Here is a 144,179-nt window from a genome sequence, read left to right as displayed (position 1 = left end):
ACACCCTAATCATAAAAACCCTAGTTTTGGGTATTTACCCGTGCATGGGGTAAATACCCGGGTAAATACCTATTTAAAAATACCCTACCCACTGGGTATTTACCCGACTTACATCACTAGTTAGATTAAAACCCCATATCCTGTTTAAATTCCAGTTGGAGAAGGAAAGATATTTCGTATATTTATAAATCAGCATGCGGGCAATACCTGCCTTTCCCGCATAACAAGACGGCCATACTGCCAAAGACATAGATTGCTGTAACCCGTGAAACGCATATTATTATTTTGCAATCCTAGAAGCTGCGTGTCATTGTAATTGTTCATTTGATTTCGCAGCCCCATTTTTAAAACTAAAACGGCGCCGTCTAAGCATAAGTATTCAAACTTGAATAGAAAGGAAAATTTTACTAACAACTTTCGCTTGAGACGTTTCACGCTTGCATACGCGCTATTGCTCAGTTATTCACGCATGATAATGCGAATTAAACTTGCCGCCGTTGACCATAACTTCCACACCGGGTGACCCGTCGCTGTTACTAAAGACGGTGAGCCGTGGTACGTACGTTTTTTTTTCAATAATAAAATTTAAAATATGAAATATAAAAACATAGATACGATATGTAATTTCATATTTTGAAGGGCTTCATAATAATAATAATAATAATAATAATAATAATAATAATAATAATAATAATAATAATAATAATAATAATAATAATAATAATAATAATAATAATAATAATAATAATAATAATAATAATAATAATAATAATAATAATAATAATAATAATAATAATAATAATAATAATAATAATAATAATAATAATAATAATAATAATAATAATAATAATAATAATAATAATAATAATAATAATAATAATAATAATAATAATAATAATAATAATAATAATAATAATAATAATAATAATAATAATAATAATAATAATAATAATAATAATAATAATAATAATAATTATAATAATAATAATAATAATAATAATAATAATAATAATAATAATAATCAGCTGGACTAATACTCAAGGCACCACCTTAGGCCTAAGTCATCAAGCGACTTTTAAAGCCATAAAAATTCAGGTGGCCGGGTTACAATGCGTAGAAGGGTGGTGGCAAGCCCTTCATGACACACGCAATTGTTCTACTTTTTAGTGATAGCCAATGTTATAGCAAAAAGAACCAAGGACTGGTATGTAGTGCCTGTTTACGAGGCCGAAACATACAGTTACATCACTGAGCTTTTCGGCGAAATGTTTCAACAACGAGCTAATTTTCAAGTAACTTTACTTGATTTCCCGAAGGGTAATATGAAAAGAAGAGTTCCTTTCTGTGAAGATCATCCAAAACTAATTCACCTAGACGCTCCCAGCCAAGGCGAACTCAGAAAGATTAAATTAAATAGATTTGAAAAAACCTTGAAAACTTAAAAAACTACGTACTGAGATCATGAAGATATTCATAAATCATGTCTTCTGAAACAACGTACTTTTTTGTAAAATAACATTGAAAATAATATTTGTTAATAAATAATGATAAAATAAATAAAAACAAGTAATTTGATAATATTTTCTCGAAATATGTTTATCCACGATTCAAATCGATTCAAATAATAATTCCGCGGTATTGCAATTACCTTTTATTTTACGTGTGGTGTCTCTTAGCTCAGTAAATTGCTTTTCTAAGGTCAAACTATAGGTTCAAACGCGTATTAGTATCAGAGTAATTTGTATATACCTCTTAGTCTAGACTACTTTTTACAATTCATACCTCCAACACAACTAAGTCGAAAGTCAGTCAGTTGCTACGGTTAAAAGCTTTCAAACTTTCACGAACATGGAATAACAATAAACCCACTATACCCCCACATGTCATTTTGACACATGGTAGAGTGGTGGGAGGAGCTTTGGAGCTTAAATTCACTTCTCCATAGATGGCGGTTGCTATCGCAACCCTTTTTTTCGGGTGCTTTGCAGGAAAGCAAAGGCGAAAAAATTGTAGCAGACGTTTGCTTTCATAGAATTAAGTACTATAATAATCGAAGAGGAATTTTGTTGGAAATTAGCGTTTTCACAAACACCCTGTTTATTAAAAACATTATCTCAATCACTCTGTCGTTTAACATAACTAACCCACTGAGCATTAATAACCAAAGAGTAATTCTAATTCAAATAAAAATCCATGACCACGCTTTATTAATCACCCTGTCCACTCATTATGAACAATATTTAAATCACCCTGTACATTAAAATAATAAGTGCACTATAATCAACTTAATTTCACCGATATATCAACCACCCTGTACAATACCTCAATCGCCATGTCTTTTAACATAATCGGGACACTAATTCGTAACAACCGAAAGAGTAACTTTTCCACATACAAATGAATTACCACGCTTTATCAACTACCCTGTTCATTAGGAACAGTATTTAATTTGACCTGATAAGTACAATATAACAACCTAAAAGGAATTTTTTACCAAATGCAGCACTTGCTCAACAACCTAGTGCATTAACAAAGTTCCGAATCACCTTGTTATTCTTCCAATGAAAAATTATTGTAATTGTATCAATCTGACTAGGGTAAATATAATTAAATTTATAGTATAAGTAAACTTTATAATTTTGTTTTTAAAAATAAAGTGTTCTATAGTGTACAGTCAATCGTTGAAAATTACTTTATTTCAAGATAATGAAAAATCAATTTCATAAATTAAAGTAATGTTCATTGGTATTATAAAAATCACAATTAGCGCCAAATAAACTTAGCCGAACATAGCATAGCCAACACCCTACCCTGTATAGCAATACCTAAGATATCATAACGTAGAATAGCCAGCACCCTGTATAACAAACGTGCGGTGCCCTAAAAAGCACGCCAAGATTATCCAATCGCTATTGGGAAATAGTACGAAATTTAAATTGGCCAGAAATCTCACTTAAATTTAAAATTTCTTGATTCAATCATAAACGTAGCTCATAAATCGCCAGCACTAACTAAAAATATAATTTTCAACAAAATCGAACTTAATTTAAGTAAGATATGTAGATTCTAAGCGGAAAATCGCCAAAGGTCACTAAAATGGTCAAATGATCCACTTGTGGGCCCGCGATCTCCAAAATTCATAACGGGCTACCGAGGGCATTATATATCTTTTCGATTCAGATATCCCTAGCCCTTCTAAGCCTATTTCTTCTTGAAATTCTTGGAGAGTGTTATAGAATACGGCGGCGGCGGCAGCGGCGGAATCGGCTACACTGTACGTGAAACTTGTACACACAAATCCCTTGGGGATTTTGTGTAAAGGGTAAAAACAGAGTTGCAGCTTCGAATTCTCCGTAGCTTGATTACATCCTTGGTAAAATCGCAAAATGCATTGGGGGGAAAAGGTGCTGCTAAGAATAAACGAGAAACGGAATAAGAATAATGCTTCGCTTTCAGAGACTGGGTAGTCTCGTTAATTGCGTGTTTTTGTGGCCTTTAAATGCCTAATGATTCGCGAATTATCAACTGCTGCCAAACGGCTCGGACTTTCATTACTGGTTAAGCTATCATCCGTGAAAAGACCTGTAAATACCACCAGAGGTTTATTACATATTTCTTTCGAGAGAAGTATTCATTTAGTTCGATAAAATGTAACGTATTCAATAAATACTACCAGACGTTTATTGCATATCTTTAACGAGAGAAGTATCCACCTAGATTAAATAAATGAATCATGCATCTTCGCATGCTCAAGATAGTTTTCAAGAAATGCCACCAGAAGTTAATTGCACATCTCTAAACAAGAAAAGTATCCGTCTAGGTCAATAAAATGTAACATGTATTTTCGCAAGCCCGAGACAGTTTACAATAAATACTACCATAAATGTATCGCATATCTCTTATTAGAGAAGTACCCAATTAGGTTAATACAATGAAACGTGCACCTTCGCAGGTTCGAGGCAGTTATTAACGGAAGCTTTTTTTCATTGTCAATCCAAAAATGCGTACACGACATCACGACCCAACATTTACTGTGCTAATAAACCCAATTTTCCAGATGTAACAGATTTAGAAAGTGGTCTACTATTTTTTCCTCCATAACGTATTTTGAAAAAAATCAGCGGAAAGAGGCGATATGTTTCAAACGAAATTATTAGCATAGAGAGATATATACTTATCCCTAAGAGGTAAATTATAAACTTCTGATACCACTAAACTTAATCCGGTATAGTAAACTGTGGTGGAAAATGACGTCTTCAGTACTCTATAGAGTGAACCATCTCAAGTAAAAGAAAATGTTTCTGTCGGGTGAAGAAGAGAGGACCCCCCGCAGCCCTCGGAGACTTAAAAGTAGAAATGAGGTCTCCCTCGACAGGCGACGTATTACGACGTTTTATCGCGCCGAGGCCGACCGTTTTTCAGTGTCACTTATTTGGGTGGTATTAATTTGTCTAATCGCCTGAGTGACTTCATTTTCGGCCCGTCTGCCGACTTAATTATGAACACCATCAAGAGGGAGACGTGGAAGGCCACACGCGAACGGGGAAAGACTAAATTGACACTTTCGCGTTCGAGCTGACTCTCATATTTTTCATCGTTCTAACAAGCACTACCATAAGTAAGGTCGTAAGTATGACATCTCCAACGACAATCACAATATAAATAATAATGACTGACAACTTTCAGTTTTTGGATCTGTTATGCAACGATGTTAGCTTTTTTACACTGAATAGCCAAGGGGTATTGAAACGCTTTCAACAATAAAAATAAAACTTATTTGGGGAACATAATGATGAGTTGATTTACCGGAAAAGGAAACTGACTATTATAAACTAGAGTTGCAAATTTTCCGCTCGATAAATTTTCCGGAAAATAACCGAGGCCTTTTTTCCGGAATATTTTCTGTATTTTTCCGAAAAAAATAAAAAAAAGTTTTAATTCCATGATTAGTCTAATATATTGTTTGAAAATTTAAATTTCGCCTCATTTTTTTCGAATCTAAAAGTAAAACTAAACCGCTAGACTAGTTTAAACTGATTAACAATGTAACACTATTTATGTTTTGTTTACTGTTATTAGACATTTTATATCGATAAAAAGTTAAAAACATTAAAAACCTTTAAAACATTTTTCATAGTTAACCCTTAAAAAGTAATTTATGTTTACATTTTTTATATTTCCGATTTTGGAAATTTTACAAATTTTATTTTTCCGGAAAATTAACAACTACATTATAAACACTAATTTTCTGTGGTTAGTTATTTTCAGACTTAGGCCAGGTGCCCACTGCTCTTCGTAACGTCTCCGTCCTACCTTTCACAAGCCTTTCTTCGTAACGGAGACAATGCCTTGTGGAGGGCAGGACGGATACGAAACGGAGAGCCAGTGGGCGCCTAGCCTTAGACGCTTTTAAGTATTTATCACCATCAAATTTACCCTCAGTGATTTTTCCAAAGGAGGCAAGTGATGATTTCCATCCATTTACGCAATCGCTCTGTGACATAAATCGTTCAAGTAACACTTACGTTATTAATTTACTTATGGTACTACCCAGCCAGTAACTATGCTTAGATAGTCGCTTAACACGCAAATATTTTTCTAATCGCACTTCTTCTTCGTAGTCTGGGACATCATTTATTTGTTGTTTTTGTTCTTGACACTAAACCGTATTCTCAAAAACTGTCTTTCAGGAACCATTAAGGCTCCCAAATACTATCTAATTATAGAAACTAAAATATTAAATAGAAAATGATTTACGGGTTTTCACGAATATATTTAACCCATGAATATTCAACAGAAATACCCCAAGACGATAAGTTGAGTCTTTTAATAACGAAAAACTTAACTTTAAAAGAAGTGAATATTGATAGAGTTGAATATTCATGCGTTAAATAAATAAATCGTTAGAAATTCATTTTAAATTAATTAATATTTCAACGTATGAACAGTTTATACTGCTAAACTAAGACTTTTCCCCCGGTAATAGTATAGTAATCTACTATTCGAGTTAATTTTGCGTTATCTCCCCGTTATTTTGGTCGTAATGTATAAAGTCAAGATTAGGTACATTTTTGTCCCCAATCATTTTTAGTAAATGAACGTAACGGCGACAACTTTGTAGGACTGTTAAATATTTATGGCTTTTAAAAACCGCTAATGAGCAATAATTTTTACACGCGTTTACGCTTTGATGAGTTAATTTGAGACCATAATTAAGAGAGGACCATTCTGTCATCCCCTCCTGTTGCCCCCCACTCTTGCAGGAAAGCCGAAAGCGAGGAGACCGTGCAAGCCTTCAAATATAATTATTCAAAAGTCATTTCAGCCCCAGTATACTTTTCGGCCACGGACATTTATCAGGCGCTCACTAAACCAAAAACGACCGAACCTCCCGGTCCTTTTATTTTCATTCTTATAGCCTCTAGCGATTCGGAATCTGACTCACTGGTCAGACCCTGAAAAATGGAAAGCGGTATGTTTACGCGGCGATTTTGAACTAAATTTATTACGGGGGTTCATATTCGGTTTCAAAACCACACGCAAACGTCGGTTTACGACAATACCAGCCGTGGAATGACTCTCTAAGCCTAAATGTTGTTTCTAAGCAGCGCACTGGTGTAACGTGAGTCGAACACTTCTACAGGCGCTCGTAGGTCAAATATCTACCTTTTATTTTGGAGGTCTATAAAACCAAAACGATCTTAACCCTTATTAAAATAAACCTCCAAATTAGGATACGAAGATAAATAATAACCCAAGTCATCAAGACTTTTCTCGTGAGTCAAAAATAAACTCTAATAAAAACTACTTTCTATAGCGCCTGAAATAATTAATTATTCCTTATAATAATAATCAGCTAAGCTAATACCAAAGGCACCACCTTAGGCCTAAGTCATCTAGCGACTTTTAAAGCCATTAATTCAGGTGGCCGGGTTAAATTGCGTAGGTGGGTGGTGGCAAGCCCTTTATGCCACGTGAGCCAACAGCTCCCTACACTAACTATTACCGTTAACATCAACAAGTTTTTATGGAAGGGGAAACCCAAGAGCTCGGGGGAAACCCCTTAAACCAGCGGGGAGAGAACTCGCAAACTCAGCGCAGAAGGAGTTGTTCCGAGTTTTCACCCAGTGCCATAAGCTGGAATCGAACCCGGCACCTTTTCTGCGAGGCGAAAGTGCTAACCACTCACTCCGCCACTCCCCGGTCAGTTTGGCGAAAGACATGTTGGCAAATTATTACGTTACTATGTTGGCGAATTATTTGGGACGTAAAATCCACGTTGTCGAATTCGATTTTTACGTTTGGCCACGTTGGCGAATATAATTATTAGGAAAACTGAAGATGAAGATATATTTTTACCACCTTATCTTATCAATCGTTATCAATCAATCATTTTTATTTGTACGTATAGGATAAAAGAGAGCGCAATATTCTATTCATTCGGTCTTTTCAACGCTATGGTTATCGAAAGGTGCATAATCGATTCACTATTCTATTAGGAGTTTGATATGCAAGAGAGATATATAACTTATAAACTCACCAAAATTTGTAAAGAATATCGGGTGAAATCAAAGTTCACCGCATTAAAATAAAGAATTTTTCTTTTGACACATATGGTTCCGGACCAGCAGTATAGGTTTTTAAACAAACATCATTTTTGTGACTATGGGTATTAAATTCTTCAATAAATTTTATTTTCGCCAAAATGGTTTAATTTTCTTCTCCGTATTCGCCAAAGTGGTTTTCCAATATTTTTTTTTGGTTAATATTGACGAATCAAATTATTCGCCAAAGTGTTTTTCACCAAACTAACCCCCATTCCCCCGAGTACACCTTAATGGCTAGAAGCTCTTAATCGGATAACGTGGTTTTTCTATTTTAAATAGATTAGGTAAGCGTTCCAAGTTTTTCATCAAGGTGGCGGGGAATCAGCGAAGATGAGAGTGTGAGAGTCAAAAGAAACCAATCAGGAAAATACAACAAGGGTGCGGGTACGAGAGGGAGAAGATCGCGGGGCCTGGCCTCGAGGGTACCGGAGATGGCGACACCGCGGAGTAGAGTGGAGAGGAAAGGAGCGAGGGAGAAGCCCGCCAGAAGGGGTGTCTGAAGAGTAAAAGAACCCCCCCCCCCCCGGAGGGATAGAAAAGCGCGTGACGGACTTGATTGATGAGCATCGGAAGAATCTGGGAGCGGGAAGAGTTTCTCCAGCGTCCAAATAGCCTCGTACGTGTACTCTTTAAAAGCCAGCCGCGCGCTTTCACTGCCTGCCACTGGAGGGCGCAAACAACTATTTCGCGACCGTTTTTCATTTTCAACGCTACAACGCCGCCACTCTTCAAGCGCGGCAAAAGATGACAAGAAAAATGAGACTTTATCTCCCACCCCGCCGCCGCTAACGAATTTGTTTCATCATCCATATAGGTCCGAGCCTACCACGTTCCCCGGACATTCCTCGAGATACGTAAGTAATCAAGCGGCTTCATTAATAATTTGGATTTCCCCTTTTAGTGACAATTTTAATTCAACAATTCTATAGATCCCCTCCTCTATATGTTTGGTCTCCAGCTGATCGGATGGCTCGGATTACTGTCCTTACTGACGGCCCGTCACCCGCACGTGTGACTAAACCTAGCAACGGTTACCAATTACTTTGTGCAAACATTATATCGTAATCTCACGCAATTTTACACGTAAAAAACCTAGTATTCATACAGGATGTTTCAAAAGGTGATGCAAAAATTTTTAAGGAGTTTTAGGGGGTGAGTTGAGAAGTATGCCTGTTTTTTCCCATTTTCCCACGATGAGTGAAAAGAGCGCCAGAGAGCTTTAAAGTGTAGGCTGAAACAAGCGCAAAACCAAACCGCAGGGAAATGCGAACATTAAGGTTTGAGTTCGTGTGATACGTAAAAATGGACTTTGTAAACAAATCGAGGTAACCAACGTAAAAAAGTAAACTTAAACAGTATTTAAAGTCAATGCTGCTTGGTTTTGCGCTTGTTGCAGCCTTTTTCCAGGGTCTAGTAGGCCACACTTTGAAGCTCTATGGCGCTCTTTATATCATCGTAGGAAATTGAGAAAAAAATAGGCCTGCTTCTCAACTCACCCCCTACAACCCGTTAAAATATTTGCTTAACCTTTATATCACCTTTACTTAAACTAACCTCAACTCGAATTAACCCAACCTTACCTCAAATCTAGTTAAGCCAACCTAACCTCAACTGGAAACTAACCCAACTTAACCTCAACTCGAGTTAGCCTAACCTAACCTGACCTAACCCAACCTAACCTCAATTGGAGCTAACCAAACCCAACCTTAACTTGAGTTAACCCAACCTAACCACAACTTGAATTAAGCAAACCTAACATAGGCGAATTTAATTTCATCATGAAAAGAAACAAGATGACGTAATCAGCAACCAATTAAATTGAGAACCATTGCTACATTTATTCGCCTTTCTTACTACTCAAACTATGGAAAGCTAGCGCTTACTCTGTTTAAAATCGTTATATTTAATGGGTGACGTCGGTACTAAGAACTCCACATATACCGCCTGGCGTCATATAATCTAAACCGACTTTAACGTTTCTCGGGGACTTTGAATGGAGTCTGTACCTACATCGGCGATCAACTCAAAGGCTATCAATCCCTTGGAAACATTCTGAAACGACGAACATCCGAGGAAAGCTCCAGCTGCAGCGCGTAATCTCAGCCGTTCGCGGCAACATCGCGAACGGACGTATAACTTGTACGTCCCAACATAAACCCTTTGAGGTGTAGGAGTCCCGGTGGAGGCGTACCGGCGTATCGAGCATATTTGGCAACATAGTGTCAGAATGGAGTAAATAATCTCCGATAGGCGGCGGGCGTGGACCTTCTTAGACGCTGGCTGGCGAGCCCTATTCTCCCTTTTATATTAAGCCCTTTTGCCGTCGAACTTTCCGGAGCTATCGGCTCGCGCCCTTAAACCCTCTCTTCGCTATCGAAACGAGATTAGGCTCTGCAGGACAGTGCCAGCCGATGGATATCTTCGCCTCCGTAATATCCTCTCTCTTTTCCGCGTAGACCATCCATATACGGAAAAGAGAGAACACTACAACAACCGCATCCCTATACAGAAACCTAGCTAGTACACTCTCGGAGATTATATTTTCAATCGTTGTACCATCTGCGCCCCACTTTTTGGACATATAAATGGCTTTTACGACTTATACCGAGAGGAAATTGCAATATTTAATACTTGACCTCGATGCACTCGCTTCGAAACCCCTCCTGGTTCTCCTGAATACTCTTTAGAGAAGTTGTATAAGGAGCGCTGGTTCGTCGGTGAATTCCCCGGGATAGAATTGATGGTAAGAGGAAGGATGCGAATCTCGCGGAGAAAGATCCTCAGCATCCCAGATAAGCGAATAAAAACGAGACGAGTATTCAAAAATAGCGAATCCAATACGTAACATTTCCAACAAAAAATATATTGCAATAGCGTGTTGAACAGTGCCGTATTTACTGAAGGTGGGGCCCTAGGAACTAAGTTGGTGGGGGCCTATGTAAGGAAAGTGTAAAAATGCAAAAACCTGAGCTTATGTCCCGAGAATAATGATTTTTCAAATAATAAAGCAACAGGCCTGATATGTTTTTCTCTTAAACCGAATCAGTGAAAAATCCATTGATTTCATCAGTCAGTGAAATTTTAACTGCAAAACCAATGAAACAGTAAAAGTCCACTGATTTTTCAGTACACTAATTTTTTGCCGTTGGTGGGGGGCCATAGGCCTGTGCCTAGTAGGCCTAGTTCTTAATTCGGTACTGGCAGTGGCAGTTGCGTTGCTAGCATGGGTGACACCCGGGGCGGATATCATGGTGTGCTGCTACTTACTAGTCTCTAGTTTGTGTAAGTTTTTATTTTTTTCACGGTTGGGTATCACCCCCAAATCACGCCCAAACAGGTGGCACCCGGGGCGGGTCGCCTTAGCCACCCCCCCCCCCCTAGCTATACCCCTGGGCACTGCTGTTGATTATTTCGAACTTATTGAAATAAAAATCTAAATTTACGCGTGAGAAAAAACTAATTTTATCCGAAAATTACCTGGTTACTTTGTGTCAAACGAATACTAAAAATACAATAACAGTAGGGTATACTTTGAGCTTATAAGATCCCGCGAAATCTCCCGCCGTCAACTTCGATTAACGTTGGAATAAGAGAAGGTAGGTATGGGTAGAGGTATGAAGGTGCTCAAGGAGGGGGTCCTGGTTTCGAAAGAAATAAGGGGTGGGCGAGTTTTATTGCTAACAAAAGAGTGAAGGAGGGGTAAGGGATGGGAGGCTGAAGAGGATGACCCGAATGGGGGAAAAGCTTAACCCTCCGCGGAGCAAATCTCCCTTGATCCCGGCCCGGGCTTCTCTCCTTTTGCCGCTGTCGCTACACACGAGAGACCGAGAGGGCTTTCGTATTAAGAGCGTCCACTTTGATTGATTGGAAAATTGTAGAATATGTCAGGCTCGCGGTCTATTCCTCTAATTGGAGGATGATTTCCCCGGAGGAATTATCTACTGACGGCGACAAACTCCTACGCGGACTACTTTTCTTTCGATTCTAGTTTTAAAACTTGAACTGTCTTTCTAAGTAAGTAACTTTGGTTAGTCGTTGTCGTTTGTAGCACGCTGATCTCAAGGTGGGAGGGATTCTCATGAGAACCACAGATTTCCCTAATTACCGGGGCGTCCCGATAACCAAGGCGACAATCCACGTGCTGAGGAATTAACGAAGACTAATTTGTTTTAAATATGGTTAAGAGCGAACGAAAATAAGTTTACTTTGAACTAAAGGACTCTGCTAAGTTTGTTTCGTATCACTTGCACAATTAGACTCACTTGATTCCACTTAAAACTAGGTATGAACAACAGATTTTCGAATATGATATACTTAATAAATAAAGTTCATCAACCTCTGGTAATACTATCAAGACAACATTGTATAATCAGTGAAAGCTACCATCGGCGGACGAGTTTATCTTAAAACGGGATTATTATTAAGTTTAATTATTTAATTAAAATGGTCCAAATGAACCATATTTAATTATAATAATAAAAAGCTAAAAAATATACTAAAATCTTGTAATAAAAAATAACTACTGTAAATAGGGCAATGTCGACCTTGGAAAATGGTGATCTCGACTTTCAGAATGGCTATATTTTAAATTGGAAATCTGAGTACACCTGTTATAGAGGTGGGGTGGCGAAATGGCTAACACTCTCACCTCGCGGCTAGAGGAGTCGCGTTCAATCCCAGCTTGTGGCACTGGGTGAAAAACTCTCAACCACTCCTTCCGCGTTGAGTTTGCAAGTTATCTCCCCACTGGTTTAAGGGGTTTTACCCCGAGTTCTTCGGTATCCCCTTTCCATAGAAACGTGTAGAGGTTAACGGTAATAGTTAGTGTTGGGAGCTGCTGCATGGCTCGCGTGGCATGAAGGGCTTGCTATGGTTTTAAAAGTCGCTTGATGACTTAGGCCTAAGGTGGTGCCTTGGGTATTAGCTTAGCTGATTATTATTATTATAAGGAATAATTAATTAATTCAGGCGCTATAAAAGGTAGTTTTTATAAGAGTGTATTTTTGACTCACGAGAAAAGTACTTTGCGAAGTACAAAAAGTTGTTTGCAGACTATTTTTTTTTGTTTATAAATTCGCAATGTGAAGCAAGGTGTTGTCTACCAAAGCGCACTTTAAGCTCTTAAACTATAAAGTTTTAAACAATTTGGACCTGACTGCCGTAAAAAGCGGTTGAAAATCGGACCTCAACTTTTAGATAAAAATACCAAAAAAATGACGCTCAATCCAGTGCGCACTGTCTGTCTCGGCAAAAAAATGGAAGTTAGTGTGGCACTCGCGCGCGGTTCGATCGAAAGACATTCGACCAAAGAAAAGATCTTGAGCCTCAAAGTCTTAGAAGAAACCAAAAACCCTAAAAACTCCCGCAGTAAGCTCTTCGATAACATAACAAGTAGATAAAAAGTTTTTCTTCCAATAGAAAAATACGAGTATTTTTTCTTTCTATAGGCTGGTTGCTATTGACAACGGAGCGAACATTAATCCTAGGTGACTTCGGATTGACTCTGCTTGATCTCAATCTGTCCCGGAAGATTCAGTCTTTTTGCTCGCTGGCCATTTTCCGTAAGCCTCGGTCTTATCAAGAGGTAAAGAGAGACGGCGGAAAAACCACGTTTTCTCGTTAAGAACTATCGGTGAAGACAGTTTTTAGGTGGCGAAAAAATTGACCATCGGAAAAAAAAACCTTTGAAATTTGACCTTTTAAAATACGTTAATAAGTTTCTATCTTGAGAATATAGAATTTTATTTCAGTTCCCATTTCGAAACGTTTGACAACTGAAATCTAAAACTATTTTCAAAGTTTTAACACGACATTGCTCTATTCGGAAACTATAAATTTTTAAAAATAATTTATTTAAATACATTCTAAAGGTGAATTCTATTACGCTGTTCATTTATATTATGATCTAGACTATGACACGATGAATAGTGAAACATTTAAAAAAATTAAGAAATGTATAAAACATAAAATAACATCCGTGGACCTATACTTTGAGATTGCAATTATAATTGTTTGTGTTATTTATCTATAACTATTTTGGTTGAAATTTTATCTAAGTTAAATTAAATTAACCTAACCTCAAATACGGGGCTTACAAGTCGCAAGCTGACTTAGCTCCCCCCTAATAATTTAAATAATTAAGAAATCAAGAGTATATGTATCAAGTGTATAATCAAAGATCAATAAATTGAATTGAATTGAATTGAGTGTATTCCAAATGAGAAAGAAAAGTTCATATTAGTATAGAGAAGATATTTATTTACAGATCGCCTCATATATTCAAATTCAACAAGATATATATATACAATGAAGAGAATCGTTTCCCCAAAGAATAAATATAAGAGGGGCATTTTCCGAGGCTGGCGCCCGTTTTGTCAAGTGTTCTTTTGTCTTTCTCTCGCTGGGCTCATCTCGATAATGCGGCAGACGAGGATGAAAGAAAAGCTAAATAATTGCTTATGGAGTACCCTGCAGAAAAGCTTTTATAAGATTTTCTACCGTAAGCTTATTCAAAGCGGATGCCAAGAGAGTCTCTAACTTTTCTTCTCCGCTAATGAGGGCGGCCAGGGCTATTGGTGACAGAAGGAATTAATAGATGTCGCCACGCGCGTGTTCGTCGTCTATTACTTAATTCTTGCTCGGTACGAAGCGCCATATCGTAAACGTTAATATGAAATAATAAAGGCGAATATAAAAATATGGAACAAAAAGAGACATCCGGAGATAGTCCGGGGAATCCTCGGGAATATGAGTGTTTATTATAAAAGGAAGACGCAAATTCCCTCGTAATGGCGAGTGGCTTCCCCTATGGGGCCTATCCTTAGCAAAGTTTCGTTGACTTTTGGAAAGCTCCATGATATCTCCGGTGAGACCTACATTTCGCCCACTGGTACCATATTCATATTTCGTATTTGACGTGAAATATCGCCCCTCCGTAAAGATATGCACGGACGAAATATAGGGTGGACTATTTTGTTACATTAAAGATAAGGACATCTATTTTACGAAATCGTGGGGAGATGAGTCCGCGCCATTTTGCATATACTGTCCGAACCGGGTAAAAAAAGTCCATGAAATAACGTAAAACGTCCAATTTTGAAAAGACAATTTTTGAGAGGGAATGATCTTTCTCGCGGGGATAAGGAGAGAGACGCCAAGGTGTATGGATGGGATGGAAAGAAATGGACTATGGACGAAAAAGGAGAAAAGTGAAAAGTTTTTGCTTTGGCTACCATCGCTTTGCTTTCTCTTGCCTGTCTTTCTATGGCTTCGGGCGGCGAAATTGTCGGATAAAGACAGAGAGACGTGCCCGGTGGACTCATCTGTTCTCATTTCGTTTTATTTCGTCCCCTCGAAAGGGATTTTAGATCCGTACCTAAATTTCGAGCCAAAGTCAGAAAAGAACGGAGAGACACAAGCGGAAAGAAAAACTGAAAAAATGGGACGGTCCTATTTCGTAGCGATGGATATTTCTGCCATCCACCGATTTTTTCCTCCGTTTAACGCCGTAGCCTCGAGGATGGAGAGTGCCAAAAGAATAAAACGAGAAAAGATACTTTTCTCCGGTTTATTAGCTTCAAGAATGGTCCGCCATCAAGTTTATTTACAATTATCCGGATACTTTTACCCTCTCTTTGACTTTAGTAGGACGGAAAAAGAGGGCTTTCACCTATTACACCCCCCATCAATGGCGGATTAACTATCAGCCGGACCTCTAGGCTTGATCTTTATTAGGGCCATCCCTGACCTAGCTATAGCTACCTCTTAGGACCCCTGTACCTCTTGTAAAGTTAAGGGGTCAATATATGCTTAACCCCAGAACTGTTTCCAAATTAAAAAAGGGCTCACAACCTTCCGATTACTACCATAAAAATAGACATAATGTAGAATACCAATAATGAATTCAAGTAAATGTAGCGTCGAATTAGATATCGTTGAAATTTATAACCCTAACTGGTAAAGAGTTACGTTCGACACGGCGGCACCGGCGGCACCGGCTACACTGTACGTGAAACCAATAGTGAAACACGAAAGCCAACAAAACTTTCACTACAAAATACTATGGTATTTTCTACAAAATAAGATATTTAATCTACTTTTGCTAAAATGTAATACTTTTCAATTATGTATTTAATAAGAGAATGAGTGTGTTGAGGCATTTTTCGCGGTTCCTCAATTCCACTTCACGCTCTGGTTCTAATTGGTTCCCTAAAACTTACTTCTTGTTATCGTAACGGCAGTGGGGAGGGGGAGTGAATTCGTCTACGGTGCCCACGCATCGCCTCAAAATATTCAATCTACGCATCGCCTCAAAATATTCAATCTCCCTAAGTATAAATAAATAGATTCTACATAGAAGTTTTATACTTTTTAATCCTTACATTTTCTAAAGGATATATTTGCGATAAAAGTTCCTTTCATGGAATATTCGTGGTATTGCAATTCACTGAAGTTGATTTTACCGAAATCCAAATATTATTTTTAGAAAGCTGCAAAACCTCGCGCGAAATTAAATTTTTCACTGGTATTTCGTTGGAGGAGCGTTATTTCAATAAAAGCTGTCATGGAAATTCGTGATGAGAAATGGAACTGAAGAGGTTTCCGAGAGAGGATCGGCTAATATAAATATGCCAATAAATTCGCCCTCTTAAATTGCAAACCGAAAGACGAGGAGTTCCAAAGCGTCCCGGTAGGGGGCGTCGAAAGCGATAAAAACAAGATGGGCGGCGTCGTAAACCTTCAGGCTTGTCGTATCTTAGTCGAATACGTAGGCGAGACCCGAGTTGTATTTGACAGTCTCGTTACCTAGTTAAAACAAGTTAGGAAATAAGGGAAAGGAATTGTTGCGAAAAATTGACCAGTGGCTGAGATAGTCTGTAACCTGTGTGTAGATTTTGAGGGGCCTCAAAATACTCTTTTAAAGTACCTCAAATTACACCCAAAAAAATTCCTCATGTATTACGAATGACCTCACATTATATGATAAAAATGATCTCAAATTATATACGAAAATATGACATCAAATCGTATCCCAAAATAAATTAAAATTATGTCATTAAAAAACAAAAAATTACGTATTTAAAATTGCTTAAAATTATGTCGTAAAATAACTTAAAATTCCGTATGTAAAAATAGTAAAATACCTAAAATTAAGTCGTAAAAATACCTAAAATTGTGTCGTAAAATTACATAAAATTACGTATTAAAATTACATAAAATTACGTATTAAAATTACCTGAAATTAAGTGGTTAAATAACCTAAAATTACGTACTAAAATTACCTCTAATTATATACTGAAAATGATCTTAAATTACAAAATGTGGTCAAAACATCCTAAATTACCCTCAAGAGATTCTAAAATATAGTAAAACAAAACTATTAAAGTATTAGTAACTGTCATTTTTTAAATTTAAAAGTGTAGGAATACTTCTTATTTCTTGGAATACTAAAATACACCAACGATGTTAACATTCCGATCCAAATTCGTCTATTCCCAAAGGCTAAAAAATATCCAATTCACCGGTTTTCTGGACGGATCATCTGAAGTCACTACATAATAAAAAAGGTGGCGAATCAATAAGAAGTGAGATATTATGTCAGATAGACAAACAGCCTTTCAGGCCGGCTTATAAGAAAGAAAACAACACCGTGGGTGAGAGAGAAAATCTAGCAAAAATGTTTACGTAAATCCCAGAAACCCCAAAGTCTGAAAACAACTCCTCCCCATGCCACCCTTTGACGGAGAAAACTTCTCAATTTCTGACTAGATCTACGGCGGATTCCATCGCGACTCTCAGTAACATTACGGATGCGTACTAACGAATGGCAGAAAGAGAATCGCGGGATAGAGAGGAGAAGATGGATTTTTTGATTTTTCCCCTCGCTTTGGCATATTTCAGATCAGCGTTCGTCATTGAAGAGAGCCCGCCCACCAGTATAACTCATGCATAATTCAGGATATACCGCCGGTTGAATATTTCATGGATTTCGCGACAGAATACTCGGGGATCGCGTATTATCCGTGGAACTTAAATTAGACCCGGTCGCCTTCAGATATAAACTTAACAACGGGCCGTTCCTCCTAAGCTATATCCGACGTCGTCTCTCTAACCTGCCATTAGCTCAGTGTTATCTTAGCTCAAGGCGATTCCCCGAGAACACATCCGAGACGGCGACAGATATGGACTATGGTATCGCGCCTTAGGCGACTCAAAATTGGAACGGTCTTTACAGTCTCGCCTCATTGAATTACTCATAAAACGAACGGGACATATGCGACTCAAGATTTCGGAAGATGCTCCTCAACAATTAACTGTATCCATACTAAAATTCATCTATACACATTTCAAATATCAACGATAGAATATTATTGAACAGTTAATATTTAGACCGTTTTCAAATCTGAGATTATCATATTTCTGACAGCTACGGTACTTTTTAAAAACTCTTGTACTACCATCATCTAGAGTATGGGTGATAAACAGTATTGGACATAATGCACTAGTCACGGCATTTTACTACTAAAATAAATGCTCTGACTACTAAAATTAATCGATTTGACTAGTGAAAAATTAACCTAAACATTCATAAATAATGGCGAATAAGGCGTATCATAAATTCATCATTCATCAACCCCATTTTAATAAAAAAAAACACAACATAGAAAATCAAGAGTCCCGAGAGTCCACTGCACCTCATACAAGTTCTGATTCAGAATCTCTATCCCAAATTAATGCGACAATTGATGATATTATCAATTAAAGTATTTTAAACTAGTCAAAGACTCTAAGTCGTGAAAAATTGTGATCAGCCAAAGACATTTAACTCAAAAGATAATAAACTCATATTTTAATTCTGACGGGTAAAGCAAAATGTTGGCTTTCCTTCTTGTTTTTATACCCCATTTTTACCCCCACTAGTCAGTGACTACTAAAATAAATTAAGATACGAGGCTCACTAGTCCGGCTGACTACTAAGAAAAATATCCTTATGGTGATGATTTGGAACCTTCAAGTAGGCCGTCTTTTCATTTGGATCATTATAGAATTGGTCCAATTGTTAAAAATGGTTGGCTCTCAAAAGAACCAAATTTGATTATTTGGGTGCACGCTCCACAGCTTAAAGGCAGGGTTTTAGTGAACTTTGACTTTCAATAGCTCAGTTTCGTCAAGAACGTTTTTATTTATACTTGGGGAGAATGCTTATGTTGATACGATTTTTAGCGTTGCTCGCAATCCCCCGACACAAAACATCAAATCACGGCAGTATCTCATCGGTTCCCTAAAACTTACGTCTTCTAACGCCACTGAAGCACGCTTGGAAGTTACACACAGCGCCAAAGTTAATTTGCGGAGAATGTGTGAACGTCAAAATCAAGTCGATAATGTCAACTAGTTGCATCAAGAACCGATTGTCGTTAGAAAGATAAGGTGATTCCGAAAAAGATCTGTGGTCACATGATTTGGTTACTTTCTGTTGTATGGTTAAAGGGGAACGGTCTAGGGATTGCAATCCAGCAGGGTTTTCATTCCAGCTGGATTTTTGCTGGACCGACATCAATCCAGCTGGATCCAACGCGGATCCAGCAATTTATATATTTAAAAAAAAACAAAGAATTTTATCAAAAATGCCCAACAAGTTAGAAATATCGTTGCAACATAATTTACCGTAACCCTAAGCACTCGGCCCGTCTCAAAAGTAAAAACAAAATTAGGAGTTGGAGAGAAGAAGCCCCATACATGTACATACAGAACACACGCAACATTCGCCCATGTTTGAACACAAACACACAGTAAACAAAACATTACAAAAACACGAATTCGAATACAAACGTTCAAAAGCTGGATTACACTAACAAGTAAGTCAAAACCGTCGTTACTGTGGGCGTTAACGTTAAAAAATATATCAGATGTAACGAGGATTTTAGCCGTTACACCGGTTTTGCCCTGGTGAACCTTTTCCAAAGTTGATGAAACTGCCGACGCGGTGAATACACTTTGCCAACAGTCACACCAAAAAAAGGTAAAACCCCTCCTCGGGAACTCTGTTATGGTAAAGTCTTATTAGAAGTAGGAGCTATAAAATATTAGTCTTGAAGTATTTTAAAGGACTAAATCAATCACGTTTGTATAATTTGAAACGCACGTGGGTTGGGGTTTCTATCTACACCAACTAGTTAAGGAGATTCTTGTTCACATCTTGGAAGAATAAGGCAGACAATTACAAATAAACCAGACTATTGTAAATACTGGCTACATTTTATTAAATATTAAACCACAAGAGGCCTTTTTTTCAACTTTTCTGGAAATACAATCTCAAGAAACACATGGTATTGATGGTCTTGTCTCACGCAGGGCCGTAGCCCACCTATCGAAGCGGCAACATTAACTTTTGTGCCATTCGCGGCGCGCGAATCGCGATTCACGTGCCAATTATTTAAAAGTTAATTACTTGGATCCAGCAGACCGAGAAATGCGCTGGATCCAGCTGGATTGCTGGATGAGGGATCCAGCAATTGCAATCCCTAGAACGGTCAAGCTTTATACAGTTAGATAGCCCTATAGCCCATTAAAAACTAAAATTTATGGCGAAAACCGCATCAAAAAATATTGAGTGGTTAATTTTTATTAAAATAAAGAAATTTCGGAAAATCGAAAAGCCCGCGTCCGCCGCGACACCTGGTGAGACAAAAAAAAACGTAAAAGCGCGTGCTGCTGAAGACACAAAAAATTCCAGTTATAAGAGACTTAAGCCTAAATTACGCGATTTTAAAATTTAGGATAGTTCGCAAATCGCTCATACGGGGTTAGGGGCGCTGGCGGCAGCCCCTAAGATGGCGGCGAAAATTCAAATCCAAACAACTGGCGTTATTTTTGCGTTTCAACTTTTTGGGCCAAAAGCTATTTTTTCCCGACAAAAAAAGGTACGTGTTAGTATATTGAACGTCTGGTTAATCTTTTGATACAGAAATAAGGCCATATTTGGAAAAGCTTGGCCCTTCCCCTTAAAGTATTTGAGCGCGTGCTTCTTTTTGAATTTTCAACGCGCGTGCACAATCGCGTGAGCCGCAACCTACTAATATATATCAAGAGCGCACGCCCAAAAAATTAACTCTTTTGTACATGTATTTGTCGATATTATCTTTCAGAATCACAGTTTTCATTTCCATGTATAGTTACTCAGATTCCGCCATCTTTTGACCGAAATCGAAAGTATTTATTAATGTTTTAAAATATATAAAAATAAAAACATCGAAATAATATAAATTAAATGTAATTCATATGCTATATATATTACAAAATATAACGTATTTATAAAAATAATATATTTATAGTAATTAATATAATAATGTTCGTGAATAATGTTTCTTATTCCTCTCAAAAGATAGTGCTCTAGACCTAAAATCAAGATGGAGTCTGAAAAGAGGGCGGGGCGTCATAAGAAACAATTCATCATATTTTATTTGTTTTTATCTATAACCGAAAATTATCCGAATATTTTTTTTTGCATATTAAATCGTTTTATAACCGCGAATAATATCCATAAGTAAACAGTTAAACGTAATTTGTATTAATAATCGAAATTTTGGTGGTTAATTTATCTGTTCCGCCGAGCTATAATCATATTCCTTAACCTAAATTACATTGAAAAAGTAATAATAAAATAATACAGTGTAATAGAAATGGGGTAGCGGAATGGTTAACACTTTCGCGTCGCAGCAAGGTGAGCCAAGTTCGATCCTAGCTAGAGGCTCCTTTTGCGTTAAGTTTGCAAGTTATCTCTTCACTTGTTCGAGGGGTTTTCCCCCGCGATCTTCAGTTTCCCCTTTCACTAAAAACTTGTAGAGGTTAACGGTAATAGCATAAGTCTATAATATTGTTTGTCACTTTAAGAATATTTTACTGAGAGCTAGTAACGGAGTGACGTCATCACAAGAAGAAAATCTCCCCCTAGCGAGGTGCTGTCAAAGGTTACTTGTGACGCGGATGCAAAACGGCGACGAAGCCCGTAATGCTGTCTGTCTTGTGAACAGCTCTCAGTAAAACTTTTGCATGTGAAGAATTGGAAGTGTCACACTTATGTGAAAATATGGTAATAGTAACTGTAGGGAGCTGTTGGTTGAGTTGTGCCTGCAAAAGTAAATGTTTCATGGCCCAGATAGATACTTATCCCGAATAAAGAGATTTTATATGCTTCTGATATTATTTGGGTGTTTTTCAAAGAATTGTCGGTATTGTAATTACGTCAGAAGTATAACGTTATCTAATCAGAGTGAAACATGGACGAAACGAAAATATGGATTGAGCTACGAACGATTTTAATAAAGTTGCGAAAGTTAACGACGCCACTGCGTACAATCATTAAGAGCCATGTATATGTATATGAAATTTTCGACGAGTGAAAAGTCCTTGGAAATTTTCAAGTTAATCTATAAAAACTACTTTATCGCGCTATGAAATTACCTAAAAAAATTATGTAAATTAAATGTAATAAAGGAAGTACATGTGCTGATATAATGCAGAACATAGGAAACTTGCTCGTAGCGTCGTAGGGATAAGTTGAATGCTAAGCCCCGCCTTGAAACGGCCGCCACGACATTAATTTGAAGTCGAAGATCACGTGTAAAAACGAAACCCGATCTAGCAAACTATTCACGTGACCACCATGGGCGTCTTAATGTCATGGCCGACCTCTACGCGTTACCATGGCAACGAACACAAGTTACACCCACGAGCAGTAACTGTTAGCTACGAATAAGTAACGTAAGAGCAATAATTATGGCAATTAGCCAAAATTATCACCCAACTGATTTGTAGAGCTATTTCGCAATCATGATTTAATTCCCGGCCCAGAGCCCCCTGGTGTCAAAATACACTACTGCCAAGGACGATAATATACTGCAGAATTCGGTTGAAAAAAGGTTCGGTTAGAAAATTTGCAATAAAACAATAGGAAATATCATACTTATCGTTACTACATTAATAAAATAATAAAGTCATAAACGCGCAATTTTAATTATTTAGTATTACAAATAGTTATAAAATGTAATACATAATACTATAATTTTACAATAATTGGTACGCTAAGAAAAAAGGAGCCGTGAAAAATAACATAAATATCTCAATCAAACGCGACACATTTTGTAAACATTCTAGCAGCGTAAGTAATTGTAGCTTCGCTCCGTCTTTGTGAAGGCCAATTTATAAGAAAGATTCTTGGCGGAACACCCCTGCTCGGCCGAGATGGAATAGGCCCATTCCTTTTAACGGTCGCTCCCCTCCCTCCGTACGCTAGAAGAGAGCGGATCCGCCCTTGTACAATTTCCCCCGCGGCTAGCGTGCTGGCTTTGTTTCCTCTCGCGAAGGGAGGGTGCGCTTTGACCTTGGTATTATCACCCTACAATATTCCCCCAGTCACCGGTTTGGTAGTTTTACCCCTACATACGGAGGATTCCGGGAAATCGATAAGGCGAGAGTTCGCGAAGAATAAAACCAGACGCCGGCAGCTAGGCCAGCCGGGAAACCGGCTTTGGCGGATTCGATCGAGGCCGTTGCTAGAATCTCTCCGTCAGGGAGCGGATAGCCGAGAGTAGAGGCACCGTTTGGAAGGTTCCCACCCGACCGCTCTTTTCGTTTGGGATTTTTCATCCGGTCGCGGAGTGTTTCCGACGAGTTGAGAGCGCATTCCGGCGAAAAAACGGGAACGCTCGCCTATCACACATTGCAGACGGCAAGATGGCGGAGCGGCGAATTGAAGACGCAACTCGGAGTCGTCGACGTCAATCGGCGTGGACGCTAGAAAAGGTTCAGGATCGGCACACCCGCGTCATGCGGACCTGAACCCGACGCGTTCGCATCCCCGATTTCCGCCGATCCTCTCCTCCTTTCGAACCAACCTCGATCGCTCGATTCTCAGTGTCCACGGCGGCTCTCTTTCCCTTTTCTCGATTCCCTCCGAAATTCCACCATTCTGCCACGGTGCCGATGCGAGCCAAACAACGCTATCTCCTAGTGATCGTAGGCTGTGCCTTTCTGGCACTATGTTACTTCGGCGTGTCACGGCTACGGAACTTTGGCCGTGGAGAAGACGGACAAGGTTCCGAGGGCTCGCCGTCACTCTCCTCCAAGTCCGGAGCCTCGTCTTCGAGATCTTACCAGTCGGCCGCCGATGGAAGACGCCTGGAAGACGACGAAGATCTGGCGGTTTCGCCGAGACAACGACGGATGGATCGTCGCGTTGGGAGCGCGCCGTCGCTGTCCGCTTCGATCACCAGCACCAACAGTTACTCGAGTAAAAAACCGACGGATCACTGTCGCATGGCCACGTGCTTCGACTTTGCGCGCTGCCAATCCGGCGAGTTCAAAGTGTACGTTTACCCGATCACCGAGAAAATATCCTCCAGCTATCAGAAAATCATCAACGTTCTGCAGCAGTCCAGGTACTATACTCCCGACCCTAGTCAAGCTTGTTTGTTCGTGCTCGCTTTGGACACGTTAGACCGGGATTCTCTCAGCAAACATTACGTCAAGAACATCCAGTACAAACTGGACCAACAGAGAACCCTTTGGAACGGCGGGAAAAACCACGTCGTTTTCAACCTGTACTCCGGTACGTGGCCGGAGTACACGGAGGACTTGGGCTTCGACTTGGGTCAGGCCATCCTGGCCAAAGCCAGCGTCTCGCAGGCCAGATTCAGGCCGAACTTTGACGTGTCTATTCCGTTGTTCTCGGAACAGCACCCCGAGCGGGGTGTCAGCGGAAGCGCGGCCACGAGCGGCGTGGACGGGTTCGCGGACCTCCCCCACAGGACGGCCACCAACTTTCCCGCCAACCAGAAATACCTGCTGGTATTTAAGGGGAAACGGTATCTCTACGGTATCGGCTCGGAGACCAGAAACGCTCTTTATCATTTGCAAAATGGAAAGGACATCATTTTGCTCACCACTTGCAAACACGGCAAGAAATGGAAGGAAATGAAGGATGAAAGGTGCGAAAAGGATAACAGAGAATACGACAGGTAGGTCTTCCCCGAACATTCTTGCCACGTTATTTACTTAACTATTAGCTAATACGCAAAACGTATATAATAAACTAAGCTAACCTTAACCGATCGATCCTGGGTTATAATCTTATCCGAAATTCGCGGGTTTGAAAAAGGGCTTGAAGATTAGGAACACTCGGAGATAGTATCCCCGAAACAATCCAAAGATAAGAAAAATTCTTACTATATGATGCAGTGATTTTCACCCCACACCTACTTTACATAATAATCGAGTTACTTCGTATCCACGCGCTGGTGGCACGCCTAAATATTCCAGGATTTGAAACACGATCGGTGGAAGAAATTTGGTACAATTCCTTTTTGGAGCGCATCCGAGAGTAGTTGATTTCCCGTACGAAAGAATATAGACATATATATATATATATACGCAAGCCGGGCGACGACCTTTGCGAGCAAAAATACAGTTTGAAGAGCGTCTCGAATCAGCCAAGAGGGAGTGATAGATAACGCGTGGTCTGAAATTTTATTAAACCTACACACTCATTCATTTCTCTCTCTCATTCGACGAGGCAGACAGCCGTTGGAGTGCCGTGCTGCCCGAAAGACAATAAAATTAACCTAGTACGCGCGTTAATTAGCCCCCCACATACTCGTTTCTTTTGACAGTTTATTCAATCAAACACCCCCGTTGTTTTGACCTTGTTTTTTGGAGTAATTTTCCGTCTGCCCCTTTCACTTTGATAGCCGTAACCGAAGGCTCTCCCAAAACGGAAAACGACCTTTGTACTTCACTCTCAAATATTACACTTTCGCTAGACCTACAATAGATATTAGACTGCGTTTTAAAATTGAGCTATGCAGGATCTAGGATTTTATTAATATTGCCAGAAGTAGGTAGCATATCTCTTAGAGGGTAGAGTCGGACCTAAATACTTGAAACAAAAACAATGTTGGTATCTTTCCAATTAATTTCGATTTCAAAAGATTCCTACTATTTTTTCGAGGGGTCGCACGTTCACCAAAAATGTGTACGGGATTTTTTTAAATCCAGGATTTCGAGATTTCTCGTTGGATTTCGGGATTTATTGTCGGGTTTCGAGATATATCGTTGGATTTCGCTTACGAGCTAATATATATCTCCCTGTACCTTTTATGTAATCCCACTGATTTTTCCAGACTTTTTGAGAGAAAAAATAAGGTTGGCTTGAAGAAAATCGTAGTTTATTACGGTCTTTCATTTTGTTAGCCTTGATGGATACTTCTATCGTAAGAGGTATTTTATAAACTTCTGATATTAATAATTTAATCGTGGCGATCTGACATTTAAAGAGTTCAACGCTCAGTATTTTAAGTGCCAAGTAAGAAAACATTCCAAATGCCGGTTATTTAATTTTGATTATTTTAAACGAGAAAGGCGAAAAAACGCTCATTAAGGTGCACGATTCTCGAGGGCATTGCGACCAAGAAAATGGACGTTTCAAAATGGCCACACTGGAGGCGCGTACAATTCTCATTTGAATAATTGTCACGAACGGCGCTGCGAACGTAAATAGACCCTGATAAAAGGGGTGACTATTATTTAGGGTCTCGTAAACTCCACCGGACAGCCCGTCCCCCCAACTAAAGCCCGCAAGAATGTCGTTAGATTTTAGAAACACGGCCCCCCTGTCCCCCCTTACTTAATTAAAAGAAAATGTGGAGGTTGCTCATTTACATTTTGCCAAATTAGGTTTTCACCAAATTTGAGAAATTAAGTGGGTCATCCTTCGTTGGAGAAGATTGCGGGGAGGAGATAACGTTCGAATTTTTGGATGGCCTGTCCGAATTTTAAGCGTCCGTGATAAAACACCCCCTTGGCTTATAGCCCGCCCGACCTCGCTTTAAATAAATATATGCCTACTATATAAGCGAGGACCATAGCTCGAAATTTAGAAATTGAGGTCACGCTACGGAGATGTTTTATGGCTTCTAAACGATGTTTTCTCGTTACGTAGGCCGTAAACTTCTAATTCGAAATCTAATTAAACGGGATCTTTAATCGCGTCGGCAACGTAATAAACACTGTAATACGAATGTGTTAAATTTAATCGGCGCTATTGCTTAGATTTAATTTAATTTAAAATGAAAATTTGACGTTATATTACTAGCGAGGCATTAAAGAAACGGGTAGAATGAGAATTGAGAAAATGGGTAGTAAAAGTGTTTTCGGCCGCGATTGTGGCGTACCTTATCCTCGGTCGTTTTAATAAATAGGAAAATGAATAGAGCGTGTTTCCGCGAAACACGGTTAATGGGAAATCTTTGGCGCGCGAGACCATTTTCAAAAGCATTTTACAATCTTAGAAGGGAGACTGTCGTTGCATGCTAGACAGTCATTAGATGGGGAAACAAGACTGCTTTAATCTATCGGAGCTATAAATCTATTAAGGGGCCCCCTGGAAAACACGACGCGATACCCGCGCCTTTATTATACGCGCTATCCCGTTTTCCTTATTACTTTCTTCCGAGGCAACGAGTTAAAGATTTCGCCGCGGGACTCCGCCCAACAGCCGTCGCTAAAAGTCATCCTGACTAACTATTAAATCTCGGTTAGAGATGGTAATTACCTTACGCGTCCCAACTCGGATAGTTAACTTTGGCTTATCTCGAACCCGATTGGATAACGAGCGATCGTCCATCGGTATGGCACCGTGGATGAGGGCACCGGGATACGTCAGGACGACGAGAAATCCAAAGATAGAAAAGACACCCCGAAGGCGCCAGCGCGGAACGAACCACGCCACGTTGTTACCCCCGAAACATTCACGAAACAGCGACATTAACAACGGTAGCTTATTCTGGACCATATAATTTGCGCTTCTGCTAATGGGAATGTCCCCTACGGCCGTATCTTCCCTTTCTTCCTCCGCTCCCGTTCCTTACCAACCTCACTCGTCACTGGATGCGAACTGGGACGGAGCGCCGATATTTATTCCGTACGAGGACTTTTCGTCTGCGTCAGCGGATGGTTCGGTCGGAGGTAGAGTTTACGCAAACCGTACCGTTTCACCGTCATTGTTGAAATTGTCAGCTTAAAAGGGCTCCCCGCTGACAAATGGTCGCGGAGGATGTTTCTGACGGGATCTTTAGTTTCGTCACACATGCCGCCATCCTCCTGCGCTCTGGGCCCTTTCTTACAAATAAGTTGCCTTCGGTGGAATTGGACGCGAAAGGAAGACAACAATTCTTCACTGCAGGGTTGCCGGATTGAACCATTTTTAATTATTGAATAGGAGGTCCTAAAATTATCGATTATCGGTCTGGAAAAATTTTGATGCGTAAATTTGTGCGGGGAATTGCGGATTTTTGGCTTTTAAAAAGAATGAAGGCAATGTTTAGAACAGCGCATTCTTGTAGCTCGACCGTAGTTTTATACGGAAGTTTCTAATGATTATAACGTGAGAAGTACTTTCGTAAGCTCGACGTAGATTGGAATAGCCGCGAAATTCCCACAAAATAGTGCATGTTTAACAAGATGTCACGGACATTTAAGTACACACAATCCCCCCGATATATTAACTATATTTTAAATATTAAATTTAAATTTGAACAAATTTTCAATCATCTTGAGCATTAATAAACCCAAGAGGAATTTTATCGGAAATTTTTTTTCGAGATACCAGGTTTTGGAAATAAAGTACTTAGCGAAACACGGACACTTTAATTTAAATTAATTTTTAGACAAACCAAAACTTTCGAGTTACCGGGTTTGGGAAATAAAGTAGCGAAACACTGACACGTTAATCTAAATAAATTTTTAAACAAACCGAATTTTTCGAGTTACCTGGTTTTGGAAATAAAGTATCGAAACGCGAACGAGTTAGATGGCGCCTGTATCAATTGGCACGAAATTCAAATATGACAATAGTGCGTACGCGGGTTTTGGGGTTCCGCGTGGCTGCGCTGAGCTCAACGGTCAGCGGTTTTTTACTGAACGGGTTTTTTGACTCCCGGCTTTGACTTCACGTTGCTCGTCCGTTGAGCAACGGTCACGTGACGTCTCAGCACGGAGTAAACCATGGGGACAAATATCATTTTGAGACGCAACAGTGATTACTAACTTATTTTCAGTAAGGCTAGCTGCAGACGCCGCAACAGACGATATTTAAAAAAATTTACAACAAGCGTAACTCAACGAAAATATTTTTTAAGATACTTCGTCGAGAGTTACTGAACGTACCCCGTAGTTCAGAAATGATCAGCACCAACTAAAAATAGAATTTTCATCCAAGTCGGTTTTAATTGAAAATAATTATTTACATTTAAATTGGAAAATCGCCAAAAATCACTAAAATGGGCAAATGCACCTACACAAATGTTAACAATGCCGACGAGGGCATCATATTTCCAATCGACTAACACATCATGAGTCTTTGTACCTCTAACACCGGCGGCGGCCCACACAGTACATTAAACTAATACACATAAATCCCTTAGGGATTTTGTATAAAAACGCATCACAGCTTAAAATTTACCACGACGTGTACTAGACGTGGCACTACCCATTCGATTTTCCATGGCAACCGAAAATGTTTTTGACCACTTAAAACAAAAATAAGATTTTTCCTTTTTTTAACCCAAAATATTTTACAATTTTACCCCAAAAATGTTCTAATTTACCCAAACTTGAGGACATTTACCTAAATAAGGTCCAAATTACCCATTTCGTGATTTTAATTTTTTTTAAATTTTCGTAGCTAGGACCCTTTGAAACCGAGAAATTCCATGCTTTTTTAAATGGAGATTTTTTGTTTTAAGTGGTCAAAAATATTTTCGGTTGCCATGGAAAATCAAATGGGTAAAGCAAAGTCTCCTTTTGGGAAATTTCATATCTCATATAGGTCTACATTACGTCCGACTTTGAACAAAATCGGCAATAAACACCTCGGGTACTCTCCTTGTTAGTCCAACAATATAGGATGGAAAAATAACATTGCGTAGAGATAAGTACTTAAAAAAATATTTCCTCGATGTAACAGTTTTAATGTTGTATTTCACCCCAGGCAATATTTTTTTTTTAAAACGGCTTTTACTAATCAACTAGATACTTCTAAGGTACTTTTGGTCTTGGAAATCTCACGGTTAATCGTTACAAATAATTGAAATAGCGACCTTAAAATAATAAAACAATCTCCATTTTCACGCCCCATTTTTACCGCGAGTAAATTTCGCGAATAATTGTGATAAACGACGTGAAACTATTGTGAACCAAAAAAAAAGTCTGTCTACGCCCTCAAGACCCTAGTCCTAAAATTTGTCAAACACGTCGGGGGGTTATTACGCCATAAACGCTGGTAAGGCACAGTACGTACGATATAAAGAGCGGCCATTGTTTTGACGTTTACACGTATTCTGTTTAAAAAATATCTCTTTCCTAGCAACGTTTTTTCGCACTCACGTGAAACCGTTAGATAGGCGGTTTTCTCTTCTCGCCTAAAAATAGTTCCCAACTGTTTCCACCCCCCCCTCGTCCATCATACAACCGTAGCTGGGAGAGGGGGCTTTTCCTTTAATTCCGTTCACGTCCATGCTCTTATCCACTATATAAAAGTTGGGGTCTTCCACCCCCGTCGCTGGATCTCACGCGCCAACCTTTATCCGGCTGTGACAGCCCGAAGAAGGCCTCGCAACCACGCAGCATCCGATACTACGGGGCACTTTCATACAGTTTCAATAATTCACGACCGAACAGACTATACCCTTATTTTCAACTATATCCGTACTGACGCGCCTTTATGGGGTACATTATATACAATATATTTTTTGTTTAAAATAATGCTTATTCCGTCTGGTGACGTTTTCCTAAGATGGAATTTGTCAAAACGAGAAGTTATAAGATTTTCCACTAGATTTAAGTATACACTTATGATCTTAGGAAGATTTTGGGCGAAATATATTATCTATCCCAAAATAAAAACCAACATCTTTATCACATTGTACTTTCTTTTTTAGAATATTTAACGAAATTTCCCTATTATTGTAATATTTTGAGGGGCTTATAACAATTTTCCATTGCCATTGCAAAAATACTATAAGCAAGACTGTATTTTTATAACGATATATATTTATACAGGGTGTTTGAAAGCGTTATGCAAAAATTTTAAGGAGTTGTCGAGGGTGAGTTGAGAAGTGGGCCTGTTGTTTCCCCCATTTTCCTACGATGAGTGAAAAGAGCGCCAGAGAGCTTCAAAGTGTGGCCTACTAGCCCCTGGAAGTAGGCTGCATCAAGTGCAAAACCAAGCAGCAGGGAAACGCGAACATTAAGGTTTGGGTTTGTTTGTTAGGTAAAAAAGGACTTTGTAAACAAATCGAGGTAACCAGCGTAAAAAAATGTAATTTTAAACAGTATTTAAAGTCCCTGCTGCTTGGTTTTGCGCTTGTTGCAGCCTACTTCCAGGGGTTAGTAGGCCACACTTTGAAGCTCTTTGCCGCCCTTTTAACTCATCGTAGGAAAATGAAAAAAAAAATAGGCATACTTCTCAATCAACCCCCTCAAATACTTAAACTTTTTGCATAACCCTTTGAAACACCCTGTATAAAATACGGTTATACCGTCAGAATTTAGCCGCAATTTTTGGATGTTTATTGTAAACCTGAATTTTTTTCCACCTCGCGAGAATCACGCGGGATAAAGGGACGGAGAAATAAGAAGGATTCCTTGGCGTTCCCGGAGGCTCTGCTTTAAAGGACCGTTGTTTTATTCATAAAGAGAGAACGCGCTGAAAAATATTCACATTTTTTTTTGTTCCGCCGGTCTACCCGCTGGTTTTAAACGTGCCGTGGATTCGTTTTTCTCCATACACCCTTATCAAGGTAAATATTTAAATTTATGCACGAAAAATAGTTTTGAAAGATTTGATGCGCCTCAAAACGCGTGATTTCGGTTGAAAACACAATAGCTCTTAAGAAACACTATATTTTATTTTCTTCCTATTTCGAAATTCACGCAAAAATCACGAACTGCGTAGTTGAATATAATTGTAAATATTCCAAATATTTTATTTATGCGATTTTTCGAATAAAATATATAAATATTTTTTTTAAATTTGCAATTTTAATTCTCAAGGGTCCGGTTTAATTGAAACATAAATTATATATTTTTAGTTTTTTATGTAATTTGCTTATTTGCTTTGGAACTTTTCCAAAATCGCTTGTTTTATCGAACTTAAAGCGGTATACACCGGCAGAGAGGCTAGGATTTAACCGACGAATAAATTTTTATTATCTTTTGTGTTTATTTTGGAACAGAAAAGGGGTTTTGTTTGAATCGCCGCTTCTCGCCACCAAATGCTTCCTGTTTCGGAGAGCGCGAAATTCTCTTCTATTCTATAAAAGCGCCGGTTCCATACTAGCCCGCAAACATACGGACCGGTTGTTCGCTTCGTTTCACACTGTTTTTACAACGCTCACCATTAATAAGTACTCTCCATCGCGAATGCAGATCCAGTCAAGCCCCCTCGACACTAATGGCCGAAACACCTTTTTAATGGGTAGGTCAAATCCGGCGTCGAAAGCCCGCTGATCAACCAACTGTGAACGTACGAAAGCATTCGCGATCGCGTTCCCAAATTTCAACTGCCGACTTCCCTCCAGCCAATACACTCCTGTCTAAATAAGGATCGAGATGCGGAAGTGGATGACGTCAGATTCTTCTATAACATCCGTATAAATGTTGTTTATTTTTCGGTTGGAACAAAAAAAAATGTGAACTGTCTCGGAGGAAGAGTTCAAAGTCGCTCGCCGATTGAAGAAACCATAGGGCTTCGAAAATACGCCATCCTAACGACTAGTGTGAACGGCTGAACCTTTAAAGGACAGACGTTCGCGAGGGAACGCGACGAAGCCGACTCTAAAATAGTTACTGTACAAAAATAAGAAGGCGATAAACAAAGAAATCCACTTCGAAGGAGAACGTTTCAGGCGTCCATGAATTAACGGCCTTACGTGCTTTCCGATTTCTCTTTTTGTCTTAGGCGGCCAACTCGTACGCGTGAACCCCTAACCGTTTACTTCCACGTCTTTCCGTCTTCGTTGAAATCTATCGAGCTAATAGGAAGGGAGAGATTACGGCTAGCGAAAAAGCGCTTCCCCCAAAATGGCCGCTCTAAAATTGCCTTAAAAAGCTCCGTTGACCTACTTAAAAAGAGTTACGTATTCCAAACGAGTGATCCTTCTAGCGGCCATCGTCGAAATTTCGAAGAGAGTCGACTCCTCTCTTCCCCGCGAAAGAGTAAACTTATTATCATTCAAATGAGGAGGGCCTCGATATTGTATTGGATTTCGGCGAGGGCTCTCAAATGGAAGTGAACTGGGCCTTTTAAGAAGTCCAAATATCCACGGCGGCTACTTTAACGAGCTTGCTGGAGCAAAACCCTTCTTTACATGGAACATTTTTGGCTTCCGCGTTCCGGTCGGCGTCCCTTTCACGGAAGGGGTCACGGCGCTGTTTAGAGTTCGAAGGGAAAAGCGCCTTTGTTTCTATTTCGACGAAGGCCTTTTTCTTGATCGAAGCGCGGAGAGATGGAGACACGATGGCCGCGATGACCTTTTCCGTTATTTGCGCCAAAGCACCCTCCGTTCTCTCTATCCTCTTTTCTATTGAAACTGCCTCATCCTATTCATCCCATTAGTCTCCGAACTTTCTTCCTCTCTTTCGCCTCTGAAGTAAACTGTTTATCGTCAATTTGCAAATGAGTCTGCAGCTGATGGCGTCCCAAAGCTTGATGCGCTTGATCTCGGCCTTGATTTGTTTTGCTCTCTCTCTCTCCCTCCTCTCTCATAAGGACACGCGTACCGTCAAAGAGCAAAATGACTCATCTTTCGCGAAAGACGATATTATAGCAACGATTTTCCCCTTTTGTTTCTAACCGCCAAATCATACGTCAATATAAAGCTTAGATTACGTTGGTAGACAAAAATTTACTATCATATTGTATGAATTCATAAAAATGAATTTATTTGACTCACAATTGTAGCATTAAAATGTGCAATGCTGAGCTAATAAACTATATTTTATAATTTTTCCTATATTTCCAAAGTCTTCCTATAACTTCCTATAATTACACTATTTTCTTATATTTTTGTATTTTTGCAATTTTGTGTTTTGATATAGATGACAATCAGAAATTACGAATTTAGGGAAAAATTAATAAAAAACAACAATTACGTCAGCTATAGCTGCACGCAAATTCAAGACCGAATATTTTCTATTAAATTAGAAATCAGCTAATTACTGAACCAAATTACCTTTGAACATGTTAATTCGTAACTGGCGTTAACTGGGAGAGCTAAATTTAGGTAACCAGCCGACTGAAAAACCTATTACCTTTGCGACTTTAGATATTGTCGTGTGAATTTTGAAATAAAACTACTTGTTTGCGAACTTTATTTAATTTTATTTAATTTTACTAGTTTTAATTTACGTTGTCCATTTGGGGCTTACTCCATTTTGGGAGTAACAATTTACTGCCTCCTTCCGAGGTTTCTAAATTTCATCTGTCTTAATTGACAAAGATTTCCAACGGTTCCCTTCGAGAGAGGGGGAGGCGATGGAGATTTCTTGAAATAATCACGAAGCTCCGACCTTGAAGGTCAGAGTTCGGCCTTGGTACGCTTGGGACAATAGGTGCCTGGTACGATATCCACCTCTCTCGAAGAAGCCCGTTTTACATAAGGATGGGACGGAATTTCCCTCCCGCAACATTCTTTTAGCTCTATTTCTCCGAATGTGGCCTACTTTCAAATTTACCCTTAAAGGGAATAGAGCAGGGTTAAATTTTCTTTACATGGTTACAAGATTTTACAATACAATTTCATTTAATCAATTACAGTTATACAGTTCATTTAATTTCAAGAATGCAAAGTTTTAATTACATATAAGAAAGAATTAATAAACAAAAACAAACAAATATACACTTATTTTCTATCTTTTTAACAGAACATACCCGATTAGTATTTAAAACCCTTGTTTTCCGGTAATTCCAATAGTATTTATACTATATTTTCATTTATTTAGAAAATACTTATCTATAATCGGCTGCAAATAACCTATTTTTCCTATAACATTTTTGGTGGTTTTCTGTGGTCACCTAGTAATAACATATTCGTGTTAACAGCCGAAACTTAGCTTAGTGTTTTCATGATCCCGGAAGATATACTCCACCTACTTGGAGAGAGAGAGAGAGAGAGAGAGAGAGAGAGAGAGAGAGAGAGAGAGCCTGCGATCGTACTGGAGTGTCTTCCACCTTTACCACGAGAAAGAAGGAACGATTAAGCGAGGAAAGGCGGAGGGGCGTGGTTATTCTACCGGGAATCATGACGCGAACATAAGCTCTGCTACCCTGAAAACATTCTTGCTAATAGGAATGGAGCGTCGGCTTGAAACACTCTTAGGGGATAACACGTTTCAATACTGCGTTTAAATCTAGCATTTAAAAGCATTTTGATGTTAGTGTATTCAAAGTAGCTCACACGAGCCTGACAAAACAGCTAGTGTTCTTCAAGATTTACTTGTAGTAGTTTTTGCTACACGACGACGAAATAGTACGTATGGACTGCAGTTCTATAACATTTTACCTTTGAATGTTGTCCAATAACCTTTTTCTTCTTCGTGTATCCTGGCTAACAAGGGAGAGCTTTATCCGTCATAGCTACCTGTCGAACTCAGATTCGCGAACCCGGTTTACAATAAGTAACTTTGCAAACCTATTTTAATTCTACATTTAGTGGGTTTTAACTGTGACCGTGACTTAAAGCTAGCTTGGTATGCTCCACGTTACGGATATCAATTCATTTAGGAGGAGTCACAAACCACGGTCACGTAACAGATGAAATCAAATAACTAATTAGTTTCGGTAACGATTTGGGTGATCCGGTGGTAAAATGAGATCGGAAGATACTTGTTATAAACCGGGTTCTGTAGCTTTAGTTAGCGAAGCTACATTAGGATGGCTAATTCGGTGGGTAGTTGCGACGGATAAAGCATTGGCTTGCCATTTTGGCGGTAAACTGAAGTACAAGAAGTAGATTGTACGATACTGCCACAATCCTGCTTTATCATACTAATACCAGTGGTTTTCTAAGGCTCTACTTTGAATAAATCTTTTACCTTAACTAGTTGAAAGTCAATATAGAACCGATTTAGTCGAACGTGTGAGATACACGTTGAAGTTCAATTACACGGACAGTCTAATCTTTGAAAAACGAACATTAAGGCTGGTCTTCACTAGGACAGAAACTTGACGACGGTGAGGGCGGACGCAAAAATATTGTATTAGGCCTAACGGGGATTTTTTGCGTCGAAGCTAACCGAATAGTCGACTTAAATGGGTTTTCCCGCGTAACTAACTATCTTCGACTACCTGGGACCAGAACGAGAAGCGATGTTTATCCTTCGGGTTATCAATAGCAAAACTCAACAGGGAGAGGAAAGGAAAGAACTTGACTCGACGGAGACATTAGAAGAGAGCAAACGGAACCGCGCGCACGATATCTTAAAACTCGTGCTCTATAGAAAGTCAACAATTCCAAGAACAATGTAGAAGGAACGGTAACAAGGTCTTTTCCTTCGTACCTTAAGTACTAAGCATACACACCAGGACACCCCGCCTCTACCCCTCTCGTCCGGGTTGCGTAGCTAGACAACTTTATTTGGCCAAATGGTTATTTTCATGGACGTTAATCGTGTCTGTAATGATAGACCAAACCCATTCGCCGTACCAGAAATCCCGTCCAGCGGCTTCTATATTATTACGGCGTTCCATTAACAAACCCTGGCACGTTCCTTCATTACGGGACACCCAAAATGAACCGCCCGAAGGAAGCCTATAAGGTGTTTTATCCAAATAAAACCTGGATTCATTTTTATTATTATTCGTATTAATTAACGACTACGTTGGCCAAAGTTAAGCTCGGCGTTGAAAACAGTAACTTTTCCTTAACGAGAGTTGACTGCGGAGGTTACGCTAGTGACAGCTTCGTAGAACTTTCCCTTTAAAAAATGACCGACTATTACCGTTATACCCTTCACCCTGGGCCAATTTATCCTCGGTGACGAGCGACGTAATAATTTCATTCTGTTTTATGGCGTTTAATATATCATCGCTAGAATGCTCCTTGGAGTTTCTTAAGACGTAGGCCTTTATGCTATCAGATGTAACAACTATAAGCATTTCGCGAGCAGCACTTAGAAGAAAATACAGAAGCGATTTAGCGAAAGAAATGAATGCTTTTACAGGGTTGACACGGGTCAGGGAAAAAACAAGGAATTTAAAAATAGAGTAGTATCACCTCGCCGCCATTTTAGGCGCGGTTTTTTCTCTATAGGAAAAAGCATGGGTGACGTTGCGTGATGTAGCACTGACACTACTCTATAGACATAAAGGTCATGGAAAGGCCAGGGAATTTTATGAATTTGAAAAAGACGGGGAAAAGTTAAGTAATTTCAATTTATTGTGAACCTTTATGAAGGGGTTAAGGTGACCAGACTTCCTATATTTCCTATATGCTCCTATATTTTTTATACTTTCCTATAAATTCCTTTTTTTCCTATATTTTCCTATAAATTAACGCTCTTTTGAAAATATAAGAAATTTTTTGTACGTGTCACGAAACATCTAATGTAAACACTGCCACTTTCGAACAAAATCTGGAAATGTACGGGCTTTGTAAATACGCTAACAAAGTGATCCAATAATGCAAGAAAGCAGTGTACCAAAAATTGTCAATATTCTAGGTGATTCGAGTCAAAGTATACAGATATGCAATAACTACCTTATTATTTTTTCCTATATTTTCCTAATAAGTGTCCTATATTTTCCTATTAAGTGTCCTATATTTTCCTATTAAGTGTCCAATATTTTCCTATAATTCACCTCTAAAATTCCTATTTTTCCTATAAAACTTTCAAAGCCTTTTTCTGGTCACCCTGAGGGGATCGAAAAATTTAAGGTTTGTAAATGTTGCAATAATTTCATTAGATACAACATAATTTGAAAAGTCAATTTTATACAAAAATATTAATAAATTCATTATCTTTTTAAATTTAAAAGTGCTCTAATTTGGGGCTAAAAAAGTCACGGGGAATCACTCAAATGGTCAGGGAAAAGTTAGGGAATTTCGATAAAAATATTGTGACAACCCTGTTAATTTAAGACTGAAATGCAACTACAAAATTGCAAAATTTCACAGTGAAGGGTTTTATATTGGTTTTCGGGTTTAAATACCCAAAGCTATAATTATACGGAAGAATTTGCAAACAACGCTGAACTCTATGCGAGCAGGAACCTCATGATGAAATTGCGTTGGATGATAAGAATCGGTTTTCAGTTTCGATGTAGCCGAAGACTTCCCAATCTATTAGAAAACCGCAGGATGGAATTCCTACTTAAAAACCAAAAACTGGGGGGTTAGCTTCGTTGGTGTAATTTCATCTGAGGGCTATCCGCAGACATCCCTGCCACGACGAGGGAAAACCAGATGAAGTCGGGAGGGACTCCAAACTTTTAATATACTAATAGCCAAATTCGTCACTAACTTCCGGCTATAAGGGCAAAAAAGAGGAACCGGAAATGGTTTTTTATTCTCCCTCTGTCATCATTTCGACCCCTACCAACGGATGCTAGCGCTCGGAGTCTGTTGGCAGAAAGATCAGGAAAGAATAGGAAGAGCCAGAGAGAGAGCAGTTAGAAAATCGTCTGGAACCTTTCGCGGCAACTTCATTTTCCGAAGTGCTCTATCGCGTTATATAAGAAGAGAGAAACGCTTCGGGGGAGAAAAAGCTCGAAAAATCCTTTTTAAAAGATATACGTAATTGTCATGGCAACGGCGACGTCACGCGCGTGCCGAGTCGAATCCGTCCAATCAGCCCGCGCTTCGAACAGAGCGGGGGTAGGTTTTTAGACCTACCTGGGGATAAAAGGAGTTCCAGGATCTATAGAATCTAATTCGACTGGGAAATAGGCGCGCTTTTAAAAATGATGAAACGAAGAGAAATTGGAAAGTCCGCGGACCTATAAACGAATTCTGCATTTTTCAAATAAAACTATTCATCGAAATAGCCAGACAATGATAAAGAAGAACGATTTTGTCGAAATTGAGATTGCCAGAAGCCTTCGTTATATAATTAAAAACCAGGGTTTTAAATGGTTTCCCTCTTGAAAAAAAATTGTTCGCGATTCATTCCTTAAGTCGAGAGCCCTCATCCGAAAGTTCAATTGATACGTTGAGTGAGTATAAAGAATGAATGCCGAAGAGAATGGGCCCAAAATCCTTTATAGGAAACGACTCTTCGGATCTCTTTTCAAAAACATTTAATCATAATTTGCGCTTCAACGTTTTGGTACGCGACTAAACGGTGCATTATGCAAAAGAAGGGAACGCAGCCGGGATAACGTATTCATCAGCCCCCCCCCCCCGGGCCGTCCCCGGCTTCCAGCGCGCCCCTACCAGCGCAGGCACCTCCGGGGGGAGGTCTGCCTGCTAATCCCGACTCAATGGACTCATCCTGTCACTTAGGATGAATGGCGTCAATTGTTACGCATTCTCTAATAGAAGGGATTTCCAGAGCTTCCCCGTCGATGTCTCACGATACGACCGCTCCGAAAGCGCCCCATTTCGCCATTGATATTATTGTCAAGTCGACTGTCGTCGTTTCTTCCCCTCACTACCCGTATATAGTTAGACTTATCACCGACAGAGGCCGACAATAACGGACGGAAAATTTGGATATTAAGTATTTGAGAGGAATTTTATTAAGGAGCCACTCTCATACCCGAACGCGATAAATATAAACGGGATTGCCAATTTTACCCCTTTATAGCCGACTTTGGCTATAAATTTGAAATAATCGCGGCGGTTATTTAGAATAGTTATGACGAATAGGCCTAACTCGGGCGATATTTCGACGCCACACGTCTCTCTAACAACCTCGCTTACCGGATAATTTGAAATATAAATCAGCCGAGGGTAATTTTCTGATTAGCAAATGGGGCTCGAATATAACCGGCTATATTTCAAAGACAACTGGATGCGATATTTCTCCGGCGGGATCCGGCAAATCGGATGAAGAGTTGATATAGGACTTTCCACTTCGATAAATCTTATTTTGGAAATCTTTCCAATTAAATTCATTGTCGAGGCGAACAGCTGGCGTTTTCGGGCAGCCAGTCTCGCCCCCGTAGCGTCTCTTCCCCGGATTGCGCGCCGAGTCTGCCGTTTTATGAAGAGACGAGTTTTAATCGGCCGCGATCCTTGATTGACACTCATTCCTGGCAAAACGACTCATTTATTTCGAGCGTGATTCGATTCGCCGCCGCTCAAGGGTAAAATCAATTAAACCTCCGGCTGCCGATGCTCGATTTCATCGCGTACGTTTTAATTCCTTAAGTGATGGATCGACGCGATCAAATCGTTTCGAGTTGTTTTGATTATAGCGACTTCTGAATTTTCAATTAGTTACCGTAATCATTTGAAAATAAACGTATCCATTATGGTTTAAAACTAAGGCCTGATGTTTTTACAAGTTTATCGATAAGCCGGTCAACAGAAAACCTTCGAAGGAAGTTCGTTAAACGCTATAAAGATAAGAGAAATATCCGAAACTTGATTCAATAAACAATCTGATATTTTTATATGGCGAATTAAGGATATCGAATTTCCCCTTTTAACTTAAGTGATTTGCCAAAACAGTTTCGTTATAACCATTATGGCAGGGTTAAATTAAAGAAAAATAATAAGTAACAACAAAAAGGATTTATAGAATAAAAACATTTCGGGCAGCGGAATGGGGTGTCCGTTTAATTCTGGGAAATCGTGCCCCGCGATACAACCTTTTCGATTTAGCTTAGGGCTTGTTGAGACCACTACCATCCCGGCCCTTTCCCTTTTTCGTCCACTTCGAAGACGGCAATTTCGTCGGATCTGTTTCCACGAAACTCGACCTACATTGTCTAATCGTTTTCTATTGGACGCCACTTTAAGGAAATCTTTCTCTCGAACGACACGCGGTAGACCAATCCATTAATGGAAAAACAATTTCCATTTGGTTCTCATTGCCCTTCTCGAAGACAGCCAGCCACCTATCCATCTGAACCACGAGGCTAAACTTAGCTCAAAATAATACACGCGGGGTAGCGTAAGGAGAAATACGACGAAATAGAAAACAAGAAACGAATGGAGACATTTTGGCCACTTTTTTTTTCACACAACGCGGATAAAGGGAGAACGTTTCTCCAACTCGCGGGGCTGATTCCAGTTGACGAAAAAGAAAGAAAAAACCTTTTCACTCAATTAACCGTTAAAAGACGGGGCGACATCGGGCTTCGAGTGAAATGCGCCACCAGATTTCTCCGGGCGAAGATTGATCGGAAGAGACAACGACGCGCCACTTCTTCAACTTTTTCTTTCGCCGTTTTCACTTCTTACGAGCGTGCCGAAAAGAGCCAACGCGAATTATCTAATTGCCACAATATATGTTCTCCCAAACGCCCACTGAGATAGATCAAGCAAAAAGCGCAAGACGAAGGCGCGTGAGACGTCAGACCACACCGAAATCTCCTGTAAAGACATGTCTCATTGCTTTCGACTTACACTAGCTCGGGGGACAGGTCACAAACCGACGCGCGTATAACCAGCTACAAACCGAGGCGCGTATGACCAGCTACAAACCGACGCGCGTATGACCAGCTACAAACCGACGCGCGTATGACCAGCTACAAACCGAGGCGCGTATGACCAGCTACAAACCGAGGCGCGTATAACCAGCTACAAACCGAGGCGCGTATGACCAGCTACAAACCGAGGCGCGTATGACCAGCTACAAACCGAGGCGCGTATGACCAGCTACAAACCGGAGCGCGTATGACCAGCTACAAACCGACGCGCGTATGACCAGCTACAAACCGACGCGCGTATGACCAGCTACAAACCGGAGCGCGTATGACCAGCTACAAACCGGAGCGCGTATGACCAGCTACAAACCGGAGCGCGTATGACCAGCTACAAACCGGAGCGCGTATGACCAGCTACAAACCGGAGCGCGTATGACCAGCTACAAACCGACGCGCGTATGACCAGCTACAAACCGACGCGCGTATGACCAGCTACAAACCGACGCGCGTATGACCAGCTACAAACCGACGCGCGTATGACCAGCTACAAACCGACGCGCGTATGACCAGCTACAAACCGACGCGCGTATGACCAGCTACAAACCGACGCGCGTATGACCAGCTACAAACCGAGGCGCGTATGACCAGCTACAAACCGAGGCGCGTATGACCAGCTACAAACCGAGGCGCGTATGACCAGCTACAAACCGAGGCGCGTATGACCAGCTACAAACCGAGGCGCGTATGACCAGCTACAAACCGACGCGCGTATGACCAGCTACAAACCGACGCGCGTATGACCAGCTACAAACCGAGGCGCGTATGACCAGCTACAAACCGACGCGCGTATGACCAGCTACAAACCGACGCGCGTATAACCAGCTACAAACCGAGGCGCGTATGACCAGCTACAAACCGAGGCGCGTATGACCAGCTACAAACCGAGGCGCGTATGACCAGCTACAAACCGGAGCGCGTATGACCAGCTACAAACCGACGCGCGTATGACCAGCTACAAACCGACGCGCGTATGACCAGCTACAAACCGACGCGCGTATGACCAGCTACAAACCGACGCGCGTATGACCAGCTACAAACCGACGCGCGTATGACCAGCTACAAACCGACGCGCGTATGACCAGCTACAAACCGACGCGCGTATGACCAGCTACAAACCGACGCGCGTATGACCAGCTACAAACCGACGCGCGTATGACCAGCTACAAACCGACGCGCGTATGACCAGCTACAAACCGACGCGCGTATGACCAGCTACAAACCGACGCGCGTATGACCAGCTACAAACCGACGCGCGTATGACCAGCTACAAACCGACGCGCGTATGACCAGCTACAAACCGAGGCGCGTATGACCAGCTACAAATTGACGCGCGTATGACCAGCTACAAACCGGAGCGCGTATGACCAGCTACAAACCGGAGCGCGTATGACCAGCTACAAACCGGAGCGCGTATGACCAGCTACAAACCGGAGCGCGTATGACCAGCTACAAACCGACGCGCGTATAACCAGCTACAAACCGAGGCGCGTATGACCAGCTACAAACCGAGGCGCGTATGACCAGCTACAAACCGACGCGCGTATGACCAGCTACAAACCGACGCGCGTATGACCAGCTACAAACCGACGCGCGTATGACCAGCTACAAACCGACGCGCGTATGACCAGCTACAAACCGACGCGCGTATGACCAGCTACAAACCGACGCGCGTATGACCAGCTACAAACCGACGCGCGTATGACCAGCTACAAACCGACGCGCGTATGACCAGCTACAAACCGACGCGCGTATGACCAGCTACAAACCGACGCGCGTATGACCAGCTACAAACCGAGGCGCGTATGACCAGCTACAAATTGACGCGCGTATGACCAGCTACAAACCGACGCGCGTATGACCAGCTACAAACCGACGCGCGTATGACCAGCTACAAACCGACGCGCGTATGACCAGCTACAAACCGACGCGCGTATGACCAGCTACAAACCGACGCGCGTATGACCAGCTACAAACCGACGCGCGTATAACCAGCTACAAACCGAGGCGCGTATGACCAGCTACAAACCGAGGCGCGTATGACCAGCTACAAACCGAGGCGCGTATGACCAGCTACAAACCGAGGCGCGTATGACCAGCTACAAACCGGAGCGCGTATGACCAGCTACAAACCGGAGCGCGTATGACCAGCTACAAACCGGAGCGCGTATGACCAGCTACAAACCGGAGCGCGTATGACCAGCTACAAACCGGAGCGCGTATGACCAGCTACAAACCGACGCGCGTATGACCAGCTACAAACCGACGCGCGTATGACCAGCTACAAACCGGAGCGCGTATGACCAGCTACAAACCGGAGCGCGTATGACCAGCTACAAACCGGAGTGCGTATGACCAGCTACAAACTGACGCGCGTGATCATTCACAAACCAACGTTTTACCAGTCACAAACCAACTCGCGTGACCAGTCACAAACAAAGGTATATGGACAAAATATTATAGACATCTAGAAATCAACTTAGAAATCGTGTCTAAAATCTCAAAACCATAAAAAACAAGATGGCCCAGGCCATAATATTAGACTCATCCCAATCTCTTTTCTATGGTAAACCAAATTTTTAAATGTATAAGTTAAATGTGGCGGGGTTGGTAGCTAAAAACTCTTTTTATAATTGATAAAAATTCTAAATCGTTAAGACTGAAACAAAATATTTATTCAAATTACATATTTCTTCTGAAATTTCCGTCTACCACACTTGTTTTTCTATCAATATATCAATTTGACTTATCTCAACGAGGAACAAAGTTCCGCGAAAAAATTATAAGCCTCGGCTGCGCTGTAAATTGCCGTGTATGACACCAGAATCTTGTTTTCTATCAGTATATCAATTTACAATGTCATATGTCAAAGCGGAACCAAGTACCGCGAAAAAACGATAAGCCTTGGCTGCGCTGAAAAATCCCCTTTTTAACAACAGAAACTTGTTTTTCTATCAGTATCACAATTTATAATGACATATCCCAAAAGTGTGACCTAGGAGCAACAAACACAGCACCCCACACAAGGAGAACGCAACCCGTGCATTTTCTTGTGTACATTTTTCATTGGTCACACGCTTTAGAGCCTGTTGCCGTCGGGAGGGGAAAATTCGGAAATTGTCTTCCCCCATACCTTAAAATGTTCAGCGTAAAGGCTCGTTCAATGAAATTTGTACACAACTCTGCGTTAGCATGTTTAAAGGCTAGCTGCGTTCTCCTTGTGTTTGTTGCTCCTGGGTGTGACCAAGTACTTCTAAGATAATTCTAAGAATCGGCTGCACTGAAAATTGCCGTATATTACACCAGAAACTTGTTTTTCTATCAGTTTTACCATAATCGAATATTTAGAGGGGTAACATTTGGAGCTAGCGCTTTTCCTCTGTAATCACTTACATGCACCTCGAAATTCAGAAATTCACAATATTTGACAATGTCCGACCCCTCGTCAAGCAAGACCAGTGTTTAAATTTCCAGGACCATTTTTACGTAAATGACTATTCGCGTTATCCCACTTTTCTAGAGGCCCCTTGTTGTTCGTAAGATAAGGTGACATTCCTTGGCAGGGGCCTAATACGCTGCGCTGTGTTGAAAATATGAAAATAAAGAAAGCGTTAAAATATATATATGAATATTGTCATTTGTTTGGTATCATTTCTGTGTTGTGTAGTGTATTGTAGTTGATCTGTGAATATTATGAAAAAATGGAAATTAAATAAATAATTATTATATGCCGCGACTGCTTAGTTGAGATCAGTCCACCGTTGATAAGTAGGCACCCAAAGTGCAAGGCCGCAAGTGCAAAGCTGCAAAGTGCAAGGTCGCAAAGAGCCTCGGCTGTCAAACCATATGCAGCGCAACGACCTTGCAGACTAGCATAGTGCAAATACGCAAAGTGTAAGGTTGCAAAGTGTAGGGCCACAAAGGGCCCCGGCTGCTAAGATAAATGCAGTTGACTACATAGTCGTTCAGAAATTATGTTCAATTTACCATTAATGATAGTGTTTAGCTTTTCCTAACACGTATTGATGTTTGTTTAAGGTATTACCTTAAAATTTGTCTGTAATTGTTGTGATTGGATTGGAAATTTCTTAATTCCCTTAAACGTAAGATGTTTGTAACGATAGAATGTAGAGGTTTCGGGTTCGAAGTTCAAAGGGTCTAAAATATTTTAAACCATTAGTGCCCGAATAGAGAAGAGATCCCTATCTACTTTTACGCGTTTATGGCTTTCAGCTGGGTTCCCAATCTCGCTCGCTCTTTTTCGCAGCTTTGTTGTTCATATTGTTACTAGAAAATAACATGTGCTTTCTCGGAAAATAACTCACACCTAGTAATGGCCGTGAAATCTTAAGGCTGGTTTTCATTAGGGCAAAAAACGTCTAGACGGTGAACGTCGCGTCGACGCGAAAAATTTCCGTTAGGCCTAATGCAATATTTTTGCGTTGACGCTCACCGTTGTGGCGTTTTTAACCTTAAAACAGAAAAGGATAAGTTGAACAGATACGATTTGGTAGAGTGTTAGACAGTTTCAGTTGAAATTAAAAAATATTGTTTGCTCTCCCAATAATATTTTAATTTTTATTTGACTTAAAAATTTATCCGTAACACGCTGTTTATGTTCTAAAACTGTTTTTTAAACCACATTTTCTACAAGTATTAAACATTAAAAATACAATTATTTGGAGCGGATGTAATCTTTTTTCAAGTTCAGAAAAGACGATATTGAAGTTTTTTTTAAATACGCTAAAAAACACGGAAGTCTAGCCACACTACGCCGGTATATATTATACTTCAACAATCAGATTTTTAAACAAAGAATGAGTGGGTTTATATTTTTTTATATTCTTGACCCTTTTATCATCTGCTCAGAGGCATTAAGAGTCTTTGCCCGACATTCGAGAGAGAAAAAGAGGGCCGAACAAAACACGTTTTCACGTTTTTACCTCTATCGACTACCTTCTAGTTGCAACAACACGTGGACCAGTTGGCTGCACTGAAACGCCTACGTGTAGTAAGGCAGACCACGTAAATCACGATCCTACCTTCTCGCTACGGATTAAATTTATTTTCTTCAAGGTATAAAAAAGTTGAATGCGACATTGTAATCACGACCGTTTCATATTACCCGAAAGAATGGACCCAATTGAATCTAAACAACGCTGTTGTGACACACCTGTTCTCAGAATACGTAATCAATAGATTGGAAGTATATTAAACCGGGCTTAGAGAGAAGTGTTCACATTAATATAAGGCGGAAAACACTAAATAATGACTTACTGAAACTGTTACATCTACCAAATATAATTTATAAATTAGGTAATATTTCTATCGACAATTGAAGTAATACACACTAAATTTTCTAGTATGAAATATATCATTTACTGTTAACCGAAGGCCATGACGAGATGCTGGATAAATTTAAATCTAGGAACTAGAAACGACTGACACCTCGATAATTACAATTATTATATTTAAACAATTGATATTTAATTAACCCTTATAATCATTATCATTTCGTAAAGACGTCACTACTTGTCAATCAATTTCCTTCTAGGTTATAAAATCACAACCAAAATACGGCAGTTTTTCCTGTACAACTCATCCGATTTTCAATAATAGGTTCTTTTCAATATGATATTTCCTTGTTTTGAAAATTTCAATGACGCAAGTCGCCGAAAAAAAATTGTATACTGCAAAATTAAACCCTATTTTCTTTATCTATCGAAGGATAATAACTAAGTTTCTTAAATTTTTCTTTATTGAAATTCGAAATACGACTTATACTGAAAGAAACGTCTATCATTTAAGTTGTACACGGTTAGGGAAAACCTTCAGGTACAAAACATCGTAATGCCGTATATTAAACGAAAGACGGGATCGTCAACGCTGACGAAACGAGGAAAAGCTAAGCCTAATCGCCAAGGGATTACCTCAAAAAAATTCCCCGTGGCTTTGGAGAAATATCGTCAAAGCAGGAAAAAAAAATGTCCTTGGACAAACAGTAAAATTTCCTTAATTAGAATCTAGCGTGGACTAAGAGAAAATTAATTAAAATACGTCTTCAATCGCGTATACCTTTCAGCATGCAATGACTATATATGGAATCCAGAACTTATTCGGAACGTTGGATTTTACCTATCATGGTCTCCTACCTTATCTCCTCTTTCAAACGGAAACCATACATTTTTTGCCAAATTGTTGGCGCCATCTAGTATCTGATGTCTTTAGAAAAAAGAGTATAATATGTTTCGTAAAAGTTCTAATTTAGTTCGCTGAACTTTAATTAAAGTTAATTTATCAATAAACTTAATTATAATAATAATAGTAATAATAAAAATAAGAATATTCAGCTAAGCTAATACGCAAGGAAATACACAGGCCTAAGTCAACTAGTGACTTGCGAAACCAATTACCGGTGGCCGGGTTAAATTGCGTTAGAGGGTGGTTGCAAACCCCTCATGCCACGCGACCTAACCGCTCCCTACACTTAATATCCCCATAAGTAACATAATAAACATAAGTATGACACCCAATGAATTTTTTTTAATGATAGTCTGTTTCGCCAATGACAACCTAAACCATTACGTCCCGACGAACTGACAACTCTCCGCGAACTGTAACTAGTATTTGGAGGATGCCCAGAAAATCGTCACATCCTTTTTGACGGACCAGCCAAGGTCTATGGAAAATTGAAATGTTTTCAAAAGTGTAAATAACGCTTACTTTTGGAAAATAATGATGAAGATAAAAAAACTTTTATAAACACTGGCTCCATTTCAGAAGTTATTTTTTTTTTCGAATTTCAAACCTGAATGCGTGTACACTCATATTTCCCGCCATCAAACTAACCAACTATTTTGCCAACGGAAACAGTAGGAAACTAACTAATTCGCAATCACTCCACGACAGACTATCATTACCATATTTCTGTTTATTATGTAAACTTATTACCGTTAACCCGAAGGGCTAATCACTATCCATAATCGGCGTACAAACCTGTAGCTTTGACTGTACTAAATAATCAGCTAATCCGAATCGATTATAGCTTTAGCACTACCAAAGGTTGTAATCGCTGTGATCGGTGTAAATTTTTTTGGGGAAGTGGCTAGCCCCTCGAGTTAATCCCAGCAAGTTATTATGGTAATTAGGGGAAACCGAAGAGCTTGTGGGAAAAGCCTCTAACCAGCACGGATATAACTTACAAACTCAACGCGGAAGTAGTGGTTCCGAGTTTATTCTGTAAAGAAATATATTTCGAAACAAGTACGTGACAGAGGGCGTTACTGTTTCAGTACCTTCTCAGTACCTAAAAATGTTCCTAATGGAATAGATATGTAAATGTGTATATAAATAGGTACATGTATTTTTTTACATAAAGGCGGTCATGTAGTTCGATTAACGGGAAAAACCGTGGAAGAAAATGAACTCGGTAGAAGAAACTGAAATTTTACCTAAATGAGACGTAGTAAACTTGAATGGATGTATTACACCCTTAATTAGCTCTTTCGCGAGTAAGTCGATAAAAATAGCGGGAGGGAGTGTAATGAGTGGTCGGGGAGAACGGCACGAAATTCCGACTAATTATAGAAAGCGAGCGCGGACCAGCTAGAATCGGCCCCTTCAAAACCCTTTGGAGAAAAATTAATCAAAGTTGCAATTCGATTGTAAATTGGGCTGACTGCCATTACCGCCGCCTCGGGAGACATTAAGGCATTGCTAAGTGGGGGAAAAGGACCGTTAGTTTTTACCGTTGTCCGCCACTGAAAACGAGGTTAGCTTTAGTATTTCCAAAACGGGGTTTTTACTCTCGCGTTTGACGAAGCAAACATAGAGTGAGTTCTTTCAATATGGTTTTGATTATGTTAGCGGCGAAGACATTTCTGGGTTTAGAGTGTCTATAATCTGACGTTTCACCCGACACATGGTCCGAGATGGGGGATATTGGTAAGTCCTGTCTAGCCATCTTCTATCGAAATGTCAGGTGGCATCTGTTTGAACTTTGTTTCGGATAAAACCACGCTGATGTCTTCATGGAGGCCTTCGTTTCGCCAGAGGATGTTCAAAATCTGTTTTTGATTCCGAGGATCCAACGGAGAATATAAAGACGTCGTGTTTTATTTTTTTTATCTTCGACGAGCGGATTTTTCCTGAGAAACGGAAGTTTTGTTTACGATCCTAGCAGGCAGGCAGGCAGCGCGTCCCGTCCATGTTTGGATAAACAAACCAAAATTGAAGGGAACCCGCCCAGACCTTCCTGACTAATAATTCCTCCCAGACTCCTTAAGACGAAGGCTTTTTCCGTTCGAAGTAACCCTTTTTAATATTCAAAAGAGAGCTAATTAAGTAAATGACTCCACCCGATTCAAATTTATGTTTTAAGGGCGTACGTTCCTACAAAATTAAGATGCAAAATTTCCAAAATCAAATATTTCTACCTTTGTTATTCAACCGATTATTTACGAGATAAAATTACACACTATTCATTTTTAGCTTCGTTTAACGTTACATTAAATTCAATTCTTCCATCCGTGAATATTTTCAAATTACAGGGCCTAAGATCAAACACTGAAGTCTCCCTTTTCATGGTAGGAAACCCCTTATCTTTTTTATTTATTTATTTACTAAAGTAAGTATAATTTACTAAAACACGCAGGGTTTAGTAATACATCACGGCAAAATAAAACATAGTAAAAACCATTTAGGAAATTGATTTTTTTTAAAAAGCACGAAAAAGGTATATATATCATAAAAATAATATAAAATATAACGAAAAGCTGTTTACCTTAATAAAAATCGGCTACCTTACCTTGAGAGATTTCCTTCATATATAAAATATGCTCGGTTAAAGGGAGCACATGAATTTTACATTTCTGGTGGATCAACGGATAAAAGAAGCTGGAAGTGTTGTATGGGTCGGCGGCGGCGTTGGACCCAAAATATACCAGCGGCGGCGGCGGCTTACGCCGGCGTTTAGGCCTGCGGCGGCGGCTTACGCCGGCGTTTAGGCCTACGGCGGCGGCGTACACCGGCGTTTGTATAAATTTTAGAGCTTTTGTAGCGACAGTTTAAAAAACACGCGACCAGAAGGGCAAGGGCAAATACCAACTCGTACTAGTCCTTCCATGGACTAATTAATGTACTGCACACAGGGACGCCCCGTTTCCGAATATTTGCTTCGGGCGATTGTTAACATTTAACATTTAAATTTAAAGGGAATTAAAATGTGGATAAGCCTTGGTTATATTAGTGACTCTCTCTATAGCCAAGATACTAAGATAGCAATGCTGGAATCTATTGACGCTAAGTGAAAATGCTATTACTCTGCGTCGACCGAAATCCAAAATTTGACGTTCGACGTCGTGTTCAAATATCGTTATTTTCGCGTAAATGAAAACCAAGCTTAATATACCAAAAAAAAAAAGTGTATAAAGAAAAAAGAAACGGCGGTGCGCCGTTCTTTGTATCAGCGGCGTGTGCTGATTTTCGAACAATCGACGGCGGCGCAATCGGCGCGTTCAAAATTATCGGCGGCGACGGCGGCTTTTAGCGGCGGCGCAAGCCTCTAAGTATAACTATTGCATACAAAATCACGTAACAAACAAAGGTTATTTTTCGCGATTGGATTATTGTTTCGGGAGCGTAAACGAGAAAGTGGAAAGTTACTTAAAAATGACATTTTGCTTCATTAAAATTGGCGAACAGCAGTTTATGTTAGAAAGTACGAGAGATTTGACTAGGATTTGTATCAATTTTAAGTCATTAATTTTGAAACCTTCAACACCAAGTCCAAGATCACCTTCAAAAAGGGTATTATCGAAAGAGGTGCCATATATTCGGATTTTTTTGGCCAAGGAGATAAAAAGGTAACACTTGTTAACATTGAAGTTAGACAATTCGAACTGACCCATCTAGGTCACTTTATAGAACAGTGCAGACGTCAATGGATAGTGTTATCCGCGAATCAGAGCAGGAACGTTCCGCGTACATCGTACATAGAGTTAATGAGTACGTTAAGCAACTGTAGATCGAGAACGGACCCCAGGGGAACATCGCCGAGAAACATTGGACCAATTGAAGCAACAGCCATTGACTACGATCACGAAGATAACTCTCTAACCAGGATAGGGCTTTGCCTTTAACACCAGCCTCACGCTTTAGCTATGGTACATCGCGTAAATGGTCTTAATATTTTAGCAAAGCCCACGCCAGATAAGAGCATAAACAAAACTCCAGCTTTGTTCCGAACTTCTTAGAGCGAAGGAATCTTTTGAAAAAAAAAAAGATAGTAGAATTACACCCACATTTATTCTAGTACGTATATAAAAAATAAAGGGAGAGATGACTCGCATTAAGAACGGGAAGAAGAAATGAATAGCCGAAATCCACTCGCCTCCTTTTAATCATTCTTAAACAACAACTTAATTCTTGCGATTAAATATAAAAGACTAGGCCCTTTAAAACCCGTTTCTGTAGGGCGCTCTCATCTCTTTGCCTTTTGTATTTTCTGATATATTTCGGCCCCCAAAAAGGAAGAATGGCCAGCGAGGAGAGTTATACCTTTATCTGGTAATGGCCAGAGTTCTGTTTTCGGGTACACCGAGATCTACCTCTTAAGGAAATATTCGCTTTTACTCGGCCCTTTTTATGGGCCAGCCTCTTAAAGTCCGAAGATGCCCGTTTTCTCTCGCGCTCTAATGCAATTTCGTTCACGTACCGCTACCACCCACAATTCTCTCTTTTCTGATTTCTTTTTCTTGGGCTCTCAAAATATATAAAAAATGGCCAAATCTACTTCAACCACTCCGACGTCTTTACTAAATTCCCGCCGTGAAAACTGTTCTTTTCTTATCTTCGGGGATTTTTACACTTTCTCGTATTTTATTAAATAATATTTTTATTTTAACGAAATTGTTTAAATATTATTTGTATAAATATGGATATTTTGAAGTCAAGCCTTAATTTATTTAGTTTAGGTATTTTCGTAACGATTTATATAAATATTGGAATTTTTAAGTGAAGCGTTAATTTCTTTTTAATATTGAATAGTTTGTATTAAATATTAAAGTGTATCAGGGTAAATATTTATATCTCTTAGCTGAATTTGAAATTTTATTCCGATTTATATAAATATTAAAATTAAAAGTAAAATGTTAATTTATTTTTAATATTGAACAGATTGAATTTAAAATTACGCGTATGTTCTATCCGAGGGGCCAGCCAGTTGAATAAAAATTGTACACCAGATTCCTGATTACCAAAAATTTCCTTCGATTTCTAAAGATTTCTTTTTATTCCCAGAGATTTTATGATTTCGAAAATTGTCTTTGATTATTACAATTTCCAACAAAGATTTCCCGATTTTTTTTTGTCGAAGCCATTATTTCCATGATTTTTTTTCTGATTACCGAAGATTTCCCCGATTTATTTTGATTACCACCGATTATATGATCTCGGTTATATCAGAAGTATTTGATAAATTTCCTACGAGTGTCAATTTCTCTATCCTGCTAATGTTATTCGTTTGAAAGATGTAACTTCGTAGGCTCACTCTAATTATTCCAATAGGTTTTGTTTGAAGCATATTTATTTTATAAAACTATTTCATAAGGAAATATGGTTTGCATCATTTTAATGTCCGAAATGGATATACACTATTGGATATATCCAGAATTTTCAACAAGTTCTTTTGACCATAAATCACCGATGAACCCATTAAAATTTAACGTCGCTAAAATTCGAAGGTTATATTAGACACCTTAAGTAGTAGGCTGTTACAACGATGCCCCCCCCCCCCCTACAAAATGTTTCATTATAACCGCGTCAGAAAGATTTTGCCATTTAAATTTACGTCAGCGTTTGATTGACACTAATCTCGATTTTTATATTCGACCGTTACTGGTACCGCGTTTTTTTTATTCTAATGGAAACACAGAAAACCGATCATCATTTGAAAAACCGAAATAAGAAAACGTCACTAGACCACGCCCTTTTCCAAAAACACGTTTCTAAGATCTATACAAGCGTATTCAATAAAAAAATATCAATAAATCTTTACACGATTTCCGGCGCATAATAGGGCAAAATAAAGAAACGAGTAAACGTCGTTTTTTTTAGCTAGACGGTCGGCGCTACTTCCTAACTTATCGGGTTTGACCTTCCACAACGCTTCTGAATCCGTACGTGATCGTGGGGTTAGGAAATCGTGGTCAGATACGTCCGGGAGTTGCGGGATAGAAGGTCACTATATACTTAGGGTACTATAGACGTCAAACGTAACGGTCAAAACATCAGCTCGCAACGACCCATTTCTTATATAAAATATGAATATATAAAAGGGGGGTTCAAAATTGGCCGCTTCTCCGGCTGACTGGGTGAGATTGACACGCCGGGAGGCGGGCTTCACTGCGCGGATCAGCCGACGCGGCACTTTAAAAACTAATATCCATCTTAGTCAATCATTTCCCATAACATTTAACGCAAGTTTCGATCGTCGACGTATACTGGCAACGAATGGAAGTCCAAAGGGGGCAAAAAAAAAACACACACACACGACGGGGGGTAAAAACACGGAGGGAAAAATTGCATTTCGACATCTTTCTTTCGGCATTGGAACCGATAAGATCCCAACGTCTTGGCCACCAGTACCGGTTATAACGTTATCGTGATCGATTTATTGAAATAGAAACAGATGCAACAATCTGGCTACCGCATGAATGCCATCTCCTTCTCCCATTTCAATACATACGAGGGATATCGGTTACCCCCGTGTGTTCCCGAAGTTGACAGATGGCATTCCCTAAAAAAATACATTAAAAACAAAGAAGTTAATTATAAATCAGGGATATCCGATTGGGTCATCTTTACCTTCAAAGTGGTGGATGTTGACCTTTATAATGTTTCATTCTAAGGATATATTAAAATTTTATACTAAAAATTAACTGCTATAAACAGGGCGACCTCGACCTTGAAAATGGTCATCTCGACCTTCAAAATGGTGGATGTTGACCTTTATAATGTTTAATTATAAGGATATATTAAAATCTTATACTAAAAATGAAGTGCTATAAACAGGGTGATCTCGACCTTAAAAATGGTCATCTCGACCTTCAAAATGGTGGATGTTGACCTTTATAATGTTTAATTATAAGGATATATTAAAATCTTTTACTAAAAATGAAGTGCTATAAACAGGGCGATCTCGACCTTGAAAATGGTCATCTCAACCTTCAAAATGGTCATCTCAACCTTCAAAATGGGGATCTTTTAAACTGGAAATTTGGACCCCCATTTTATAAATATTCAGATATATCGCAACGCAAATGAGAATCAATTTGAATATACTTCAAATATTTAGCACCCCTTTTGAACCTATTAGCGTTGAAAGCCAGTAAAACTGAGCTATATTTGATCTTGGAACGATAGGGAAAAATATTTTCCAATGTCCCAATATAGTTCATATATAGTTCATATATATCCGAGGGAAAAGGAAGCGAAAAAAATCTTTCGTCTTTGTATTTACATTAGTATGAAGAGTAAACTCGAAACGCTTTGCTTGATTTTCACTCTTCTTGAACGGGAGTGCCCAGGGCCGAGTAACGGAAGGGAAGAAAACGGTGGAAAGACCCTAACCACCGATTCGCGAAACGGTTCTAGGTAAGCAGACTTTACCGCTTATCTCGGCCACGAAGGAACAGTCCGGTAAAGTCGGGAATCCGATACAGGGTGGCGGATTTTCCAGGGACCTCTGGCGGAACCTTGGCGATACGTCAGTAAGTTGTGTTTGCGGTAGGCAGACAATCCTGAGGCGCGTTGAGCTCGTTTGTTTGCTCAAAAATGCAATCTACCGCAGACTGATTTGAGCCGCGAATGAAAATAGAATATAAGCGATTTTTCAAAAAGGGGGAAAGGAAGGAGGGGCCAGCGCCCCACCAACGCGCCCCCCACAACAGTACCCTCCCAGAAGCGGGCTCCCTTTTGATATTGCAAATCCGAGCGGCAGAGGCTACTGGCCGAATGGGGAAGCTAACCCCAAAGAACGCTTTCTGTTATTATTAGGGGTTTATCGAAATATTTGCTTTTCGGAGAGAGAGGGGCCTTCGCAACGGCTCCGTTTATATCGAGGGAGAAGTGACGCTCCAAAGCTTCCAACAAGTTAAGTTTGGGAGATTGATAGAGACGTCAACGTGGTGCTAGACGCGTATCCCTATACTAAGTAGAGAACGCGTCTTGGCGCATCCCTCCCGGGGCTTACCATCGCCACCAGCCAGTTCGAGAACGTCTCTGTTTGTTTTTCTTCACGCAGTTTTATTTTTATTGGTCACGGCACCGCGCTTTCCGTAAGACGAGAGTCCCTCGCTGGTAATTATTCTCGGCGAAAGTGCCCCGAGACAATATGACGGGCTCATCAATAATAAAAATTCAACAATAAGTTTTATCGCAGTTGCGTCCAAAAGAGTCCGATTGAGATGAAATTTTAACGACGGGATCCGGTGGAAAAGGATTTGACGAGCCTAATTTTACTCTGCCACATGCTTCTGTAGGGACTCAATTTGTATACGAGGAATACAGCCTCGTGGTATGGTCTTATACGTAACAAGATACCTCTAATGAGTCTAAAGCGCCTTTAAACATGTTCTATGTCACTCACGACGTCAACCAGACCTAATCGGATTGTTGGGACTGGTAGTGAGGCTCCAACAAGGTGAAAACGTACAACGCGCAATGTTCGTAGCCCTCGCTAATAGTATTTAAAGCTCCCCCCGTCGTTTTCTGCTCCGATATCTTTAATTCCGCAATAATTCTATCAGCTACATGGGAGGGCGTTTTTTGATTATTCGCAGAGTCCCCTCGAAAAGAATTCAGAGTGGAGAAAAACAGCGAAGGGCTCCGAAATGGCACTTTGGAGTGCTTCTAAACATTCTCCCGGGTAAAAGCCCACGAGGGAAAGAGAAAAGCACCGCCTGCCTCGTCCGCAATTTGCGGCGTAGCGAAACAGACCCGAGAGGGACCCGACAGCGCTAACGTCACCGAAATAGTTGACCTTCGAGCCTATACGAGTAGTCGAGACGCAATACGGTTCGGTACGCGCTATAGGCGTTCAACATTAGATAAGAACGCTATCGTAACAGCCGAAAAAGTCACTGGAATATGGGATAAGCTCGCTTGGCTCAGTAATATTCAACAACAAGAGGGACCGTAGAAATCGTTACCGACAGATTTATCTTTCACCGCGGGGCCAATGGGGAAATCTTCGCACCTCTTTACAACGAGGAATAGAAACGGCGAAAGCCATTTTTGGGCCCTTTTTAATAGCTCTTCCATTTAGATAAACGTTCAAGTGCTCGTGTTATGGTCCTTTATTGTCCGCGTGTTCCTTTTTTAAGAGATTGAGAAAGCGAGGAGTGAAATAAAGTTTGAGGAAACTTTCCGTCGGATTATACCGTTGGTCCATAAAGTAAACCTTAATGGAACTGGTGCAAAAGTACTATTACTTCTAGTAACTACTTTAAAAGCTTCGAACGACAGCCGACCCCAGCCCTGCCCCCCTCCCATCCTCCGGTTAAGTATTCCGTCAGTGGACGACGTCTTACCACGCGTGCCACGACGTTGAAGGCGTCTATGATGATGGCGATCGAAAGGAGGAGGAGGAAACGAAGGTCCGTTCTACTACCACCCTCGCCGCCACTAGCAGCACCACCGCGCCAGGATAGATAGAAAGAGTAATAAAATCCCCACCGACTACGACTATACATTTCCTTTCACAGCTCATTTCTAGATGTCTTATTTATTCCGATTCGGACCAGACGGAGCCTTGGCCAAAAGCCAAAAGAATCGTTCGATCTATAGTCTAGTAAAAGCCCAACGACTAGCTAACGCCGAAGACTCGAATAGCGAGCGAAGGACTATATCTTCGCGTCGCCTTTTCAGCGCGTTGTAGACGCACCGCCGTGGACCACTATGTCCCGCGCAGCGTTACGTCGAAAGACGGGCCAATGGTGATAGATGACGCGAAAACAAATTGTTATGACGTCTTCCGCGAGTTCTGCCGAACGATATCGCCGCCTAGTGGCGCGTGAAACGAAAATGTATATTTTCTTTCTCTTCTAGAGGTCTTTACCTCCCGCGAGTCCTGTCTTGTTGGAGCGTTAACGGAACGTGTTTAGCTACCTAATATCGATGACTTATTTCCCAGACTTATAGAAATGGTAATTCGATACGAGGCGCTAACCCCAGCAGCGCGCTTTTATAATCCCAATCACGCCCGGGTCGCCGATACCAAAAATACCAGATAAAAAAGTCGTCAATTCGATCAGTTTAAAACTGATGAAACGTCGGACATTATCTTTCCAACGACAATCAGCCATCAGCCGCAACGCGATACCCGAACATTTTAAAGGGACGATGCAATATTCTAAATAGCTTTATCAAGACTAACATTTTTGCGTCTCAAAGCTAGATGGGGTTAGTGTTCCATAATGTAAAACCCTGCTGGCACATGGCCTTAGGAACAAATCTCTAGTTTTTCCCTCCCTTCATTTTGAATTCGAGCTTCCCTGAATAATAAAATTACGGATTATAAGGTTTATAGCGAATGGAATAGCCTAGATCACGTGTCCGTTCGCGTTAACGTGTCTTCCTAGTCGCTCGTGTCACGCTCTAATAAAGAGTGATCGATTCTTGATCACGTGACCCTATGCATCTTCTTCCCAATACCCTCGCCGAAAAAAAATGCTCTTCTTTGTCGCGTTTTTTTCCGGCGCAATTTTTTTCCCCCACAGCAACGGACCTGAGAGAAAGAACGCTAACGTCATAACCCTGAGTACGTGAAAGCGTCACAACGTGTCACTACCCAAAAGTACGACGTTAAATTCCTAGTCGACGGTTCCCGGTGGAAATATTAATAGCGAGTACCGCAACTTCGTAACTCTCCCAGTTTGAAGTCCGAATGAGTAAGAGGCCGTACGTTATGGAATCTAAAAGAGATATGGTTTGGAAGTGATTGCCATTTCATATTACCTTTTTCTATAGCTTATATGACTATTAAACCGGGAAAAGGTTTTTTTTTTCTTTTTAAGGTCGGAGAGGGGTGAGGGTTTTAAAGTATCCCCGAGAGCTCTTTCGAGGAGAAGAAACGACTTTTAAGGGCATTTTTATTTGTTTATAAAAAGGAAAATAAGTTGGAGAAATCTCTCTCTTTTTGCTCGATGTGTCGGTTTGTCGAGGGAATTTCTTAGCTTGATCTGCTTTCCGTTTTTATTATATTTGCGCTTTCTTTCATTGGCGGCAAAAGTTTATTTAATAGGTCTCAATTTATGATCCCGGAATCCTTGGAATTCTCCGGCCTGTCTAGCTTCCCGCCAGTGTTGAAAAAATTAGCTGATTTATGAAGAATGGAGGGCCAAGAGGGTTAAATCAACATCGCACCTCCCACCATCTCTCCCTATATGCCGACGGAATGGAACAGAAAAATATGGCTCTGTATTTTTAGCATTGTTATTCTTTGTGAAAGGTCATAAATTTATTTCATAATTCGAAGATTTTTTTCTTCAAGAAAAGGGTAATATTATACCGCCGTGCTAATCAAAATTGGCACTATTTCGTAGTGGCACTCTACGGATAATGGTGACATAAAGCTTCATAAAGGGTAATATCGCTATACTAAAAATTAAATTTACAATGAACTTAAGAGTCAACTAACGGTCAACGCCAGAAGCTCACCTAGCTACTGGATTTTTGTATACTAAGAGGACGTTTTGGGTTTTATAATGGCAGACGAAAATCCGGAAGCTAAGTGAGCTTCTGACGGTACTCGCTAGGTGGTTCTCTGTAAACAATTAGCAATTGTTTTAGTAATAAATATCTCAGAAAGCGCTAATTAGCACATGAGCTAGTATTTTCTAATTTATTAACTTAATTTCTGAATATCTGATTCAGTAATGCAATGTTAATTTATGATAAATAAATCCATTTAAATTCGCTTTGGAATATTCGCAAAATCAGCTCTTTCTGTATTAATTTCTGATTTGAAATTATAATCCATTCAAAAGCACGAATTGTCAGTAAATGTAAAAGTTAGAACGAAGTGCTAAGATCCCATCCGTCTCGGCAAATTGAAATCGGAAAGGGCATATCCCCGAGAACAACTCCATATATGAAGCTCGTTTTTGTTTGAGTCACCAGCCCTAAATAGGTCGAAACAAGCAACAAAAGATGTAATCTCTATTAGCATGGAATGACCTTTTTCGCCCGCCCGTTCGGAGTGCCTCCAAAATACGTTCGTAAATCATCGCGGAGGCCCCTCAGCGTGCACCTCACCAGCGGCGCCGAAAAACCTGGTTCCGATATAATTTTATACTTTTTTTCGCCCGCGCCTGTCACTAAGAAAAGTCTGCAAGGTACAATCTCGTCTTGTCTTCTTATACGGAGAGAGACTGCTTTTTTTTCTTCGGCTATAAAGAAATCCTACGCGAATGCAAGCCTCGTTGCTGACGTCATTTCCTCTCCCCTAAATGTAAATAAAGAGGGCATCCCACACCGAAATTATAAGAAAAAAGATTGTGATAAATTATACCAATCGGACTCGCACGGATAACGGGTGTCAGCTTTTTTTAGCCCAATTTTTTTTAAGAACAGGAGTTGGATCACTTTAGAATCATGGAAAGAGAAAAGTGCATTTAAGCTTTTTTAGTCTTTGAAAGTTCATGGCTTGTGAAAAATTTGCATTTATAAATTAATTTTTTTGTATAAAGAGTTTTAATTTAATCAAGAAAGTAATTTCTACTTAGGGACAGCATAATCAAATAATCCCCGGGCACCAGGAAAAACAGCTTGAGCTTTTAAGGAACCAATGAGATCCTGTTCTGATTTGATTTTCTTAGAGGGAAGGAACTTACCTTCCTAGCATGTGGCATTCTCCGTAAGAATAAATAAATTCTTGGTAATGCCACGTAACAAGATTTTACCGACTGATCTACGATTATTTACTAATTTATTTTCAAAACACGTACTTTTATACAATAAATTTCCCAAAGATTATATATTATACAATGGAAAATATGAAATTCTAACTTCGATAGAAATATTTACATATTTCCTACATTATTTTAAGGTCGTAAGGGATGTGCAAAATCAATTGGGAGTTTTTCTAGACGATTAGGGACTTACTTAATTCGTCCGTTGGTCTGGCAGTTTACCCTTTTTATTAAATTTTGGACGTGATCCGGATTGAAGAAATCTTATATTTTTCTTGGAGCGAATTGAAGGGATGGGGGAGACTAGATAAAAAAGGGGGGATAGTAAACCGACTTGAGTCTTCGATTTTACGGCACTTTATATTCCCTAATCAGCTACTATTACCAAAGGCTGTGCAAGGGGTAAAGGATCTTTAGTTTGCCTTTGACACGATTGTCTGCTGGTTGAGATTATCGCTTCCACGGCCACGGATCGTACGCTCGCTACCAATTTCGTTCGAAGTAGGGCAGCGCTATTTTACATAATAGGCGCGTGGGTAAAAATATCACGATAGCGCGAAAGGGGGAACCTTATTACAACATTTACGATTTAAGCTTATCACTATAAACATAAAAGACACGGGATATTTTAAAGTTCTAGCACTCGCCCGTAAGGTTCCTTTCGAAACAAACAGTGGGCGAAAGAACCTTTCACCTTGGACATAGCGAACATCTGCGTTTTAAGATGCCCGGCGTTACTTTGTTCACGTGTCCACTCCTGTTGAAGCTTTATTTTCGAAAATACATTTCCGAACACAAATTAAAAAGTTTAAAAACAATGGTTTTACTTTGCACTAAGTTTAAAATATTTAAAAATCGACTAGTACCGGCTTATTGCAAGAACAATTGTATTTGCAATTTCTAATTTTACGCACAAATAACCTCAGATCATTTGCACTTCTTATAGAGGATCACACCGGCGTTTAAAAAATTCGGCCCGAATTTAGCACGTGATAGCAGATATGACGAATCCTATTGTGAAAAAACGCAGGTGTGGCCCTTTAAGAAAATCGCTAACCTTTCTTGCGTCGTATTTTTGTCTGTAAATATAAAAGTTTTATTACAATTATCAAAGAATGATAAATAACCTTTCCAACTCTTAAAGTTTGTTAGTTACCAGTAATTAACAACTCAAGATATTTTATATCGCTAATTATTCGAATATTAAAATAATCTTGTCTGAACGGTAATCATTCTTAAATATGCACATACGTCGCAACGTATGGAATACAAACATGTTTGTCACGTGGTGTGTCTTTGGCCCAACTTTATTTACGCGTTCAAAAGAGGGATCTCATTTCAAGTTGGACACGCCGGCAATCCCCGCGAGGTTCACCGTCTGCTGGAAACCCGCCAGCAAATGTTTATCAGACGCTTCAAACAAAGCCACGCACAGGGTGAAGTTTGCCTACCTCCTCCTAGCTAAATCATGGACTCACTATTGGTGAGAATCTATTGTCCACACTTAAAACAACATAATTAATGGACCTATAGGGGCCTAATTATAGAGCTGAACTTTTTTTTGCAGCCCGACCGAAACTATTTTCATAGAAGCCGCGAGAAATAGGAGGGGGGAAATAATTTGTGTTGATTGCCTGATTAATTATTTACCGGATCCACCCCCCCTTCCGTACTCTCGCCTAGTTTATATTGATAGCTGTGAATTATTAACGCTCTAAAAGGGGATTTTCCCGCAACGAATGGCCCTCGCGTTACACCTATGACGGACCGATCAACACCAGAGCAGCACGCGACAACGGATACGCTCCGTCGACTCGACATAATTTTCGTGTATATCCCGTGGTTTGTTTGGTTGACGCGATACATTTTGTTACTTAGCCTAAAATATTAACGGGCCTTACCGTATTATCTATTATGCACTTACAAGTTAGTACATTACTGACGCAACTTTTAAGACGTTGCCCCATGGCTTATCGAGTTGAAACAACACCGTCTTGCAAACCCGATAAGTGTGGATCTCCGTTTTATCGAAAGCGTGGAGTTACTAGGATAGTCACTTCAGTAATGAGGAGTTCAAATCGGAGGTAAAAACACTGGCAATCACTGGAAAATTGCGATAAATCAATGCAAATCACAGAAACATTGCGACAAATCAATATAAATTACAGAAACATTGTCATAATTCAATGTAAATTACAGAAACATTGACATAAATCAATGTAAATTACAGAAACATTGTCATAAATCAATGCAAATCACAATGTTTCTATGATTTCCACTGATTTATGACAATGTAAGCTTTCCCCTTAAGTTATTCACATATATGGCACCTGTCATATATGTTTTCACTTACGAATTAATTTACCATGAATAAAATCAATGAAAAGTCAAGGAAGGTCAGACAATTTAAATTTATCTTGAAACTTATGAAGTTGATCTAAACAACTAATATTGATAAACCTTGCAATATTTTTTTAATTACAACCTGAAATTCTTAAATTAAAATATAAGATGAAATGCTAAATAATCAAATTAACATATAAAGTTAAAAATTACGTATAGTTTTGACAAAAAAAAATTCATCGAAAATGGTCAGGGAAAAGTCAGGGAAATATTATATCAACCCTGTCTACTCATAATAGCCATAATCAGCTAGAATAATATCCAAGTCATCACGTTAGGCTCAAGTCATCGAGCGACTTTTAATGCCATTAAAGCAGTTGGCCGGGTTACAATGCGTAGGAGGGTTATGGCAAACCCTTCATGCCACGTGAGCCAACAGCTCCCTACACTATCTAATACCGTTAACCTCAATTTTAATTGTAAATTCCGATGAGGTCTACCCAACTAGGCCGCTAGAAGCAGATATTAACCGTCACGACCTCGGACTTAGTATATATTTACCAATCGAGAATTTTAATTATGACTTGGAATATTAGGCTGCAGTTACTGCAAATTTACAACCGCAAAATAAAGCAATTTATGGTATACGCTCTGTGTTTCGGGTTAGTATCGCTTCTAATAATAATACGAAGAATATATTAACTTTGGCGGAGAATATGAAGCCCCAACTCTAACCTCCGCTTTCATGATTCCCGGTAGATATTCTCCGCCTACATGGGGAGAAAGTTGGTGGGGAGGGCTGCCTGCGTTCGTACCGAAGTGTCTTACCCCTTTATCACAAGATAGGGGCAATATTAATCGAGGGAAGGTGGAGGGGCGTGGTTTATCTGATGGGAATCCCTAGGCGAACAGCGTGCGGCCGGTAAATTCTCCGTTCACTCGAATACATTTTTGTTAATAACGATATCGCTGACCACATGGTACAACCACTAAACGCGCTACCGCCGTTTAAAATCCCGATAGTTGCGAAGAATATTTTATGAGATTGGGGGTTGTTGCGCCGTTTTATGGTAATGACTCTCTTCCAACCCTGTCTCACTCTCTTTCCTTTTGGCCAATTTCCATATTAATGTTCCGCCGACACATAAACCGCACTTACTACACTTACTCTACAAATATTTTTACGGCTATTGGTCTGGGGCCTCTGAAAACTAATAACTCGAGAAGGAGAACGCCGGCGTGGGATATTGCGTCCGTCCTCGCTGCGAGAGAGAGATGCTTATTAAAGTTAAAACGAGTGGAAGTCAAGACTCGCTTCCTACACTCTAAGAAATATTCGTTCTCAAATGAACAGAAATGCGTTCAGGTGGTTGTCCCCCCAACTAAACGTTTTCTGGTTCTATTTTGAACGCTTTAATTGTGTTCAATATCCAACATTATTTATTTGTTCAAAATAGGATGATATTGTTCAATTTTAATTGAAAATTCACTGTTCAATACTGAGCAAACTTGTAAATTTTTGATCATATTTAAGTTGTTATAAAGTGAACGAAATTGTCTATAATTGAACAAATAATCGACATTCAATATTGAACGAAACTGTATAGTATCGAACAAATTCTACGTGTTTAATATGGAACAAAACTGTGCAAATATAACCAAATTGAAAGAGTTCAATAGCGAACGAATTTGACCTTAATCGAACATTTAATGGACGTTCAAAAATGAGCGAAACTATATATTATAGAACGAATTATATTTGTTCAATATCGAACGAAACTGTGCAAATATAACCAAATTGAAAGAGTACAATAGCGAACGAAGTTTTTTTAATTGAATATAATGGACTTACAAAAATTAAGTTATAGCGTTATATTTCGAAGAAAACTTATGTAATAAAAATTTTAATGATTTAATGTTATTAAGCACATAATTTGTTGTAAACAGTATTTACAGACGTTGACAACTTTCCACAATCTAGTTTAAAAACCACCTTCTGTATAAATTCCATGGTTTTAGAGAGTCCAGTAGGGTATTTCATTTGAAATGTATAGTACCCCGAAAATAGGGATGCAATTCCATTTTCAAAATTGCTGACCTCAAATGATACACCTTCAATTTGAACTTCCATGATGGAAGAATAAAAAGCTTCGCTTGAATTGTCAAGAAACACCAATGTAGGAGTGCTGACTTTTGGTTCCTGTAAACATTAAATATAAAAAATGACAATTACTATTTTTATTATAGTTTACATTTATGTATAATACTATTTTATATTTTATTTCATCTGAGTAATCAGAACAAATTAACGCCAGTCAATCAAAATGTATTAACATTACAATTTTTGTTACATTACCTATAACACGATGTATTTTAATATCGATATCTACCTCATCTCTAACTGAACCTTTATTCTATAATCTACAGATAAGTTACATATTAAGCGTGTTTATAAATATTCTATTCTAACAAAGAATGCGGCCAAATACAATTTCTTCCTCCTATAATTTGATCAACTCCTGCATTCTAGTTTCAAACACTAATTGTATTACCCTTTCTACCTAATGTAAATCAATTCAACGAAACAAATTAACTTACATTTTGTGCAATCCATAAATCAATATTTTCTCCGAAAAGGCAAGGAAGAATTAAGAGTGACGTACGAATTTCTATCTCTAAAAATGAAATTAACGTAATTTATAAACGTAAATTTATTTTATTAACGTAAATTTATAAAAGTAAAAAATTAAACAAATATATACCTTTGACTTTTTCTTCAGTTAAAACTTCAGTCTTTTCATCAAGAATTGAGATAAATTTCTGAATAGATTTCTTTTTTTTAGAATTAGATTTGAGCATATTCAAAATTCTTGAAGCCAATGGTTGAAAAAACTGAAAAATCAATTTTTCCGCCGAAATCGAGAGATCTTTTAACCGATTTAGCTCAAAGACTAGCTGTAAAATTACATTTTAAAATTAATACGTAAAATTGGATAAAATATTAACTCTTAAGAAAAGATTTTAGTACGTACTTGGTTTTTTCGGCATAATACTGGAAATTTTTCTATCACTTCCTTTACCTCATGGTCAAATGCATAGCACTGTCTGTAGGTTAAGGTTCTTTCCATTTTCCCAGATATAATGCTCAAGTCCAACTCCGCCTTTTTATTTTCCTTCAGAACAACTTTAATGTGAGCATTTATACTTTCTTCATCTTCTCCTAATCCGAATTTATTCTATTTAGAAAAAAAGTATTAGTTAAACTTAAATCAGAGCAAAATTGGGAGACAGTAAATTTTTGTAGAAAAGCATCCTTGTAGAGAAAAGAGTTAACTTACAACAATGCGTTTGTTACAAGTCCTATCCAACTTTGTATTTGGCTCTTTCACTGCACTGTTGTCATCGCTTTGTGATCGTGGTCTTTTATTACCATGTCTATCCTTCATAACTTTAACGACGTCTAAATTCCCCATTTCCATACGTTCATGTCGGAATTTCGTTTTTAAAGAATTCATCCATGTGTCCTTAATAACAGGTTTTAATTAAAATCCTAGTTTTCTCATATCACAGACATGTATCGGTTAATGTGACGCTTTATGCCATTTCGGTAAAGTAAAGTCGGTACAGCGCGAAGCTAAGGGAAAATTATTTACTAGCTTAAAAATTTACCACCATCTAGCGAGTTTTTACCGTACTAAACATTCATAGGCTTCAATTGAAATTAAGATTTTACAAATATTTGGGGAAAATTATATATATCTATCAGAATATCAATTAGTTTAAATCAATTGATACAGATTTCACTTACGTAGCCACTAGAATTAGGAAACCTATCCTTCAAAAACTTATGCTTAGTTACCAAAGCTAAACACACTCTAGCGTAGTCAAAACCTTTCGGATATCTAAAGAAAACAGTAATTAGAACTATTCAGTAGATTAAAGAGCTAACTGAAGATTTCCACTTACAAATCGTACTTGCTAACATCTTCATATAAGTTTTGAACTATAGCAGATCTGTATCTTGTACTGAAAACTTCACTGTTTTTTTTGTTGATTAAATCATTAATTATTGGAGGCATACTGGGAAGAACATATGGGTCTGGAATTCGACCACTCGGCGATCCAAAACTTGTGCTTGGACTGACAAAACAATCCTGCATGGGTTGCACTGACTTTGATTCTTCAACATGTCCCGAGTCATGAACTTGCGACTTTCTGTTTCAAAAAACATTTAAAATTCACCAATTATTTTATGACAAGAATTAATAAGATAAATTAAAAAATACTTACGGTTTTGTTTTTTCTTCAAAAATAATTTTAATTTTGGTTCCATTGGGTGGAATGATATTTTCTGAGTGGTTCACCCATTCGTTCCATAGTGTACTGAAAACTTGTATTAATTTTACGTCTACTTCGAAAAGAGATCCAAGATTCTGAATGAAATCTGTCCGGTTACAGCTATCCTTGCAGATAAAAACCTTTTTATCTATTCCACATGTGACATGATATTGATAATCCATTTTCAATTCCAAAACGTTTTATCTTAAATAAATTGTTAAAATATTTATCTCAAAGAAAGTATAAATTTGAAAATTTAAACAAATTTCATTATCGATGTTCCATAATCACAATGAAGTATATACATTTTATCTTGAATTTATTTAATATTACGTTAATTTAAATAATATTTGATTAAATAAAAATTATATTTTTGAATTTAATTTAAATATCTTTAAAAAATATCGTATTATTTATATATAGTTTTAGTTTATTTAAATAACAGATAAACCAAAGTTTTCTTAAGTTTAAATTAAATACCAGATTGTTTTACAAATACTCAAATAAATTAATTTAATAAGTCTTATTTTAAGTTACAGTTAAATATGTAATTTATAATCATATTTAATTAATTTCTGCGCTAAAAATATTTCTCTTCAGATATTTAAATTTTCAGCAATTTTTGAATTTCCCGCCATCTTTTCTTAAGTTATAATGGCGTACATTTCCGTGTCACATTGCTTTGATTAGATTCCTCTTGGTCTCTTTCTCGCCCACCCCGAATACACTCTTTTTGGGGGGGATTTTGCTGGGCACGTCTATTTTGAGTTTTACTCCTTTACCCCCATCTATATTATAAAAACCACTTGGTCTTCATAGTCGTCCCAGCTTCGTCTTTCCGGGCCTCTGTAATCGAAAACGCTGTTAGGCCGTGCGGCCAGTACATTCTGCGTCGGCGGGTAGGGCCTCCCCTTTTTACACGCTTTTTTGTGGCTCGGGAAAGCTATTACCTCGACTTCGGAGATATTTTATACTCATCTCGACGCAGTAATTAACATAACCAAAGCTGGGCCTACAGAGTTTCCCAAGGGCTTCCCGTTCCCGCCTTCAGGTGTTTTGTGAAGCGATCTCTCTGTCTCTAGAATACTTTTATTTTCCGTGGGCTGTTGAGCCGCCGTTGTAGGTAACCGAAGCTTGACAGTAAAGTCTGCCCCCGCTTTTACCACGACTTTTTGGCCACTAGAGAAAATAAAATCCCTTCCAGTTTATCCCCCCCCCCCCTCAGCTGCTGTATCGAGGAGACGAGGTCGCGCACGAGATACAAAAAATCCCCCCGTCCCCGCCCTCAGACAGCGATCACCCTTGGAGTCGGGGATTTCCCTAAATTACGGACAACTAAGGTAGTTTTGTACAAAATGTTATGAACATTACGTTTTAAAAATTTTCTTCCTATATAATCCCAAAATTTTATTTCAATAGTTAAGTTAAAACATTATATTAAAAACCAAACTATTAGCTGGGGGCCGGCTAGTTTTTCATATCCACCGAGCCTGGATTTCCCGCCGAGGTTGTAGGTAATGTCGAAAGCGCGCGGGGGGGTATAGAGAGACGGGGCGAAAGGCGCGAAGAAGAGTATACAAACCGATGATTTTGGTTTCTCTTTACCTCTCATACCGCACGTGTTACCTTCCCTCTCAACTAAGCCTAAAAACTACAAAAATGGTTCCAACAGCCAAACCCGCTACCGTGTCTCGTATGATGGCGACATTTTGATATTCGTAGAAAGTGCAGATAAAAAAAGGAGTCCTTGACTACACATTCACCCCAAAAATTATTCCAACGGCAGCAGTCAATAGAACCTAATTACCCAGCACCGTTAGCAAGTCTTATTAAATCTTGATTAAAAGTTCTAAAATATATTTAAAACCTGTATTTTTTACCCTTAAATTAAATTCAAAATTTTAATAGTTATCTTATATACTTACTATATTGGTTTGAAATGTCATTAAATATACTGTTACTAATTGAAGTCATAATTAAGTTACTATCGATTTAAGCTTAGCACTTAAAATTAAATAAAATATACGTCTACGTTAATTGATTTATTTTAGGGTACTCCAAATTTTTTTATTCCTAACTTAAACAAAATGAATGAAAAATAAACATACCTGAGATAGTTCTGAACTTTAAGGACCTTCGTGCTTGATTCCAGAAAACGACACAGTTCAACAAAAGTAAACGCCAACTTCCTAAGCCTAACAGACCACGAGTGCTCGTTACAGAAAAACCAGGAAACGCGCCGGAATGAACTTGCGACGAAAGGGGAAAGTGTAAACTTTGTTTTAAGCGACGAAACGCCACCCGACGGAATATAAAAGGTTCAAATTAGAACACTATTTCGCAGCGCGAACGCGGCATAAAATTTGAACGACCTCTGAACAGCTACGGTTCATTTTAGTTTCATAGCGTTCAAAGTTGAGCTGCCGATGAACCTCATTGAACGCTTTTTTCTTAGAGTGTATATATAAGTTGCCTTTCGAGACTTTGACTAGAAACTTAATTAAAAATCACTTGGGCAGAATTCGCCGCCATCTCCTCAACGTACTCTTAAGCTATATTAGGGTAAAAAGGTTGGCTCGCGTAATTGGGTAACTATTGTAAAATTTACGCAATGTTAAGATTTCAATGTAAACAACGTTCTTGACAACGTATTAGGAGTCCCGTAATCTGTAATAAAGTTGCGAGGTTTGTACCAAATGCAAAATATACAAATCTAACGGCTTAATAAGGAAAGACACCCCGCTCGACTTATCTCAGCGTGTCACTTAATTAAAAAAATATTCCGGAAAAAACGCGCCGAAGACAAAAAGACGAAAAGTACGGTCGTAGACTCTTTTCTGGTTGAAAGAAAATTAATCAAATCACCTGAACTATCTTAAAAGCGTTCCTTGGCTAGGTAGGAGTGGCGAAGCGATTCTCGCTTTTCTGGAAATCTATATAGTCGCGTGTGTACGCTGGCCTTTTTTATTCACTGTTTTCTTCGGAATTTTTTCCGAAGTTTCCGCTTCTTTTCCGACTCGTCTCACTCGGCGTCTTAATGAAGTCCTAGGGAGAGCCGAAGCCGGCCCTGCCTGGATAGGGCCATACGCGCTTCTTTAAGCTAAGAAGGGCGCCACTGGCGAGGCCCAGAAAGGAGGCCTTATCAGAAGGCGATTTTTTCCAGGACGAAAGAGAGAGGGAGAGGGTCCGCTCTTGGAAAACGAGATGACTTCTGCTTGGCTGGCCAAATCGGTAAGCAGCCGAGCGTAAATGATTCTTCTCCCACCTCGCTCCACGATAGCCTTCAGGATGTATTAGATCAACCCGCTATAGTCGCCGTTTCCCGGTGTCTTCCCCGATATAGCTCAACTTAGGGTTAACGGACAATTCCACCAAAGGCGAGCTACGTTACCGGTATACGCGAGTGTCCTTCCAATGGCTTTCTCCTTATACAACGTTCCCGGCACCAGCCAAATCGTCTTTCGACAACTCTAACAAGTACGGAGAGGCGGAAAAGTTTATACGAAGCCATTGTTGGCCTCTTCCAAGCCCTAGTTCCTAAGAGTCACCCGCTACCATCTTAACTATAGACTCTGTCCGTTTAAGACTTTTTTTACCATCGGTTAGCTGACTTTACCTTACGACAGTTGTACCAAGTGACTGTGTCCGGGTCTCCGAAGAGATTTGGCCCGTAAAGCATCTGCATTGTTAAACGATTGCCTAATAAACTAATATAAGAAGTTTCCCGTTTCTTTTTCCAGTTCTTCCCTCTCGCTCGTCTTCAACTTCGTCTCCCTTTCGGATGGCTAAAGTGGATTTCTACGAATGAGAATTGTCGCGTATAAAAAACCAAAAGAACTTCTGCCGCCGGAGATGGAGAGGGGAAAAGGAGTTGTCCCACTCCGGGCTAATTGCGAGCCACCCATTAGACGCTTGGCGCGCTCCCAAAGTCACCTTCACGTCACATTACGTCCGTTGGCAGCTTTCTTTATCTTCTACCTCGCGTCATTCACTTTCGCGCCTTGCCACCAAAAAAATGTTGAGGGAGGGGAAGAGGTCACGGCTGAGAATCTACGGGGAAATACTGAAGTTAGGGATTACCTCTCTTACACGTGGTTAAACAGTAGACCTATAATAGGCCTTGATATTTGTTAATAAGCTTTTAAAATTGCATATGTTTTATTAAAATTATTTCACGACGGGAAACAACGAATATTTCAAAAATTAATGGTAGGTTTGTTTGGGCCTACTGCCATTGATACACTAAAATTAGATAATGACTACTGTCTGTAACAACCTTTTACACAAACCATACTCAAACAACAAATAACCGGATTCGTTGTAAGTAGAATCTGTATAATAAGCACTTAATTCAACAATGCGAATATCTAAACGAAATTGGAGTTCCCATACTAAAATGCTGATTTATTGAACTCAAAAATACATGTTTAATTAATGATTTTTAATAATGTTTTGACGTTTTTTAAAGCTAATTGTTATTTGGCCAATGGAATCTATTTATAATGAAGTCTTAACACGCGTGTTTGTAATTTATTTAACAAAATATAAATAATTTGGAAATGTTATTCCTGAAGGTCTAACTTTTGTAGTTTGTTTGATTAATAATGCTTCGTTTGTTGCTGGGCATGGTACAAGATTACGACAACAAATTGTAAAGAGAATTTGGCAAGAGATCTCGGTTTTCTTAGAAGATTGGAAAGATTGCTTACCCTTCCAAGAAGTCTTGGCAATTTAAATCGCCCTTAGTACACGAAATTGTTAATCATTATTACTGTTGACCTTAAGTTCGCTATGGCTGCCTAATGTTATCCATTACTTAACCCAGCTGTTGGACAGTTAGGTCATGCCATCCACCGTGGTTGATAGTTGCCAGAATCCCTGCTAATAATTCCGACACAATGCTGGGCCAATTCTTTGGTAGTCCTTTCCATTTTAGAACAGAGTATATATAGAATGCGTAGTGATCCTACGCACTCTCTAACATTGTATCTCTCAGTATAGTAGTGGATAGATAGAATCAATATCAGTTAAAAATTATCGTTTACAATAAAAATACTAAATTTACTTGAATAATCATTATAGGTAAATTTAATTAGCTAACGCTTTGCAAACCGATAATAGTTACTTTTGAAAGCTGTCAGAGTAACTGAAAAAACAAAATCTACTCTTATTTTAGAAAGTGTTGGGCAGACTTGACTTAGCTCATTATAGAACATGCTGGTTGGAGCATCCTTTGTCGATACAAGCGGCTAATTTTATTAAAAAAAAATCTCTTCAATTAGGTGTTAGTAATTGAGAATACCAAATATTCGTTTGCTTGTACGACTGTTAATGGCCTTAATTCAGGTGGCCGGGTTACACTGCGTAGGAGTGTGCCGGCAAGCCCTTCATGCCACGCGAGCCAACAGCTCTCTACACTTACTATTACCGTTAGCCTCTACGAAGATCTCGGGGGGGGGGGGGACCCCCCTTTAACCTAGACTACAACGTTCTGTATATTTTGCTACTTCGACCCCTTAAAACATTAATTTATTGTCGCTCGTGGAAGGTAGCCCGCATTACTGGGGCAAAATATTTATGTTAGAAATAAGTCGATTGGAGGTTGTACATTTTAAGCGATAGATACATAGTGTAATATTTGGAACGGGCGATTTGGCAACCCACTTTGTACGTTAATGCTACATAATAAGGCTCGTTACGATTCGATATTTATAGAAAACCGAAGCGAAATAGCCAAATTGAATGGACGGCTGGTTCGAGAAGAGTTTGCTCTCTTTCCGATACACGCGTGTATCTACTCGAGGCGAATGGATATTCCAAATTAGCCAATTGACAGATATCGAGGCAATAAGCCTATACTTCCGGCCCGGTTAAATTTACTTGATACATCAACATGTGCTAAAAATCGATAATTGGAGCGGTGGCTCAAAATTGGTGTTCCCGAATGACGACCTAATATCGCGCTCTCTCGCTGCAGCCCGACAGCTCCAGCAAAGCGTGAAGTCTCAGCGGCCCCAAAACCCGATAAGAGAAACCCTTTACTCTCTCTATTCCATAGTTCCGAGCCTCTATCTCCTTATTAGGCAGTTAGCAACATCCAGCGTGCCTCGAGGAAGCTTCTTACCGCCCCCGATCGCGCCAAACGGGTTCAGAGGCTCAGAAAGGTATTACGCCATGCGGAACGCGTATAGGACTTAATTGGCTAATATCTTAACTTAGGTCTAATCCATAAATTTTAAAACCCTAAAATTCCAATCCATAGATCCATTAAGTTGGCGGCTCCGTGCCCGTTGGCTGGAACCTTTCCAGACGCGTTTATCTCCGGCCCAAAGACGACCCTTCCGGCCTTCTTCACCCCACCACGCACCTCCGCGGCTATTCGATTTACTGTCGACCCGAAGGAAAAGGGAATTTCTAATCGAAAAGAAGACTTCATGGTTGCCAGAATGGCTGAGCTAATAACTGCACGGAAATACGGGGTTATTGTTTCGATTTAGTCGGTGGCATAGATAAGCTGGGACTTTGCATTTCAATTTACGCGGCCTTTCCTTATTGAAACAATGCAAAAGCTCTCTAGTGTTTCAACGGCACTCGCTGAACTATTGTTCGTCGTAATAATGATAACGCAATTAAAGTTTCTAAAGTATGGCGTTTTTGACTTTAATTATCTTTATAACCTTGTACCTGAGACTCTAGCGTCTACCAAACCATGAGACACGTCGCCTTGCGCCAGGTTTTTATTGAAAAGACTGCTCTCTTAAGTTACGAAGATGCAATATCCGTCTACTTGAAGGCAATGTTTTTAGGTTAGAAAGCTTAACCCGCGCGCTTCAGGGATTCGCGAATAATTTCGTCGGGTTTCTAAACAACAGCGCCTCGAGATTTAGGTAAAAGGTCCGAGACTTCTTTGCTTATCTTTCTCCCGAGAAAGCAAGAACGAACTGACCAGCAGGGACAGGGTCCTTCGAGGGCCACGAGCGGCCGATATCCTAAGCCAAATTGACGAGGCGTATATGAGAGAGAGAGAGAGAGCTCCGATGCTAAAACCTCGTTGCTATCCGGGCTCTTCCAGGCGTAACCGCTTCCTCCGCAAAACCCCCGGGGGACGTTTTCGCCGCGCGGCAGCGGAAACTGAAGCGCCCCCTAGCTGCCCCTCCGCTTCTATTATTACTAGCTACGCGGCGAAACAAAACCCGAGATTTTCTGGACCTCTCAGTCGCCTCCGCCCGCCACTATCCCAGCCGTACCACCAACATTTTTGACAATAACCACAGTACCGGACTGTCGTTAGCTACAATTTCGTAACGTAAAAATGTCGCCACGCTTCGCTCAAGTTCGATCCTAGACGTTTTCGGTTGGCAGGACAACCGCTGCAATGTCCGGCCAGCTCAGCATTCCCAAAAAACTGAGGTCTGGTCCCCGCCAAACCTTCTTAACGGATCAGCGAACGCTTCCGAAGCGATTGAGGTCTTTATTCGAACGGGGAAGTCACGCTCTTCTGGCTTCGTTTTAGAATTTAACAAGGAGAGGGGGACGGCTGGAAATCTTCGGCCATCATCTGGTTTTTTTTAAAGCTTTTCGGCCGTTTCCAAGTTTACGGAATCATATTGGTATTAGATTATCGAATTACGAGAGCGAACATCCCTTTGCTCTTAGCACTCACCGCTTCCTCCCGCTCGCTCTTGCCGGAAGTGGAGACGAACCCGATAGATGATATTTCATTTTTTTGGATATGAAATGGAAAATGATAAGGAATCCTCCTGGCTTTTGGCCGAAAGGCAGGCGATCGAGTTTGCCTTAATAGGTTATTGGCGGAACGTATCGCTTAAGTTAGGTATTGCATTAATCCTTAAGTGGTTTTCGAACTGGCCTCAATTTAATAGTCTCGGAGGCAGTGAAGTGAACCGTTGAATTCGATGCGACAAAGCTTTTTTGATTGATTCTGGCATTTTCGAGGGCGCTGATCACGCATCTGCCGGGAGCCAGAGCGAGGTTGTTGAGCGTTGTCGTCATTGTACGAGATCATTTTCGTCAGTTGTTCACGATTTTGATGATGGATCGTAAAGCTATAATTTACAAAGGCAACAAGTTAATTTACCCGAAGGAATTTCCTCATAGAAAAGTTTTATTAACTATATGACTCGTTCATGAAGATTGCAGACATTGGGTCAAGATATATCACGTAAAGATATTGCCATGTTATTAAGTCTGAAAATAAGCTTTTAAATGAGGTATTACAAGCCTATGTTAATTATAATAAACAAATCATCAATAATTAAAATTTATCACAGCACCTTCTAGTGGCAAATATGGCGAATTAAATACGTTTTTCAGTATTTTTAACGTCAACAGAGCGTGATATGCTTTAAAAAAAGGTAATACAAATCTATATTATTAATAAAAAATATAGTTGATGCAGCGCCCCTTAGTGACAGATATTGTTAAATTATTACGTTACTTTCATTTAGAAGTCATCGCACTTATCTTTCAAAGTGTAACCCTTTCGTCACAAATGAAGAAGTTTGCTCCTATTTAGGAAAGGCTGTGTATAGTAGGGGGAATATCCTTCTGTCTCGTCGCACCATCTAACGACCGCTAGTGACAATAATTTGATTTTTAGCGCGGAAATGTGAGACTGAATCGGATTGAATAAAAATTGTACACTACGATGCGCCATCTATTGAATCTTAACATTTTAATTGCCTGTTTAAGTATTAGGATGTTATTACAAATGATTACGTCCAAATATTTGGATGTTATTATACAATTATTTTTAATACAATTTCTTATACGTAGTTTGGGGCACGTCCGTTAATGGTACAATAACTTTAAGTTAGCTTTTACACCAAACCTTAACATAAAAATGTATCGATTACTTCCAAATTACAGGCGTCTCATCTACGTCTTGGCTACCTTATTTTGAAAATGACGATTATCGCGGGTATGATAAAACAAGGCTTTCAACCCGCGTAATAAGCGTGAATCGCTTAGGTCAGTCCACCAAATATGCTAAAGTATTTCGCTATAGCACACGGCAGATATGTGCAAATATCAGAGTCTATCAAAAATCTTTTGTCACCTCCGTTTGGTGGACAATAGCAAGCTAACATTGACGCTGTGTTTGCCAATTGTTAAAGGTTACGCAATTTCCAATTTTCCACGTATCAACAATCAAAAATTGATTTTACGGAAAAGGCATAAGTCAAAGCGGTCATTTGCAAAGCTCAATTTAATCTCGATTACCACGGCAACAAAATACGCGTTGTAAAGCGCGTGATTTTCATATTTACATAATCTTCGCGTTCTAAAAATGGGCTAAATCGCTTCCCCAAAAAAACCGAAGTAGCTTAAAAAAGGAAGCGATATAAAACATCATCAAATTGTCATTTCCTCTTCCGAGAACTATTACTCAAATTTTCCATCAAGCACTTTCGTGGCGCTTGTATTATGGCCAACAGACGAGTGGGCTAAAATGGACAACGCGAAACAAACACCAGATCTCACGCACGCGCGAATCACAATAGACGCGTCCATTATGTATTTAAGGTATAAATCTTGACCATCGACCGGCTTCGGCGCGACTCTTTCTAATTGGTCGGGCGAATTTCCCGTAGACAGATAGCGGCTCCTGGTGGAGGAAAAAGGGGTTGGAGGCAGGGGCGGATTACTCCCCGCTGCTAGTTCCCAGACGGGAAGCGAGAGATCAGAGGTCAGCGTCGCCGAATAATTCGTCACATCGGACAGAGCAGCGTCGCAGCCTCGATTCGGCCAAGTCGTTAGTCTTACTTAAGACACCTGAAAAACGCGTCCGAAACATTAGGCGGTGGTTCCTTCCTTTCCCACGATATCATACTGTCACCCTAAAACGCTCGTCCATTACGTCAGGAAGGTTGACTAGAATTGAGGTTAGGAACGATGGAAGATAACGTTTCAGGTGTAGGTATGGCCGGCCGTTCCAGCCTTCGCGTAAACTTTCGACTACCTTCTCTTCCCTATCCACAGAAGCCGTTGAAATATCAGGAAACTGCGGATTAGGCCATATCAATATAGCCATGGTTAGACGGAGGACACCAGACGAGAAAGGCGTTTCTCTTAAGGCCCTGAAATTAAGACAGATGAGCGTCGAAAGGGAAAGTCAAAGTAGGCTTACGGCGCGGAATGACCCTGAAACTAGGGCGAAAGAATAGGAACGTAGCGGGAAGCGATTTCTTTTTGGCCCTGGTTCTTTGTTTTCCTCGGGTGCCTGGGTCTTAATGTCTCGTTCCTCCCTGCCCCGCACCTCCCGTTCCGCTAACCACGCCCATGGGAGCACCGTGACCCCCTCTATCGGCCCGATATTTTGGCGCCATCAATGTACGAGCGAAAGAGAGTATTGCATGGTCGATTAAACCCAAAGACCTGCCCTGGGAAAAAAAGGGGGCCCTGATAAATATTATGGCTCTTTCAGACCTAAGATGAAAAAAAAAACGTCAAAAAGACTCTATACCGAGCTGAACGATGACTCGATCCGTATCGATCGGAAATGCATTATCGAATTAGGAAATTCGGATTAATTGGCAGTAGTAAGTCAATAGGATTGCCATTCCGTAAGCGCCAGTTGCTACAGTCCAAACATTCTTATTAAAACACTTTGGATCTCGCTCTTGTAGAGTTATCTACAAATAAGTTGCCGAGGGTCGCCGCCTATCGGACGGTGTTAAAATATTAAAACGCGAAATCGTTTTCCGATCGCCGCTAATACCTTATATTTTTTACCCGTCATTTTGAATTATGTATTAAAAACGGTAATACTAGTCAGAGTTGGCCGTTTATAGGACAAAAGTTTCCGTATAGAGCGAGGGACGTGAAAACCAATTCGGGTAATTGACCGTTTAAATTTTACAACAACCAACCAAACAACGAATAGAGAAGAGTTTTGACACGCGATCCTTGGTTACGCGGACAGCAACTGCCATTACGAATTCTACACTCTTCAACGATACATATTGCGCATATGTAACATTTTTTTTGGGCTCTAGTCGTGTTTTCAATAATTTGTGAATAACATTATGTGAACTATATAATTGTTGTGGGTTTGAACCTTGGTTGACATCGATTTCACCATCCAGGATTTGTAATACCAACCTTAGACTTCAATATAGATAGATCAAGAATGTATTAATTTGGGATAACAGGGTGTATGTAGCCACAACTATGATTCCTACTCGGAGAGGGAACCTGGGTTCGTACCGGAGTATCTTCCCACTTTACTTGTAGTAAATATTGCACGTAGGGGCGTGGCTAATCACGTGACAAACAGGGTTCCACCCACATTTTCTCTTAATCGAGTAAAAGATAATATAGATATAGAATTCACTGCCTTGCGTGCAGTGCCGTATTAACTCATGGCAGGGCCCCTAGGCTTTGAGCCTTTTTGGGCCCCTCGACATTACATAAGCATTGTGACGCGGGGTCCCTGCTTGGCCCGTGCTTTTGGTGAGCCCTTAGGCTTAGGCACAGCTTTATGGATAATACGGCGCTGCTTTCGCGTAGTTAATTTAGAGTTTACCCAATTCTGGCCGGAACTCCGAAAACATAATCTCCGTAATTACCATGGTAACCAACTATAGATAGTGCCACACAGCTACTGATGGAGGCCGATTTTTCGGAGATAACGTGCCGGAAGTGGGTAATCGCTTCGTTGAAAAACCGTCAATCAGAGAACTCACTGAATTTTAATCTAGGGTACGAATTTCTATATTATCTTTGCCCGAATACACTCTCGATACAAAACAATTAAAGTTAAAAGTTAAATTGCGAGCTTAAAAGCCACAGGCGCCATCTAACGTTTGAATGCGTGAATAAAATGACCCCAACTTCGATTTCTCGAACTAGGCTCTCTATCGTGTCCATTTTCGATAGCTTTGTACACACGGAACCTTTTGGAAGGTAGGGCGGTTTCGATAGGCTATCCAGCCTGTAAAATTGATGAATTCCGCAAAGTGTACCAGTTCTCCCACCTCCAACCAACGTGCCAGATTTAGATCGATAATAATACTTTCCTTCGCTTCTTTTCGGATCACATTTTTTCCGGACTTTTTACTTTTATACGCCAAGAAATAGGCGGGAGTCAAGGTTACGTGACGACGGCGTCCTAAGATTGACGCCGCGGACTTTACCTTTTCGCGACCCCTGACGGAACCGTCGTCCGATCATCAACGTTAGTTCAGTCCCATTGGTGATCAAATCCACCCTCTCCTTTCCGGCGTTTTTCTACTTTCGGAGACGTCCCGAGATTGAGCAGTCCCGCGTCTTCGCGAACGCCTAAACGTAGCCGCTCCAACGCGAACTCCCGCGAAGAGTCGACGTTGCCGTTATCCAAATACGCTTAAATTTTAGCCAGGGCTCCTTCTAAACGGCAACTACCATTACGCATTCAGCAAAATCGAATCGTCATCGTCGCTCGAACTTTTTTCTTCTAATGCCCGGAGCCTACGTCAGCTAGAATTTTCCCGCCGAATGAAAACTAAAAAGGGAATGGGAATAAAGAGCAAAAAGTTCTTATTTCAAAATGGCTAGAGTTGAGGAAAGGATTTTTCTTCGCTATGACTTTTTTTTTCATAGACGAAACCGGGACGGAGGAAGAAGCCGCATTTCATATAGTATGTTGCGCCGAATTACCGCGGATCAAAGCTAAAAATCCTTCCGCTAAAGTCCCCTATAAAAATTCTTTTTTTTCTCTCTCCCCGTCTTTCTTATACGCTCCCTCGCAGCCTCCAAATTCTTCGCTATGAATATTTCGAATACCGTTGCGAGATTGGTTTGCATTCCGGCGGTAGATTTAGAGACTAAAAATAAAACCGTAATTACACGCTATACGCCTTTGACTGCGTTCTATACAGGGCCTACTGTTACAAAGTCCTCCATAAACCGAAAATAAGTCGAACGAGTTTCTACGCACTTTGATCTCTGATAATTTAATTTTTAATCGTGATACCCAAACACCAAGTAGTCCGTTTCCTTTAATTCTTTAATAATGTATTAGTGGAATAACAAATCCTTAGTTTGCAGCAATGACGTCATAGATCTCAAATGGTAATATCAGAAGTATATAGAGAGATTTGTCTTAATGTTTTTCGCGAATATGAACCTTGAAACGTCTGAAATTTAAATTACTTCGTAAAAAGTCAGGGATAAGCTTGTGATTTTTTGTAAAGGTAGTTATGTGTGGTGTTATCACCAACAAGAACGAAGATATGGCCAGGACCTTTACCAGAAAGGCTCAGGGGTATTGACCAAAATTGGTTAGGGTTAACCTGGAAAACTGAGGGATTTTTGAAATATAAATTTTCGTTATTAAATTAGTATACAATTTTGAAAAGTGATGTGGTTTGGTGATGTGGAACAGTGGAAGGTACATTCATAGCCCCCAGAGGTAATATAAATCGTATAAAATCCTATATTTTCAAAACTTTCCTATAACATCCTATATTATATTTTTGTGATAAAACAGTTAAATAGTAACTTTTTATAGATTTTGTTTTTAAATGCATAAAGTTAGTAAATTAAATGACATATATAGTCCTATAAAATCCTATAATTTCCAAAAATTAGTCCTATAAAATCGTATAATTTCGAAAAATTAGTCCTATAAAATCCTATAATTTCGAAAAATTAGTGCTATAAAATCCTCTAATTTCGAAAAATTAGTCCTACAAAATCCTATAATTTTGAAAAATTAGTCCTATAAAATCCTATAATTTCGAAAAATTAGTCCTACAAAATCCTACAATTTTAGAAATTTAATCCTTTTTTTCCTATAAAATAATTTGAATATTTGAGTGGGGGCCCTGTACATGTTTAATTTTGATAATAAGGTATTTTTAAAACCCGCATTGAAGAATGGCTGAGGTCTTTTTAACGGAACCGCGTGGGAGGGTTGTTGTTACAGCCCTACCACGGAAAACCACTAACTACTGAGCATTTAAAACCTTCGAAATTTTTCTGCGTGGAGCGGAAACCGAAGTACTCGGTGGAATTCCCCCTTAACAGACGGGGAGGTAAGTTGCAAATTAATTTTCAAAGATGGATACTTTTCTCGTAATAGATATAAACTTCTGGTAATAGAAAGTGGCTTTAACTGAGGAGTAGTAATTTTAAATTTAATAGGCTACGTGGTTCCCAATTCTAAAACGCGAAATAATTTGTCAAATACGGGAGAACCAAACCTAACCTTGTTGCTCTTGAAGGCCTTTTTTTGGAAAGACGTAACCTTTCGTTTCGTAGATCTTAAAATATATCAGACGTCAGACGGGCCATTTTAAAGCAGTAGCGGAGACCTCCTCGCTTCTAATATGGAAACTATTCTACACGGTTAGCTGAATGAAAAGCCTATTTATTCGAATGATTCATGGGTTTTCCGCGGCCCGTAGCTTTGAAGACCCCGCTGCGTTACGGCTCGAAACGAAATTTGCGCTTTTTCTGACTCTATCCAGACGAAAAATGACGGAAAAATTCGAATTTTAGAACTCACCGCTTGTACCGAACCACGAAACTCGCGGAATTGGTACCATCGTATTGATGCGGTCTTTTTACAATTATACTTTGACGAAATTTACAAGGTCGCGACTTTTCCCTAAAGTAATGCCCTTGAGGAAGAATGTGCTCGAGTTAACTAAAAATATGAAGCCCCAAGTGGTTAGCACTTTCGCGTCGCAGCAATAGGAGCAGGGTTCGATCCCAGCTTGTGGCACTGGGTAAAAACTAGGAACAACACCTTCGGCGTTGAGTTTGCCAGTTCTATCGCCACTGGTTAAAGGGTTTTGCCTCGAGCTCTTTGGTTTCCCCTTCTATAAAAACTCGCGGAGGTTAAAGGTAAGTTTAGGCTCGCGTGGCATGAAGGGTTTGCCACCACCATCCTTCGCATTGTAACCCGGCCACCTGTTTATGGCATTAAAAGTTGCTAGATGACTTGGGTATTAGCCTAGCTGATTATTATTATTATTACCAGCTGGATACAAATTTAGACTTTAGATACAATCATTTTCTGACAATACATTTATACAGTATATAAGAATGTTCATTCTATACGCTGCAAATATAACCTCTGTTTTATGATTTCCTAAGAATATTTTCCGCCTACATACAGAGAGCAAGAGGCCGCGATTGTCCCTGAATATTTCTCCGTTAACAATAGAAAATTGTACACAAGAAAAGGGGAATCATTTCTTAGTTTCAGTTTTCGCTTTCGTGAGCAAACTTCGTAATGTACTTGACCATTTTGTTTCTTGAGCCTAGCATTACGACGGAGTTCAAATGCCCTCTTTATCTTGTTTCTCTTCAACTTAAAATACCATTTTTGATACGATGTAACCGGAACACGAAGAGCAAAAAATGGTTTATCCCTCCTATCCCCATTATATCCAAACGGAAACTGTTTGAAAGTTAGCCTTTTTAGTTACACCCTTAATATTTGACTTTCTGAAAATATTGGACGTAACATTTATAACGATAATCTGTAACAATCTTTGTTATTGCTGTGCGAGTACTCGAACATTATCGATTACTCGGCATTTTTTGAGGTCGAGTACCAAAAATTGCATAGTCGGGTACTCGATTACTCGAATAAGCAGCTCTAACCATTGTAAGTTCATAGAGGGATTTTGGCAACTTTTTGGGGCGGGAAATAATAATAATTAATATAATTAGGCTAGTAGCTTAGGATACGAAACTTTTATATCCCACTAGTCACTATAAGGTTACTAAAGTTATGGAAACTGTGGTTCATTTAAATGAAAGGAATATTTTTCAGCATTGAAAGCTAGTTTATACTCATTTTAAATTTAATTTCCTAATTACTTGAATAAAACCAGCTCCTAATCAAGTACTCGATAACACGACTCGTTAAAAATATTACTCCGGGTTTTTTCTTAATAACTTGACTCGAATAAGAGAAAAATTCCTTTTAATCAAGTACTCAGTTACTCGACCCGACTTCAATATTACTCGACTCGAATACTCGATGCAAAAAATTTCACACTCGACACCCGTCTCGATTGTCTAAATCCACTACTCTCACAGCCCTAATCTTTGAATTTGAATATTTGCACCGGTACCTTTTTTCCTTTGTATATTTTTATAATATTATTTCTTCGTATTTTAGAGGGAATTTTTAACGCTAGGGTACAGATAGTATAAACAGGTGTGACGAAAGTGAAAAGGGAGCTAAGACCCAAAGACCCGAAGCACGAGTTCTCTAACTTATCTCGTTACTCGATCGAGGACGAAACTATCTCGTAAAACGTTCATGCCAGCGATGATATAATACATTAATAATAATTAAGAAGGGAGAAAAGCGATTCTATAGTCTGTGCATTCTGTGTGTACGTACATTCCAAGCCCATACCCACGCGAAGCAGTCGAGTATATACTATTTTTTATTAATAAATGGTTCGGTCACAAGATGAATTTGTCATCATTCGGCTACTCATTTTTCATGGCGTTATCGAAAAGGGGGTAGACAAAAGCCCGGTATAGTACAGCCCCCTACCCTTACATTAAAGTAGGCGGGATCATCTAACTTGGGTGGGGTCAGCCTGGGTTTTTTCTATCAATTTTTTTTGCGCGTCTTTTGTGCCTGGGCGGAGCGCGCCCCAACCATTTCCCCGGAGGAAAGAGAAAAGTAATTTCTAGGATTCATTAAATCGACGAAGATTATCACAATATACAGGGTGTTTCAAAATTTTATGCTAAAATTTTAAGGAGTTGTAGGGGGTGAGTTGAGAAGTATGCCTGTTTGTCCCCCATTTTCCTTCGATGAGTGAAAAGAGCGCCAGAGAGCTTCAAAGTGTGGCTTACTAGCCCCTGGAAGTAGGCTGCAACAAGCGCAAATCCAAGCAGCAGGGACTTTAAATACTGTTTAAGTTTACTTTTTTACGCTGGTTACCTCGATTTGTTTACAAAGTACTTTTTTACCTATCACACGAACCAAAACCTCAATGTTCGCATTTCCCTGCTGCTTGGTTTTGCGCTGGATGCAGCCTACTTCCAGGGGCTAGTTGGCCACACTTTGAAGCCCTCTGGCGCTCTTTTCACTCATCGTGGGAAAATGGGGAAAAACAGGCATACTTCTCAACTCACCCCCTACAACTCCTTAATATTTTTGCATAACGTTTGAAACACCCTGTAGAGAACCCCCACAAATACGCGCTATCTCCATAAATTCCATTCCGAATCGAGTTGGTTTTTTATTCATATGGTATTTCATCGCGTAATTTCGGTGCTAAAACCAAGTAACGGCGGCTATATGAACCCGAAAGTAGGACGTTTGCTGGACACACGCGAAAACGCAGCTTCCGCTTTGCTGATTTTAGCAGCGTTAAACGTCCCATTTATCACATTAGATTATTTGAATTATGGCCTAATTCCATTTTGTATGTTAATTTCGTCTACGGGATTGTTCGCGCGTACGACGCTGAGGGTAGAAATAATTTAAGCAACGAGTAGATCGTTACAACACTCATTAGAAAAGGTTACACAATTATTTCCTTACAAAGACGCGTATAAAAATTTCTTATTCGGAGAGAATGGCCTTTTTATAGGCCATACCAAGAATTGAAGGATTCATTTATGTCCATTGAGAATATGCTAGTAGCGCTATGTTCGCCTCGTGGTTTCCCGTTTCTCCTGGTAAGGGGAAGAAGACATTATAATATTTTCCTGAAATCATGAAAACTGAGGCTGTAGTTGCGGATTCATATCAGTGTTCCGAAGTGGTAAATGTCAGGTGTCAAATAATGTGGCAAAAAGTGGTAAATTAGGACATGGCGAATAATACTGGCTAATATGCCAAATAGTGGCCAATAATAAATTTTAGTGTTGTTAATTTGCCGGAAAAATAAAATGCGGAAACATTTCCAGAAAATTTTCAGCAAATCGGAAAAATAAAATGCGGAAACATTTCCAGAAAATTTTCAGCAAATCGGAAAAATAAAATGCGGAAACATTTCCAGAAAATTTTCAGCAAATCGGAAAAATAAAATGCGGAAACATTTCCAGAAAATTTTCAGCAAATCGGAAAAATAAAATGCGGAAACATTTCCAGAAAATTTTCAGCAAATCGGAAAAATAAAATGCGGAAACATTTCCAGAAAATTTTCAGCAAATCGGAAAAATAAAATGCGGAAACATTTCCAGAAAATTTTCAGCAAATCGGAAAAAATAAAATATTGAGACATAAATTCCTTTTTAAGGGTTTTTAATGTTTTTAACTTTTTATCGATATAAAATGTCTAATATCAGTAAACGTACTACAAAACATTAATAGTGTTACATTGTTAATCAGTTTAAACTAGTCTAGAGGTTTAGTTTTACTTTCAGATTCCAAATAATTAGGCGAAAATGCCGTTTTATACAAATTTGCAAACAATATATTAGACTAATCATGGAACAAAAACTTGTTTTAATTTTTTTTTCTAAAATAAAAGCCTCGGGTCATTTTCCGGAAAAATTTCCGACTTACAACACTAATAAATTTTAATAAAAATTAAAAACATACAAAAGAAAAATATACTTGTGCTATTTTAGACAAATATATACCGGATTAGTTAGAAACTCAATATTAGCTCAATCGAGTTATTTCATTTGGCTATTTTTCAACGATTTTTCCTGAGTTTGAATTCGTCTGCTATGTATCTTTAAGGCGTTTTAAATGGTTCTTTTGTGAAAAACTGAAACATTATCTCGCATGTAAGTGATGCTACATATCTGAAAGAGTTAATTCAATATTTCAAATAAATTAATTGTTAGTTTAAAAGGAAAAGCTTTAGTTTCTCCTTTTAGTCAAGTGACTTCCCTAAGATGTGACATATTTTTACCTTCAGTGTTTACTAGACGAAGATTGAACAGTTGAATTTGCAATATTAAATACTTTTGATGATAATATACGTTTGTGAAATAAACTTGTAAATACTTATTTTGGCTTATTTACATCATTTAAATGCATTTACTGATTATTAGTCCCTATTTGTCGCTTTTTGCCATATTTGACAGGGTTGCCACACGACAGGGAACTCAGGGAAAAGCCAGGGAATTTAAAAATTGGCCTAAAAAGTCAGGGAATTCAATTTTCTTTTGACACTTTTTGATGGTAATTTTACTCTAGATTTATGACAAATTGTGTGATAATCATTTATTTCCTTGAAAGTTGAAAAATCTCTTAAAATGGTCAGGGAAAACAGGGAATTTGAATCTCAAAATTTTGTGGCAACCCTGTTTGACACTTTTTGCCACTGACATGAACTTTATTCTAAAAACGTTACATTTACATAACACTGATTAATATTCTCTGTTAACCTTAATACATTCTTAGTCATTCGTTTAATGGTTAAATGTGAGTATCACCCACTCCTTACGGTGCACGTACTGTGCAAAAAGTGCAATGCGAAATTGAAATCCCGAGGACTTACCATTCTCATTCTTTCTCGGCGTGTATACTTCTTTCTTTGTTGTTAATGACTCTGTATTGTAAGCTGTGTTTTATTTGTCTGAGGCGTGGCCCACCGTATGCTTTTATGTTGCGTCCTTTTAACTCCGGTATTTATATCTTTCATATACGTTATATTTATTTCAATAAGGTTTTTATTTGCTAAAGAACTCGCCCTTTTTTTGCTTTCTCTTTTGGAGCCAGCCACTTTAATTGAAATACCCCATTCCATTTGGGGGAAAAAATGCGCCAATTGTCGCTAGAAAATATTTCCTCCGAAACCTGTTTCTATATTCATTCTTGTTACTTTTACATCGTCGAATATTTCCGATTTAATTGAAATTTACAAGTTTAAAGAATTATATTTTGGTTACCTCGAATCTTGAAATGCACTGCTTGAAAGTTAAAAAGGACATTGACTTTAGTAAGAACAATAATATATTTTAATTTGTTTCTCTATGAGTCAACTGATTTTACAAACGGCGTTATTTAGAATTTTGAATATAAGATGCTATTCAAGTTCACTTTTTAATTTAAAAATCGAGAAAGTAAGTTTGTTTGATTTGAGTTGGATTTTTATTGATTTGAATTAATTTTTGATTTTTTAAGGTTTTATGCCTACTTTTCTGTAAAAAATGCATTCGTAATTTGAGTGCAGCAGAATAAATATTATTATATATAATTATATTTAATTAAATTTAATTGAGTTTACTCATTTTGAGAGCTTACGTAACTTTAAGTTCGTACATTTTCATCAATACATTGAAAATTTATTTTTCAAAAAATCACTTTATTTAAATAAAATTTATTTAATTCCGACAAATCAACTCTTTTTACATCTTATTTAAAAAATATACATTTTAAAGTAGACTCATTCCAGGCCCTAGATGAATCATGTGGAATGAGACCCTAAAAATTAAAAGTTTCGAAATAAAATGTTACATATCCTAACAATTGTATTCGATAGATCTTTCTAGTTTTTAGCATTAATTGGCCTTGTCCGAAATCAATACATTATAAAATAAGAGTTGCGGTTAAACAGTAATAATTAATTTAATTTCAAATACTTTACGCCAGGGTTGGCAAAAACCCGGCAAGAACAGGTTTTTGGCGGGACATGTGGGAAAAACTGGTAAAAACCGGAAAAAATGGAAAAAACTCTTTTCATGCTAAATTAATCATTGATATATCTATTAAGTGACTAATTTGGTCATTGCAAATAGGAGAGATAAAAAAAAGGCTAGAAGAAGAGTGAATAGAATAGAAAAAAAAAAGAAAAGAAATAATAAAAGCAGTATACTGCTTTTATTATTTATTTTTTATTGAATTTTGCCACTAGAGGTGGAAAAACCATGGAAGTACGATTTTCCACACGGTTTTTAACAGGAAAACAAAAGGTGAAAAAAACCGCGGAAAAAATTGTGCCAACCCTGCTTTACGCTAGAACGTTAGACGACTAAGCAGTGTGTAAAATTATAAAAACTCGATTGGCCCATCATTGGTTAAAATTCAATGGGTTATGTTTTAAAATTTAATCCGTTTCGATAAAATTTATTTTAAAGCATTGTGAGGATGCAACGGCCCTCACCGCATTAATATGATTATTTGAAGCGCAACGTCTGGATTTGTAAAAGAAATAAACCGAGAATTGAGCAATTAAGAATACATAAGCTAGTCAAGTACTTTTCTGTCGTTGCTTCAAACGGCTTATTTGCCCGCCAAAAAGAAATAGAATGTCTAGGATTAAGTCAGGTTTAATTACAATCACATACTTCAAGTGTTCTACAAGTACTGAGCGCGGGAATTGTAACCTTTGAGATCTCCTATATACAGGGTGTTTTAGAAGTCAGTGCAATAAATTTGAGGTGTTATCGAGGGGCTAACCACTTTTAGAAAGTCTGTACACCGGATTACGCTTAGATTAGCACTGTCAAAGGCAGGAACATCAAAGATTCCGCGTAATATCATTAGCACAGTCAAAGGTACGGCTCTGTACACCGATTACGCGGAGTGATCAGCCCCTCGGGTGTTATAGGGGTTGAGTTAAGATGTTTGACTGTCTTTGTCGCGATCCTCTGCGACGAATAGGAAAATCGCCAGATTGAAAACCGGTTTTAAAGGGGTAGTAGTAAAATTTCCTACTACCCCTTTAAAACCGGTTTTCTATCTGGGTTCTTATGTTCGTTGAAAGCTTACATTTAGGCGTTTTTAAGCCAAACTTTAACGCTCTCTAGCGCTTTTCCTATTCGTCGCAGAGGATCGCGACAAAGACAGTCAAACATCTTTACTCAACCCCTATAACACCTCAAATTTATTGCACTGACTGCTGAAACACCCTGTATATTCACCGGTAGTATTGTCACGCCATATTGGGCATTTTTGCTAAAGAACAGCTCAGCTAGCGCACGCTCTCCTGATATTCGCTCACGGTCGCGAAATTGGAGAGCTGACATTGGAGCTCCTCTCATTTCCCTCTTTTTTGAAAGGCAAAATCGGTGCTCATTCTTTTGTCGCACTTTTTTGAGAAATGAATTTGTCACTCCTCACTTTTAACTTTTTTTTGATATGCCAAATCGGCGCTCATTCTCTTGTAGCTCTTTTTTGAGAGCCGAATTAGGCGCTTCCCCTCTTCTCTCTGATTTTGTAGCGGTGAATTCGGATCCTTTCTCTCTTCCGTTTCGCGCACTTCTAAACAGAGATTTCGACGCAGAATTTCGCTCAAAAAGAGTGGAGCGCGCCCATCACTGTTGTCGCGTGTCCGGTGTCCCGGTATGAATGTATCGCTTCAAGGCTGTAAAACAGTTATTTTGGCGCTTGCCCATTAATATATTATTCATGCAGCTGGGCGTGTGTAAAAGGGCGACTGTTTATGAGCCAGCACCCCCTCCCGCTCAAACTTTTCTTTTCCCACCCAAAGCGTGTCGTTCGCTCCAGAAAGAGGTTGCCGCAAATCTACACGCGAAAAAAAACGCTTTTTTTCCTACACTAGCGGCACGTATTTCGTATCACGGTTTCAAAACAAGTGCTAAAAAACCTATTAATCAATTTCACAAACTTCCCTAGTCGACAGCGATTCCTCCGCACTGCAGTCACAGACCATTTTCATTAACAATAACTCTTTTAGTCGAAAAACAATAGATAGAAAACTCTTCTGCCCGAAAACGATACGTTCATAGTTTTTATTCCTTTCTTGAGATCACCCAAATGGTGTCGGCCGCCTTAGACACCAACTCACACATTGATGGTGTAAATCCTCGCCGTGGCCCGTGCCTGGCGAAGATGATTTTAGCGGAACTATAAAAATACAATATTTAGTTGCAAGAAAAAGTTGGCAAGCCAAAATATGCCTCTCGTCGGAAGAGTTTCTAATTTTCGATGAAGCGAAACATTCGTGGTTCTGTGGTAGAACGCTCACCTGTCGTGCATTAGGGCTCGGGTTCGAATCCCTCCCTATACTAACGCAAATTGATAAAAAATTTATACTACACCCAATGACAAAAAGAGGACTCTTTAGTATAAGCTTTTCCCTAATTCCAAGAAACTGCGAACGCAGTGATTACACTTTGTCCCGAAAATGCGTACGCATTCTCAGTCCAGACCCACAGACAGTCAGACACGGTGATTGTAAAACCCCTACTACAGGATATAGTCCCCTCGAACAGGTAAACACCAGAGAAATATAATAAACAGTTTCATTAACTCGTGCAATCAGGGATGTTGATTTTTTATCGTAAATTATTGAGAATCTATATAAAACTATAAAGTTATATGGAAAACCTATGACAAGTTTCTTCGTGATTTTTCATAAAAATTCGTAAAAAAAATTATTTATTTAATTTAAATCGGATTTTTAATGATTTTTAAGGATTTATGGCTTAAATTTAATAAATAATTTAAGTGCATCGGTTAATGTATACCCAAATTTAAATTAATCTTCAATAAATTTAATTATGAAATAAAAATTAAATTTAATTGAATTTGCTCTGAATTGAAATTTCTAGAGAAACTACGTTCGTTTATTTTCATAAATACAGTGAAGTATAATCATAAGTGATTGAAATCAATGATTGTTTTAAGAAATTCACTATTTAAATCGCTATTCATATCACCGATTTAAATAAAAATTATTCAAAACGTTGCTTAAACTGTCTATCAGTAATTGACTATAATCTCGTATTCAGGTAGAGTAGGACACACGTAAGTAAATATTTTATGGCTAGACGAAACTTTAGATACATAAATAATTTACAATACATAAAAAATCTCAAATATGTTATTTAGATAGTTATTTCAATATACTACACAGGGTAAATATATTCCGAGTGAAATAACACCTGAATCATTCCAGATCACCCTGTTTAAATGGCGTATATATAGTACGACAGTACATAAAATGATTTAAAGTAAAGGCCTCTAATAATTGATCTTGGTCAACCACTTGGTCAACAATTTTAAAAATTGACCTGTTTCATGAAAAATGTTTTGAAATGTCAATTCAGAGGAACCTTTTTTAAATTAAATTTTCAAATAATAATAAAATATAATAAAGATAGATTTAATTTTTAAATAATAATAAAATATAATAAAGATTGATTTAATTTTTAAATAATAATTGAATTTAATAAAGATTTATTTAATTTTTAATTAATAATTAAATTTAAAAAAGATTTAATTTTTAAATAATAATTAAATTTAAAAAAGATTTAACTTTTAAATAATAATTAAATTTAATAAAGATTTATTTAATTTTTAATTTACATTTGCTGCATTCAAATTGCAAATGCATTTTCCAAGAAAAACAGGCTTAAAATTCTAAAAAAAATCCAAAAAATCAATTAAGATCAATAAAAATCCAATTTCAATCAAATAAATCGATTTTTCTAATTTTAAAAAAGTAAAAAATCAAAACCCTGTGATAGACGTTGGCCAACGATGTAAAATATACACATTACACTGTGTAGGAAGATTTACTTAATAGAAAATCACTATAATAACGAATTTACGAAAAGTGAAAGTATATTTTTCAATATTAGCAGTCTAAGAGTATGAATACTATTCTTTAATATTTTTATTTCAGATAAAACTCATGTTTTTAAATGTATTTTATCGAAAACATTTGTGTTCTTTAAATGTAACTATTTAACACAGGCCTGTATAAGCGGTTTAAATGCGGACCTTAGCAAGGTGTTAGTTCTCAAGGTTGATTTAAAAAAAATCACTTATTCCTAGTTAAAAGAGAGGATTTAGAAATCCGAGCTTCGTAAACTTCTTAACAATACCACCTCTCTCCAACTTGACCGGGCGCACCATTCCACTCGATTGCTTTTTTAACCCCCCACAAAAAAGGTCTATTCACGATATTCGATATTCGCAGCTGGGTAATAATCAAGCCAAACATCTGCAATGTACCGTGTAGAAGAACTATTTTCATACCCTCTCAAAAGGGAATAAACGTTGCTCAATTTCATTATAATAATGAAAATATATTTTGCATTTCTCAAAGAAAAAACCTGTTATAGAATCGCGAAATATTATTAGTCATTATATTTATACCGACCTTCGATGTAATCGTATAATTCGCCCAATAGCCGGGCTTACCAACGCTCCATCTGGGAAATATAACTCTTTCGTGACGAAAATTCACGTTTCGCCCAAAAATAATTTTAGCTCTTCCGCGGCGGACTCATTAACGAAATTAAAACTTTCTTAAAAAGAACGGAAAATATGTTTGGAGGGGAAAAAATATATAAAAAGTAGGCAATTTTAATCGCCGTTGGAGTTCAAATTAGTTTTACTTTTTTATTCTTTTTCTAAATTTGGGACTGGATATAATTAATGGAATATTTGAGCTTGTTTAAAGTTGAGATAAAAACTATTAAATTGAAATTATTCCGGTTTATTCATCATTACGGAGGGAAATTAATCAGAATGTTAATTAGTACGCGGGCACGTTTTGCTTTGGGTATAAATAATCGAAATTCTTATATCTAATCGTAAAATGCTTCACGTTTTTGTTTACATAATTTTCGTATAAAATTAATAATAAATAAACCTAAAAAAATAAAAAATAATTCCCCTTAGACATACCACCCATTTTCTATTAGGAAATTGAAGCCATTCAACAATAAAATAAGATTTTGTACCTTAATCTCGTGGAAGACTGAATAAATATTATGGAAATTTCAATATTATCAATAAAATATACTCTTCGGAGTTTTTATTATATATCGTGAGTACTTATACTATCGGAAGTTTTTGGTATTTTTAAATTTAAAATTGAATAACATTGTATAGCCTTGATATTAGTAGCTAACCCCACTTCCCTTTTGGGGTTAACATTCTTTTTAAATATACTCTAATATCAATATGGGGGGGGGGGTGATGACGGAACAAAAAAATCTCGTAAATATGCAAATTTCGCGAAACATTTCATATTAAAATAGAAATAACTTAGCGTTGAAGTGAGAAAAACCCGACTTTTCGCATACAAATCTCTCATTTCCAACGGCTAGGAAAAACCGGTGATAGAAATTTGGCGAGGATAAGAAGAAAAATGTGTAATGGTTTTTATTCGTAAAGCAATAGCTGTTTACACCATAGTCGTCGGCCTGCGTTCGCATATTTTAAATAAAATATATGGAAGCAATATCTTCTTAACAAGAGAGAAGATATTTTTAATATATTTTGCACCAAAACCAGTTTCAAAAATTTACATAAAACTACATTTTCTTCTGAGCCAGCGCTAGAGAGAGTCAGAAGTAGGAGTTCTGAAAGGGTGACAGGTACATTCCTGATTCTAGTATACCTGTATTTCTCTTTTTCTTTTTCCCAAATCAGTTTATTCCGTAAATTATTACAGTCTAAAAGGTCGTCAGTTATCATATTGAGAGATATATATAATATTGAATGTATTAATATTACATTTTATCCGTGCAAAACATGATACCTAGGAGCAGTGTGTCAGAATTTATAGCCCGGTGTACCTAGTAACAGAGACCATACCACCGGAGGTAGATCATCATAGTGCCCTACGCCAGCGTCCCCCTAGGAGCAACAAACAGAGCACCCCACGCAAGGAGAACGCAACCCATCAAAAGTTGTGTACATTTTTCATTGGTTAGACGCTTTAGCGCCTGCTGCCGTCGGAAGGGGAAAATTCGGAAATTGTCTTCCCCCTTTCCGTAAAACGTTCAGCTTAAATGCTCGTCCAATGAAATCTGTACAAAACACTGCGTTAGCGTGTTTAAAGGCTAGCCGCTTTATCCTTGTGTTTGTTGCTCCTAGATGATTCATAGTGAGGATGGAGTAAAGTTCATAAAAAGGAAATTAGACCTTTTAATGACTTTCCATCACCCTCCTACGCAATTTCACCGGGCCATCTGAATTTCGGGCATTAAATGTCGATGTATGGGTATTAGCTTAGCTGATTACTAATATTTCTATTTCCTACACTAACTGTCGCTTTAAAACTTAAGCAAGGTTTTAAATAAAATTGAAACCGAAGAACATCCAAACTAAACCCAGTACCACAAGCGCAATTCTATCTCATCCAGGGCGTACGGGTTTGAGTAGGTAACACATTGGGTCTTTCGGCGCAGGCGCGACCAGGGCTTAGGAAACAATCCACATCCAACAACAGACCTACAACATTTTGTCTACCATCCTCGGTACAACGTGCCAAACTCGCAAAGACAGGCGTGAGAGAGACGCGACATAGACTAGACGTTGGCTGGCTCCCTTTTCGGCACACGTTGGTGTGTAACAGCCGGGGATAAAAGAAAATCGATTTGTTGTGCCTCTATCCTCTTCTTTTTTCCCCTTTCAAAGTTTCATCTTCTCAGGGTAAGCCGACTGCGGGGGTGTAGTGGGAGGACACGGGCTATCCTAGACCTATTAATTCAGAAGGCCATTGATTGCTAGGTGATTAATCGTCAACACGCGATGTATTTCCATATCATGGGCAAAAACACACGACGTAGAAACCTAACCGAATTAAAAATCGCTTCGTTTTTAACATCATTTAGAGATTTTTTACAAGTACACCATTAATATGATGCTTTCTAAGAAAAAAATCCACTTAAAAAATAACGCGCCTTCGCGAAGAGGAAGTCGGTATACACTTTAATCCTAAAATATATAAAAGGAAGAATTTTCTTACATCCTTCTCGGGGGAAAAAGTAAACGCGTAAAGTAGCGAAGAATAAAAGAGGGAAGATTTTACAAATAACCCTTTTTTTCTCGTCTTACTGGCAATTACTCTGGGGATTAACTTTACGAAATTAAAAGGGGTTATTTCATCCTTCTTATATCAGATCCACCTTTCAACGAAAGGATGAAAAATAATCCTATTGCTAAGTCGCGAAAAATATGTAGAATTTTCTTTCGCAATTCAGCGAAGAGCCAAACGGTCGTACAATATATAAATTTGAAACCGGAATTACATTCTTCCACCAAGTTCAACTGTGCCTTTATTTAATTTAAAAGATTTATAAGAGAAAAAATATAAAATTTGATTTATTGAGGAAGTTGTTCAGACGTCCAGATTACGAGCTCTTTTTTTTAGTTGTTTGAAAATTCTATAATCGTCCAAACTACACGCGGACGAGATAGCGTTTCATTGACCCAAGCGTAAGGAGCCAGGGAACAACCCAAGTAGAGTGCAAATATTTGAGTAACTAACCTGACCATATAGAAATGGAAGGCCCCGTGTCCCCCTCGGTGCCAATACCCAGAGGGGATAAGACTAGACATATTCATAGTCGAGACTTATTCGCGTTCTTTTCTACCAACTACAATTGGGTCTTCGTACCAAATATTTATCCCTACGCAACAGTAAACGCCGATTCCGTATAAAGCTTTAATTCAGACTTAATTGAACTCGACAGTTGAGCAAATTATAATTACTCGCGCCGAACGGATTTTGGAATAATTTTGATAAACAGGTTTCTATTTTGAGCCCCTTTAAATTCCCTTCAAAACATTCAATTTAAACTCGAGACGGGGATAGGCTAGCGATGGTCCGGTTGGAACACATGGCGAAGATCGCGGCAGCTAATGTTTCAACTGGATCTCTCTTCTCTCTCTCTCTCTCTGATGGCTTTCCGCGGGTATATTTGAAATAGAAGCGAAAGCCAATACGGATTAGGGGGCTTAATTCGATCTTGTAAGTGTAGTTAACAAATCACGGGGGAAATCTTCGGTAATGTAAGCCCTGTCATTAGGGGAAACGTAGCCTTTGTTTGGTCCAATCGTTCGGAGAAGTGCCCCCGAAACATCTGCCTAGTTCGTTCTGAGCGGGAGAATAGCTGATTCGCCACTTTATCTCATTAAAACGAATTTTAAGTTCGCCAGACTTGTTTAAAGATAGTCGGTAATTGTTCGGGGAGAGCGACCAACGCGCCCTAATAATAACAAGCGCCAACTCGTTCCGCTACAATGGAACGCGAATTATATTAAAATGTACATTCTACCGCTTTAGGCGACTAGAACTAACCGTACTATAACGGATAAGATCGATTGCTCGAGTGAAATGATGAAAAATGGATCTTTTACCGTATTGCGCCGACTTTGAGAATTTTATTAACTACACTATTGGCATCCTTGCTTTTCTATATTCGGCTATCCGTTGCTACGCAACGCATTTTAAATTTTTTAATATTTAGGCTTAGTTTCCGTTTTCGGTGTAACCTTGGATTAATAATAGTAGTTCCTACCTGGATATATAACCTGGAAAAAATCTGACCAGCAATTGGATTTTGCGACAGCAGCGCCGCTTCGGCGAAGTTAACGGGTAATTTCCGAAACTACCGTAACAAGTAGCCTTCTACAAGGCAGAACCCGTAACGAACACTTAGAAAATGCACACAAACGATAGAGTGATATATCCAGGTAGGAACTACTATTATTTATCCAAGGTGTAACAGTCGCGAGCCAGATTTCCCGCACGGTACTGATGAGACCCAAATAGGACGAAACCGATCTACCGTTGGAATTTCTGGATTTTTTATTTAATTTAATTTAGTTTTTCACTCGAAGATCTATTTGGTTTGCTCGAAGACCTATCGGTAGGAACAGTTGTAAGTTTTTTAATTTCTTCAAATTTGTTTAGGGTTTAGCTTTTTTATCTCTTTTCATTATGGACTATAATCTACTTATTCGCGTATTTTATCATCCTTTCTATAACAACCGATTCGTTTTTTGTTCGTCATCTAATTAATTTTAGTCTTGAACGCGTTTAAAGTTTCAATTTAGATCTACTTGTATCCAGGGTTTATTTTGATTGCATTTTCCTTTAAATATTTGCCGTACACTTTATTTGACTAAGTCGCGCGTATTCATAATACCATAAGATTATAATTATAATCCATCGTATATCGATGTCGCAGTTTTAATAAGTATGGCCGTATGTAACATAATAACTCATAAGTATGCCATAAAAGTGTTTGCTTTAATGAAACGGGATATGACGTGGGGTGGCGGAGTGGTTAGCGCTTTCGCCTCGCGACAAGAGGAGCCGGGTTCGATTCCAGCTCGTGGCACTGGGGGACTCTCTCCACTGGTTAGAGGGGTTTCCCCCGAATCTTCGGTTTCATCTTTCCGTAAAACTTGTAGAGGTTAACGGTAATAGTTAGTGTAGGGAGCTGTTGGCTCGCGTGGCATGAAGGGCCTACCCTCCTATGCATTGTAACCCGGCCACCGGTTTAAAGACATTAAAAGTCGCTCGATGACTTGGGCCTAAGATGGGGCCAAGGGTATTAGCCTAGCTGATCATTATTATTACGTCCCTTCCAACTCCGTGACGAAAAACGCGTCATCAACTTTACTGATGGAACATGAAAGTTAGTGACGTGGAATTTGAAAACGTGTAGAATTCTGTATTTTTGCTCGTGCCTCCTGATTTCATTTCCATGTTAACCTTTTCAATAGCGCCAGGATTATAAGTAATTTTTAATTTCTATGGAAATGTTATAGAATTTTTTAACAGAAACCTGCGAAGTTTTACGTTTCGAGGGAATAACTTAAAGGCCTAGGTTTTCTTCCTGTCACCCTTTAAATTTACTTTCCTTCCAATACCCTGGTGGTAGGCTTACGTGTTCTGCTGTTGACCGACCACCAGGGTATTTGTTTGGAAGGAAAGAATAATTTAAAGGGTGACAAGCAGAAGAGAACCTAGGCCTTTAAGTATAGAAACGTAGATTCTTCTCTCTGAAGAATAATATACTTATGATTATAACCATATAACCAATAGATAATGAAAGTGGATGGTACTTTAACACTCAGTCAAATATAGCTGAAGCCCATTTAATTCCCAGTACTAACCTTTACTTACAGATAATATCTTATTCATAAGGATATACGTGTATTCATTCTTTTCTTTCGCTTTCGAGTCGCGGAAAAGCGCTTGTTTACATTTCCGGCAACGGGTGAAAAATGATTGATGAACCGCGAATGTTTCTTCGTGTTCTTACGTTAGCATCCTGGGAAAAGAGGAGGCTGAATACCAAAAGCTGTAACTTGAAAACGTAATAAGCGGCGGGTAAGGACTCAATGTTTCCAACTGGCGTGGCAACTGAGGCTAGCCATTTTCTTTCGCCATTTGATCAGTATCATCGTGTTACGAGCGAAATATATAGAAAACTTCGGGAACTCAACACAATTACTTAAATAGAAAGCGCGCGCAGGCGCCCGAAGCAGTCCTCTTTATTAACTTTGGGCATACAGGCCTGAGAGGGGGGCCAAGCGAGAAATGAAATGAAAAAAAAAAGGCCGAAAGTCCGTTCCCTCATTTTTGTTGACCTAACCGACATAGCCGAAGGATTTTGGTTCAAAGTAAACGGAGCCCGGCGCGGAAAAGTCTTTTATTCAATCAGAAACGTGGAAGCTACAAACAGCAAACATTTCGAGGCTTCTAGTTAGTCCGGGGCGCTTGGGATTCGATAGAATTTAATATCCTGAGCCCGAGCCCATAAGGCCGCTAGTAACTACTACGAATTGTTAGCCCCGGAAAACGAGAGAGAGCTAGAGATGAGGCCTCTGGCAGGCCTTGTAAAGCATCTTCGGTATGTCCCCTTTTCATCAATCCTTATAACACGTCCTCCCCGCCTCTTCCACGGACACCGGCAAGGATGTTCCACCTACCCTACCCAGCCACCGCCGCGGAGGTACCAGCAGTTGTGACGGTCATCTAACTGACAGTTGGGTCAAAAGAGGGGGGTGAGCTAGAAGACGAACCTTTTGCTCGCTCCCGATGGGCACTCGCTAGGTTTTCAGTCTCAGGAAATGAGAAACAGGAGAAAGCAGCGCCGGGTTTAGGAGCCCGGGAAACAGATACTGGTCGAGATCTATCTATAAACGAGGCACTCGCCAATATCGAGAATCGGGCGAGGCTTAGCACGCGGGGGGGGGGGGGGGAGAGCGGCCCTTGAAGATCAAGAATGCAATGTCCTGCCCGCGCATCGTTGTTTGTAAGGAGGAGCCGCGATAGATGTATAGTCTCGGATGACACAGACTGCCACTATGGGAATATGCCCGACTTCCTAATAAGTAATGGATATTATTGGCCACGGTTCTCGGTGTAGCGTCGACCACGCAGCCGTCCAGCCGAAAGGTCAAAGCGCCCTGAAATTAGATTTATTATAGTTTACGAGGGAAAATTCAGGTACTCCCTTAATTGAAGTACCGCGGACCTTCCATACTCGACAGCCTAAAGCTGGCGCAACGTGGTTGAATAGGCGCTTAGACAGTGACGAAATAGATCCTCTGTTCTCATTAGCCATTATTGCGCGGAATCGGTAATTCAATTCCCGCGCGATCTAAATCGCCCGACGGTGTTAGTGACGATCCAAATCTGGCCTATTCCGGAATATTATTACTTTGATATCGAAGCCTATACAACTGGCCCAGTATTAAGACCGCGATAAAATGCCCCGCAAACCAGGGTGGGCTAAAAAGGGTTCAATATTAACTCTATCAACTAACGTACTCGATCGACTAAAAAGCTCTCTTTCCGTTCTCCTCGAGCCCATCTCTCGTAACGCAACGAGCGAGCGTCAAAACTGAATTGGGTCTCTCTCGGCGGCTACTGGTTGGCCCCCCTAACGCGTGTTCGGAGGAAGGGAAATTTTTCCCCGCGCTTATTAGATCAGGCCAATCCGGCTAAGGGATTCCAAAGAGACTATCTCTCTTTCGGCCCTTTTTGGAAAATAAACGGCGTTACCTTATTGACTTCGTGCAGCAAACTCGCTGTGGAGAAAAGTAATCTTTTCAAGGAGTGCTCTCTCCTAAGCGGGGGACGCCAAAAATAAGTTTATCCAGGGCAGTCTTTTGGATGTATATAAAAAAGAATCCGGGTCCCGTTCGCATTTGGAAGTACCTTAATTCTTATCTACAATTTCTTCCACTTTTTACACGCAATCATAAGGGATTTGTGTGTACCGGGCCCACGTACAGTGTAGGCGATGCCGCCGAATTCCACATAATTCTCCAAGAATTAGGCTTAGAAGGCTAAGGGATATCTTAAAAGGAAGGAAATATCATGCCCTCGGTAGCCCGTTATAAATTTTGGAAATAGGAGCCCAAAACGTTAATCATTTTTCCATTTAAGTGGTTTTTCGCGATTTTGACTTTAAATCTACATTCGACTGATTTGGTTGAAAATTAAATTTTTTGTTAGTACTGACCATTTCTAAACTACGGTTTCGGTTCCATTAAGATAATTTTAAGTGAGATTTCTGGCCGATTCGTGGGAGCTCATAACCCGCTTACACACTATTGTGATATTTGAATTTCGTACCAATTGGGCGCCATCTAACTCCAAAAAACATGGCTACCTTATTTCAAAACCAGGTTTGTCTAAAAATTAATTTAAATTAACGGGTTCCCGCTTTGCTACCTTATTTACAAAACCAGGTACCTCAAAAAAATCAATTTCGATAAAATTATTTTGAGTTTAAGTACAAGATGATTGGAAATAGATTTAAATTTAATATATACAATATATTTAATGCATCGGGGATTTCTTGTATTTAAATTTTCCGTGGCATCTTGTTTTTTGCTGTCCGGAAAAATCCTATTTTTTATTTTAAACGTATAAAGTTTATCGAAAATATAATTAAATATCGGCTTACTTTGACTAAAACATTTCTCTTAACTTAAATATTTACCAAGTCTTCGGGGGGAATGTAAACACGTTAGCCGATTTGCTTGACTTAATAGACATCACATGAAATATAAATATTAGGTTTCACGAGGAAAACTAAATTTTAACTTTGCTTGACAAATAGGGAAATTTATCTTAACGGCGACTGAATGCCGTTAAGAGAAATAGGACCGTGGGCGTTATCTCTAATATTTTGACTGTCCTTTTCTTTTTAATTAACAACGGTGTTCTGTTTTTTTCCTTGCAGGTACGACTACAAAGTTCTAATGCAGAATTCCACTTTCTGTTTGGTACCTCGAGGCCGGCGTTTGGGTTCTTTTCGTTTTTTGGAAGCGCTGCAGGCCAGCTGTATCCCTGTCATCCTCAGCAATGGTTGGGAGCTTCCATTCGCGGAAGTCATCCAATGGGACCAAGCCACCATCTGGGCCGACGAGAGGCTACTACTTCAGGTATACATCTACTTTATATGCGTTTCCAACCGTCGCGATAAATCTTCGTTGTTACCCGATACTTTAAACTAAAAGTTACGAATAGCGATTAGCCTTCCGTAAAAGTGTCAGGTAACAATGGCTACCCCGTTAGTAGGCTCGCTTGTCGTACACCGAAGTGCGACAGTTGGAACACTTCTACAGGCGCGGGCCTATTTTTGAACTACAATGTCATTTTGATGGAGAATAATGTCAAAATCAATATTTATAGCGGTGGATATTTCAAACCTTTTTTCTCGAAATTTATTAAATTACGTAAAAGCGCAAAAATACGCGTAAGAAACTTTTGGGAGCAAATATTGTAAGTACGCGCGTGTCCTAGCTGTCAAAAGTGATTTTTACGTAAATCTAATAATCCATTAAAATGACAACAAGAAGGGGACAGGGGATTTTTTTTATAAATATTTTCCGCGGGGCTTTTTGCAAAGCCAGTCAATAACATTTTCCCAGTCTTTGGCCATTTTACTAGAAGAATGATAAATTCTGGCATTTTGACTATATACAGGGTGTTTCAAAAGTTTATACAAAAATTTGAAGGAGTTGTAGGGGGTGAGAGTTGAGAAGTTTGCGTGTTTTTGCTCCATTTTTCTACGATGAGTTAAAAGAGCGCCAGCGAGCTTCAAAATGTGGCCTACTAGCCCCTGGAAGTAGGCATTGGTAAAAGTCCATGAGACGGGGATGCGCCGGTTCGGGTACCTTTCCTGGTAGAGACGTTGAGCAGCCAAAGCATTGCCATCCGCTACTCCATACACGAAATGAATATCCACCAGTTCTTCCGAAGTGGTGCAGTTTGAAAGTGATGAGAAATCGCGGTCCATCACGACGTTTTTACGCTGGTTACGTCGATTTGTTTACAAATTCCTTTTTTACCTATCATACGAACCTAAACCTTAATGTTCGCATTTCCCTGCTGCTTGGTTTTGCGCTTGTGGCAGCCTACTTCCAGGGGCTAGTAGGCCACACTTTGAAGCACTCTTTTCACTCATATGCATCGTAGGAAAATGGTAAAAAAACAGGCATACTTCTCAACTCACCCCCTACAACTCCTTAAACATTTTGCATAACCCTTTGAAACACCCTGTATAAATATATATTTTCTATCCGCACTCAGTGTTTCTCTTTTCTTTTTTATCTCTTCTCTCGCTTCTGGGACTGGCGCCACGTCAGGTTCCGGACATTCTTCGTTCCATTCCGAGCACGCGGATCCACGTGCTCCGGCAGCAGACCCAGGTGCTGTACGACACCTACTTCGCCTCGGTTGAGAAGATCGTCTACACGACCGTCGAGGTAAGAAGCCATTCCCGTGTATATCGTAAAGGTCTCTTCCATTCTTTTACCGCAGCTGACTTCGCCGTTAGTTTTCACACATAGGTCAAAGGTTAAAAACATGTTAGTAGTTGTCGCAATGCGCATTTCAAATCCTATAATACTTTCCGGGTGTCTTTGAAATTTAAATGCGATTTCGAAATCAGTGTCGCCACGTCCTTTTATCGACAGTTAACTCTCAACGTCGAGACGCAAAAAAGGGTATTAAGCCTAACGGAGATTTTAAAAGTTGAGGTTCGCCATCGCGTCGTTTTGAAGGTAAATAAGCCGAGACGCGAAAAAGGTATTAAGCTTAACGGAGATTTTAAAAGTTGAGTTTTGGCCCGAGTGAAATCCGGTCTTAAACGGGAACGGAACACGAACTTATTTAAAAAATTCTTCATTACATTTTTATTGTGACGTTGGTCGCTTAATTTTCTCGGCTGCTAGATGGCCACTTTTAAATTACGCCTTCGGAAAAAGCCGTATACTTGTATCAAGTCCCCGAGCTCTTTCCGAGTGTCTTAAGCCTTATTTATGGTTAGCAATTTGTAGTCCGGATATTCGGCTCTCCAAGCGAAAATTGTCTTTGTTTAAGGGCGCCGTGAATATTGTATGAAGCCGTTTCCTCCCTCCCTTCCTTTCGCGCTCTGTATCACGACTTCCATTCCTTCAGAGTCCGGTCGCTCCCTTTTTTATCGCCTTATTGGTCGACTTTTATGAACTCTTTACGAGACTTTGGCTTCGATCCGTTGCGAGTAAAAACTAGGAAAGAGAGAAGAGTCCGGAACGCGACCGACAACTATACTACGAGTAAAGGCTTCGTCGCTAATTCGCTCAAAAGCGGGGAAGAGGTGAAATCCGCGTTCCTATCTTCCACGGAGCTATTTTGCGCGCTAGTCTATAGGATTAGGGAACAAAAAAGTGACGCGTTATTATTCGCCTTCCATCTTTTTTTTTTTGTGTTAAGCCTTGGCCGAAAAGTCCGTTGTTTTCGAGTTGGATACCTTTATATCTAGACTATACAAAGGGCGTTAAAAGAACCTTGTTTATGGTTAGGAAAAGTCTTTCGAAAGTCTATCCGATTTTTTTAAGACTAGGATAGATACGTAGTTATTATTGAAACCTCGCTCTCGATATAAAGCTCGTTCAGTTTTCTCATAAACCAAGAGTTTCCCCGCACTTATTTCCGTCGCGAATTATTAATGAAGTTAGGCTATGTTTCATAAATTGATTGCCAAGTTCCTTCAAACGACGTAATTATCTTGATTCAAACAAAATTCCGAAAGATAAGAAGCAAAAATAACGCGTCAAGCTACTCATTTAAATTAAGAACGATCGATTGACTTTATTCGCTTCGAGGCAAAATAGACAATATACATTTTTAATTATGTTCTTCAACTCCCCGAGGGGAGACAAATTCCGAGATTAATCCGTCTACCCACAATCAATATTCTCATTATACTATTATATTCATCCCGGATAGAAATAAAGTGCTCTCTAACAATAAATGGACAAATATATTTTATATCCTTTTTATTCCCCCTACCAATAAGTGTTTCGCGTGAATTCTCGACTTTTAATTTTTGATCCCAGCGCCAACGCGGTTAGGTCGCTCGGAGACGAACGCAATCGTGACCATAGTCGCCGCTCATCGATCCTAAACGTACCGCGTCGTTCGATCGCGGGTTGCGAAGGTACTATGGTCCCCGGAGGCCGTCTCATTCGCTTCTTTCTCTTCCTATTAATTCGGGAACATTTTTGCTAATGGCATCGGCTTTTTCCGGGATTGGAGTGCTCAAAACAATGCCAAAAAGATTCTCTCTGGCGGCTGCCAACGGGTGCTTCTCTTTTTATTTCATCCTTATTTTCCATATCCGATAAAAAAGCGGCTTGTTCGGGGGCCAAACGAGACAATAGCGAGCGTTTCCCCATTGTAATTGGAGATAGGTGCGCGCTGGCCAATATTATCGCTCACGTCGCGTCCCAAACAAGCGTCTCCTCCTTTCATTATATCGTATTGTGGTCGAACAAATTGCACTGAAGGGAAGCTCGATCGTTACGTTACTCTTCTTTCTCCGTGTTCGCGCAATCAGTGGGCCAAACTTTCACGCCTACTACCAACCCGCGCAGCACCCTTACTCCCCAAATCGATCACGTTCCCGCGTTTACCCAAAGTCAATCGCCTTAGCCTTACTTTGATAATGCTGGAAAAGAAATAAACGTCTTAGCTCTGAATTTCTATTATTTTGGAACCCCTTTTTCATTTTGATAATTTCGAACGTATCAATAATAGGGGTGGCGGAGTGGTTAGCACTTTCGCCTCGCGGCAAGAGGAGCCGGGTTCGATCCCAGCTGGTGGCACTGGGTGAAAACTTGGAACAACTCCTTCTGCGTTGAGTTGGCAAGTTTGTAAGGGGTTTTCCTCTGAGTTCTTCGGTTTCCCCTTCCATAAAAACTTGTTGAGGTTAACGGTAATAGTTAGTGTAGGGAGCTGTTGGCTCGCGTGGCATGAAGGGCTAGCCACCACCCTCCTACGCATTGTAACCCGGCCACCTGAATTGACGGCTTTAAAAGTCGCTTGATGACTTAGGCATTAGGTGGTGCCTTGGGTATTAGCCTAGCTGATTATTATTATTATTATCAATAAAAGCCACCCTCCCCCGCCCCACTACGCGCGAATCACTGAATAAAATAGTTACGTGTTTATGTTAGTTTCATTTGAACGCTCCGTTTACCTAAAATCAATCCCCTTAGCCGTACTTTGATAATGCTGAAAAAATAAATAAACGTCTTAGCCCTGAATTTATATTATTTAACCACTTTTTTTCAAGTAATTTCTAAAGTATCAATATTCGCTTAAATAAAATTATGCTTTTAAAAAAAACGCCAAGAAGTAATATTTCCGAGAGCCAAGACTCGTAAGGTATTTTTTTATATAGTGCTTGTTGAAATAATTAGGCCTGTGCGGGTACTCGAAAATTGCAAGTAATCGGCGCGAGTCCGAGTCGAGTACTCGGACTCGGACTCGCAACCCGTTTTTCTAAGGCTTGAACGAGTACCCGAGTCCTTTGCCAAGGCCTAAAAATTACTCTAAGTGGACTCGAGCCAGAAATCAAAAATCGTCCGTTATTTTGCCGACGAGTCCGTTACTCCTGTCGCGCAAGAAATTTCAATTCCCGGAATGGCGCTACAGTAGCCATTTAAGTGCACTGTGCACACAGTTTGATGGATATCACTTGGCTCACCTTCTAATTTCTAATTTTATGTCAAAATGGGATAAAGTGGTAAAAACATTAATTAAGTGGTAACTATGATCCTTACTTGAAAAAAAGTTTTACTTTTTGAGATATCATAAAGTTTTTACTTTTTGTTGTAAAAAAGCAAAAAAAAAAAATAATAACCAAAATAGTTTACCAGATGTTGCTGGTGAGTAATAACCATCATTATCCAGATATAAAAAGGTTTTTTTAAGAGAAAATTGATTTGTAATTATAATTTAATACCAATAAGCAAAAAATCTTAAAATTAGTAGTTAGTGTTTGAATTTTTAGCACAACTCTGAATATTAATTTTATAATCTGGACTCGAATTAGACCCGACTGGAAATTTTGGACTCGAATTAGACTCGACAACATATTTAAGGAGGACTCGAGCGAGTCCAACTATCAAAGACTCGAGACTCGTTCAAGTCCAATTTTCCAGGACTCGGGATAAGACTCGAAATCCAAAAAAGAGGACTCGCACAGGCCTAGAAATAATGGGGGAAAAAATTTAAATTTTGGCGAAACAATTGGGGTAAAATCGTTGAAAATGGGTAAAATCAATAAAATTCGTTTTTTTTTCTACAAACCGTGATTTTCCCACGCTATTTTACGCAGATAAAATTTAAACTTGAGTTGTGAAAAACATTTTCGGTTGCCATGGCAAAACGAATGGCTTTTGAAACTTTTCCCTTTGTTAGTGGAAAAATATGTAGAATATCGAATCACTTTCTTAAATCTACAATATAACCCACCTTTCATCTACCAAAACGCGGGGCCCCTAATTAAACCTTATGTCCGGTAACTTAGTATCTTTTTCTAATTAATAACTTAATTTGGAACCCAACAGAAGCATCGAACAAAACACGCCAAAAAGTAAAAAAAGAAAAGAAAAAAACTGAGCAAACGAAGCTAATTGAATTTTCTTGTAAGGAATCCTTAGCTTCCCCTTTAGGCTGCCCCTTAACATAGAACCGCATCCAGTGAACAACACTAGTATACATTTCAAGAAAGAACAAAGAAAAGAAGAAGGACTGAGAGAGACGACTCGGTTTTTAGACAGAACCGACCGCTTTCCCCCTCCCCTCCACTTTTCTTTTTGCGTCCCCACTCGTAAAGAAGCCCAAGAGTTAGAGACGGTGGAGAGAATAAGAAAACGGATGGGGTCGGAAGTAGACATCCTCGAAAAAGTTCTGTCCGTGAGTCGTTGCCCTCATCTTTTGATCCGCCGAGGAAGGACGCCAAAGAACAAGGAAAGCAAGAAGGATAGAGAGTGAGGGATTTAGGCCCGATGAAGAGTCCCTAACGAAACAAAGACCAAAGAGAGAGAGAGATATCCCTGGCATTTTCCGAAGAGTATTTGTCGCGTTTTCGGATCGTTGTATGTCGCTAGTTACGTTTTCGATCCGTTTCTTATTTGGCCTAGTCTTAGCTCTCCCGTTCGTTCTTTTCTTTCTCTTCCGTGAGCCTCTTCCGTCGCATCATCTATATCCTCTTTTTTTACCCTAATCTCCACTCGGATGTACGAGGAGAAAATACTGAAATTGCCACACTGGTAAACGTAGAGGTTACGACTTGATATACAGATTATGATACATTCTATCAAGATAATTAATAGTAACTCAATAAATTTCGGTAACCTATTTTCGTAAGAGAAATTTGCTCAAGGCTACTAATAGTAACTCAATAAGTTCCGTTAACCTATTTTCGTACGAGACATTTGCTCAAGGTAACTTATAGTAACTCAATAAGTTTCTTAAACCTATTTCCGTAAGATAAATATGCTCAAGGCAAATACTAGTAACTCAATAAGTTTCTTAAACCTATTTCCGCAAGATAAATATGCTCAAGGCAAATACTAGTAACTCAATAAGTTTCTTTAACCTATTTCCGTAAGATAAATATGCTCAAGGCAACTAATTGTAACTCAATAAATTTCATGAAACATTTTCCGTAAAAGAAAATAGGTAACAATTGAAATAATCAGCTTAACTAAAATTATTACAGCCAAAATTAATATATGTGGTTTAACAATAATACCTAATACACCATCATTGGATATATAAAATATTAACATAATGGAATTTATCTAGACTAAAATATTCGTGGAGTTATCTGGTGGTCAAATAAGTAACTGAATGAATTAATCCTTACGAACAGGACACATTTGTAAATTCCTTTTTAATCAAGGAGCAGAGCAGTCTTAGGAGTGAATAGTGATTCGCCAAATACATTTTTTTTCTACTGCATAAAAGCCAATATTCTAAAACAATGTCGTTTAAACGTATAATAATAATAATAATAATAATAATAAAATAAAAATAAAAAAAAGCTGAACTGAAATGTTCTGGCAGCAAACATAGTTATTTTTATAAACAGGGTTGCCACACGTCAGGGAAAACAGATAAAAGTCAGGGAATTTAAAAATGGGCCTAAAATGTCAGGGATAGGTGAGGGAATTTTAAGAATTTGTAAAAAGTTAGGGAATTCCGTTTAATCTTGACACTTTTTTACTCTAGCTCTATTTCAAATCCTGCTATTATTATTTAGATCCTTGAAAGGTTTTTTAACGTTTAAATAACTGAAATTTAAGTTGATTAAATTGATTAAATTCTGATAAATGTAAAAGTTAATTTTGGACTTAAAAAGTCATGGGAAATAACTACAACGGTCAGGGAAAACAGGGAATAGTCAGGGAATTTGAATCTGATAATATTGTGGCAACCCTGATAAAGTAACGAGGCCTTCTTGTTTTAATGTGGCTCTTACGTCACAGTCTCTTTGACAAGGCAACGAGCGCGCGCTACAGTGCCAGAGGAGAGCTTTTTAGCGCGCGTGCTAATCGCTCGTACGAATAATATACTAATAAAGCTGCGCCTTGTGACGTAAGAGCAACATTTTAACAAGTTGGGAAAGACCACTTTTTATTTTATAAAATCAACTATTGGCGGCTTTTGAATGTCGCTAGTCTCCGGAAATACGTCGGGAAAAAAATTCCGAATATGAATGGTCGGATTTGCTACAAAAAATGGAGGATTTCACGGAAGATTTACTCCAACGCCGGTGTGGCACTTTAATATCACGCAATCCCCCTTTATAAATCGGTAGCTTTCGAGGATTTTTCGCCATGGTTTTAAGTGGAACATAGATAATTCCTCGCGCCAACTTGTTTAGCTTTTTCTCTTTTTGCCTTAGCCATCGCGATCCTCTTGGGCTACCTAAAGACGATGGGGGCGTGGTATCTTCGTCGGTTGTTGATAAAGAAACTGATTTCTCTCTCTCACTGTTGCTCCCGCTGTTCAGAAACAACAAGGAAGTGTTTCTCGCTGTCTAACTCGTTCCATTCCCCCTCCATCAGACGCTGCCTATAACTCCGCCAGCCGACGTCCCCGCCGTTTCTTTTCTATAGCTTCGGCATTATCCCCAACCGTCGCTACTTGTACGATTAAGATTTTCTTCTCTTTCCCGACCACGGCGAGGATGGCGGGAAACGGTGGTAGACGAGAAATAATGGCTGCTTCTCCTTTGCCTTTGCCTGGAAAGAGATTTTTAGAAATAAGAGAGCGGGAGAGATGAGAGAGAGCGGAGGACCGTTGCGGTTTACTCAGTTTAATTGAAATTTGACGCGGCATTGAGAGGAGAGTAATAACTTAGCCTATAGAGAGGTGGTTTGTACGAGTAAAGTAGAATGCGATAGGAGTGCATCTTATACTCTCGGTCGGGAAATTTATTACGTAGTGTTTTCGCCTAAAGGAACCGCTACTCTTTCATCTAAATGGAGTACTTTCGGCTTCCTTATTGATCGATTCGCGTCGTTCGCGGAAAACTAAGTTGTTTACTTAACTGTACGTTTGACTTTTAGACGCAATTTTTAATGGGTGGTTTAAAACTCGTCTCGACGTTGTTAAACGTCGCTCTCTTTTATGACGGGGATAGAATTCTGCCATCATTAGGTTAGACGTCGTTTTCCAGGTAATTTTCTCTCTTTCAAAATAGCTTCAAACTTTCGCAAACATGTCCTCCGAACATAATCTATATACGTAATTGTTGCCCGAGTCCGGTTAGTTATTATTTAACTTTTAACCGCTATATTTACCCAAATAAAAGTATAATTGTACGACGTAACTTCTAAACACGATAAATATAAAGTTATCGAGTAATAACGCTGAAACTCGAGGTTTTTAAGACCCGAAAGTTGAAAATAGATCATAATGTTTACCGCGCCTGTAGAAGTGTTCTACCCGCGGATTGAATGTATTTATCTGTATTCGCCAAATTCCTTTTATAACAGGAAATAGCAAAGCTCACAGGCTATATTTACATATTTTTTTTAATTTAATAAAATTTATATATAATATATATTTTGATATATATCCCGCCGTCAATTTTTTTTTAGATTTTCTAAGTAACTTTATTTTTTATACCTTAACAACATTTTTTTTCCACCATATTTCCAAAATGGGGGAGACACTTTTGCCCCTTCGTTCCGCCGCCGAAAAATTCAACGCCACCGAGGATTTTAGTAAAATAGGCGCTCCACTCCGCCGCCGACCCAAATCAAATCGGCGCTATGCTCTAGGCGTAGGTCTTCCTTGTGACCGGTGTTACGGGAGAAGAGCACCACCGGGTGGTTTCATTTTTCCCTTAAGCAAACGCGTCTTACTTTCATTTTAATGAGAGAAAATAATGATAAGAAATACTATAGCTATATATTTTCTAGATCATTAGTTTGTATCGGATATTAAAGCGGACACTCTATGCAAAACACGTTTAAGAACGAGGACAAACAGCGTCTGCACAATGTTAGAATATCGAAGTTATTATCGAATCTGCTGTATAATGGTTCGAATAAATCATCGGCTACAAATGTTGGCTAAGCCCACTCATCGATTTACATTTTAAATAAACTTCTCAACAGATAACCTACGTACGATGCCGCTGAATAACAAGTATACCGAGTTTTATAAATAACCAGAATCTTACAAGAGTAGAATACTCAAATTTTGCTTCCTAACGATTTCTCCTCTAAAGCAAACCCTGTCGACAAAAAGTCGAAGAAATATTGGGAAAATTCCCATATTTAAGTAAAAATCAGGGTAATTTATGACAGGGTTCGAAAAATCCCGTTTTTTTCCCCAAAATCTCAACTCAGTGTGTTTTTTTTTTAGGTTTTTTAATTTAAGTGGGTTTTTTTATTTTAGTAAACAATTTCCATATTTGTATTAGACGATTTGTAAAAGTATACAGATACTGCAAAGATGAAACCAAAAGACTGGTAGAAGTACCAAGTTATAAGTTTCAAGTTAACAAGCCAGTTATCTTTGTAAAGTTTGTATCACATTACAATTCAGTCTAATCTCCACCACTCTCCCCCTATTCGGCTTTCCGTTGCTACGCAACTCGTTTTGAAATTTTTAATATTTAGGCTTAGTTTCTCTATTCGGTGCTATAGTCGCGAGCCAGATTTCCCGCACGGTACTAACGAGTCCCAAATAGGACGAAACCGGTCTACCGTTGGAATTTCTGGATATTTAATTTAATTTAATTTAATTTTTCACTCGAAGATCTATTTGGTCCGAGTTTCGCGTCTTTTTGTTTGCTCGAAGACCTATCGGTACGAGCTGTTAGTAAGTTTTTAAATTGCTTCAAATTTGTTTAGGGTTTAGCTTTATTATCCCTTTTCTTACTGGACTAATCTACTTATTCGCTAATTTTATCATCCTTTACAATGCAGTCCATAGGTGGTTCCTTTTAACTTAACATTGCACATTGAACAAGTTGATTTTTCATTTAAAATCTGAGATTTGAAAATTGGTTTTTAAGTGGGTTTTTTGGGGTCTAAATAAAACCCCACTGGGTATATTTGGGTCGGGTTTTTAGTTTTCGAAAACTGATTTATGAGGGTTCAGAAAGTACAATTATGACCTATTTACATCAAGGAGTTTTCTTGTATAATTTTTTATAATAATCAGCTAGTCTAATACCCAAGGCACCACCCGAGCGATTTCCATTGCCTTAATTCAGGTGGCCGGGTTAAATTGCGCAGGATGGTGGTGGCAAGCCCTTCATGCCACGCGAACCAACAGCTCCCTACCGTTAACGTGTACAAGCTTTTGCGCAAATAATAATAATTATGTTTGACTTTATTACACTTTTTATATTATAATATGGAACCAATTTAACTTAAATGACAATCATGAAATGAGTTTGTCTGTAAATCATAGTTTTAATTGTGTTTATTTTGCACCTGGAAAAATCAAGGAATTATCCGTGGGGAAACCTGGAAATATCAGGGGAATCAGGTTGCGATTATTTGCTAAATTAGTTTCAACATTTTGAAAAATTTGCAATTCACATTGCCTTCTACTCGTAAGTAACGTAATGGTAAAACTAGGAACAACACTATTTAAAACGGGTAAAATCGATAAAAGAGCGGCCAAACAATAAACTTACGCAAAGTCGATATAAGGCATAACTTTAAAGTATAACTTCCATTAACCCTCGTAAATACGAATTTCGCAAATTTTCTTTTGTAAATATATGCCCAGCCTATTCGGTTTTCTTAGTTTTTAAAAAGGTTGGCCCTTTTTATAACGGCTCATCCACTTTGGAGCGCGAGCTCGGATAAAAAAAAAACATCGTAAAAAGAAAAATATTCTCTTTTATATCGGTTTTTATAAAAAGCTCGATCGACCAGAGATTCTCTGGGAAGACTACGAACCTACCTTGTTTACGAAAGGGTTCAAAGAAAAGCCTCGGGTTGTATACTCTTGTCTTTGCCCAACCTCACCGCGCGACAGATTTGGGGCTATACTCAGTGGCTACTTCATTGGAGCTCGAAACAAAAACAGACTATACCCTTCTATCTACCATTGTTAGAATTACGCCTTAAGTTTGTCGTTGGTTCGGTTTTAAAAGATGGGTACGGGTTCCAAGGTAGTGTTAGGTGAGGCGGACAGATTGAAGGGAGCTGAGGCCGGACAACGTGCCTATGTTAATCGTGACATCGAGTAACATGCCGATGAGTTTCGAGGGTATAGCCGCCGATAATAAAAAGATCGATGCTGGCTGGGATCGACTTGTCTCTTCCCGAGCACTCGAGCTTTTTCTCTTTATCTTAGAATTTGTTATCCGCATCTCTCCGTTGGGATAGGTCGACCCGTACTCTAACGAGAATGAGGTCGCTTCTACTTTTTTTCACGCTCTGCATTATTAAGAAGTTCTATACGTCGATTTCTGGTCATATTCTACGAATTTATCTTCGTTAAGGAAATATTAATTTCGTCTTAAACCACGTGGTCTTATTGAACGATGATTTTCCAAAGAGAGGATTTTTTTTTACATTTTAATTGGAATTTCTCCTTAATGATTCTTTGATGAACCAAGAAAGTTAACTTTTCCTCGGGTTTTCTCCCAACAGTATACTTGGCTACTTTCGACAAAACAGTCAACCAAAACGCGAGTACGTCACGCAAACAGATAGCAAATAAACTTATAGTTTGGTTATTATACTTCGACTTTTATAGACTGCCAAATATATCGACGTTTTTTCGCCGTTTCAAAGGAAGCGTATTTAAATCTATAAATATGGGGATTTATTGTCTATTTCATTTATGAACAATTATTCGCTACGGTAGCACTATGATAAGAATTTAAAAGCAATTTGTTTATTCTAGAGTTTTTAATTTTCCTGAAAATTTAAATGCGGAAAAATAATAAATGAAACATATATTTCTTTTTAAGGGTTTTTATTCTAGATTAGTCTAGAGGTTTAGTTTTACTTTTGGATTCGTCAAAATGAGGCAAAATTGCCGCGAAATTTAAATTAAGCTAATGGAATGAAAACTTTTTTCCCAGAAAAATACGGAAAGATTTCCGGAAATAAGGCCCCGGTAATTTTCAGGAAAACTAGCCCCAAATAGAAGATTCTTATTTATTCAAATCTCCAATTTCTTTATTTAGATTAAACGATTGCTTCGGCATTTTCCAATTTAAATTGCAGCAACTATATTCCTACGCCTGACTAAATATTACCTAGCCAAATTATTCCGTTTCTTGAATAAGAGTGTACAGCGTAAACATTCGAGCGGCGGATGCGAGGTTAGACAATTGCGAGTGGCTTCGATCCCTTATTAGTAACGCCGTAACCGAACGCGTTAGTGGATCAGGGTTCGTTCGCGACCTGAAAAACCTAGAAAAGTCAGAAAATTTTAAAATGTTTCCAAAATGGTTAGGGAAAAGTCAGGGAATTTTAATATGTTTCCAAAAGGGTCAGGGAAAAGTCAGGGAATTTGAAAATGTTTCCAAAAGGTCAGAGAATTTCAAAATTATTCCAAAATGTCAGGGAATTTGAAAATGGTCCGAAAAAGTAAGGGAATTTTAAAAAAATCAGGTAAATAAATTTTTTTAAATAAAATATTTTTCAAGATTTTCATCTCAAACCATTCATTTATTCTACAAAAAGGGTCAGGGAAAATTTGGCAATTTGGTCAGGGAAAACCTGGAAATGTCCGGTAATTTAATTCCCGAAATTTTGTACGAACCCTGTGAATAGGAAATGGCAGGTGCGAACGCGACCCGTAAATTTATTCGAGTAGAGAGGAAAGACGAATCTGCGGGGGCGTGAGAAATCTCTTCATTGATCCGCGCTAAAGGGAAGAAAAATCTCAATTCGCCTTTGAACCAGCCCGAAGTTTTCTTTATACTTTGTAGGCTTCAAGAAAATAGAATGAGCCTTATCGATACTATACGAAACGAGCGGGAGGATGACGAAAAACTTGCTCGTAAGAAGATGCCTTTTTTAAATAAAGAAAAAAGTGTATATTCCTCAAACTTGTTTATCACCCGTTCTTTTCTCCAAAGAAACTGCGCAAAAAAGGCAGGAGGGAAAATGCATAAAAAGATATGTATTCTAGATAAGGTCCCCTTCTTGTTATAACCAAGAAACATTGATTTTTCAACCGACCCTCTTTAGCGTTTCGGATGTTTTCGGTGGGTGTTATTTGCATATCGAGTCTCCTCTATTTTTATTCGATGTACCTAGTTCGGAGGGAGGTTTCGATGGGGAGGATGGAACGAGGTTCAACTACTCCATCAGACCCTATTTGGTGATCCCACGCCAAGATTATTACCTAGTAATTCGCTAGCTTTAATATACTTCAAATAGGGAGTAATTTAGAGTACGAAGTCCGATGAACGAATATTTTAGATCGTTATGCTTTACACAAACGATCAATTTAACTACCTAAATTTCTGTATCAATATTTATCGAAAAAATATTAAGTAAAAGTCTTCTAACCTTATCTATATGTATATACTGATTTAATAAATGACCTTAATGGGGCCATGATATTAGCTATCATGATATTAGTAGTTTAAGTTAGACTGTCTCAAAGGCGGATATTAAAGGCGACTATATACAGGATAATTATTTTTAATGAGATATTACATTGCGCGTGCTTACTTCGTGGGAATGCAGAGAGGAGCCGGGTTCGATCTCAACTTTTGGCAATTCAGAAAATTTTCGCATTTTATTTTTTAGGAAAATTAACAACACTATGATTTTTAATATTTATCTGTTATAGCGAGCATTCGTAGTGAAGGATTTAATTTAAAAATTCTTAATATTTTCTTAATTGGTGTTTTTATAAATTAACGTGACTTTCTATATTTTTGGTAATATTACGAGCACGCACTTAGCTTGGAGGAATAAAACAAGTATACAGGAGTTGCGGAGAGCTGCGAAATCGGTTTCGTCAGTGACCGTGATCTCGCGCGATTCGGAGGGGTTCAAACGCGACTAGCGCCAGCTGCATTCGGGATTTTGTAACTATTCTCATTTTATAGCATGGTTTTCGCGTCGTCTGGTTTGTTTTATTCCTCCAAACAAATACGAGTCATTTAGGAAAAAGGTGCAAAGAATTTAGAAATGTTTCAAAACAAACCAGACGACGCGAAAACAATGATATAAAATGAGAATAGTTGCAAAATTCCGTATGCAGTTGGCGCTAGTCGCGTTTGAACCCCTCCGTCTCGCGCGAGTTTCACGGTCACTGACGAAACCGATTTCGCAGCTCTCCGCAACTCCTGTATACTTGTTTTATTCCTCCAAGCACTTAGGGTGCGAGAAATGATGGATTGTCACGTGCAAATCGAGCGTGTCAAAACTATTCATATAAAGCTATGACATCGTGACGTAAGAGCAACATAAAACAGGGTTGCCACGGTACCTGGAAAACCTGGAATTCCTGGAAAAGTCAGGGAATTTGAATATGGGTAAAAAATCAGGGAAAAGTCACGGAATTTTAAAAAATAATCCAAAAATCAGGGAAAAGTCAGGGAATTTAAGTTAGGTTGCAAATAGAAAACCTTTGCTAAAATGTAGGGGAAAAAATTCTAAATCTTCGCACAAAATAAGTCAGGGAAAATCTTCGGAGATGGTCAGGGAATTCCTGGAAAAGTCAGGGAATTCCTGGAAAAGTCAGGGAATTTGATTGTGAAAAAACAAGTTCGGCAAGCGTAGCTGAGTAAAAAGAACTATTCCCATACACGATCATTACAGCACGATGGATTGTATATGTTTCAAAATAATCCCTCCAAATTTAAGTTGTATACAGGATATACGCAATTTTAGAGAGTAAAATTTAAAAAAAATAATTTCAGTCATTTTGGTTGAACGATGGGGAAGAGTAGGGGAGAGCGTTCTCTATTCATAACTATGCAAATTCGACCGCGGTTTGATTTTTCTTATCGCTCCAATTTGTTCTCGTTAAAATCGTCGTTAAATTTAATAACGCCATCAACTCAATAACCGGAGCCAGACTTTAATCCGGCTCTTAGCTTCTCTCTTCTTTAAACGACTACTTCTTTTAGACGACGTTCGTGAAATTTTTAAATAAATTAGTTTCTCTGCGTGGATAGAAGACTCAAATGCGTAAAAGGAAGTGAGTCTTACGCGACTTAACGAGGAGGCGTAGGATTTAAAGCGAGAAAGTAGAGGGGGGAGGGGACGAATTAATTAACTAAACGACCGGCGTTAGGTCCAGGATTCCACTATAATAAACAAAATTAATGGTCTTAATGACACGCGTTAATAATCGCAAATTGAGCGAATTATAAACAACAAAAACTGTCTAATTTTCCACGATTATTAACGTCGTTTTAAACGAATCTAGATTATTTCCTTCCTACAGTTAAAATGAGAATAACAAACGCGAAACAGTTGGCGAACAATATATTGTTTGTATAAGTAGGGAGAAAAGCAAACACTCGAGGCCAAACGAAAACCGAAAAGGAAAGAAATGTTTGGCTGGTTCATCTTTCTTCGCGAGGATTTGGCGCCGTACGCTTTGGCACCGAAAAAATCCTATTATATATTTCAGCTCTTCTTCGTAGCATTGTTGTTGGCCTTTCTATTTATAAAAGGGAATGGAAAATATAGCGGAGGGAGCTAAAGGTTGCTTGTCCAAAGCTATTTAGTATAAATATATCGCCTTTCCGATAGGCTTTCGAAAATGCCTTACCCGATAGTAACGATAGATGGAGGGATGAGGGGTGAAGTGTACGAATGCGATTGTCGTTCTCGATATCTGGTTAGGGACAAGGCCGAGATAGACAAACAAGGGACGCCCCGAAACGCGTATAAACAAAATTCGATAGGAGAATACGGGGATGCGTGTCTATGGAAGCTCTCCGCTCTCATCCCTAACGAATGGAAATTGGCTTCCTGGGAATGAAAGGAAAAGATCTACTTGCGAAGTCGGGCCCGGGCCATTTCGAATCGCGGATGCGAGAAAAAATAAATAAAAATAAATAGGCCCACCTCGCGGAACCTCGACTCCCAAATCAAAGAGCGACGGACAATCTTCAAAGCAAAACCAATTTCAACGGGCTGCCTGGAAAGGGACCAATAGAAACGAAGGTACTTTTTCATATTGTGATCCAAAACTATTTCATTAATTACAACGAGGAAACGCGAAGTACGAGTTGTATAGCTAAATTTCTACTCTGTTGTTATTAATTAAATACCTTACGCTAAACGGATCTTTTTCATATCAAAAATGTATTATTAAAATTTTCATATGTTTACGCTTATTTTCCCCTAATATTGAGGAATTTCATTATAAAGGTATTTTTTATGGGGGGGGGGGGGTTATCAATAATAAAATACTACGTATATTGGTCACTAGGATTATGTATAACAATATACCGAAAATTAGAAATGTCTAAAATTAAATTAGAATTTAAACATTATGTTTCTTAGAAAATAATTGTTTAACTATTAACAAGGCCCCTTCCAGTTACCTAAAATAACTAAAAGTCCCTATTTTTTATCAAGGTCCATAATCTACCCTAAAATCGAGATTTGGTCCCTAAATAACTCTATTTTCATAAAATTCAGGGAATCCACTATAATTTTAAAATTATGTTACTATTATGTTATGCTATTAATACATCTGCTCCTCAAGGACTGTTTACAAAATAATCAAAGCTGAGAATTGAGAATAAAATAATAAAAAATAGTACACAAGGTGGCGCCACAAATTTGGAAACATTATTAAATCTTAGGAGTAAGTTTCGTAATTTAGTTCATCTAAAGAATTTTTTATCTGGTTATTATTTTGGAAAAATAAGCTCGCTATTTTTACCCTATTTTTATCGCGAAAATTTCCTTTTTTTCCAGATTTTGGTGTGAGCCTTGAATTAAGTACACTAACTTTAAATATTTCAAATTAAATAGAGAATTCCTAAGCCGTCACTTTAGCAACGAATACCTTAGATATATTTAGAAGAAATACGGTTTCCCAAATTCAAAACGTATATTGGAAAGTTTGTTAATTAAAGAAGCAATTTCAATATATTCCATTTTCGGACATTCGACGCTGTTATTTCGTTTCGAGAACAAATTGAGTTTTCATATTTGGACGTCAAACAAAGACGATGTAATTTATTTTCTACAACACGTGGGGGGTCCCTCCGCGGGGGAACGGGAGAACTGCCTCTCTCGCTCTCTCCCCTCTCATCCTCGAGCTCGATCGATTCGCCGCCGACGCTCGGCCTTTATTAACTACACTGAAATTAAATGCCGAAACAACATTTATGAAACACGGCGGATCTTTCTCTGCGTCGCGACTCCCACCTTTCGCCCTCATAAATTAAGCTCCAGTCCCATACTGACTGACGTATCCAAATATACATGTATATTTTCAATACGTCATATTAATATTATCAGAAGCTTATCATTTACTTGTGAAAGTGAATTATGTTCCTTTTGCTCGCTATGGGCGTTTTTAGTTAGAATGAGCCGGACATTTTCCGAGAAGTCGGAGATTAGCAAAACCGATCTAGCTTATAAAGGGGAAGTGTGTTACTTTTACACTCGATGTGCACATTTCTCTCGTTTTGGAGCGATTTTCAAGAGATAATAAGTGGGACATTTTCAAATAGTTGAATTCAAAAATTAGATTATTTAAATGAGTGTTTTTTCGGTCTTAAAGTCCTTAATAGATTCAGCTTTTATACGAGTGAATAATAATTAGCCTAAAGAGTAGATTTACTTCGCAATTAAATCTTCGCTTTTACACGGATTTTACAGAAATTAGTATTATATTGGTATAATTCTACAATTTATTCGGTTGCTGAGATAGGATATGTGATAAAACTAGTTGTGGATATTTTTAAAGAATTGTTATTAGATTTTAATGTTTTCTGAGACAGGTGGAATCGACTATTTTATTGAGCTGGGCGCGATAAAGCTTATTTCTGATAAATAAACCTTTCTATAAAATAAACTACGCTTGCTGAACTTGTTTCAATGTAGCTCATTCGTCACGAAATACGTAGAAGGTCAGTTCAGTATATGCATTTCTCTTCGTAGTAAAACGTCATCGATACATCACCCGTGACGCAGCAGCAACATCAAAACCAGAAGGCCAATTCTCAATTGAGCGAATGAGATAACATGCACTTTCTTTGGAAAATTGAGCGATGGAAAAAATTAGCTATAAATTAAAACGTTTGATTCGAGAGGGTGTGCGAAAGACATTATCGTAACCGCACTTGAGAGGAGCGTGAGAAAACAATATATCAAATTAATTTAAACGGCTTGCGAGCTGAGAATTGTGAAGCCTGGAAATTGTCGGCTTATAGATAAATAATTCCGAAGGTGGACAAGGCGAGAGAGGATGAGTTGGCCCAAGACAACTCTCTGAAGTTAAGGGAAAGGCTGTTAGGGGCAAAGCCTACATTTTTCGACTGCAAATGCGGGTCTTACAGAATAGATTTTGAAAAACTGCAAATTCTGATGCGCACTATTTTTTTCTCAAACTCGTGGAAGCATACGCCGCATTATGTCAGATAATTTGCCGCGTTGATCAATCTGCTTAGCGAGTTAAAATGAAAATATTACACTGCGTATAGGGGTATTTACGTATTTATAAATAATATTTATCTGATGTAATAGTTTCAGAAAGTCATGGTACGATTTAGTAGCGGCGAACCGGTGAAGGTATATATTTTAAACTAATAACATTAGCAACATAATTATTTATAAAATTCAATTCCAAATTTATATCCAAAATTTGGAACAATCAAATTCGACTTTCATTGAAATTTGGACCAAAAATATCCCACATTTGATCCTATAGGTCCTTCAACAAATGCCACTCTCTTTTTCTTTCCTCCTTTACGCGCATGCACGAGTCACTGAATAAAATTGTTACGTGTTTTATTTAGTTTTATTTGTAAGGCTTAAGTTGATTTTATTTTCTTTCAGGAGGCGCGTGCGTAATTGAACGAGCCCTTCGGTATTGAAATATTAAGCATAGCGCGCGCTCTAAAATATAACGCTTTTACAAGCATGTCCTGGCTCTCTGTGTTACTACTTTTAGGCTCGTTCTAGGCCAATAACTGAACAGGTTTTATTTAAGCGTCTATTACATTGTGTGAAATCCAACTTTATTCAGGTTTTATCAAAGCGATTTGATCCAAACAGAATTGGAATCGGATGTGTCTTGATGGGGTGGCGGAGTGGTTAGCACTTTCGCCTCGCAGCAAGAGGAGCCGGGTTCGATTCCAGCTTGGGACATTGGGTGAAAACTCGGGAGCACTCGTTCTGCTTCAAGTTTGCAAATTCTCTCCCCATTGGTTAAAGAGGTTTCCCCTTTAGTTTGAGGGCGCTTTTGGCTCGCGTGGCATGAAGGGCTTGCTACCATCCTCCTACGCATTGAAACCCGCCAACCTGTTTAAGGCATTAAAAGTCGCTAAGGTGGTGCCTAGCTGATTATTATTAGCAGCTGGATCTAAATTTAGACTTAGGATCCAATCATTTTCTGAAAATACATTTATATATAAGAATGTTCATTCTATACGTATCACAGGTACAAACCGCAATGGCGGATCAATCGAATATCATATTTCATCCAAAAGTATTTTCCCAGACCATCTTAATAACAATTTTTCTCATTTCTTTTTTTTTAATATAAAGAACCTTCTTAAATGGATGGGAGGGAAGGAATATCGCTAATACATCATAGTAGTAATAGCCTGAGAACAAAGAACCAAAAAAAAACGAACGGATCGGCGGGGGCAGAATTGATGACTGAATTCCAAATCATAACATGGTCAAATAAGTTTTGCGCAGCCAGGAAAGGCTCAGTAGTTTAACACGACCATCTTCTTGGGAGCAAAATTGATGAGTTCGTTGGCCCGCGGCGATTGCGGCCCTGTATACTATTATATATATATTTTTTTCATTTGAAATCCGGTTGCCAAAGGAGACGGGTATTGAGGATAGACTTAGCCTGGGAACCCTCTCTCGCGGGCCCTAATGGCGTCTACCAGCCACGGATAGAAATGACGACGAGAAAAGAGTCTTCCTGAAATCGAAATCCGCAACGCGCTTCTCTGCCATTTGAAAATGGGCTTTCCCCGTTGTATTTCCTTAAGAGTTTATATTCGCCGTTATACTTCCGCAGGCACAGCCCGAGGAACTACCAGCCTCCATCTACTAGAGAGCTCTCTCTTTTAAAATATCGATCCGTTGGCCGCCTGCGCCGAAATTAATGGCTTTAAATCATCCAAATCCTTCGACCATCCTTTTCCACAAATTTTTGCATTTCGGGAATGGGGAAATTTTGAAACGGACAAATTTATTCGAACTTTCATTTTAAAATTTATAAAATTGGAAATTCTCATTATAGAACAATCCATTGTGCACAGAAAACCTGGAATTCCCGGAAAAGTCAGGGAATTTGAATATGGGTCTAAATGTCAGGGAAAAGTCAGGGAATTTGAATATGGGTCTAAATGTCAGGGAATTTGAATATGGGTCTAAATGTCAGGGAATTTGAATATGGGTCTAAATGTCAGGGAATTTGAATATGGGTCTAAATGTCAGGGAATTTGAATATGGGTCTAAATGTCAGGGAATTTGAATATGGGTCTAAATGTCAGGGAATTTGAATATGGGTCTAAATGTCAGGGAAACGTCAGGGAATTTGAATATGGGTCGAAAATTCAGGGAATTTGAATATGGGTCGAAAAGTCAGGGAATTTGAATATGGGTCGAAAAGTCAGGGAATTTGAATATGGGTCTAAATGTCAGGGAAAAGGCAGGGAATTTGAATATGGGTCTAAATGTCAGGGAAAAGGCAGGGAATTTGAATATGGGTCTAAATGTCAGGGAAAAGGCAGGGAATTTGAATATGGGTCTAAATGTCAGGGAATTTTTAAAACAATATTAAAAAAATTAGGGAAATGTCCGGGAATTTAATTTTAGTTGCAAATAGGAAACCTTAACTAAATTATAGGTTATAAAATACAAAATGTTAGCACAAAATAAGTCAGGGAAAATCTCCGGAGATGGTCTGTGGAAACCTGGAATTTGAATTTGAAAAAACTGTGGCAACCCTGTGTTCATGTACTCAATATATTATTGTCTCTATAAAAACCACTTCGTAATACATAAATTTAATTAGGGGTTGGTTTCCTTTGTTATTTAAAAATTTGCCGACCTTGTAATATCACGCAAATTTTGTAAAATTAGTGGTTGAAATTATACCCTATGTACCGGTAATTATATTTGGCAGTGCGGGCGCTACGAGAAAGAATAATTTGAGGTTTTAAATTAGCGTGGCGAATTAAAGTAGTTGTATTTAAATATAAGTGACGGTGGTTATGTCTGCAGTATGAATGATGATAGGCGGATGACGACAATATAATCACCGAATCACTTTGATTATAGCCTCACCCTTCCTTCTGCCTGTCTTGTCTCTCGCCCCGAGGCAAGAGCCGGGTACTATGGTAATACCCTTCTCAAAAGAAAATGACATTATCCGGTTTTTCCACTTCCCTCAGCGAGCTTTACTGGTAATTACTTACACCATTTCTCGCTTTTTTTAGTGGCAAGATTTTTTTAACCTTTTTCTTAAGGTATAAACTATAATTTTAGAATTTTTTTGTATCATAAATCATAATAAGCGTTGTCATTTTTGTATACCAGTAATTTAATTTGACGTATACGCCGCTGTTTATTTTCCGAGATGCTCTCTGAAATTTGGGTAATATCATTTGGGAAAAAAGCGAGTTCGCGCTTTGTTAAACGTGTTAGGAGCTCTTCTGGAAATTCGAATTAATTGAGCGAGAGCCGAGAGCCAATTACGGGCGGAGGTTCGCGTAATTAGGATGCAAATCCACCTTGTTTCCGAGAAGACCTAAACAAAAGATCGCGGGTAATAAGACACCCATGATTAGGGCTTGAAAGATGAAACCCGTTTTCGTTTTTAAACTTTGTTACGGCGGTGGCACCCACTCCTTAGACTAAGGAACAATTTCGTTTTAGCACCATCAAGTCAGATTTAACGAGAATACGTTGCTTTTCAACGGAAATAAAGTCTTACTCAAATAGGCGCTACTCCAATATGTTAATTTTTCAAATAAACGAGTTGAGAAACCTTGACATTAGTCGGTTCTTCGTGTTGTTTCAACAAATTACCCAACAGTTAAAAATTTGCAATCCAGGTAAAGTATTTTTATGATTTTTAATTTCGTACAATTTCGAAACTAATTTGTAACAAGTAATCTGGGATTTCGCCTTTCTTATTAAATAATTAATTTCGCAAAACGTATTTTTTTAAATTATTTCATTTTTCGGGAACCAGACAAAGCTTCGTTAAATTTTGAATTAAAAAAAAACATTTACACTCGTGACTCGTAGAACAATTGTTCCTTTCGGTAACTATTTTTATAAAAATTCAAATTAATAAAACACATTATGAAATAACAAAATCAACTTGAGTCAAATAAGGATATATTGATAAAATTCGATTCCCTTTAGAAACTAGATTATCAAAATTCTTTCCTAAAAACTAAAAAAATATTTTATTTTTAAAGAAAGTGGAAAGAAAACCCGTAGTCGGTAACGGCGTCGAGGGGACGCGGAATGCTCCTCTAATGGAAATAAACGAATTTATTCGTCAATAGCATCATGTTCTTGGACTTCCGTGTCTTTTTCTAGCAGAAAAACACAGTTTTCTCGTATCCGCCGAAGAGACTCTCTTTCTATTTACGAGGTGGTCTGAGCAGTCACGTTCTCATCTTGGGTACCAAAAAATAAAATAAAAACGGTCCGTTTTCATCCCCGATTCCTCCCGATCCTCCAATAGGATTCGCATCCTCTTGATAAATGTACCGACTATTTTTCTGTCCCCAAGAATGAAAATAAAAAATTGCTATCCACGTTAGATGATATAAAAAAAAATTCAGAAGGGGTGATGGTAGGGGGGGGGGGTGAAAACCTTTCTTTTCTACAACATCCGAGAAATGGAGGGTGGCTCATTTTTTACAAGGCTCGCGTTGCCAAAGGAAAACTACGTTATGGACGAAACTGATTTTTCTATGCCCCTTGTTGTTTTTATTTCGCTATCTCTTTAGCCGTCCATAGCGGTACAACTAGCTAGGGAGTTAGTTGAAAACGTTAAATCCTACTTTGAGAGAAATTTTATTTCGATTTAAGAGGGACTCTGAACGTCCATTACGGGGCCAAGATATACGCCATGTAACGAAACTTTCACGGGCCGAATTATTCAATATGGACGGTGATATTGCTGGTGTAACGTTTTATTAGTGTTCAATGATTTTTAAAAGTGTATATTAGGTTTAATGTAACGTTTTATTACGAATATTATTTCTAAAACATCTCACTTGGCTATTGAAACCAAGCGCACTTCGTCTAGTGTTGATGACTTCTTTATAAGGGATGAATGGGGTATAAAGCTACAGGTTTTCTTTATATCGAGATTGTAATCTGTATTGGAAAATATATCCAGTATGAAACCTCGAGTCTACACCACGTACTTTTAAAAAGTAAAATTGTTGACCCTTTATGGTATAGCAAAGATGAACCTAAATACCCTACAATTTACCACTTCGACAAAAATAGCTTTTAAGATTTTAGCGAGATGCAATTTTTTTATTTTCTTTACTGATAACCTTCTTTTCGGAAATTTATCCAAGTGTTTCAAATACTAAAAACAAATTTAGGTACTCCGTAATTAAGACTAACCTTAAACCTCCCCCGCATCAAAAACTCCCACGATATCACATTTTTGGACCATGTCTCTGCAATCTTTCTAATTTAATATAAGTCGTTTGAAAACAACTCCACCCTAATGGAAATTCCGATCGCTAATCTTTGATCGTGTTACGGGGTTCGCTAAAAGCCGGGGAAAAATGCAGTGTCGAATCGAAGAACGGCGCATTCCTCGTCCGATTTTCCGATTTCTTAGAACGAAAAACGAGTTCGGTCATAAGGGGGAACCCATTTCGGATGATGGCTGAGGAATTCTCGCGCGATGTGTACGAAAACACGTGAACGTACACGTAATATCCTTTTTCCTATAGCGAACACCATCTAGGTGTAAACCATTTCGTCCTAACTCGGTGTTCTCTATAGATCTACTTAAAAGTAGAAAAGAAAGTAGAAACGACTGTCTGTAAAGTGTTTAGAACTTTATATTTTCCTCGCTTCCGCTTTCGACACACCCTTCATTTCTCTATTGCGCCACGTAGTCGAAATACCTCCGGCTAAAACGTGGTTCCGTTCACATTGCTCTCGCGAAAGGATGACACCTAGACTCGAAAGGCTTGGGAAGACCATAGCTTTAACGTACTTCGACCAGATTTAATTACTAAGCTTAACGTTTAAAATTTATAAAAGCTCCTATAAATTTTAAATGCTAAACTCAGTTGTTAAATCTTGTACCCGCCCTAAGGCAAATGTTGCCGAAATACAGCTATCTGCAATAGTCGTAGTAAAAGTATGGTCTTCCCAAACACTTAAAAGGTACTCGGAAATCTCTTTCTATAAGGAGTTCCATATAAACCTTAAATAAGCAATTTTCAGTCGTATCTGTTTGAACTTTGAGTTCTAGTCTAAAGGGCTTAGACGTAACCGTGCCAAAACGGCTTCATTGTCAGTTGCCTTGAATAATAATCCACTTAATTTATTAAGATAATGTTTCTTACACTCTTCTTTGAAATAAGTTCGAAAATGTCACAATTTTCAGAAACGCCTTTAGCATTTATCATTGATCAGGTTTTGGAATTTTAATTAAACGGTAGATTGCGTTAAGACGATTTACGGGGAAAAAGAAATTGAAAGATTTAAAAAAAAGTATCCGGATAAATCGGAAGTGCGAAAGGAACTTTTGGAAACAACAACAACAACGAAAAATATAATACAAGTTCTTTCTTTAAAATGAAAATCGACAACTTTTTTCCGCTCGAAAAGCGAACTGTATTGACTCAACACGTCTTATATTTTTCGATCTCTTCAGGTTCCGCCGGAAAGTATTTTTTGTTTCTGGGCTGCTCTCTTTTTCCATCTCTTCCGTATCAACTGTCGATATTACACCATATAACGACGTTCAGCCCCCCCCCCCCCCCCCGAGTCCCGGGAATAAGAGTTCATCCGGCAAAGACGCGAAGAAACCCCGCGTCCCACTGGGGCACAATACCCCACCCGAAATCTCATCCCGGAGTATATTTGACGCCCTAGTTATTGCTTTTTTGAAGGGAGGGGGACCAACCGAAGGATATATAGAGAAAGCTGCAATAGGAACGGGAAAAAGCTGAAAACTCGAAACGACGATTAGGTGATATTTCTATTAAATACTCAGCCTCGCGGACTGTACCCCCATCGTTGTTTAGAAATAAACTATCAACTATAACTCGCGATAGAAAGGCGTTATACGTTTTATTGACCATTTTTCGAAGCGTACTTTGATTCGCGACTTTATTTTGGAGAGCGCTGAGAAATAGCGCATTGGGCAACGAAATTTTATTTCATTTTCTTATACATTCAAAATGGCCTTTTTTCCAGTCAAACACGCGGCTGACCTAAAATCTAAATCGCGCTTTTGAAGCCATAGTAATCGAAATTTAGTTTTAATAGCAATTCTTTTGTTTTTTACGTCGTAGTAAAATGTCACATCAAAGGAACTATTCGTATCACGTTGATTGAGAAATTCAGAGTTACGGCAACGATACATTTTCCTTAATGGAGCTAAAAAAATCGAAAAATATCCATAAAACTTGACTGGCACTTTCAGTATTTTGTCGATACACTGTTGCGAGGCAAACACTGTTTGAGAATAGAATTGTTTCAATAAATTTCGAAATATTTTCACGTATAATCAAAGCAGACAGTTCCGCTAATGAACTAAAATTTCGAGCGGGTAAAATACGACGAGAACAAGATTATTAACAACAAGTGGAAGTCGGTTGACCGGCAACGGAAGCGATTCCCCGGCCCAAATTAATGGCATCCATGCCAGTGTCTACTTTGATTGCAGTCAAAGTCGAAGACCGTTGTAAGGGGAGTCCACGCGGGGGAAGGAAAATGACCTCCCCCTCTTCCACTCATTCTGCCTCCGATATTAGCAAAACTCCGCGTTGGTAGGAGCGGCTTCTGGCTGAGAGTCCGATCTCTTGACCTCGGGCTGAAAGACTAGCACGTGGCAGATGGATAATGGACTAAGACCCCAAAACACTCTCGGTTCCTCACTCTCCGCGACCAACAAACCCACCGACTACTTCCCGAAAAGGCGTAGAAGGGGTGCAGTCGAATCGTTCTTTCCTATAAATAAACTGTCAACAAAGCTAGAGCATTCCGGCGTCACTCGGTTTCTCAGCTTTTCCACCCCGAAGATACTCTTTTCCGCCTGGCTTTTTCTCAGTCGCTCCCTCTAGTGGAGATCTTGTATATATAATAGCGACTACTACGCGGAAATAGGAAGTGTACCAAACTTTTGACGACTTTCGCGTTCTGAAATCGGCGTAGCGAGAGGGCGGGTTGCGCTTGGAGAGACCCGAAATATTGAACACACACACACGGAGAGAGAGTGCCCGGCGCACGCTGCGAAAACACGGACACCCAAAAAACGCCGGAGAGAAGAAATTTCGTCTTTTTCTCCTCAAGCGAGCAACCCAAGCATCTCCCCCCCCCCCCTCCCCAACTGAAAGTTGATGGATGGTATTAGGCGCGATTTTGGCATTCGCCGTAGTTTCACCACGCTTATCCAATGGAATAAAAAGAAAAGCTTTTTCCTTTCGCTCTCTTTTACGTTTTGGAGTGTCGTACGTGTTATGCCGTATGTAGATTGAGAGGCCCCGTTTCCATTATGCATGGGTTAGAGATATCCGCTCTAACGATTCGTACGGCTGTTGGTTACTACGACGTCGAACCGACAAATATGCCCAATTCCACGTCGCAGCTCCTTCCCTATTTTACCTTTCAACAAACGCTGCAAACCAAAACGGGACGTCGTCTATAGGAAAAATGGAAAGTATAAGATCTACGAAACGCGTGTTTACCCAAAAATTTCCTACTCTTTTTTGAAATTTTTCTCTCTTATGTTTTTTTCCTTCCTCGTGCTGGTATAGAAAAAGCAGAAATCCGATCATTAGTCAGTGGAGAAGATTTTCTTCCTGATAGTGGAACGAGATTATTACGTTCACTTTTATTATTTCTATATATTCCGCGTACGTTTCGCATCGAAACGAAGACTAACGACTCTGATAAAATGAAATAAAAAAATTGGTTACATCTCCCGCAGTCCGCCGACAACGCGTTTTTCGAAGAATAATTTGTTTGTGTCTTTGCCTCCTACTCCCCCCCAAATGTGTCCGTTCCTTCGTAAGGATGACAAGACGTCTCGATGAAGAAATTACCTATCTAAAATATAGGTTTTCCGTTGAAACTAAGCGCATTCGAGATCAATCATCATTATTGTGCCGTCCAATTTTCAGAGAAAATATTACGCTTTTTCGCCGCTATACCATTTATTTTCGTAAATTGATGTTTAACGACTGTTTAAATTATCCTAAACTTATATTTCTCGATTTAATGCTAGCGCTTAATAGAGGGTACTAAATATATTACGACTGGTTATTAGAATGATAATTTCTCGAATATATTAACAACATTCGACAACGAATCTATTTATATATTACTGAACGTTCGACGACGGATATAGTCTCGAATCTATTTATATATTACTGCAAGTTCAATACCTATTTAATATTCAAAGTACTCGTATTCACTGATAATGTTTCGAACCCTTTGCCATCGGAGTTTCATCAAATTCCAAGTAGTCACGTCATTCCAAAGATTATCAGTATCATCATCGTAATAACGCGCTTCGTACGCTAATAACTTAATTCCAACATTATCGTGTAGTTCGCTGATGAAAAACGTTTCTACACTCTGGCAAATTTTTTTATTTTATTATTATATTCGGATACAAATGTTTTATAAGAAGCGAGGGGTAGCCACTTAGAAATAAATTGTACACCAGATTTCTGATTTCCAAATATTTTCGATATTTCTTAAATATTTCCAGAAATGTCAAAAATATTTCCCGATTTCCAGAAAAATCAAAAATATTTCCGTTTATTTCTTTCAATTTCTCGAGATTTCTTTATATTTCTTTAGATTTCTCGAGATTTCTTTATATTTCTTTAGATTTCTCGAGATTTCTAATATTTCAATTTCAATTTAATTTATTGTGCAAATAAAAATGTACAATATATTTATATATATTTCTTTCGATTTTTTCGATAACTAGAAATATTGAAAATATTTCCGTTTATTTCTAGATATCCACAAATATCGGAAATATTTCCGTTTATTTCTTTAGATTTCCAACATTTCTTTGAATTTCTCGGGATTTCTAATATATCTTTGGATTTCTCTAGATTTCTAATATTTCTAATGTATTTCTAGATTTCCAGAAATCTCGAAAAAATTTCCTTTTATTTCTCTAGATTTCTAATATTTATCCTGTAGTCCTAGATTTCAAGAAATATCGAAAATACTTCTAATATATCTCCTGTGTTTCTAGATTTCCGGAAATAATTTTTTCGATTTCTCACTATTTGTACACCAGATTTCTTAAGTGATAAGAAGTTATCACTTTTGCACAAAATAAGATGATTTATTTAAGTTTTTACAAACGTATGTTACGGAATTACTTCAAAACTTTACTTCTTAAAAATTACTTCTTACCAAGGAAAGATTCATTGCTAAAATTTAAACTTTTTGGAGAAATCGAGAAAAATCACATAAATTAACAGAGAATATTTATTATCTAGTACATATCGCTGTCTTCATGATAAATTGCACCTTTCGGTCTATTTAGGGAGGATTTTTAATGTTATTGAATTTAATTTATCCTAAAACCTAATTTTAAAAAATGCAGGGCTTCCAGCGATCCTATAAATCCTATATTTTCCTATAATTACATTTTTTATCCAATTTTTCCTATATTTTTAGCATATTCGGTTAACACCAAACTGATAAAATTTTAAAACATTTAATTACAACAAGAAATATATTTAAATTTTCATTTTTCTCGAAAAGCAATGAAGCAGATTCCAAAAGATTTTTAATTTATTTTCTAGTCTGTCTTACCTTGCTATGACTCAATTTAAATGCACGCTATAAAACTTACACGTTTCTATATTTCAACTCTATAAAACTCCTTTAAGTTGGTAATTTAGTCCTATTTTTATCCTATAATATTGAAATTTAGTTTTATTTGTAACCTATATTTTTTAAATTTAGTCCTATTTTTATCCTATAATTTTGAAATTTAGTCTTATTTTTATCCTATAATTTTGAAATTTATACCCATAATTATCCTATAATTTTGAAATTTAATCCGATAATTAACCTATAATTTTTAAATTTTGATCCTATAATTCCTATTTATTTTTTAGCACTATTGGCTGGGAGCTCTGGGAATGGGATTTTAAGAAAATTTGTAATTAAAAGATAATATTCCCTCAAATCATAACATACAAATTTCTCGACGTGATAAAATATTCTTAAGTGCAGCACGTGATAATAGGAAGAGGGGGGAGTTTTAGAGGGGGGGAGGGCGTTAGGTTATCATCAATTCATAATACGGGAAAGCGAGAGCCAGCATGGACTCGGACGATGCTCGCAGGTGCTATACAGTGTCCCATGATGGATTGCCCTTGTCAAAAGCATACTACAACATAACTGATACCGCCAAAACCTCTACAATACTCATGACGGTACATATTCTCCCCTGGAGAGAAAAAGGGCCACTATAGCCGGCTGGTTTCTTTATTTTGATCCTAGTGGTGTATATATGTATTCTCGTCGTACGCCAGCGAGATATTTTACTTTTCGAACTCCTTCGATTTTCGAGAAGCTCCTTTTAACCCCCTTCTAACCACGGTTCCCCTACAGCGTTCTCGTTTCCCCGCCCCCCATGAATTTTTAATGCGGAACTACGATATTTCCATGATCGAGCAAGAGCCAGAGCAATAAAATTGGAAAACTCCCTCACACCAATACTTTTTATCGAATTTCTCGTCGCGGAGAAGATAACGCGCGGGGAATGCTATAGTTTGGACGGTTCAAGTTACCTCGAATTTTGTGGCAAGGCGGGTATTAGGTTCAAACTGCCTTATTTAAACTAATAACTGAGAATAGAATAGATTTTTGCACTGAAATGGGAACGATTCTTATTAGAAGTATATATACGCGGAAAACAATTACTGTGTCGGAAACTTTACTTTTATGAGCCTTTGCGGTACTGCCGCCCATTATATCTTCGGAGCGTCCTACTTTAAGTATTGTCTTCCTTACGAAGCCAAATCTTACGGAAGCCATTGCGAAGAACCATTGACCGCCTATAGCTTAAGAGCTCTATTGAACAATTGTAATTATTACTAATTGGGCATCGGTTTTACATAAACATTGTTTCCACGTAGGGACATTACTGTATTGTATACCAACCGTTATAGATTTATTGATTTTTACCTCTCAATTTAAGCCGTACAACAGTAGGTCGTACTTTTGTTTATTTAGAACTTCAGTTACGTTGCCGCTTGCTTTTAAAAATTCAACTCGATAATCGGATTAATGCTTTCCATATTCGTAAAAATCAACCCACTACAAGAACCAAAAAAGCTAAATGATTAAATTCTATATTCTCTTTTTTTAAATATATAATGGGAAATGTTACGTCGGTCATTTTATTGAATAGTTGAGAAGCTTATAAAAGCTATTTTAAGAGGATTTAAGGGGATTTAGGAGGTAATCCAACTCGCTCGAGAGAACCAAGTTTTAGTCTTCCATCCCCTTCTTGAGCTTAAAACATAAGCTATATTTTGCGAATATATAAGCTTTAGGGTCAAGAAGGGCTGAAAAGGGGCTTATACGTCTTGGCGCACGCACCATTATATACGCCCTTAATCTCTTGCACGGCGCCAAATCCACGCCAGTATTAATAATACACGAATTGTACACGCTTCAGACATCCTTGTTGATATCCGCGTTACCCGTTTAAAGTGGCTAGTCGAGTTTCTCAAAAGTTCCTTTTAATTTTTCTCTTTTATAACTAGTCTGCCTCTCGAAGTGACTGATGGCTAACTGATGCCAACTTTTGTTTCCCATAGATTATCAAGGAGCGCGTCCATCGTCACCTGGGTCGGAGTGGATTCATTTGGAACTCGCAACCGGGGGCCTTGGTCACGCTTCCTCATTTCTCGGACAACCTCCGCGACTTCCCATTCCATTTGCGCCACCTGGGAACCGGCCCGAGGACTAAATTCACTGCCGTCATCTACGCCACTCTTCCTTCCGTTTCGCTCTCGTCGCCTCTCTTCCGTCTACTTAAAAATGTCGCCAAATCGACCTTCGCAGCTAGAGTAAGTTCACTCGCCTCTCTCTCTCACTCATCGCCGTTTCACTTCCGTTTAACCGTAAATCTTTACAAACTTTACTCCTTCCCACATTCTACCCCCAACGTTCAAGTGATATTGACTTTGTAGGCGCTTTTCCTAGTTGTTCCCAGCGGGTCGCCGCCTCATCCTCTCACTCTTTTCTCCTCGGATCGATTTTAAAATATGCAAAATATTCATGACCCAGCCAACCTTAATTGCAAAACGGATGCTCTGGGTCCCTTCTCTATCTTTTTGCCGGCTCTCGGTGAAGCCCTATCTCCTATAAAGTCTTTTAATTTATGCCCAATATTAAATTCGCTTTAAATATAAAGTAGCGGGCGTCCCCCTGGGTCTAAGTGAACTACCCTAACGTCATCGAGAGTGGAAGAGATAAAGGGATTAAACAAATAACGTCACTTAGGGCGTCTTTATTTGCCGGTAGTCTTCCAGAAAATCAATTTGGTTTGATTAAATACAAAATATTTGAAGACAAAATTATAATATTCAAATTCTAGAATGGGCTAACGTAAATTTATTAATAAATAAATAAAATAGGCTGAAACGCCTGTAAATACGCTCAACACGGCGTTCAGGGTGAAGCCTACTACCGAGGTTTTTCTTCATCCTACAATTACTTTAGATATTTGTATATACGTCATGGCACCTCCCTAAAATTATATCCATCCTTTGGTCGACCCATTTAATAACTAGCTTTTTGGCGGACAATTGTGAGAAGTACACCGCAACACGAAGATAAATTCCTCTTTTCACACCCCTTAGTTCCACCCCTCCCTATCTTGTTGGCGCACTATCTAATTTCACTTAAAGAACGTCTTAAAGAAATAAATCCACCAGCACACGTGGATCGCAATTTCTGTTAAAGAAACAACATTTCAAAGAATATTACGGCTCTCTTTCCAAGCTAGAGAAAAAGATTATTTTTTTTTACTATCCCTCCCATTCGCTTTAAGATCCACGCTAGCCAGCAAATCTTGAAGAAAAACCTAACGGTAGTTGTATGCCCTCAAATACGTGTATATATTTTGTACTTCTCGTGGTTTCTTCTTCAATAACTTGAGGTGGGATTATCAGCTTTACGAATGCAAGACCGCCACTACGAAACCTGTTTTTTTAGAAAGATGGAATATGGTCGACGCGTTTCGGGTTGAAGAAGGTTTTGAAGAAGGACAGGGGAGGGAATAAAGGCGTAAAAACCTTCTCCGCGCGCGAAATATTACGAAGAAGTGTCGAGAAGTTTTTATTGCTGGTGCAATCCTTTTTCCCCGAGCTCCATTTTTGTATGAAATTGCGGCTGTGTGTCGGATACCACGATATATATATATACTTTTTTATCGTTTTTTAGATTATAGTCATCTGGGGTAGCGACCCTCCTCCTCCGAGTTCCGCTAGATGGCCTTCCACTTTAGTGCCAGTCAACGTTATCCAACCTCAACAGAAGGTAACGTCGCTCTTTAAACAACCTCAATTTTGGAATTTGAAAGGAGGCGTGCGTTCAGCGGGGAGGGGTCCTCCTCCTCACCGTCATTTCGAAACGTTAGGATTTAATGGCAGTACTGAATGTATTATATTTCGGGGATCTGATAGTGAAAGGTGGAATTTGACGGGGCTCGCTAAGGGGCTTGAACCCCGCGAAATTGTTTTTACCATTACGTCTCTACCGCAATGTCAAACGCTTTAGTAAGCCCTCCGCGAAATAAAAATTTAAATATGGTCGTAAAGAAAAGACATTTGGATTGATTGCGGCCACCGGTATGTTAAACGCGAAGCAATCACTAGCGTTTTGGTACCGGCGCATTTAGGGGGGCTGGGAGAAGAAAATTTGAACCCCAATGTCCCCGTGAATACGGTAATGTAAACCACTCGTAGCGGAGACGCGTATACGACCTCTGATGACTGCTTAAACTTTCATACGGTCCTGTGGCAGTTAACCAGCGCTTACAAGGCGCGACCACCGGGTTTAATATTCTTTTAATGACGTCATTAAAAATAGAGTTGAAAAGGAAAACCAATTTTGTAGAGTTCTCCCCGTTTAGAAGGAGGAGATGACGACCTAGTGTGGTAAAAGTCGCGACGAATAAAAGGCGCGTATTATTAAAAGTTGTTGGTTCTCTCTCTTTCGGCTAATAGACAATCAACGCCAGGTTTCTACCGCATCCTCTCATCCAGACCGACGCTATCCTAAGTCTAGACGAAGATGCCGTCTTAACGACGGAAGAGGTAGGTACTCTTTTCACAATGTCCTCGCTTTCCGGAGCGGTCGCCTGTTTAAGTGAACTTAAATATCTTTTCATTATACAGGTAGATTTCGCTTTCAAAGTGTGGTTGTCTTTCCCCGAAAGGTTAGTCGGCTATCCGGCGAGGTCGCATTTCTGGGACGACAGCAAGGCTTGTTGGGGTTACACTTCGAAATGGACCAACGACTATTCATTAGTACTCACGGGAGCCGCGTTTTTCCACAGGTGAGTTATGGACCTTTATTTACATTATCACTCGGCACTGGAACCCAGATTTCTAGGACTACGTGGCCAAGAACAGGATGAGGCAACTGAGAACAAACAAAACGTTGCGTTGAATTTGAATATGAATTATTCTAATTATTAATTAATAGCATAAGTGTATAATATTGTGCAAACGTTTTACTGCGAGCTATTCACAAGACAGACTGCATTACGGGCTTCGTCGACGTTTTGCGTCCGCTTGCTACCGCGTCACACGTAGCCTTTGACAGCGCCTCGCTAGGGGGAAATTCTCTTCTTGTGATGATGTTACTCCGTTACTAGCTCTCAGTAAAATATTCCCCAAACTTATGGAACACAATTATAGACTTAATAGTAATCATAGGTTAAACATTTATATTTAATAAAAGTTATACTACTAATATAAATGTTCATTTCTATATATAAATATATTTAAAATATGCAGTCTTTATATATATAGGTTAACGGTAATAGTTATTGTTGGGAGCTATTGGCTCGCGTGGCCTGAATAGCTAGCCACCACCCTCCTACACTCTTAAAAAAGGGTGTTTTAATGGTATATTAAGGGTGCAATATCTGTAAAAAAACACTCTTGAATGTTAATTTAAACGCCCTAAAGGGATTTTTATTGTCCCAAATTAAAAACCTGAAAAGGTGTATAAAGGGTGTTATATTACCCCGTAAATTGAGTGATTTAACACCTGGTAAGGGTGTAGCTCCCTTAAGGCAGTAGTTTAGTACCCTAAAAGGAGTATTTTAACACTTTAAAGGGAGTATTGTAGCACCCTTAAGGCAATAGTTTAGAACCTTAAAGGGAGTAGTGATAAAACTTTAAAGGGAGTATTATAGAACCTTTAAGGGAGTATTGTAGAACCCTGAAGGGGGTAGTGTAACACCCTGAAGGGATTCGTTTGGTACCCTAAAAGGAGTCGTCTTGTACCCTAGAGGGAGTAGATAATAACCCTGAAGGGAATAGTTTTATACCACAAACTGTTAACAAAGGAACCAAAACGGAGGACATAAGCACCCCAAACAGTGTAAATAAACACCCTAGCAGGAAAACTGCTTTTTAAGGTGTAGAATAACATCCTTTATAAACCTGTTAAGGTGTTAAATATGGGACAAGAAAACACCCTTAAAGGTTTGAAAAGAAACCCTTTTTTTTAAGAGTGTACGCATTGTAACCCGGCTTTAAAAGTCGCTTGATGACTTAGATCTAAGGTGGTGACTTGGGTATTAGCCTAGCTTGTTATTATTATAATAGATGGCTCTGCCTACTCAATTTGAAATAATTGTATGTTTGTTCGCAGTCGTTATCCATTCTTGATAAAAGCCATAACGATACTTTTCTTTATCAATTTTCTCGTAGTAACTAACATATTTTCACCACGCCTTCCGTAAAGGTACTACAGTTACTTGTACACTCATTACCTAAACGAATTACTTCACAAGACGGTGGACCAAACCCAAAATTGCGAAGATATTCTCATGAATTTTCTAGTCAGTCACGTAACGAAATTACCGCCAATCAAAGTGACGCAACGCAAGCAATACAAAGAAAGTATGTTGCCGGGGGGCAAAGCGTACCCCTCCCCTTGGAACGACCCGGACCACTTCATCCAAAGGCAACAGTGCATGAACATCTTCGCGAGCGCATTCGGTTACATGCCCCTCCTCAGGTCCAACATGAGGCTGGACCCCGTTCTTTTCAAAGACCCCGTCTCGAACTTCCGCAAAAGGTACCGCAAACTAGAACTGGTCGCGGGTGGAAGATAATAGTGCGTTTTTAAAACAATTTGAAAAAAAAAAAAAATATTATATATACGAGAAGAAGAAAATGTTATTCACATTATTACAAAGACGATAAAACTCGACTATACCAAGAACCATATAATGAAAGGACGCGAATGGTGCTGACGAATTCGGAGTGTACAGTGTATATTTTGAAGACAAAATGTTTTAAATATAATCATGAAAAATTAATTAAAAAAATGAGGTCGCGAGTTAAGTTATTCTTTCAATTCATAACGATGAGCGGGATTTATTTGTTGTGGCTTCACTTGACGGACAAAGTTGGGTTTTTTCAAATCGTTTTCACGAGATCACAATTTATTTTTACATTCCCTGACTTTATAAGTTTCTATTCCTTTTTACTAATATTGCATTGGAGACTCAACTCAAGCAGCCCAATCTTAGAACGAATATATAAATTACAAAAATAAATTCAGATATTTCCTATTTGAATTAACGGAAATAAACGAAGCGTCCAAGGTAATGGTTTATACAAAATGCTAGTCTTACGTAGTGGAATCTAGAAAATCAGCTAATAGTTCGGTGAAAATCACCCTATAGTTCGGTGAAAATCACCAAACTATGAGTTACGTTTAGATTCACCACGATACGTTAATCAAAATTTATAAATTTTACGCTGATATCCCCGGCTTCGTCATCTTTTGAATTGAAATATTACAAAACAAAATAACACAATGTTTTTTTTAAATTTATCCAAAAAATCCATTAATTTTTCCCTTTAGAGACTAAAGTAATTCAGTAATTAATTTCAAATTCCAAAGGTATATTGGAATAATGTACATTTTTACAATCGTATCGAAAGCTTTTACGTTAATTTCCTATTAAAAAAGCTACGCGCCAAAGTTACTGTAAAAAAAATATCTTTGGAGAAAAAAGGTTTTCGCGAGAAAGTTAACTAACGGTTTCAATTGTTTTGAGTTGAAAAACCAAATTAGCGACGAATGTATTTAATTTCAAATTCGCTATTAATTATTTTGCGTTAGGCCGACTAATCCCTTGCTTCTACAAATTTCCATAATTTACAATATCTAACGCTTTCGAAACAGACAGGATAAATTGCGAGGAACCTAACTAATCCGCTTACGATTTTATTTCAATTATTTCTGTTCTTATTTATACATATCGTTAAATGAACTCTTAAAATTATTAAAAAAAAATTAAAGTCAGATGCGTAAGTGCATAAGGATCCTCTCAACGTATCCCCCTGCGTGAAAAATATCAACCAAATTCGCCTCCCCCAAATGTCGAAATAGTCGTAGGAGCCCGCTACAAACTCGGTATGGCAAAATAAACTTCGAATTTTTAAATTTGTTAAGTACATAAATTCGTCCGAAATTGAAATCTTTTAAAGGTGAAAGCTCTAAAAGTAAGGCTGAGAGGATGGTGTATAACATCTGACTGGCGACGTGTAAATTTATCCTTTAGGAAAATAATTTCCAGACAGACCCGGGGGAATGAACGGTCATTACCGAGACCAGGATGATACGTATTCTTCCATATACCGTTCCCCGTGACAATTCCGACGCATTAGTAATTGGTAAACTCATTCGTTTAGCGCGGCGTCGATTAGAACAACAACCGTATAGCACGCAGTCAATCCGGAATAGGAAAATAGCGGCACTAAGGCGTCTTGTCTAGTAAAACATATCCCGACCGGTACCCCGTGTTACCACCAAATTTAACCGTCGACGGGCGAATTTCGGGGTGCGTTCATTCCGGCGCGGTATCTTTCCACTCTGTCGCGTTTCCTCGTTGTTTAAAGTTCTCGGCCGTTTTCTATTAAAGTTGCCAGCGAGAGAGAGAGAGAGAGAGAGAGAGAGAGAGAGAGAGAGAGAGAGAGAGAGAGAGAGAGAGAGAGAGAGAGAGAGAGAGAGCCTGGAATGGAGATAAGGCGACGAATACTCAGTCCGAGCAGTCTTAATCATTGGGAATTCCTTTAACTCTCTCCGCTTTAGTCCCTCCGCAACCGATATAAATGAGCGAAACTCTGTCAACTATGGGCCGCCAGAACGAAGATTTAATTGTTTGTTTACTTAATTAAGGGGTGGCGGACGCGTACTAGAGCGACATCCGCTCCTCTCTCTTTCGGTGTTCTACGAGCGGGCTGGAGCATTCGAGCGGGGAATACCCAGCCAGTGAGAGTGTCGTTTTTCGAAAGGATAATTTCAATTCCGGAGAGGAATGATACTGGAACGTATACGCGACGGGGGATTAACTGGACCAGAACACACAAGTCGACCAATCCCCGAGCTACGCTCTTTTCCCGAGTTTGTAGCGTGGTGCCCAAATTAGGAGCTCTATTTCTTTCCGTCATTTAACCAAAATTAAAATACGAGAACGCATTGCCGACTACTTCAATTAATGTCTAGTTACCGCCAAGAAATTAAATATTAATTACCGTTATCTATTTTTTCTTAAATTATCGCTGACCGAATTATTATCAGTCAAATATCGATATGAATTAACTCTGATTCCAAAACGTTAAACTCAATTTCGTACAATTCTAGATATTCCCTGCCATCATAAAATTGTAATAAATGTTTTTAAAGTAAAACTAAACGCTAATGAGGTAAATTTTTGCTCCGACCATGCCGTTAGATGGCGCTACACTACACTGAATGCATTGTCACTTCCACTTAAGGCGCGCGACGGACGCTCGATGCCACGCTCCAATAGGCCTTTCCATAAATTCGCTGCGGAACTTGTTCTTGAAATTGTGCAGTCAAACCTATGGACGAATTCGGTAGCTCTCTTTAGTGGGAGAGCTTGGGAAGCATTGTAGAGGTGAGGAAATAAACAGTAAACAAGAAGGCCACGATAATTTATAGAAAGGCTTTTTAAGCACGTGCCACCTAGCACGCGTAGAACGGGGAAAAGCCCCTAGTGTTTTGTAGCGCCATCTTCAGCATTTGCCGGATAAAATCCTTCTTCATTTAATAATTTTACATCTATATTTGGAACTGGACATTAGTTGAAGGCGCGGTAACTTTGCAAATGAGGCGGCGAAAATTAATTAAATCTTTGACGGAAAAACAACGTAGGTAGAAAATATAAATTTATACGAAAAATCCTTTCCGTCCCTTCCTGAGTTTGGTGGCTAACATATCCTTATTCCGCAGTCGATTAATTTGTTCAAACGTGAAATTTATCATTTTATAAATATTGAATATACGGACGCAAAACGCCCTCTGTCGTGAACGAACCTAACTACATTTAGTTGTGCCATAAAAATTGATTTATTAAAAAAAGTATATAAATATATATATATATTGTTCCACGCCCTTCGTGTTGTTCCTCAGTCAGTCAAGACTTAGATTTAAAAAAAAAAGATATATATGAAAATTTTTCCAATATCGCCAATCGTATTAAGTAATTTTAACGTTACTTGAATGGCTTTATAACTATGTCAATAAACGGATAATTTTAATTATAAATCGCTTTTCTAAACGGTTGGTTGTTAAAATACCCAATTTTTACTTTATTGCCTGTGATATTCTTTTAACTATATATTATATAGAGTTAATAACGTGAAATCAAATTGAAACTAATTTTAACCAAGCGCAAATTATTTAACTAAAAAATTATTATTTAAATAAAATGCGCTTTAATTGTAAATTTTATTTGATTCGCGATAATTTTAAATATATAACGCTTCGTCCCAAAAAAGTTAGGCCTAAAAACCGCGATCAATGTCTTTAAACAGTTACACTAATTCAAAATTCTCAAAGCAATACGGTTGAATCGAAAACGAAATTGAATACCTTAATTGGAAGAAAAAATACCCAATTGTTTGTGATACCGTATACGATCATTAAAATATTTCTACATAAAAAGAAGAAAAAAGAGCTTGATTCATTGCATATCAAGTCAAATCGCTCGATTATCAAATTTTTAGTACCATTAATGAAAAAAAAATATTTTTTCCAGTTTTTCAAATTTGTAATTCGTATCGAAGAGTTTTTTTACGCGATTCGAATTAAGTTTCGTCACGAATTGAGAGAAACGGAAGAACAATCGAATTTGTAAAATACATTATTAGTGGAAAAGAAAACCTATAAGCGTCTAAACAAAACAATTTTATCCGTTTGTAAAAGTTTAATTCCTTGAAAAAATATTCGAATAGTTGACTGAGAAAAAAAGAGCTATGATGTCCATGTACAGTTGTTATCTTGCTGATAAAAGTGGTAATTAATACAAAATGTTATTTTTATAGACTTCTGAATAAAGAGTGTTTTGTGAATTTGATTTTGATTTATTGATATAAAATTGGCCTATTCACGTTAGAGATTACGTGGCGAAGTGGTTAGCACTTGCGCCTCGCAGCAAGAAGAGCCGGGTACTATCCCAACTTGTGGTACAGAGTGAAAACTCTAAACCACTTCTTCCACTTTGAGTTTGAAAGTTCTCTCCCTGCTGGTTGAATGGGTTCTATGCGAGATTGTGGCACTGGGTGAAAACTCGGAACCACTCCTTCCGTGTTAGGCTGGTAAGTTCTCTCCGTACATGCTCTTCGGTTTCCCCTGGCCATAAAAACTTGCTGAGGTTAACACGAGGGACTAGCCACTTCCTCAAATTCTTTACACCGATTACAGCGATTACAACCTTCGGTAGTGCTAAATCTGTAATCGATTATGTAATCACTTCAGTACAGTCAAAGCTACAGCTAGGTTTGTACGCCGATTAAGGCTAGTGATTATCCCCTCGGGTTAACGGTAATAGTAAGTGTAAGGAGCTGTTTGCTCGTGTGGGGTGAAAGGCTTGCCACCACCCTCCTACGCAATTTAACCCGGCCACCAGTAATTGGCTTCACTAGTTAACTTAGGACTGTGTGGTTCCTTTGGTATTAGCTTAGATGGTTAAAATAAACTTTAATTAAAGTTGATCGAACTTTTACGAAACTTATTATACTCGTTTTCCTACATCAGATACTAGATGGCGCAATCAATTTGAAAAAAAAAAGGATATCCGTTTGAAAAAGGAAATTAGGTAGCGGGATTGGTAGGTAGAAACCTACGTTCTTAAGGAGTCGAATAAGTTCTTGATTCCGTATATGGTCATTTCATGAATACGTATTTCAATTAATTTTTTTCTTAGCCTACGCTAGATAAAGTTGCCCTACGCTAGATTCCTCGGGTATTAGCTTAGCTGATTATTTATTATTTTGATTGATGCTAAATTTAATGCCGTAAACCAAGAAAGTATTCCAGTTAACATGTGGCCGCAACTTTAGTTTGATATTCTTCGTTTACCACCAAAAGCGAGCCTGCGTTTTTACCGGAGTGCCTTCCCCGCCCTTACAAGGAGGAAGGAGGAATAATGTAGGGGCGTGGTTTTTCTTCCGGAAATTACGAAATCTCTGTACATTCTTAATAAATTCTTACAAGTGACTGGCTCGGGCATCCCCCAATCGTCGTAATGAAATCTTATAATTTAACCTTAAACACACACCGTCCACAAAGACTCGATCCCCCCTTTTATCCAAACATCAAAGCAAAGACGATCAAGGTTTAACTCAAAAATTGGTTTTTCGAATTGAAGCTCCTATCTTTTCACTCATTCCTGTTAAAAAAAAGACAAAGTACCCTCGTGTTACATGTATACGATATCCGATCGAAATTAGTTCTCGACGAAAAGGGAAAGAGGCATGTAGTTAGAAGGACTAAGCCTTTGCCAAAAGGGAAATTCAAAATTTCTTTCCTCGGGTTCCGTTTTCCATTCGGCAATTTTTTTATTCTTTCGAGACAACCCGGAATCGATCAAAAAGGAGGAGGATGACGTCACGCGCGAGCTATTTCTCTCTTTTTTTTTGTTGGAAATCGCATTATAGGAGGGAAGAAGGGTGGGTCGCGACTGCGAGTGGGAGAGAGAATATTTTACTCTTAATCCTTCTACATTCGTGTTCATCGAATTTTCTTCGTCTCGATCTTCCCGTGATTGAATTTGGTCCGAAGAGAAAGATTGAGACGAGCCGGAGGAGATGGAATAGAGTCGATGTCGAAAGAAAGAATATCGTCCTGTGTACCGTAATCTGATTACCCTTCCAATCCCTCCACGTCCTTTCAACAATTTGATAAAGAGCCTATTTCTATTTCAGAAGCGGCGAGCAAAGAGAAATAGCTCTATGATCCATCTCCCGGTATTACGGCTCTTTATAATTGTCTATTACTTGGAGCATGAATTCGACGTGGGCCCCCGCATTATTTATTTCCCAGATTTAGCGGCTCTTCCGTATCAGATGATGGATAGAATGTTAACGATAAGACGCTCAACCGCTTATCCTTTTTCGCTAATAGTTACGTCGTTACTATTGTTTGGATGCAATGGGACCAAGAACGTATAATGACCATGTTGAGATGATTTTTAACGTTGCTCCCGATCCCCTCACGCTCAAAAAGTAAGCTCCTTCCCCCTAAAAAATTCAAATCAGCCCAGAATCATTGGTTTCCTAAAACTGACGTCGGCGTTGATTTCTCCTTCCTCCTACTCCTACCGATGGAAGAAAATTCAACCGTATTTGCTTTGCGTATCTCAACATAGAAAATATCCATTAGTTTAAAAAATACTTCTGTGCTTGAACATTTTCCTCTAGAAACAAGTTAACTATACCCAAGAAAAATTACAGTTCTGGACCGTAGATGTCTCTTATGTACCGAGTTTAATTAAAAAACGACTATGTTTATTGATATACTAATTAAGTGTGAAAGCTTTCCAGTGGAACCACTGTAACCTTTCCCAAGCAGTGGCGTAGCTGATGGTCCGCAGGGCCCGCGGTGCGGGGGGCCTCGAGCTTCGGGGGGGGGGGGGGGCGCTAACCATAAAAAAAATTAAAAAGGGTGGCCTCATAGAGATTATCAGCTACACCACTGTTCCCAAGTCTCCCTCAACCTTAGCAAGGAAAGTCTAGCTTCCGCTAACCTTAGCAGGGAAAGTCTAGCTTCAACCAACCTTAGCAGGGGAAGTCTAGCTTCAA

General features: G+C 38.8%; 2 protein-coding genes across 4 annotated transcripts; one reads left to right on the top strand and one right to left on the bottom strand.

Moving 5' to 3' along the window:
* Window positions 1-23,303: 23,303 nt before the first annotated feature.
* Window positions 23,304-141,423, top strand: ttv (exostosin glycosyltransferase 1 ttv). Of its 3 annotated transcripts, none has more exons than XR_016482273.1 (9): window positions 23,304-24,625; window positions 100,833-101,034; window positions 102,241-102,360; window positions 132,633-132,884; window positions 134,263-134,358; window positions 135,048-135,141; window positions 135,223-135,379; window positions 136,801-138,993; window positions 139,066-141,423. XR_016482273.1 is itself a non-coding variant. In XM_090180697.1 (8 exons), exons 1-8 carry the CDS (start codon window positions 23,592-23,594, stop codon window positions 137,171-137,173), a joined length of 2,328 nt encoding a protein of 775 aa, XP_090036823.1. In that variant the 5' UTR covers window positions 23,304-23,591; the 3' UTR covers window positions 137,174-141,423. The 3 variants fall into 3 exon arrangements, 1 of the variants encoding a protein (XP_090036823.1); XR_016482272.1 differs by having other exon boundaries at window positions 139,050-141,423; XM_090180697.1 differs by having other exon boundaries at window positions 136,801-141,423.
* Window positions 64,549-70,650, bottom strand: LOC149936105 (sterile alpha motif domain-containing protein 3-like). Its single transcript, XM_090180702.1, has 8 exons — window positions 70,577-70,650; window positions 66,594-66,842; window positions 66,436-66,529; window positions 65,966-66,151; window positions 65,660-65,863; window positions 65,390-65,582; window positions 65,226-65,302; window positions 64,549-64,827 (listed from the first exon to the last, which is right to left on the bottom strand). Exons 1-8 carry the CDS (start codon window positions 70,648-70,650, stop codon window positions 64,549-64,551), a joined length of 1,356 nt encoding a protein of 451 aa, XP_090036828.1.
* Window positions 141,424-144,179: the final 2,756 nt, after the last annotated feature.

Source organism: Leiobunum rupestre, chromosome 7 (genome assembly GCF_980474605.1).
Source record: "Leiobunum rupestre chromosome 7, qqLeiRupe1.1.hap1, whole genome shotgun sequence".
NCBI classification, from domain to species: domain Eukaryota; kingdom Metazoa; phylum Arthropoda; class Arachnida; order Opiliones; family Sclerosomatidae; genus Leiobunum; species Leiobunum rupestre.
Note: the sequence above shows the minus strand (reverse complement) of the source record. Positions and strands in the feature narration are given on the sequence as shown.

Coding starts and splice junctions, on each gene's coding strand:
- ttv (XM_090180697.1), top strand. CDS start 23,592: ATGCGAGCCAAACAACGCTATCTCCTAGTGATCGTAGGCTGTGCCTTT. Junction 132,885..134,262: donor AATCGACCTTCGCAGCTAGA/GTAAGTTCACTC, acceptor ATCGTTTTTTAG/ATTATAGTCATCTGGGGTAG. Junction 134,359..135,047: donor TTATCCAACCTCAACAGAAG/GTAACGTCGCTC, acceptor TTCGGCTAATAG/ACAATCAACGCCAGGTTTCT.
- LOC149936105 (XM_090180702.1), bottom strand. CDS start 70,650: ATGCAGATGCTTTACGGGCCAAATCTCTTCGGAGACCCGGACACAGTC. Junction 65,583..65,659: donor TATTATGCCGAAAAAACCAA/GTACGTACTAAA, acceptor GTAATTTTACAG/CTAGTCTTTGAGCTAAATCG. Junction 65,303..65,389: donor AACTGAAGAAAAAGTCAAAG/GTATATATTTGT, acceptor TTTCATTTTTAG/AGATAGAAATTCGTACGTCA.